General features: G+C 40.3%; 2 protein-coding genes, 1 long non-coding RNA gene and 1 other non-coding gene across 4 annotated transcripts; 1 reads left to right on the forward strand and 3 right to left on the reverse strand.

The window, feature by feature from the left end:
• Positions 1-25,120: 25,120 nt before the first annotated feature.
• On the reverse strand, positions 25,121-101,960 carry Gk (glycerol kinase). Its single transcript, XM_038315672.1, is given in 21 exon segments — positions 25,121-26,955; positions 33,304-33,384; positions 36,095-36,142; positions 36,145-36,237; positions 36,346-36,466; positions 37,014-37,098; positions 38,046-38,142; positions 39,842-39,920; positions 48,911-48,991; positions 49,613-49,655; positions 55,870-55,937; positions 56,690-56,725; positions 59,555-59,621; positions 61,280-61,389; positions 63,897-64,034; positions 66,273-66,349; positions 69,655-69,738; positions 75,530-75,607; positions 83,795-83,901; positions 84,784-84,857; positions 101,737-101,960. Coding segments are annotated over 21 exon segments (1,656 nt in total). The 5' UTR covers positions 101,815-101,960; the 3' UTR covers positions 25,121-26,944.
• A 291-nt stretch (positions 101,961-102,251) lies between these two features.
• LOC119805044 lies at positions 102,252-117,969 on the forward strand. The gene is made up of 3 exons (XR_005283864.1): positions 102,252-102,387; positions 112,820-112,971; positions 117,751-117,969. It is a non-coding gene; the product is annotated as an uncharacterized LOC119805044 (long non-coding RNA).
• On the reverse strand, positions 107,834-108,488 carry LOC119805043 (60S ribosomal protein L15-like). The gene has a single exon (XM_038316842.1). It carries the CDS (start codon positions 108,476-108,478, stop codon positions 107,864-107,866), a length of 615 nt encoding a protein of 204 aa, XP_038172770.1. The 5' UTR covers positions 108,479-108,488; the 3' UTR covers positions 107,834-107,863.
• A 12,688-nt stretch (positions 117,970-130,657) lies between the features above and the next one.
• On the reverse strand, positions 130,658-130,850 carry LOC119805671. Its single transcript, XR_005283973.1, has one exon. It is a non-coding gene; the product is annotated as a U2 spliceosomal RNA (small nuclear RNA).
• Positions 130,851-144,179: the final 13,329 nt, after the last annotated feature.

Genomic DNA, 144,179 nt, shown 5'->3' on the forward strand with positions numbered 1-144,179 from the left:
CAAGGGGCACAACGGCCAAACTCAGTGACTGATAAGATAGAACCACCACTGCAGTAATCGTCAGTGAGAAAGATGTGGACACATACTTGTTGTGTCAGCTTCATAGGGAACAGAGGTCCAGGTGTTTGAATCCACCCCATGCAATGTTGCAATACACTTTACAACCAAAAAAAAAAAATACAATACTTACACTGACTGTTCTTGTAAAGGACCCAGGTTCAATTGCAAGCACCCACATGATGGCTCACAATATAAAATATTTTCAAACTTAAAATTCTACAGTTGAGGGGGGACTGGCAATGGAACCAGAACTTATCCTGGGTGTGTGAACTGAATTTTTCAAACCCATTCCCTATGGTGGGATACCTTGCTCAGCCTTGATACAGCAAGGAAGGGCTCAGTCATGACTTAACTTGACATGCCAGACTTTCTTGACTCCCCAAGAGAGGCCTTACCCCCTCTGAGGAGTGTGTAGCATGAGGGCCCGCTTGTGGGGGTTTCTGTTCTGCCCAGTTCCCACAGTCAGTAAGCCCCCAAAGAAAATCACACAGAAGTCTCCATAAGATTATAAACTGATTGGCCCATTAGCTCAGGCTTTTTATTATCTCTTATCAGTTATATTAACCCATTATTCTTATCTATGTTAGCCACATGGCTCAGTACCTTTCTCAGCAGGGTAGGTCACATCTTGCTTCTTTGGTGATCTGGGCAGGACTGGTGAGAAATGGGCTTCCTCCTTCCCAGCATTCTCCTGTTCTCATCACCCCACCTCTACTTCCTGTCTGGTTGACCTGCCTATACTTCCTGCCTTCACTCTCTTTAAAGAGCATTTATTGTGCCAAAAGAGCAAAGGTTTTACTTGAATGGCTCTGGTCTCATTAATCCCAGCCAATTCTTCAGTTCCAGATAATCAGAACTATAAATCCTTCATACAAAAGATCAGGTAGGATTTTTTTTCTCCTTCTGAAACTTCAGAAGCCAGGCCTCCATCACCAGCACTGCTTTCAACATTCTTTTTTTTTACATTTTATAAACTTTATTGTATTGTACACTTTATCCCTTCCACTGTTTTCCCTCCCTCCACTCCTCCTAGCTACTCCCCTTACATTCTCTCTCCCCCGATATTCCTCTGTTTCCCTTAAAAGAAGAGTGGGCCTCCTATAAAAGTATAGATCTATTTGCATTCTCCTACATGCAGATGTCCAGTTTGACCAGAATTATTTGTTAAAGATGGTTTCTTTTTTCCAGTATGTATTTCTGGATTCTTTATTAAAAAAAATCAGGTGTCCATAGGGGTGTGAATTTGTCTGGGTCTTCAATTTGATTTCATTGACCAATGTGTCTTTCTATATGCCAATACCATGTGGTTTTTATTACTATGGCTCTGTAATACAGCTTGAAATCAGGAATGGTGAGATCTCCAGTATTTCTTTTACTGTTTGGGTGTGATACATATATTCCATTTAAGACTGAGCACTCCAAAGTCCCTTATTCGAATGTACCTTGAGCAGTTGTGTTTAGCCACCATCTCATTGAGTGGCATTTTAATCCAATCAGGAAGTGGTTGTTATTCTCATGGTGCATGTGCCACTATTGTACCAATTAGCATGCCTTTCTAGGCCAGTCATTGTTGTAGCTCACAGGATCACAACTGGGCACGAGTAAAGATTACTTTTCTCCTTTGATATTGTATATAGACCCTCTCCCAGATTATATAAAAGTTTTTACAGCATATACAAGCTATCCATTAGGGTGGAAGTATCCAGGTCAGTACCAGCTTTATAACTTCATGATCTATAACTTCATATCTACTCAAATATGCAGTGAGTTCATCAGTAAGTTTTACCATCAGGTTCTGGAGGGTATCCAATAGCATTGGGAACAGCCTATAATGTTTGGAGGTCTATGGGAACTCACTGGCCTACAACTCTAAAATTCATTTCTGTTTTTACGGTTTTTGTTAGCCTGTGGTGTCTAGTAGTGTTATTGTTGCTCCATTATAGGATATATATATACATATATATATATGTATATATATATCCTATAATATATATATATAAAAGCTTCTACAGTAGTATATTTCCATATGACTTTTTTGAAAGATCCTTAGTATTATTTATCACTCTGTATTTCTTCCTCTACCATCCCATCCTTCACCCCAACTTAATCCTTCCTGTTCCATTATTCCCCTTTAAGACTGTATAGTGTCATACTCACCTTTAGTCTTTGGCTTTGCAAAGTATCCCAGCTAGACTGGAACTCGCTATGTATCTCCAGCTGCCTTCATATCCTTTCTTGAATATTCTGCCACAGTCTCCCAAGTGCTGGGTTGAAATGTGCACACCACCACACTTGGCTTTGTGTAGTAACCTTTAAACTTGTCTGTTGCCGGAACAGGTAGACATGCAATAAGTTCAGTTAAACTGTAATATTAAGGCTATAATACACTATGCCCTTTAAAAATGAGTGCATCAAAACAATATTTCCTTCTCTGGAGTATATTTTATAATCATCAGCAGACAAAGGATCACTTTTGCTCTTGTCTTTAAAAAATTCTTTAAAACTCTAGACATTTGTCAAGCATCCAGCACTTTCAAAGACTACTTAGGCTATTTTGCCAGTTAGGTGTAAAGCAATGGCCATGAAATGCGGCTCTGAAATCCCTCTAGAGTATTAGCAGTAAAAAATGAATTACATTTAGAAGAAGTAAATCTTCTTCGGTTGATAGGATAGGAATTTTCTAATTTAGGGTTACCTACTTAAGTCTAATTATATAGGCTTCATGGATTAATAATAAATAATAATGGCAGAGTGACTGAAGTAGAAAGTAAAAGCTTTGAAATAAATAGAGCTGCAAGTATTCATAATGACCACTTCATTGAAATGAGAATGTAGGTGACCACATTTCTAGAAAAAACATCTGTGATAGACTAGCATGAGGAGCCAAACTTGGATCCTCTACAAGCAAGGCAAGCTCTTTTGCCACTAAGCCATCTTGGTAGTTCCTGAACCACCAGGTCAGTACATTGAATTTAAACTCTTAGGCAGTTTGTTTCAAAGTAACATTGTGGCGGTTTGAATAGTTAAAGCCACCATAGACTCCTGTGTTTGAATTCTTGGCCCATAGGGAGTGACACTATTAGGAGATACTCTTGTTGGAGTAGGTGTGGCCTTGTTGTGTCACTGTGGGGGCAGGTGTTGAGATTACATATTCTCAAACTAAGTCCAATGTGGGACACAGTTCCCTCCCTGTTGCCTGCAGATCAGGATGTAGAACTCTCAGTTCCTCCTCTGACACCACGCCTGCCTGCATGCTGCTGTGCTTCTCACCATGATGATAATGGACTATACCAATTAAATGTTTTCCTCAATAAGAGTTGCTGTTGTTATGGTGTTTCTTCACAGTAATAGAAACCCTAACTAAGACATGCATCTATATCAATCCATCTTTTGGTGGGAATCTAGGTTGGTTTCCTATCTTGGCTGTTTTAAATTACAACAGTATACAAGGATGTAAAATTATCACTGTTAAATAATTATTTAGAGTCCTTTAAATGTATAATCAGGAGTGGTATAGCTGAATCTTATGATTCCATTCATGAAAGTGGGGAGCGCAGTTGAGGAATCTCCATAATGAAATATTAATTTCTGCAGAGGCTACAGCGGTTTACATTCTCATCAGCAGTGTAGAAGGGTTCCTGTTTCCTCGCAAGCAGGAAAGAAAAACAGTCACTGGCCCTTACCTCTACCTCAGTCTGAAATGGCGATCCTGTCTCCAGGAATCCTCAGGACGAGACTGACTGAGAGCTGTCTTCTCCCATCTTATATGCCTTTCTATATTATTGGTAGGCCTGCACCACTACCAATAATAATCTATGGCAAACTAGCATGGCCACTGGGAATAAAGGTGTGTGTCAGTACTGCCTAGTCTGCAAGGCCGATCAGTGTGGTTGTTTTACTCTCTGACCTTCAGGCAGGCATTATTTATTAAAAATACAAGTGAAATATTCCTACATCCAGTACCACATAATCTGGGCATGGGAGGACATGCCTAGGCACATGTGGAAGCACACAAATTATACCTTCAGTACCACACCTGGCTACATAGTGAGATCTAGGTCATCCTGACATGTGGGAGATGCCGCCTCAAAACTACAAAAGTAAGCCAGGCTTGGTGGCCAGTGTCTGTAATTTCAGCACTTGGAAAAGAGATCCAAGTAGATTATGGGTTCAAGGTCACCTTTGAGTACATAACAAGTTTTAATCCAGTCTGAGAGAACTGAAACTATGTCTCAAAAAGAGAAGAAATACCCCAACACACACACACACACACACACACACACACACACACACACACACACAGAGAGAGAGAGAGAGAGAGAGAGAACATTTCAGAATAAGTAGTAGAAGAAATGTAAGAGCCAAATGATGTTAGGTAAGAATGCTTTAAAATGTCTTCTGGGCATGACACAGCCATTATGATCATGAACTCACTACAGCTGTGGAGACTTGTGCACGATCAAGCAAACAAGATGAGCCAGCATTCCAGAAGGTAGCATTAATTGAATAGAATGTACTATAAACAAAAAGGAAAGGCGAGAACATGAATTTAGGTGGTAGACATATTGGAGGGTATCTGTGGTGGAGTGGGAGAGGGTCTTAGATGTATGATCAAGATATATTTATATGTATATATGAAATTATCAATATAAGTAAACAACAGTCAAAAGGGGAAAGAAATAAAGTAAGACATCGAGAATGAAATTCTATCTTCTCTTTTGCAAGGACATTCGATATTTTTCAGGCTTTGTTAACTTCTTTTACTTCCAGAAAGTGTGTAAAATTAATGCAGTCTCTCTTTACACTTCACATGGCTAGTTTGTGTGGTGTTCCAGTCTAAATCATTAGTGCTAAAGGTCTGGTCTCCAGTGTAACACTAATGGCCATTGGTGGACATTAGTGGGAAGTCTTCCAGTTAGCGAGTATGCCCTCAAAAGCCCAAAGACTAAAAGCAATTAGACCAAGTAATTATGGACTGAAACTTCCAGATTTGAGCCAAATAGTCGTTTTCTCTTTATGAAGTCACCTATGCATTTGTTATAGTGATAGGAAGCTGATATGTGCATAGTAGTGTGCTAATGGCAATCTTGCAACAGAGGCTGCATTTCCTAACCCCTCTTCAAATGAGGTATATGGTGGCTGTTAGTTTTTTTTCTATCTTTACACAGTTCTGTCTCTATGTCCTCTCTGTACCTCTTGTCTGGCCTTTGTAGGCATTGCTCACTTTGACATAGGCCTTCAAACCAAAAGAATGCAAAAGGGAGGAGGAAAAAGACAATAACATTCTCCTGTGGGAAAATTATTTATTTGTATATGTGAGAAAAAGGGGGAGAGGGAGGGAGAAGGGGAGAGACGGAGAGACAGATTGTTCGGGCGGGCATGTGTACAACACAATGTATGTAGAAGGCAGAGAACAACGTTGTGCGTGTGCTTCTTTCTTTCTTTCTTTCTTTCTTTCTTTCTTTCTTTCTTTCTTTCTTTCTTTTTTTCTTTCCACTTTTTCATGGATTCTGGGAATTGAACTCAGCCTCTCAGGTTTCCTTAGCAAGCACCATTACCTGCTGGGTCACCTCCCCAGTCTCCCGATTTTCTTTTTCTTTTTTGTAATACCTTGTTGTTGATAGTTCTTACTTACTTAAGGGCAATACTACTGGGTAAAGTGGTGCTCAACTCTAACCCCAAAATGTGCAAGTAGATGTAGAGGATCAGGATTTTAAGGTCATCCTTGGCTACACAGCCAATTGGAGCACAGCCTGGGCTTCATGTGATCCTGTTTCAAAGAAGCAAACAGCAAAAAAGATAACACTAATAAATATTTATTGAAATATTTTGGATAATGATCTGGTTTCATTGGTGCTTTTGATCTTAGCCATTCTGAGAGGTGTAAGATGGTATCTCAGAGTCATTTTGATTTGCATTTCCCTGATGGCTAAGGAAGCCGAACATTTCCTTAAGTACCTTTTTGGCCATTTGAGATTCTTCTGTTGAGAATTCTCAGTTTAGTTCTGTACCCCATTTTTAATTGGGTTATTTAGAATTTTGATGTCTAATTTCTTGAGTCCTTTATATATTTTGGAGATTAGACCTTTGTCTGATGTGGGCTTGGTGAAGATCTTCTCCCATTCAGTAGGCAGCCTTTTTGTCTTACTGACTGAGTTGATGTGGGATTCCCCTCTGTATGCTGTGAATATCATTGGTTAATGAAGAAACTGCTTTGGGCCTATAGCAGAGCTATAGGGGAACAGAGCTAGGTGGGGAAAACTAAACAAAATGCTGGGAGAAAGGAGATGGAGTCAGGGAGAAGCCATGTAGCCCTGGTGGACACTGACACTGGAACTTTACCCAGTAAACCACAGCCTCATGACAATACACAGATTACTAGAAATGGGTTAAATTAAGAGTTCGCCATTAAGAAGCTAGAGCTAATAGGCCAAGCAATGATTTAATTAATACAGTTTTATCTGTGATTATTTTGGTTCTGGACAGCAGGAACCAACAAGCAGCTCTCTCCTCCCACACTGTGTCCTTTGCTTTACAGAAGCTTCTGCTTTTTAAAATCCTGTTCTCTTTGGATGGATACATTGCTCAGCCTAGATGTAGTAGGGAGGACCTTGCTTCCACAAAGCAATGTGCCTTACCCTCTCTGAGGATTGGATAGAGGTGGGGTGGGAGGGTGTGTGGAGGATGGGAGGGAGTAGGAATTGGGGTTGGTATTTTTTAAAAATCTAATAAATAAAAAAATATATAAACCCGAAAAAAAGATCTGGTCTCCAACATAACACTGCTGACAGGGCTTCTCTTCAACACTCTTGTGCTGAGAAACTTGTGTGTATTTCTTTGTTTGATTCCCACAAACATAGGAGGTAAAGTTTTTTTTTAAATTTTTCTATATGAGGGGGAAATGATGAAAAGACACAATGAATTTTCTCTCAGGTCCAGGCAAGGCAGATCAACATTGTCATTGCTATGTCTTTCCACAACCCATTGTTTTGTTTTGATGTTAAAAATGTGTTTTTTTTTCTTCAGAATTCTTGTGAGATGCAATTTGTTTTCAAATTTACGTTTTTTCCTACCCTGTGGCAATTCTTCGTTTTTGTTATCAATAATAATCTTTATTATAAATAGATTAGCCCATCCCCCCAATTAAAAGATGCAGATGCTCAGCTGCCTCAATTTGTATTACATTCTCTGCCTGCCAAAAGCTCAGGGAACATCACAGAAACGAAGGGAGAAAGGACTTAAGGGCCAGAAGACAAAGAGGCACGTTGTGAAATGCGGTCCTCTGGGTATGATATGGCCACTCTTCTCATGAATTCACAGTAACTGTGATACATTCTTAAAATAGAATCTTTCATTCAATGACTACAGAATGCACATTCTTCTCGTTGGCAAATGGAATACCTTCCAGGACAGCCTATCTTAACGTGATGAGCTGAGATGAACAGGGATATCACTTCTGTGGTAGTCTTACCAAAAGCATGCCTTGTATACTTTGGAAGCCAGCAACCTTCTACATCTAATAAAAGTCTTGCTGTATCCTCACAAGGAAGGCAAAAGGAAAAACCTAGGGTCTTAGTTCTTTGTGAAGCTTTATTAATAAGTCAGTCTTGGCATGTACAATAGATATGAAAAGTCTACTTTCCCATAATCCACTAAGAAAGCACTATTAACAGTTTGCTGTCAGTTTTCATGTGAACATCAACAACATTCTCTCCTTACACCACAGTGGCCATATTAGAAGAAAACCGGTACTGTGTAATTTGTAGTAGGTTGACCATTATGTGCAGGAACTGTGTCCAGAACTGCACCCATGGTTTGGATCATTTCCATTAAATTTCACTCATTTTGCCTCGACCTTTAAGGAGAATGGGAAGGTAGAAAAGTGACTCTAGGGTCAACTTCTAGGGGAGAAAACGACTAACCAGCTTTCCTTCAGACAAAATCTACTAGCGATTGAATCTCAAACATGAGATAGATAGAAAATCGTTATTTAAGTAGTAGGAATTGCATCATCTATGAAATGCCATCTTATTTGATTTTTAATTTTTTTGTTTGTTATTATTGTGTGTATTGTGGGGAGCCAAACTGCTATGCATACACATGGAAGCCGGAGGACAGTTTGCAGTGCTGATTCTCTCCTTCCTCCTTAATGTTGGTTCCAGGGATTGGACTCAAGTCGTGAGTCTCACCAGTCCTAAAGTGGCATTTGAAAATGCCATTCTTTCAGGGCATGGTGATCCACACCTGGAATCCCAGTAAGCAGGAGGCTGAGGGTTCTAGGCCAGCCTGGGCCACATAGGAAGTTTAAAGCCAGGATAGACTACTGAGCAAGACTCTATCTCAATAAATAAAACTAAATTAAAACTAAAAGTAAGTAAAATCACACACAAAATTCACTAGAACAGTACCCCCCCCCTTTACAGCTAAAGATAAATTATTTTTGTTTTCTTTTAAACTTAAATATCATTCTTTTTTTGAGACAGGGTTTCTCTTTGTAGCTTTGAGCCTCTCTTGGTACTTGCTCTGTAGACCAGGCTGGCCTCGAACTCATAGAGATCTGCCTCCCTCTGCTTCCTGAGAGCTGGGGCTAAAGGCGTGTGCCTCTACTGTCCAGCATGTTTTCTTACTTAAAATAGAATTATATATCCTCTTGTCATTTCTTCCTCCAACCCCTCCCATGGCTCCTCTCTTCAACTCCTCCTAATAGCCCTCTTTACCCTATCTCTAATTGACGGTCCCTTTTTCCTTGATTATTATGGGTGTGTGTATACATAGATAAGAACAACCTGCTGAGTCCGTTTACTATTGCTTGGTTGTATATAATTTCAGGGCTTCTTAGACAGTTTCTCAATATTCATTCCAACCTGACCTGGATGTGGTCTTACTGCATCAGCTTTCTTTTTCCTGGGTTTATTTATTTAATTTTATGCATTTGGGTGTTTGGTCTGCATGTAGGTATTGCACCACATGCATGTTGGCGCCTGAGGAGGTCAGAAGCGGGTGACGGATCCCCTAGAACTGGAGTTGCAGATGGGTGTGAGTCACCGTGTGGGTGGGTGTAAGGAATCCAGCTTGGATACTCTACAAGAACCACCTCTTCAGACTCTAGTCAGCTTTCTTCCTGCTGCTGTTTCTTCAGATTCTTTTTCCTGGCATCCAGCTCGTTAGCTACTACTATCATTAACTTTGGACAGTTCTGGTAGCCACCAAAGGCCTAGGATGAAGACTCATTGTGAATTGCAATGGCACCTGGAAGTACTCCCATTGCAGCTGGCATTCACCAGGTTCGAGGCCTTGCTGGGCCTTGAACACTGAGGTCGAGTCTCTGGAATCCAATAGGGGTAGGTATATGATAGCAAATTCTCAGAGACTCTTCTCTTTGTGTCTTTCCCGATAGCCCTTATCAGAGCCAAATCAGCCTACTCTGCAGTCAGCTGAGATTGGGAGTATATCCTTATGGAAATTGCCTATAGCATTCTAATATATAGATTCCCAAGAGTAAGATAAGACCTATTTATCCCTGAGGCCTCTAATAATTCTTATTATAGACTATAAACCAAATCGAAAACTGTCTGAGACTTTGCTATCTTCTCAGGTTCTCTCTCTCTCTCTCTCTCTCTCTCTCTCTCTCTCTCTCTCTCTCTCTCTCTCTCTCTCTGTCTGTCTCTTATTTGCAGTGATAGATATTGAAGTCAGAGGCTTACATATGCTATGGAAGTGCTCTAGCAATGAGGTACACCCTTAGGACACTTCAGTATATTTTAAAATATTTTCCTGAGAAGTTTGACTGGGTAATTTGCCTACTATGGAAGATTACTACAGCCACGTGCTACATGATTATGTATATCATAGTCTACTTTCCTTTACTTCAGTAAAAAATTTGTCTTATCTGCTTTGACCACACAAAGTTGTAGAAATCTTGGTTGGACTTACCAATTCAAGACCCCAAGAGGCCTTACAATTTTTAACTTCCTCCCTTGGAACCCAGATGACCATGAGAAGGTGTCTGAGGTATCGTGCCTGGCACGTAACCCAGCAATCAGGGCATGCTGGCTTACAGCTCCAGTTCCTTGGCAGGTGTCTGAGAGCAACTGGGGTCAATTACCCTTTAGCCGGCTGGCCAACTGACTGTAGGCCCAGGAGTAATTCAAATGAGTCCACCTGAAATGTTTCTATTGCAACCTGGCCAGATCGATGATATACAAAATTGTGATCAATAGAATGGTTGCTGTTTCAAGACACTAAGTTCTTTTAATGATTTTCTTAGCATATATTAATTATATGTGATATGGGTTTGATTATGACATTCCATAAATGTACAGAATCTACTCTAATATTCATTCTGTTAGTCTTTCTTGTCCTCTTCCTTCTTCTATAAATCGCCTTCCTCTTTCCAACTACTCCCTCCTACTTCTGCATGTTATTTGTGTGCATGTAACTGAAGGAGTTCCATCAGGTTCTTTGTAACAGCTTGGGTGGGGGCTTCTTTTTTTTTTCTTTTTTTCCAGAGGATTATTTGTTACCACCTTATAAATACCATTGAAAATTTCCACTTCCTCCCCTCCTCCCACTTCCCTCCCGCTCACCCCTTCCCTCCTCCCCCTCCCCCTCCGGTCCTAAGAGAGGGCAGGGTACCCTGCCCTGTGGGAAGTCCAAGGCCCTCCCCCCTCCATCCAGGCCTAGGAAGGTGCGCATCCAAACAGACTAGGATCCCAAAAAGCCAGTACATGCAGTAGAGACAAATTCCAGTGTCATTGTCATTGGCTTCTCAGTCAGCCCCCATTGTCAGCCACGTTCAGAGAGTCCGGTTTGATCACATGCTCCATCAGTCCCAGTCCAGCTGGATTTGGTGAGCTCCCATTAGCTCAGGCACACTGTCTCAGGTGGACCAACCCCTCGTGAGCCTGACTTCCTTGCTCATATTCTCCCTCCTTTTGCTCTTCAACTGGACCTTGGGAGCTCAGTCCAGTGCTCCGATGTGGGTGTCTATCTCTGTCTCCATCCGCCGCCAGATGAAGGTTCAATGGTGATATTCAAGATAGTCATCAGTCTGACTACGGGACAAGGTCAGTTCAGGCACCCTCTTCTCCACTGCCCAGGGTCCTAGCTGAGGACATCCCTGTGGACACCTGGGAACCGGGTGGGGGCTTCTTACAGGTGCATCTTACCAGTGCTACACCTCTGAAGAAAATCTCATTCCCCCATTAAGCATTTTTTCCATGCCTAAATCACCAGGGAGGGCTGGAGCCTCATGGGTCCCTCCCTTTCCCTATGACAGGATGTTCATAGGCCCAATCTTGCACCAATCCTGTATGGGAACTCACAGCTGTTATGGGTTGAGGAGCTCACCAGTCAGATCACGCCCAAATTCAGCATCCCTCACTATGGGCAGTATGTTCTTCAGCTGTGAGCAATCTTCTGTCTCAAGGTAATAGGTAACGGATCCATGAAGTTGATTATTTATCAAAGTCGTCAGCTAAGGCAGGCATGGCATTTGCTATCCATCTGCCACCACAGCATTCAAGAAGCTAGCTGGAGCTGCAAGGAGGCTCATGCACTGGAGACTAGCCCTAGCGATGGCATCGAGAACCTGTCTCAAATACCTTCACTGAATTTAATTATTCACATATGTTTTTGACGACCTGGCCTGGAATTCACTGTGTAGCCTAGAAAGGCCTCAAAATTGTGTCAGCCTTCCCGCCTTCAGCCTTCCATGTACTGAGATTACAATCATGCATCATCACGCCAGGCTCTGAGTTGAAAATTTACTATCAAAACAACACTAACTTAATTTCTCTCATTCATTATTCTGAGAAGACACTTAAGTGAAACACGGTAATGCTCTAGGCATAGTTTTCTCTAGTAACAAGTTCTTTGTTGACAGAATTCGATTTTTTCCTTCCGATTTCAGAAAGATGTTTGAGCTTATATAGTTAAAATGGCCAAGTTCATTTGGATCCACCACAGTCAGCTGATTACAAAAGCTTGGTAAGAAAAAACTGTATCTTCCTCTCTCCAATCCTTACCTTAGGGGGACTAAAATTATCTCCGCTAAAGCAATATTTAGAAATAAAGCTCATTATTCCTTAACCTAGAAACCTGAGAACAAAAAAAGAAATAGGATCACCCTAAGGCCATTCACTTTATTGCAAGCTAACATCTTTATTCATATGGTTTGGATAAAAAAATCTTTTTGATGACTTTCTACAAGAAAGCTCCCAAAACAGACTGGCATTAAAACAGTGTCTTTGACAATATTGTCATAGTTGGGTATTTTTAGCATCTCTATATATACAACATTCTTACTGACTTTGCACAACGAGCAGAAATGTGTCTTAATTTCTCTTAAGCAATAATGAACTCAGGTTAATCAAATACAAAATAGCTTATCATTATTTTTAAAAATATGCTAAAACCAAAAAGATTATAACCTCTTTTAATTATTCTTTTCTTTTAGATGCTGAGAATGGAACCCAGGTTCACATATAGGACCATATAGGACACATATAGACGCCAGTGTTCTATCATGGAGTTAGTTTCTTATTTTAAATACAAGTAACTCAATTTAAAATTGTTTATGCTCCCACTGCCACATAAAGCTAAGGAGTTACGGTGTTAAAATTATTGTTTCCATAATTATTTCATAATCTAAGGAATTTAATTGTTTGTAGATTATTGACATTGGGTTGAATATATTGTGGCTTTTAAAAGAAGTATACTTTTGTCTCATATAGCTGCATTTTTCATACAAATTATATATAAATTAGATTACTTACTGTTTTCTAAATTAGTTCAAAATAGTTCATGCTACAGTGCTTGTGCTCCAAGGATATAATAAAAATGCTGATGACTTGTGGTAAGAAGATATTAATTTGCCTTATAATTTTGTACAAAAAGTGAACGGCACAAACCAAACAATGAGGTTGAAAAATATTTTGTACTGGGACTACAATGGGGACACCATTTGGCCTTGAAATTAGTTTGTCTTATATTATTCCAAGCGTCAATTGACTAAGACTATTTATAATTGCATAAATTTAAGGAAGTATATAATCTGCATTTATAAGAGATATTGCAACTGCTAAGTGTTAAATTATAAGGTATGAAGAGAAATATTGTCTGGGGTGTGGTGGTACATGCTTGTAATCTCAGGACTTGGAAGACTGAGGCACTAGTATCACAAGTTCAAGGCTAGCCTGTGTGGAGAATCATGTTGCAGGTCAGCCCTCTATGGTAAAAATCTGTCTCAGGCAATAACAAAAGCACAAACACACAGAAAGTATGACTGATTTTGACTTTATAAAGGGTTAAAAAGCCCAAGGAAACTCAGTGACTCATGAAAATGCCAGTGGCCGTAAGCTATCAACTAAACCTTTTGTTTTTAAGATCCTAGCATTGTAGCATGTCTGTCTCCCAGGGACACTCATGTGCTTCTCTTTAAATGGGATTACCAAAGGCAGTTTTCCTCAGTACACACTGCTGGTAGTCCTCAGAAAAACCTGACCTCGGGTAGCAGTGCCACCTAGAGGCTAAATTCATTTCTTTCAAGAAGTCAGTTTTTCTAAAAGTAACCAAGGACATTAGATTCTATTTTAAATGCCCTTTAGCCAACCGATAAAATAGGTTAAGTGATACGTGATGCACTTGGAGAAAAAAGATGAATTCTATTGGTGCATTCTTCAGTTTATTGCAATGGCATTTTTATATACATAGAAAAATAGCTCAGTATTTGTCTATTTCATTATAATTTAGTTTTGGCTTTATTGTGTTGAAATTAAAGCTTGATGTGAGCTTGACATGTAGCATATTAGGTAGAGTGCTCGTCTAACATAAATGTAGCTCAATTGAAAAAAGCCTCACTGAATGTGCTGTAATCCCAGCATTTATAAGAGGGTGGGGAAGTGTTGGCAGGGGCCGCTTGTTTGTTCCTGCCTGCTCAGCCCCGAAATAATCATACAGAAACCATATTATTTGCAATATTGTTTGGCCAATAACTTAAGCATATTTCTGGCTAACTCATATCCTAAACTAACCCAACTCCATTAATCTGTGTATTGCCACGTGGCTGTGGCTTACCGGGTAAACTCTGTCCCCAGCATCTGTCTCTGGCGGGGTCACATGGCATCTCACTGACTCTGCCTTCTTTCTCCCAGCATTTAGTTTAGTTTTCCCCACCTAGCTCTACTCTGTCCTATCACAGACCAAGGCAGCTTCTTTACTCATCAACCAATAAAAGCAACACACACACACAGAAGGACGTCCCACACCAGGGAAGGAAGATTGCTGTGAGTTTCGGGCCATCTTGAACAGAGTAAGCATTAATTTCAAAGACCTGCCTACTATGATCTGATAAAAGAAGCACAGCTTCACACTGTGACGTCACTAGTTCTTTAAGTGAAGGACAGAAATCCCTGACTTAAGCTACTCAGTTCCTTGGCTCAAGCCTAGAATGCGGAGGTGGGAATCGGAGGTGGGTATGGAGGGCTCTTTTGCCCCCCTATTTTTGAAGGTAGTCTGTCTTGGCAGGGACGGCCACATAGTAAGCAATGAGTACATGGCAACTAGTCAAATATTGTTAATAGAGTTGATTAGGTGACAGTCACTGAAATCAGCAGGCTCTAGCACATGCAATGCTGTGTGTGTAATAGGTTTGAGTTTCTGAGAAGGAAGGAAGCCTCTGTGCACTTTAAAGAACATGGCGTGTACAAATTGGGTACCTGTCACAGACTTACTCCTGGTGTTCACTGTTTTGTTCTGCAGCAGAATAGCTTAGATTTCTGTTTATCATTGTATAAATAAATGATAGAAAACATTAAGAATCTCCCTTATAGTCACATGAGCATACGCAACAAAAATACGTACTCTGCTTGGGGAGGGTGTCCTTACCAGGTAGACATATAGATGTACACTTTACATATAGAATTAAAGGGTAACACTCAGGCTTGGTGGCACATATCTGTAGTCGCAAGCAGTTGGGAGGTGAAGGCAGGAGGATTTGGAGTTTGAGGTTACTCTCAGCTATACTGCAAGTTTAAGTCATGCCTGGGCTGTGTGAAACCTATATGAACTCTGTTTCACCTCCTGCCGCAACCTTCTATTCAATTCATGGAATGGATGTATAAACAATGAAAGTCGTGAAAAGACCCCACCGACAACTTAATTTGCCATCATTTATGTCTCTTCCATTAAAATTTATTAGACAAAGCAACTAGAAGCAACATCTCAATGAGTGTGAGCAAAGATGGCTAAAATATTAAACCACAGTGGAAAATAAACCAGCATAGGTGTAACTGGGTAACTGGTCTATTTCAGAGTCCAATTTCCCCTTTCACAGCAGGTGCCAATCATGTTTCTCTCACCCTGCCCTTTTACTTTACCCACATCTCTGTCATCCTTTAAAGGCGTGTTCGAAGGCTAGGTTTGGTGGCACAGTATCCCAGCACGCTGCAGCAGGATCAGGAGTTCTAGGTCATCCCTGGCTCAAGGCTGGGCTGGCCTACACAAGACACTGGCTTAACAAATAAGTGAGGGGGCATTTTGAAAATAGCATTTAAAAATACATTTTAATTAAAATTGAATTAAAGCACTTTCCCTTTCCCCTCCAGCCCCTCCCGTGCCCCCATTCCAATCGACAGCCTCTTTTTCTTTGATTATTGTTATGATATATAAATATATGTATGTACAAATATATAAATACAACATGCTGAGTCTACATTTTTGTCTCTGTGTATATGGAAACCCTAATGTTTTAATAAAGTTTATAAACCTTCAAGCTGTGCAAAATAAGTCCTTAATGTTTGGGGGTGGGGTGGGGATCAAAATGATAGCCAGAGTGATTATTTTCCAAGTATGGGTGACTTGCAACCCTTCCGAGCCTCTTTCATGTTCCATTTTTCCCTAGGGGTAGTATGACTTTCATTCTCAAGCACATAGATTGATTTAAAAGAAACTAGAGAGAAACTCTTGTTTTACCAAGAGCTTCCTCTGTCAGTTGAGAAATTAGATGTACAAGGTGAGTTGGCAAATATTCATCTCCATTTCAATGAGATTTACTTGGTACTTGTTTATAATTAATCAAAGCAGTAACTCATAAACAAGACAACTGCTGTGTCCTGTAGAACTTACAGAGGAAATTTTGTGGAAAATTAAATGCTCCAAGTTTCTATTGAAATTGGGAAAGATGATGAACAGATGAAATTAATTCTTTAGGAAAATTAAGAAACAGTTAAAAGCTTCCACTTGGGGAACACGGAACTGCTAATTTTGATAATATATTACCAATATTTTCATAGGACTGTCTTCTCATTTATCAAGTTGTCCTCTCCTGACCTGGGTACATGAGCGTACTAGAGGAGCGAGTGTGAGTTAGCTGCGTGCGTTAATATCAGTCGATCCTACTGAACTGACCCTGGGAATGTGAAGGAAAGGCAGCTTGTTTCATCACATTTTATACAGTATCATTAGCAACTAAAGTATTTTTCCTCTATAGTCCAGGCAGGTCTTAAGCTGAAGATCTTCCTTCCTATGTCAGCCTCTTCAGTATTTGGGATTATAGGCTATGCTACAAGAAGTCTAACAAAATCATCTTCCTTATTTTCATCAATAAAGACATTAGTGAAAATGAAATAAAAATTTCCACATCATTCAGATCTTGTTTAGGCAGCTATATTGTTGAGATGTCATCCACATAGCTTCCCTGTCATTTCTAGGAAACACAATTTCATAACAGACTTCTAAGTCCTCTGTCTCTAATAATCTTTCAGTCCCCTCCTCCTTCGTGTTCCCTGAGTCTCAAGTTTGAAGGTTGTGTTGTAGATTTATCTAGTGCAGCTGGTCACTCCACAGTCACAAAACATGAATAAGGACAAAACCAATAGACATGCTATCATGGCGGGGGGGGGGGGATCTCATGGGACCCAGCCCTAGACAAAGAGCTATATGCAACTAATAAATGTGTAAAGAGGGAGAATTAGTGTTCCCCAGGTATGCGACCCTTGACTAGCCAATACCAAGTGGTCAGGCCTGAAACTATACATACAAGCAACACTAAATGGATGCAGTAAGTTGCATTTATGTATCTATGTACATGTATGTCTGTGTATCAGAATAATAAAGAAATGAGGCTGTGAATTTGAGAGGGAGTAAGGAGATCATGGGAGGGCTTGGAGAAGAAAGGGAATCAGGAAATAGTGTCATTATATTTTAATTTTAAAATTTGAAGAAAGAAACACACACAGAGAGACAGAGACACAGAGAGAGACAGAGAGAGAGAGAGAGAGAGAGAGAGAGAGAGAGAGAGAGAGAGAGAGAGAGAGCGAGAGAGAGAGCAAGTTGAACAAGTAGTCATGGGAAGCAAACCAGTAATCAGTGTTCCCCCAGGATTTCTGTTTCAGCTGCAGCTGGAATTCCTGCTCTGTCTTCCTTCAAAGATGGACTGTGATCAGGATATGTAAGCCAAATACCTTCCCTCCCCTTAAAACAGTCCCTTAGCACATCAAAAAGAGATAACATGTATTAGCACTCAGTTTTCAAGGAGTGAATAATAAATTTTATTGCTGGGATCCCAAACTCACAGGCCATCAGAGAGTAGGCATTTATGTTTCTTTTATATACATGCAAATTTAAGATGATTCTGTTTCAAATGAGCCCAGAGGTGAATCTGGGTCACTAATTCATGACCTCTGAAAATTTACATTACATTTTACTAATTTAATACACAAACTATAAAATACACACTTTGAAGTATGTCAGTGGTTTTTAGTATCGTCATAAAGCTGGGCAATCATCACATGTAATTTCAGGATTCTTTCATCATCTCAGAGCAAAAACGCTGCACCGATCAAGAGTCACTTCCCATTTTCCCTCCTGCGGTTCTGGCCATCAATCAACTTTGTTCTAGTTCCTTCCATTAACACACAAATTTCCTTTTTCTTTACAGATAAAAGGTATACTATTATGTATATGTGCCACATTTTCATTATCCATTCATCACTTGAAGGACATTGAGGCTGTTTCCATTTCCTAGCTATTGTAAATAGACAGTGATGAACACGGCTGCCCAATATCTCTGGAATAGGATGTCGAGAGTCTTTTGGGCATTATGTCATGGAGTGGTCTACCTGGGTCATATGGTAGATTTAGTTTTAGGTTTTTGAGTATGCTCCACGTTGATTTCCAGAATGGTTGCGCCCGTTTTTTAAACCCACCAACAGTGACTGAGGGCTCCCTTTTTTCCAAACCCCTTGTCAACATTTGTTGTCCTCTCTTTTGTGATCTTACACATTCTGACTGGGATAAATTTCATACTGAGTGAGGTAACCAGCCCCAGCAAGGAAAACATTACAGGCCCTCTCTCATTGTGGACCATTACTCCAAATCTTTACATTTGAGTGGAGAACCCACAGTAACTACAGAAGCCAGGAAAACAGAAAGGGACCATGGGGAGGGAGGGAGGTGGTCAGGGAAGGAGCTCTATCTAGAGAAGGGGACAGTAGGACACAGGTACTATGAGGGGGAGAAAAGGGAAAGAGTATGGGGACTGGGAAAGTATAATACAGTCAGAAATGGAGAAAGGAGTGATAAATAACACTAGGGACATTTGAAAAAGCTATAATAAAACACTACAAGCACAGTTAAATATATATTATATATATAATACATAAAATGTATATATGCATGTGTGTATGTATGCACGCATGCGTGCATGTCTGTGTTAAATGGAATTACGTCACAACAGGGTGATGATGCTCCCCCCAGTAGTCACAGGCAATCCAAAGATGACCCCAGTGCTGGGCATGGGAAACCTCTCTTCCAGTTGTTGGTCAGGGGTTTCCAAGAGACTCCCAAAGTAATATGGGCTATTGCCATCATCTTTGGTTGCCTCCCATCGCCTTGCTTGAAAGTAAGACCCATCTGTTGAAGGCATAACACACTTTGGACACAGGACCTGGAGGAATCTAGTTGGAACTGACCTGGAAACCTCCTTCCTGAGGAATACTTCTCATGGTAGCAAGAAGACACTACACAAGCACCAGCTGCAAAGTCTGGGAATCACAATACTAGCCTGGCCAGATATCCCAAAGGTACAATCATGCCATTGTTCATTTGGAGGTTAACCAACATCTAATTGAAACTAAGGCCTTATCAATTGGAAGGAATTCATGCCTGATACTCTAAACCTAACCATCTACCCATGGTTGGAAAGGGCATAGACCTTAGAAGAGAAACAACTATGACCATTTTCCTAATGCAATTTAGTTTCTAACTGCATTCTGAATACCTATCCTTTTACTCAGAGATAAATGTAGCTCTCAGCCCCCATCAGAGGAACTTCATTTTGCAGCAGATAGTGATATCAACTACAGAAATCCACAACTGCTAAAACAAAGAATAAGAGTCCTTGGGGTGCCCAGCCCCAGTTGACACATCTACCTAACAACCCCTACACCAAAAACTCAGGGAATATCTCAGAACAGAAGGCAGGACAGTTGTAAGAGACAGCAGACATGGAAACTTACTGCTAGATCGTGTCTTTTATATATGACAGGGAAACTTTTCCATGAAATCTCAACAATATGGTTGCCTAAGCAAAATCTGCATAATGACAGCACTAATCAATATAACAATGTGGATAGGTGAAATTGCATAAGGTTCTACTTCTAGGTAAAGAGCTGTAGCCAACCAATGGCAGCCAAGAGATGAAGAATCAGTTTTCTTCACAAATGAACGCCCTGATAAGTTAACCAAACCCAAGCTGTCAGTCCGAAAAGCATACACACACATGACCAGCCAACACTAAATGGTTTTAGGAGGATATATATATATATATATATATATATATATGTGTGTGTGTGTGTGTGTGTGTGTGTGTGTGTGTGTGTGTGTGTGTGTGTCCCAGGTCATGAATTTGAGCATGAGTGGATCTGGGGTGCATGGGAGAAGTTGAAGAGGGAGAGAGAAATGATATAAATACAGCACTCAGAAATTTCAATTAAAAACTACATTCTGTCTCTACACATTTGCCAATTCTGGAGTTGTCACACTACACATGGTAGTTATGTTTGTCTTCTTTCACTTTGCATAATATTTAAGGCTTAAATGTTTGAACATTTTTGATGACTATTCCCGTGTACAGTCATTTAACTTTTGCATATCCACTCGTCGATGATTAGATCATTTGTGTTATTTTCTAACTACTATGACTAATGTTTCTAAAGAAATTCATGTGCAGTGACCCCTGAATTGAAGTTCAGAATTTTTATTTTTCTAATTAATACATTAACAGGTATTGATAGTATGCATGCTAAGATTTAAAATGGTTCGTGTGTGTGTGTGTATGTGATTTTCCACTTGTTTCCCTGGTGTCATATTATCATTTTATTCTGTATCCCAAAAGATCAACACAAATAAGAACTTGTGTTTTAACATGGAGTTTCAATCTAGGTTACATTGGTCCATGGGCATGTCTATGAAGGTTTGTCTTCTTAATTCATGCATGAGGACCCAGACCACTGCAGACATTTCATAGGCTGGGCCCTTCACTGTATGAGTAGAGAAAGCAAGCTGAGCAATAAGCAGTTAAGCAAAAATGTATTTTATTCTTTCTTTGCTCTTGACTATGGATGTGACGTCATTAACTGCGTGAGTTTCTGCCTTGACTTCCCCCAAATGATATAACTTGTAATTGCAAACTGAAAAAGAAAATATCTTTTCTTCTCCAAAGAAAAAAGGAATTTGCATTTTCTGCAGTTTCAATTGATTTGCTATTTTGTGTTGCTTGATGAAAACAGGGCTTCATGTATTCTAGACATTCATGTAGTCTTTGTCTCTTTTTAATAGAAAAGTGGGATGCCCATGTCCCAAAAGTTTGCGGTGGTGGCTTTAATGAGAATGACCCCATAGGCTCATATGTTTGGAACTCAGCTGGTGGAACAGTTTGAGAAAAATTAGGAGGTATATCAATGGGGGTGGACTTTGAAATTTCAAAACCTTTGGCATTCCTAGTGAGTTTCCTCTCTGTCTCCAGCCTGAGGGATTTTCTGGTCCTAAAAAGCATCAACCAATCAAAAGCCTGTGAAAATGTGATACCAGGAGAGGGACAGGTTCCATCCCAAGCAAGCAGATGAACTTGTCAGCACTGTCACTGTGGTTGTCATTAGAGTCACGAAGAAGAATGCAGGAGTAAAAGAGGGAAGGAATGCTGCTGAGGCCACACGTGTGGCAGGGCTGTCCCCTGACTTGAGGCCAAGAGAGGCCATTGTGCGAACCTGTGAAAGTGAAGCCTGGATTGCCCTGGAGAAGCCAAGGTGCTGGAGATACCTGAGCTGCGGGATACCTCCCAGGAGCGCTGCAGACAGTGAAACCAGTCCAAGAGAAAGAAGGGTGCTGCAGTCAGCAAAACTAGAAGAGCAGGGCCGTCTAAGCCTTTTGCTATCAGATACGGAGCTGTAGGATTTGTAGTCAACCCTGTTGGGTTTCAAGCTTACTTTGGTCCTGCATTTCCTCACTATGCCCCCATTTCTACTTTTTGAAATAGTAATGTACATATATATTGGAAGTATGCAATTTGCTTTTTTGGTTATGGAAGGGGTTACAATTAAGAGATTACCTCAAATCTCAGAAGAGACTTTGGACCTTGAAACTGTATTGAGACTGTAGGGGACTATGCAAACTTTTGAAATTGCACTAAATGTTCTGTACATTGTGGTATGGCTACAAATCTATGGGAGCCAGGGGCAGAATGTGGTGGTTTAAAGTAAAAAATGTCCCCATAAGCACCTATGTTTCAGTTGTTGGTCCCCAGTTGGTGAGACTGTTTGGGAAGAACTAGAAGTGTAGCTTTGTTGGAGAAGGTATGTCAGTGGAGGTGGGTTTTGAGGTTTTAAAGCCCATTCTATTTTTAACACACACTCTCTTTGTCTCCTACTTTTGTATAAGGATGTAAACTCTCAGCAATTGCGCTAATGCCATGCCTGCCTGCCTGCTCCCTGCAATGATGATCATGCACTCAACCTCTGAAACTGTAATCCCCAATAAACTAAGACTATCACTGTGTTCCCTTAAAAGGAGTTACAATAGCAGTTTGATGATGAATGCATCATTTTCCATTAAGCAAGAAGGAAACAGTATTCTAAATATCTTTAGCTCTAATACTATGACGCAGTAAATGCTTTTTTATTAAACTTCAGACTGTGCTGATCTTCATTTATGAAGTTGACAATATTGATTTCTCACTACCAAATGAAAGGCTAAATTATTTAGCTTTTGCTACATTTGAATTGGTGACTATTCTGACTTTTATGTCCTATAAAATTTAAGATGTGTATTCATTGGTATTTTCTTTGTTCTATAGTAAGAGGCCAAAATTGTAGTGACCTTGCTCACTAATACCAGAAAACTAGCTTACAATGCAGGAGGACTTTGTGTCTTCCCCCCTAAAACAGGCATTAAGCTTCTGCTGTCAGACACTTTTTATAGCTTTAGACTATCAAGAGACAGTTTTTATTTATGACTATACAAAAGATAATTCTGTTCTTCTGAATGGAGATGGAGGAAGAGTGGATGGGGTAGAAGGGATGTGGGGGAGGGAACAAGAGGAGAGGAGGGAGGGAAAACTGCGGTTAGTATGCAAAACAAATACAAAAAGATAATTCTGTCTAAATCTTTTAAAATTATTTTTTAAAAAACTATTTTTTCTCATTTTACATACCAATCCCAGTTCCCACTCTCTTCCCTGTTCCTGCTCCTTCCACCTTCCCCCATGCCCCATCCACTCCTCAGAGAGGGTAAGGTTTCCTATAGGAAGTCAATAAAGTCTAGGGCATTGCTTTGAGGCAGGACCAAGGCCCTTCCACTATATCTAGGCTGAGCAAGGTATCCCTCCAGAAAAAATGGGGTCCAAAAAACCAGTACAAGCAGCAGGGATAAATCCTAGCCTCACAGTCTACCCCAGCCATACAACTATCACCCACATTCTGAGGGCCTAGTTTGCTCCTATTCTGGTTCCCTGGCTGTCAGGCTGGAATTGGTGAGCTCCCATTAGCTCAAGTAGGCTGTTTCAGTGGGCGTCCCCATCACAGTTTTGACCCCTTCGCTCACATTCTCACTCCTCCCTCTTCAACTGGACTTTGGGAGCTCAGTACAGTGTTCTGCTGTAGATCTCTGCCGCTGTCTCCATCAGTTGCTGGATGAAGGGTCTATGCTGACATTTAAGATATTCATCAGTCTGACTACAGGGCAAGGCCGGTTCAAGCTAGATGAGGATATGGGGAAGAATCAGAAGGGCAATATGGACAATGTACATGCTAATCCAAAGAAAAAAAGAAACAAAACAAGGGTGATGGTTTAGTGCTATATGAGAAGTATTTAAAACTAGCTTAGATTGTTTTAAGTTAATCATGTTTAATTAATAAATGTGATTTTATACACAACATATTATGAGTTTACAGGAATGGGTATGCTTAGAATTTGATATGTTGTAGTGATTTGACTTTGTTTGCTGGCAGGTGAATACACAAACATATTTTTTTAATAATGTACAAAAATATTTTATTTTTAACGACGTGTTTGTGTGTGATGGTACACGGAAGTGCAGATGCCTGTGGATGCCCTTAGAGTGCATAGGATCTCCTAGAGCTGGAGTTGCAGGCAAGTGTGGGCCAGTCGCTGTGGATGCTGGGACGTGAGCGTGGACCCTCTGCAAAAGCAGCACACGCTTTTAACTACTGAGCCATCTCTAGCTCCCAGGCAAGCATAATTTTAATTTTTAGAAAGGTATGACCAGATATTTAGTTAACATTTGTATTTACTAAGATAAATCTATAATTATAGCCTGTCTTCCTTAGTTTAATGAACATAAGCCACCTATATACATTAATATGTACCTAGGTAAAGTGCTAAGTGTTTCTGAGTTAAGATACTAAAATACTCTCTTCAATGAGATCCTTACATGTTCATAAGCTTCCTGTTTCACCTTATCCTTTCTTATTTAAAAGAAAAGTGGCACACTCATCCAACAGGAGTCAGAAACTAGCTTTTCTACTCATTCTAAATGTTTCCGTTGTTTCTAGACAGTGTCCTCATTTTATTTCAAAGCTACACATTTTCTTGTGACTGTATTATTATTTACTCAACCACCCTCTCTTCCAGGAGTGTTTTGGTGATTTAAATATTTTGCATTACAAAATTTACTTGCGGATGAATAATGTAACAGTTAAAAACTACTAAGATTTATTCTATTTAATAATCTGGATTAGAGATTGATGTGGTGGTGCACTCAAAAGGTTGAAGCAGGAGGATTGATCTGTGTGTGTTCAGGTGACTATTGTGTGTTATAAGACATCTCAAACACACATTCACACACACACACACACACACTCACACACACAGAGAGAAAGAGAGAGAGAGGGAGGGAGGGAGACAGAGACAGAGAAAGACAGAAAAAAAATAAAAGCTTCTTAGTTTTAATACTCTAAATGAAAAATTTAAAAAGACTTGATGTTCTGGGCTGATGGCATATGCCTTTTATCTCAGGAGTAGGAAGAGAGAGGCAGGCAGATCGCTGTAATTCAAGGCCAGCTTGGTATATATAGCAATTGACAGGGCATTCAAGGCTATATAGCAAGACCCTGTCTCAAAAAAAAAGTTTAAAAGATACCAGTGCAGAAGCATTAATGCATTGCTTATTTCATGCATCAATTATAGAACAAAATATTGAGATGTTGGCATTAGTAAGAAAGAACAATGGTGTGTCAGACCCCACTGCCTAACCCAGGCAGACAGAAGCTGAGGCAGAAAATAAAGTCTCTAGATATGTAGGTTTCAGTCAGGTGAGAGTCTACCAATAATGACCATTGGCCTTGAAAATGTGTTTTCTGGAAATGCTGAGGTAGAAACTGTTTAGTCTGTCCTAACAGAATGATGATGGTGTTCATCATTCCAGAAACAACTTCTGCTTTTACTTAGCTCCTCAGTGTGCATGAACAAGTGCTAAAAGGTGCCTTTCGTGTCTGCTGAAACATCTCTGTTAAATGAACTTTCATCTGTAAATAAAAAATGCAAATAAGAAATAAGGGGTGAATTTATTTTAAGTAAATTTACCATTAATTATCAATGGGTACAATTTCAAACACTTATAAATCTTGCATTTTGTAAAAAATCAATGTTATCTTAAAATTATTGAACAGAGATTTGCACAATTATTTACAATCAGCTCAACCTGCCTTTATAGAAGTAAGCCAGGTCTAAAAGTATCACTGCCGTAATAATTTCACAGTACCTTTCGAGATTTATGCCACTTAGGTGGCAGCCATATCAGCAAAACAGAGAAGATTCAATAATTAGGAACAGCATAATCAGAACAGTAAATATAATCTACCATCAACTTCAAATAAACCTTTTTCTATTAATATATCAATATTTTCCATTCCAAACTGATAAAATAAAATAATTAGGCAGCATTATTTTCTTAGTATATTATTGCTTTACTACAAAACACATATGTTTTTAAAACCTGATGTTAGGAAGTTAAATTAGCGAGTTATAAGAAATAATTCAAAATATTTGCAAGGTTCCTGATTTGACTGCGAGGCATTTGCAATGACAATTTTTGTCAGTTATGGCATTAAAGAGACATGGTTCTCTATCATACCAGAAAACAAGAACATCTTGTTAACAGGTAATAACATTTGAAAGAGATTATTGACTTTATTCACACATTCTTTCTAGTTAGTTTTGTAAATTTATGATAATTCCCCATAGGGTCTGAAATATGGAAAACACCAATTCGAAGGCAAAATTTTCTTTGGACTAGCACTCATGTTTGAGAACAGTATTCACTGTTACACGCCACAGCTGCTTTTCCTTCCAGCTGAGATAACTAAGTGGTACAGTATAAGAAATATAGTTGAAATCACAATATAGTACATTTTATTTTATTGAAATTGAATATATACTTAATTTCAAATGTATTTTATAAGAAAAATTTTCTCCTGGTAAATAATATTCATAACCATCGCCCCAAAATGTATACAGCTTGTCCCTCTCCCAGATTTATATACATAGTAGTCCACTTAAGAGCAGCCCTGTTATAACTTACTGCATATACTGTGCTCTTAATTTAGAAATGGGCTATCCTCAGTATATAAAATATATAGGCATGTATGTTATACGTACAGAATAAAAAATATAAAAAGGAGAGATGAAAAAAAAATAACCAGAAAAAGAAAGTGTTCTATTCTGTAAGATTCAGACAGAAATCCATGATAATTAGTGAGACAGTGTAAAACACCCCAAAATTTTTAATTTTGGCAACACTGTTCAGAAAATGTTCAAGTTATCAGAACAGCAAATTATTATTTAATAATTCCTTAGATGTTTCCATTGAAATATTCAGTGATGTTGTGGTCTTCTAATATGTAGAAAAGAAGACATTTGATCTGTTAAAAACAAACAAGCAAAAAGCCACTCATTGTGAAGAAGTTAATAGCAGCCCCTTCCTCAGACATCTGCCGTGAAGAGGATCAAATCCCGGTCCACTAGCATCTGAATATACTGGATGACAGATTCCAATGGACAGGATATGAACTCGTCCTAGACCTTAGAGGGAATATCACAGGATTACAATGGAGGGCTCAGCCCCAAAGGTAACTGGCCCAACCTTAACTGTCTGTCAACGTTAAACAACAACACTAAATGTTTCTGGAGCATCCTTTCCGCTGCATTTTCTTTATTTCAAGCCATAGGTCTACTTGGAGGATCATGCAGCAAGTGGTTTATGAAAAAAATCAGAGGCTATGAATAACGTCATTACATTATGAGACAGAAATGTCAGATTTTCTCATTATATAAAAAGCTTGCATCTTGGGAATCCATGAGGTGGTATTATTTATGGGATACCTAAAGGGGGACAAAAACCATAATAGTCAATAAGGCATACATGCATTTCAGGAGTTAATAAATGCTATTCAATTATGTGAGCTACTAATTCCATACTTTCTATATAACAAATCCGTTATTTCTATATGATGCTTAATAGGTTATGGAGCAACAAAAGTAACTGGGCCAGCTCCTTAGCAAATATTACCACTATTGGTAACTAATCTCAGTAGATGTCACCAAAAAGAAGGCCGATGGATGGTGACTATGTACATTTCAGAAGTCAACTACTTTTGATATTTAATGTATAATTTAGCTTAAAGACACACAAAAGTTTTAGTTTTCATGCTATCATAGTATCAAAAGAGAAATAAAACACAACAAAATCGATGAAGGGTTTCAGCTATGATTCTTTTCCTTATCTTTTCTAGGTCATCATCATATAGCAAAAATACTCAGGATAATAGAACATTTTCTAAAACAGTACTTATCTTTGCGAAGTTAAATTAAAGTTCTCAGGGGAATGTTTTGACTATTCTGGCAAACATCCCTCAGAAGCAAAAAGAGAAGAAATATCTGCTACTTCTGTTACATGTTTTTGTAGACAGAGCCTTTAGCATATTAGCATCAATACCAAAAATAAGGTATCGTTAGTACAGAAGTAGGTGATTTGAAAAAATTTATCCTGAGTATGCTTGAATATGAGGAATACAGAAAAGCTTATACAATCTAACTTTAAATTCTCATGCAAATAACTCAGTTTCTCATTACTTAAAATATAATCCAATGTTTGATTCATGCTTCTATATGGCATTAAACTAATGGTGCCAACTTAAAGATATGCTGGTCAGCTTTCCATAGGCACGTGTTCCTTCACATGAATGAAGCTTAAATTTTATATCTTAAACCAAGGTCAGGCATCAACATATCGAATACAAGAATTAATCTAGCTTTTCCTCTAAACATAAAAATTGAAACATAGAAGCATGTTTCAAAATAAGTAATTTCCATTTAAAATATAAACCTGAAGAAAAATTAAAGAAGCAGCTTCCAAATGTCAATTATGTTTAAATTAATACTGGTGGTACTATACATTTCGTAACATTCCTGAACCATTACTTTTATATGAATACCCAGTAGAAACTGAATGTGCAAATAATATTTCTATTTTATTTCAACCCTAATTTATTTAACTAATAATTTAAAAGACTTCACCAAATGTATTCTTTTAACTAAAGTAAAAGTAACTGAATATCTCTCCCAGTTTTAGAGTTTTACAGAACTCAGCTAACAAGCTTTGCCCAAAATTCTTGGGCGAATGGATCGACTAAGACAAACTGCAAAGATTTTCAGAAGTCTTGAAAAGTTAAGCACATTTTCAAACCAAGATGGTTCATGCCAACATTACAATTTAACTCTCATCAGTCATTCTGAAATTCCTTTCAGTTAAAAATTAACATTTGTACTTTTGCTTTTGCTTATTGCTATAGCTGACAGCAGCATGTAGACCTTCAAAGAAACCATCTGATAAAAGTGTTTCAGCAAAGTCACAGGCCTTAATTCTAACTGTCCGCAAAGACGAATTGATATAACTAATTATGCCTCTAATTGATGTCTGGGTTTTTTTTTTTAACATAGGAAGAAAGAAATACACTAAAAGCTTTCTGCTGAGTTACAAACAAACACATTAAAGCTAACTAATAAAAGTTGTCTAATTGAAAGAGTAACTAACCTGAGATGTACCTTGCTCCGATTAACATTACCATGCTACTCACTATAAAAAAGCCCAAAGGCAGACTACAGAAGATACTAGGGTCACCTGTGGTCATCCAAGTAGAAGGGGATTCCAGTCAAGCAAACCAAAAGAGAGACACATAATTACAATATTTATGTTAAGAATCACATGAGAGCAAAACAAGTTATAAAAATAGCATATTCATAAAAGCTGGCAAAGAGTTACTACTTAAAATCAAAAATATAATCAATATCGAGGCTTATGAAAGTTAATGAACAATACAGATAGCATGCCACAAGTAGCCAAGAACATAACACATATAGCCAACATCAGCTTTCCACTGACACAGCCAAAGAGAGCTTTTTGGGAGGCTGTTGGTTTGTGCTTTCTAGATTCTTCTCCCAATTACAGTAACTGAGCAGTACAATTCACCTGAGTGTATTAGAAAGGTTTCATTAGTCTACTTTAGATGAGTTCAAAACTCTTTTTATAAATGAGTTGGACTGAACCTGTCCTTTGACAATCCCATATATACATATGTGCAGTACATTTTGATCAGTATACCCTCTTACCCTCTCTAATCCCCATCCTGCCCTTAGTAGCATTCCCGCACTTCTGTAAGTACCTTTCCCACACCCAGGTCTTCTATGTTTTAAACACTGATTTGGTCTCGTGTCAAAATAGATTTTGGTGTATAATGCAGTAAATCTGGAGCACCACTGAAGCAAAATGGTCTAATGCAACTAAAACAGGATTGTTTTTGTGACCCAAGTTTTCCTTCAATTTAAAAATTTTGTGCCCAGGAGTTGGCAAAATGGTTCAGTGGGGAGGGAGAAAGTGCTTTCTGTGTAAACCTGGCAACCACGCCTGGATTCCCAGTAACCCTCTAAAGGTGGAAGGAAAAAAAAAATCAACTCCACAAAGGGGTCCTCTGACCTATATACATACACGTGTGTGCACACACACACACTCTTCTACACACAATGAATCTAAACTATTTAGCACATTTTGGGTTGTTAAAGACTAAACCTAGGGCTTTCAAGCTCCGCTTCCAGACCCCAGAATATAAAGAAATGCCCCAGAGTTATGGAAGTACAGCTATAATACAGGGCATCTTTCCAATATGCCTGGTAGGCATTCCCCTGAGCACAGTTTATGCGATGGAGTCTTAAGGTTGTTGCTTCTATTTTGGAAGAGGGCTTTCTTCCTCTCATCACGTATTTCTTTTCCCTTAGAAACTGCATTTTCAGTAGAGGTCAATAAGCCATTTTACTTATTCTGTCACTGTTTGTTAGGTTTTCAAATGCCAAGCAAATATTTTTATTTCCCTATTTGTAAAGACCATATTTTAGTTTGATGTGAGAAAAGAAAATGTCTGGTTCCCTTAAAGAAAGCCATCAGCTGTAACTTAGAATAACCGATTTTTCTGCTGTGCCTACAGAGAGTTCTGGTATGAAAAGGTCTCAGGACTGTGGCTAGGGATATAGGATACTTGCCCAGCATGCACAAAGCTCAAAATGTTCAGTTTCCAACACCACAAAAATGAGGTGGTAGAGTTGGAGGCATACTTTCCAGAAGTTCACGGTCATCCATGAACTACATGAAGTACACAGTGAATCTGAGGCTATCTTGTACTACTTGAGACATTGTTTCAAAAAGAAGAACAAAAGAAAATATAACAACAAAAAGATCTGTGGAGCTCCTCTCAGTTTAGGTGGTACCCATTTGATGAAGATATTTCTTCTCCAGTGGGATGACCACACATATATGTTACATAAGTATTCGTATTTATATATAACAAATTCATATTTTATGTACTTATACCTGTACAATATATTCAAACTAATTTGAACTATTTTCAAAGTGTTTCATGTGTTATAAGTCCAAAGCAAAGTCATTATCACAGACTTGCTCTAAAACTACCAAAATCCTGAGCTGGGCATGGTGGCTCACACCTATAATCCCACCCATTTGGAAGCTGAGGCAGGAGGATCATAAGTCTGAGTCCACTCTGGGCTACATAGGAAGTAGGTGTGGTGGCACATGTCTTTAATCCCAGCACTCGGAGACAGAGGCAGGCAGATCTCTGTGAGTTTGAAGTTACCCTGGTCTATGTTTCATTATTATTATCTAAAATTTTAAAAATAAAGCCTGGCAGTGGTGTCACACACCTTTAATCCCAGCACATGAAAAGCAGAGGCAGAGACAGGCAGATCTATGTGAGTTAAAGGCTAGCCTGGTCTACAGAGCAAGCTACAGGACAGGCTTCAAGCCTGTCTTGAAAATGTAAAAAAAATTTAAAAATTATGTCCTAATGTTATCTATAATATTAGTATGTTGATATGATTATGTTATTAATAATATTAGTTATACAATAATCATATTTAATATATTTTAATTGTTTATAATTCATTCAAGCATGTTTATAAACAAAAAATTTGGTTGCTTCAGCAATGATAAACTCTTGTGAATTATTGATATAATATTTTTCCCGTAAGTTAAATTAAAGGCAGTTTTATTAGGTTAGGGTTCTATCTGTACTGCTATTATCATCATTTATTACCATATATTATCTGTACTACTATTATCATCAGAATACAAGCTGCTATTATATAATTTATATTGTTTAAAGGAATACATTTAGCAAAACCTTAAATATTATTCTGAGATAATTGTACAGCTTAGAGATACTCCTAGACACCGTACATTTCAATGTTTTCATAAAGCTACTAAAATATTTTTAATCATTGGTATAACTGCAACAAAAATAAAATTAAGAGCTGGGTCTGGTGGTGCAGACCTTAATCTTGGAGTATGGGTCAGGACAATCAGTAATTTGAAGGACTGAGTTCAAGGGCATCCTGAATGAAACCCTGAAATGAAGTCCTCTTTCAAGATATAAAGTAAAAATATGGCTAGACAGAATGGAATCCATTACTCTGTAAGTTATTTTTTTAAAGAATGACTATGAAATACATAAAAAGAAAAAAAGGAGAGCTGAGATACGGCACTTGCCAAGGTGTGTGCCCTGGGTTCAATCTTTAGTATTGAAAAATAATTGGAACTCGACAAATGAAATATCCTTACTCTTGATGCTGGCAGCACAAAATAAAGAGATTTAAAAATTTAAGGCTGGGCATAATGGCATATATCTGTAATCCCAGCAGACATGGAAGCAACAAGATCCCAAGTTCAAGCTTCTACACAGTAAGTTCAGAGCCAGCTTGGACTATATGAGAGACTACATACAAAGAAGGAAAGAAAAATTAAACTGAAAATTTTTCTTTAAAAATTCAATTTTTGTTTTCTTTTTTCATTTTTTTCAAGTGATGAAAATTCATTGACAATAAGGAACATAAATGGAAAATGATCAATTGCTCTTGTGGAAATATTGAAGTTAATATTATGTCTTTAACAAGTTGTAAAGAAAAATGTGTCTACAAGCTGTAGAGAAGGAAGGAGGAAGGCAGGATGCTTGTATCATTAACAAAAATTCAACTAGTCAAGAAAATCACACACCCAACTTTGTATAGCATTGATTAGGGGACTAAACAAAGTAATCAGAGTCCACATTTGTTCTAGTTGACATAGCAACCAGAAGGGTGCTAAAGAGTAGTGTTTCTGACAGAGAAATGTAATTGTCAAGGTTCTCAAAATTGTAGTCTTAGCAAAAATGAGTTAATCCATCATCTTAGAAAGACAAGATGAGCCTCAGCCTGTGGTATGCATGAGACTTAACAAACAAATATTTAACAAGAATAAAACGGAAAAAAAGAGGCTCAAAACCAAAAGCATATTAAATTTGATTAAGAGGAGAAGGGAACAATTTTAATAAGGAACATCCCGGGCTAAAACATACAGATCACAGTGAATTAGAAGTGTCTCCTAAAAGCCACAAGCGTTAAAACTGGTTCTATACTCACTGTAAGCTGGGAAGCCAAATAATACTTCATTTATAAACTCTTCTCTAATAAAGTATGCCATTCATTTTACTCCATATCTTGAATAGATAAGGACTGTAATCCTGAGGCAAAGGCAGCCTAGAGCTATTTAAGCCGTTGAACTAAACCTGAATACTTTCTTGCCTAAGTGATTTGAAAAATAAAATGTTCTTTATTTTGTGCTAATAGCATCTCAATTACAAAACTTCCAACTTGCTATATTTAGTTTACTTCTTCTTCTCTGAGTTCATAGAAATTCACACTTGAAAATGGTTTACTCAACCTGAATACTTTGGTTAAGTGTCTAGAACTGAATACACTTCTCGATTGCTTCAGGTGATAATGAAAGCCTCCCAAAAAGGTACATGTGATCAGGGAGAGGGAAAATAAAAGAGTCTAGTTGATTTTTTTCATTAAGGAAGGAACCAGAAGTAATCATTTTACTTTTGGAAAATTCAGTTATTCGTTGACATGCCAGGCATAAATCAACAGGCTCCAGTGAGGTGTGCATAGTAACCTGTAGTTCCCATCTTTGTTTCAAGTGTGAGAAACATTAGGTATAGAATAACCCTTCTCTTCAGAGTGGCCTGGCTTAGTACAAGCATCCAGATACTTAAATCAATTAACGCACTAAGAAAAAAATATCAATAATAAAATAAAGACTGTCAATAACAGCCAATAAAGACATTTTACCACTTTCTGGAGACTGAGTTGTAACCCAACCAATTGACTTCATCACAGCTTTCTTCCAGGTGGAGTAACGGATTTCACTTTCTAGAATTAAAAGGGGAAACATGCATGAGAAGTAGTTTGTGGAGGTGGTCCAAGTTGAACACTTAAGACTGGTTACTCAGCAGTCCTAATAGCTCATGTTCAACCACAGTGAGTCCTTACTGGATGGCAGACTTGGTAATTCACACCTGGTGGTGACGGGCAGTGAGCGCATGAGATGCTTAGAGGCCGGAGGAAGGATATGTGATGGCAGTTTAGCAGGAGGCTAAGGGAGATTGGGAGGCAGGCTATCTGCTATGAAGACAAACTAGTCACAAGAAAGTTGGGGTGATCTGAAAAGGAAAATCCTATTGATTTGGGTTTTCTTCTTTTCGGGGGTGGGGGCTGACATGGAGAGAGAGGTGAAGTACGACATGGACAAATCAGAACTGATTTTGGTCCAGTTGAAGGAATTAGCAAATACTGATTGCTCACAAGATTCAAATCATAACTACCCCATCCCTAGCATTTTAAGGTAGAATTTTTAAGGTGAAAATATAAAACTCCACAGAAATGAACAATGACGCTGCCCTCCTGCATAGAACTAGTTAGTAGAGTATATTTCCCTTCTCGCTTTGTTTAGTTTTTTCCCCCTTTTCCCCTGAGACCATGTTGTCCTTGCTGGCCTACGATCTGCCTGCCTCTGTCTCCTGAGCGCTGGGATTATCGGTGAGTGTTACCCCATCTGGCTTTCCCTTCTCACGTAAAAGAACAAACACCCTAAAAATCTAAAAGCTGTTATTGGCAGCTTGTCAGGCTAGTTTTTTTGTTTGTTTGTTCTGTAATTGAAGTAGCAGTATTATTCTCCTAAATAATATAGATAGGACCCATTTCCCTCATCCATTTCTGCTCAGGGAAACCCAATATGCTTAGCAGCCAACAAATCAAAGAGTAAAAATTTCCCCACATGAAGGTTATTTTCAATGTATTCCATTAAAAGATTTATTTTATATTTGTATTCTACATGCCAATATCCAATTAAACCAGCACTATTTTTGAAGATGTTTTCTTTTTTTCCATTGTATATTTATGACCTCTTTGTCAATAGGTGTGTGGATTTATGTCTGGGTCTTTGATTCCACTCCATTAATTAACCTGTCTGTTTTTATGCTAATACCATGCAGATTTTATTACTATAGCTCTGTAGTAGAGCTTGAAATCAGGGATGGTGGATACCTCCAGAAGTCCTTTTATTGTACAGGACTGTTTTAACTATCCTTTTTTGTTTTTCCATATGAAGTTGAGTATTGTTCTTTCAAGGTCTGTAAAGAATTGTATTGGAATTTGGTGGGGATTGCTTTTAGTCTGTATAGATTGCTTCGGATAAGATGGTCATTTTTACTGTGTTAATTCTACCAACCCATGAGCATGAAAGATCTTTCCAACTTCTGAAATCTTCTCCAATTTCTTTCTTCAAAGACTTGAAGTTCTTGTCATACAGATCTATCATTTGCTTGGTTGGAGTTACCTCAAGATATTTTCTATTACTTGTGGCTATTGTGATGGATGTTGTTTCCCTGATTTCGTTCTCAGCCCATTTTGTATAAAGGATTTTTTGAGTTAAGGTGTTTGTCAGCTGTAGGAGTTCCCTGTAGAATTTTGGGGGTTGCCTTTGTATACTATTATATCATCCCCTAATAGTAATACTTTGCCTTCTTCCTTTCCAATTTGTATCTACTTGATCAACTTTGGTTGTCTTATGGCACTAGATAAAACTACAAGTACTACATTTATAGATATGTAGAAAGTGAACAGTCTTGTCTTATTCCTGATTGTAGTGGAATTACTTCTCTCCATTTAATTTGATGTTGGTTGTGGGCTTGCTGTAAATTGCCTTTATTATATTTAGGTATGTCCCTTGTATCCCTGACCTCTCCAAGACTTTTATCATGAAGGGATGTTGGATTTTGTCGAAGGCTTTTTCAGCATCTAATGAAATGATCATTTTTTTCTTTTAGATTGCTTATATGTTGAACCATCCATGCATCTCTGGGATGAAGCCTACATGATCATGCTTGATGATCTTTTGGATGTGTTCTTGGATTTGGTGTGTGAGTATTTTATTGAGTGTTTTTTCATCACTGTTCATTAGGGAAACTAGTCTGTAAATCTCTTTCTTTGTTGAACCTGTGTGGGGCTTGGGTATCAGGATGACTGTGGCCTTATAAAATAAATTTGGCACTGTTCCTTCTGTTTCTATGTTGTGGAATAATTTGAGGAGTATTAATATTAGCTCTTCTTGGGAAATCCTGGAGAAGAGGGAATCCTACAATCCGTCCTTGGATTGTAGGAATCAGAGAGGTCAAGACACCAGAGGAACATAGCCCACAAGATCAACTAACCAGGGCTCACAGTAGCTCATAGAGAGTCTACCAGCAATCAGGAACCCTGCATTGGTCCGACCTACATTTTCTGCATATATGTTACAGCATGCAGCTTGATGTTCTTGTGGGACTCTTAATAGTGGGATGGGGACTGTCTCTGACTCCTTTGCCTGCTCTTGGGACCCTCTTCCTCCTACTGGGTTGCCTTATCCAACCTTAATATGAAGGGATGTGCCTAGTTTTATTATGACTTGACATGCCATGCTGGTTGATGTCTTTGGAAGACCTGCCCTTTCTGAAGGGAAGGAGGAGTAATGGATCTAGGAGAGAGAGGAAATGGGTAGGGGAACTAGATTATTTTTTTATAAAGTTTTATTCTGTAACTATACCTTCAGCATTGATCTGAGGTTCAAACCGCTCCATTGTTACAGCTGACAATCCTCAGGTTCGAGACTCCAAACACCAACACCCTCTGCAGCTCCAGCTGCCATGGCAGCTCCTAAAGCAGTCGTTTCGGGCATGGATGGTTTCACTGAGAGGAGAAAGCTATGTCAAGAATTTTGTAGTTATATATGCCTGAAGGATCAGTTCTTCCCAACATTATTACTTCTGGGGTTTAAAGGAGTGAAGGATTACTAACCTACTGGAATATACAGAATGTCTGCTTGTAGCTGCATAAGAATTTTATTGCTGGTCATTCCTCCATCTACCTGCAAATGACTGAGTGGAATTCCACAGTCGCGGTTCATGGCATCCAAAATCTTAAATAAACCAATGCAATTAGCATGATGAGACTACTTCACAGTAACATGTCTAACAATGGCAACCCTTCACACACAAACCTGGAGTATTTCTCAAAGCCAGCAAGAATGAAACTGAGACACTGTATTCTGTTCTTCCGAACCCTCCTCTATCTGGTTGCAACCAACCTTTTCTAGCTTCATGCTTCCTTACCCACCCTCCTATTCAGTGAGCTAAGCATTCGCTTTGGCGTCTTCATTTCCTGTGCTAATGTCTACATTTGTGTTCTTTCCTTTGCCTAATATGTACTGCTTACTCTACTACCTAGTCTTCTCTCCAACATAAGATGCCCAGTGGGTAGTGATAAGGGTATTTATAAGATAATGAGACTTGGCAGAGGAGAGAGGGCACACTTGTATTTAGAGTACTGTTTATGTAGGCTTCAGTTTTCATTTGGGAACACTTTAAGTACTTAATAAATTTAAGGCATAAATATATAATGGATATTTAATTTAAGGGTGATAAAAAGGATCAAGCATAGGAAAAAAATAGGCTTATATTCATTACCTCTCGGGTTTGGAAACAAACGGCTTCTAATGCAGCAAAAGCAATATGACATTTATTGGTGAACTGAGTGAGTCCACAGATGATCCTAAAATACACACAAAAGATTTTCAGACTAGAATGATATAAATAAATCAATGATTCTTTTTTCTTCCCCAGCCTCTGCCTCCTACAGTCCTTTTGCCCCCTCTCTTTCCATGGCCACTCCCTCTTTGGGGAGGGGGTGTGGCTGTCCCAATTATAACTGAGCACTTTACTGGCGCTTCTTTTCTGTATTAACTAACCACCTCTTCCCTGATGAGGACTGAGAGATGCACTAATCTATGGGTATTACAGAGACAACAACTTAAAGGAGTGCTCTGTCACTTGACTGATCTTATGCCCCAACAATGTAAAGAGTGAACTCAACAGACAGAAATGTAGGCAGGGAAGAAAATTGAATATATTCACTGAGTAGTTCAGAATGTCCTTATAGTCTGTAACCCTATATCCACAGGTGGCAATAGCTGTGATCTAATAGGACAGATAATATTAACATAAAATCAAATCACATTCATTTAGATGATAGGGCGCTCGTTTACAATGTACAGGTAAAAGTAAAAAAATAATTAGTTACTAATTTAGTAAACAACCAAGACCTTTCAACACATACTGTCAGCCCTATTCTTCTTTCAGTATTGCCATTAATTTTTATTAGCATATATTAGTTAAACCTAATGAGAATCATTATGATATTTTCATACATCTACATAGTGCTTTTTTGAACATATTCAACCTATTATTCTCTCACTCCTAATAATCCCCTTTCTCCACTTTCATGTCTTTTATTATCATTTACTTTTCAATTAATACATAATAATTGTGTACATTAATGAAATGTTGTTAAGAGGTTTGGAGACATGTATATAATGTGCAATGAGGCAAGCCTAGCACTCCATGCATTTATCTTATCTTTGTAATAGGAACATTCAATAGCCTCTTTTATAGCCATTTTAAAATATGTAGCAAATTACTTGTAACTATAGACATACTTACCCTCTTGCACTGGGCTCCCAATAAGGTGCGTATAACCCTGAAAATGCTGGAACAAAGTAGCACCCATAAGAAGTACCTACTTCTTTAGCAAGTTTTTCTAGTATTAAAAAGGAGAAAGAAAGGCAAAAAGAAAATTAAATCAGTATCTTGAAAGCAAGATAAACACATATACTTTCAATAAACACATATACTTTCAAATTTAGATCAGGATCTTTCATTTCTAGTTCATTAGTAGTAAAGTGTTGATGGGGGATTTCCCTCTGTATGCTGTGACTACCATTGGTTAATAAACTGGCTTGGCCTGATAGGGTAGAACAGAGCTAGGTTGGGAAAACTAAACTGAATGCTGGGAGAAGGAAGGTGAAGTTAGGAGAAGGGGAAGCCATGCATCCCCACCCGAAATAGATGCTTGAACTTTACCCAGTAAACCACAGCCTCGTGGCAATATACGATTACTAGAAATGGGTTAAATTAAGATTTAAGAGTTAGTCAAAAAGAATCTAGAGCTAATTGGCCAAGCAGTAATTTAATTAATATAGTTTTTGTGTGATTATTTTGGGAGTCTGGGCGGCTGGGAAACAACAACAAAGTGTCACTAATTACAAAAAATTATAACAAAGTGTCACTAATTACAAAAAATTACAACAAAGTGTCACTAATTACAAAAATTATAACAAAGTGTCACTAATTACAAAAACTTCCAACAAAGTGTCACTAATTACAAAAGAATGCTAAATGAGAACAATAAGAACATTTCCCCTTCATTGACTGCCCCCACCAAAAAATGAGCTCAAGAAACTGGATTCATTTCCTTTAGGTATTTTCTTTCATTTCCATGTGTATGTTTGTTGTATGTGTGTACACAGGGAGGGTGGGTATGCATGTAGATGCCAGAGGTCAACCTCAGTGCTTGGAACTTGGGAGATGGCCATCTTGTTCATTAAGACAATGCTTCTCACTGGCCTAGAACATGCCACAAATGCTAGAATGTTGAGACAGCCAGTCCTAAGAATCCACCCGTCTGCAGCTACTGGCCTTGGGATTAGATATAGATGCCAGCAAGCTTGTGTTTTTATTCCAACATAGATTCTGGCGACCAAACTCAGACCCCTGTTCTTGCACTGCAAACACTTTACCCACTGTCCCCAGCCCCATCTCCATGATTTTGAAGTTCTTTGACTAGGAGATGAGGTGCTTTTGCCTCTGGTGCCTAATAAGAAATGCATTTCTGGTTGTCTTACCTTCAGGAGGCAAAGTAAAACAGGTAGATGACTAGCTGTGTTCAAACTAATTACCCACAGACTGAATACAGCCATACTAATACTTAATTTATAATTACCAGTGTTGCACCGTTCACTCTAACCCAGAAGTCAGTGCTCCTTCTCATCAGATAAAGGTAATTAAACTGCTCTACCTGCAGAGCCAGGCAGCACTCTTTGGTGTTCAAAGTCATGCATGAGTCATTTTTATGTCCCATCTCACCACTTTATTAATGCCCGCCACAAATTACGCCAATTCATTGTGCAATCAATCTTCATAAAAAAGTCTTTTTGGGATAGATCAAATTTATATAAGGGGTCTTACATAATTCATAGATCAGGGTAGTGGCAAAGTAAGTATTTACAGATTACAGGGACAAAATATTAACATTTTCATTCATTCTTTACACTTTTTCCTTTGAAACTTAGTCTTGCTATGTGGCCGTGGCTGCTCTGTAACTTGCTATGTAGACCAGGGTGGCCCGGAACTCATAGAGATCCTATTTTACATTTTAACTTGTTACAAAACATACTCACCAATTTCCTCTGAGGACTTAATAATTCCAAGGTTGTCTCTTAGCCAGCGGATTACAGCACCAGCTATAGCTACAGAACCCTAAGAGAAAAGGAATCCAAGATAGAATATATGTTGCCACTAGAAAGATCATTCTGTCCTTTCTAGTATGTATGATAGTTTTTAAGTGGAGAACCTTCAAACAATTCTATTTTGGGGTCCCTACAAATATGAAAAACTATGATTTCTCATACAAACCGTTTTACCTAGACCATGAAGAAGTGCACTCTTCCAGTGCACCCTTGAGCCCATCATAATAGGTGGCCATTCATATTTTGAGCAGTTTGATCTTTGTATAACACGATAAGCTACTTATGCATAGTATCACCTATTAAAAAACCCTTACATCATCCACAAAACTACTGCAATGAGACACACTAAAAATGTAAGTATAATTTATGTATCTAATAGCACAGGAAAAAAATCTAGTGAAGATACAAGTGATTATTCTTTGAAATCAATCACGTGCCACATGGATAAGGCATTGGCTTAGATCTCTAGTATTGCTCCTACACCCAGTCAATCTCCAGGGGATTGGGAGGGAAAAATAAGGGTAAAAATGTAATTTTAGTCAGATATGAGTTGAGATTTTAGGACTTAATTGCTGTGTGATCTCAAATAAATTATCTAGGCTTACTGAGCTCCATTTTTTAACCTACAGAATGATGGTAACTACTACAATACTATTTTAAACAAACTACCATGCCTCTTCCTATGAGAATACATGTCAATGTCCTTACTAAACATAAATACTAGCTTCATTAATCTTTGTCAGTAGCATATACTATGATTACATGTTATGAAATGGCCAAGATCAGTAAATTCATTGAGAAAAGAAGTAGATTAATAGCTGCTTAGGTCTGAAAGGGGCAGGGATGGATGGTATGGAGTATAGCTATAATGGGGCTTTTCTTTAGGATTATGAAGCATTCTGGAGTTGTGCTGTTGTTTGCAGAAATGTATGACTCTATGAGAAACAACAGATTTGTATACATGACAAAGGTAAATTTGGGGCTAGAATTGTAGCTTGTTGGCAGAGTAATTTGCCTAGCATACACAAGGCCCTAGTTTCCATTCCCAGAACCACAAAATAAAGAAAGAGAAAGGTATTACCAAAAAGGAGAGATGTTTTGGTGCTTGGACTAGATCTCAATAAAGCAATTATAAAAATGTATTAGACCAAGGGTTTAGCCCTGTGGCAGAGAGCTTGTCTAGCATGTTTAAGGTCCTAGGTTCAACCCCAAATCCTACAAAAACAGACGAACAAACATATCCGAAAGGCAGAAAATACATCAAAAAATATTTAAGGATTCAAATTTATTGCTCTGAAGTCCCAACCATAAAATGACTGCTGTTGAGTCATTCCACACCAAATATCAGATGACATTAAGGTAAGAAACTGTTACCAGGGCAACTAAATGAATTTCATGTCGTCCTACTGACCATCGTGTTGCAATCTATAATTTCAGCATTTGGGGAATGGAGTGAGGATGATCAGTAGTTCAAGGCCACCCAGGGCCAGTTAGTGACTTAGAGGTCAGCTTGAACATGAAGTCCTCCCTTAAATTAAGGAAAAACGTTGGAGAAATGGTCCGAAGGTTGAGTACTGGCTGTTATTTCAGAGAACCCAGGTTTGCTTCCCAAAAACCAGATGACAGCTTACAACCATCTGAACTTAAGTCTCAGGTGTCCCAATGCCCTCTTCTGGCCTCCTTGGACACTGTAAAAAAGTATACGGGCAAAATACCCATATATGTGTGTGTGTGTGTGTGTGTGTGTGTGTGTTAAATATTATGTTAAATATAGAAATATATAAAAATATAAACATAAAAGTATATTTATCATATATATGTGAATATATATGCTAAATAAATAAACGAAATAAAACCAACCAAGCAAATGTTCCTTCTTGATGTCAGTTGCCAAAATGCAAATAAGTCAGAGAATATACTGATTTACTCCACCAGGTTCTATGAGAAGTCACTATATATCACCACAAAGAATAACACAGTTTTTCCTTATACAATAACTTTATATGCAAAATTATTAAATGGTAAAGTAAATAAAAATAAAATCAAAATTAAAGTATATTTAACTCAACACATTAATGTAAAATTTAAACTTGGCATCAATATTCAAATCACTGAGTTCTTTTTTTGTACTGAGTTTAAAATCTAAACTACAATTTATAAAATTATTACTATTATTACTATTATTACTATTAACATGTGTGTTCACACCCCCCTGCTACAGTATGGGTGTGGAGGAACCACTTTCTGGAGTCACAAGATGGCTCATAAGGTAAAGGATCTTGCCATCGAGCCTGTTACGCAGAGTTCCACCCCTGTGACTCACATGGCAGGTGGTGAGAATTGACCTCCCACATGCCATGCCATGCCATGCATCTCCTAAATTAATAAACAAATGTAATAAAAAGGAAAAAAGAATGCAGCCAGGTATGGTGGCACACAGAGTCTAACCTGGGGTACCTAAGATCCTGTTGAGAAACAAAAACAAGAAACAGCAAAAGCAGCTAAAGAAGTAATGCGGATTAAGCAGAAGGGAAACCAAGGTTTTGATCACAAGGTGACAACTACAGAGCATTACTTCAGTTAAAGCAAATGCTTTCAAAAGTCCAAAGCCACAGGGCCCACAAGGTGACTCAGTAGATGAAGGCACCGACTACCAAGCCTGAGCCAACTCCCAGAATCTACACACTAGAGAGAAGGTTGTCCTGTGACTCCCACGCCTGCACTGTGCCATGTGTGCTCACAGCCACTCGATAAAGCTTTGCTTTCCAGGAGTCAAGGAATGTTTCATTCTAATTGAAGAAATACAGTGAGTAATGACAATAAAAGTAGCTAAAATGTGTATCTGAAACAAGAATGGAATGTTTGTATCTTGATATAATATACAGTATGGTTTAGACTTGAAAGAAATGAATAAAAATGAGATAAACCTCTTAAAATTGAAATGAAAAGCATGTAAGGGTATTGGAGAGATGGTTAGCGGCTAAGAGCATTCACTGCACTTCCAGACCCATGTTCTGTTTCCAGCACTCACATCAGCTGGCTCACAACCACCTGCAACTCTGGCCCCAAGTAATCTGAGCCCTCTTCTGGCTTCTTTGAGCACCTGTAGACACTTACACAGACAAAACACACATGAACATGTGTTTAATGAATTCATTAAAATAGATCTAAAAAAGACACGTGGTCTTCTGAATTCAGAGGCAGGAGGCAAAATAGAGTATAATGTTTTGACGTTCCACAGGAAAAGAGTGCAGAAGAAACCAACAGTGTCTTCTCAAGCTACCACAAATTGCATCCTAAATACAAAGAGGTGGCTTTGCAATGCCTCACCTACAAACAGGCCCTAGGGCTGTCTCAATGCACTGGAAGAGGTGCATGTAAGCATATAAACATCACCAGCTTCACCTGACGGAAGACTCAATAGAAAATTGAGGAGGTATTAAAAGAAGTCAAAGATAACAGAACAAGGTGAATTATTATTTATATTAGGCTGGCATTGCTGGCTAGCAAGCCCTACAAAACCACTTGTCTTTGCCAAGAACAAACCACAATGCCCAATTGTTTTTCACATGGGTTCTGAGTCCTCAAGCTCCAAAACTCCAGTCCTCAAGCTTCTAAAGAAAGCACCTTTACAATTGAGCTACCCTCCTCCCTCCAAGAATGTACATTACAAAAGTCCATAAAATCTTTATTAATGGCATATGTTCATCTTCTTAAATGATGTAGTTTTTGTAATTCCTAATGTTTATGCTCTTTTGTGATTCCCTGGTAAGATGGAACCCCTAACTCGCTTCTAGTCAAAAGGTGAAGGATTATGCAAAGATGCATGTGGTTATGTGACATAAGACCACTGCTCTCCTCTTGCTGGGACTCCCCTTTCCCTTTATTCTTTGAGGAAGCTGATGGCGAAGTTGAGAAGGCACAGAACTACAAGTGGCCTCTAGAAGCTGAGAGTGGTCTCTAGCTGACATCTAGGAAGAAGGTGAAGCCCTTTGTAGAAGCAGGAACTAGACTCTGCCAAATCCTTTATCAGGCTGACAGCAGATGAAATGCCAGATAAGCCCAAACCCTCAGTCCACACCTTACTACAGCCTTTTGAGATACTGGATAGAATACCCAGAACTGAACGGAAATAATTGTGTGTTATTTTAAGTCACTCAACCTTGTGGTAATATGGCGATATATCAAATAATTGGCTACTACAGAGGCTTCCACCTAAAATGGACAATCTTGCACAAGAAAGATAAAAATCTCTGAAACAATAAATATTAACATGATAATCACAACGTAGAGGTAGACAAAGAAGCTAGTAGACAAATATAAAGAAGCCTCTAACCTTATGTGTAAAAGGGAAAATACGGGCTTAACAATAGGATTTATATTATATCCTTTTATAGGATAGAAGGGTGGAGAAAATAGTCTGGCCTCTGAAAGTCTATGATGAGGTTTGGCAAGTACTCAGACAAGCTGTCCTCTGACCTTACACCCATGCTATATCATGTCCACCACAGCCATGTGTGTGTGTGCGCGCGCGTGCGCGCACACACACACACACACACACACAAATAGTTTTTAAAAAGCCTATGTCTTAATAAAGTAATTCAGAACATGGAAGTATCAAAGCTGTAAGTTGGGACAAGGTCATGGCCATATTACAGGCCCCCAAAAGGAGGTTTGTTTTCAGAAACAATACTTAGAAAAAGAAGCGGAACGAGGAAAGGAAAGGCTGGCTTCAGGAAGACAGGAAGATAGTGTCCTACTGACAGATGACAGAGGGAAGACAGAGCCACATAACTGCCCTACTTTGTTCTACTTTCTTCCACCATGGAGAAACGTTTTCCAAACAGAAAGGGCAGGACAAATCGAAATAGCTTGATACAGGACTCTAGTTTCAGGATAGTATAGAGATCATGTTCTCCAGTTCCTTTTCACATGAGATGAAGTGAGAAGTCGGAGAATTAGAGATAGTAAGCCTAGAATCACCTTCCAGCAGTCTGGGAGAAAACAGAAAACACTTGCTCTTGGCAGTGAAGATGATGGAGATGCTTACATAAACGTAGTCAGCTCACATTTTGGAAATGCTGTTTGTTTTAAGCACAGAGGATAATAGGCAAAAACTAAAGACAGGAAATCAGCAGACCTTGACTTAAATACAAAGGGTACCCCTCATGCAGATGAGACTGGAAAGTGTGCCGCATGGTAAGGACTGCGGTTGTAAGCATGATGGGTAATCTCATTTCTTTCCTGATGGAAGATTGATACTGGCAATAAAGAATTTTGTTTATAAAGAAATCCGTAATAAAAGTTTACACACAAAACTTAATATCTGGAATAGAATTCCTTCCAGTCTGACAAAGACCTTAAAATAAGTGCTAACAATATTTGCAAAAGCAAATTGGGGCATGACTTCCATTAAAAATAACAACAGCAAACCCAGACATGGTGGCACACATTTATAATCCACGGATTTGGGAGGCTCAAGTAGGAAGCTGGAAAGTTTGAGCCCAGCTGGGACTACAGAGTAAGGCCCTTTCTCAAAACAAACAAGAAATTGTGAATCAAGTGAGAAAAGAAAGAAAATCAGCTAGATTTGAAAAACAAACCAAAAAAATCCTTTAACTAAAAGTATGAAATGAAAGGGATACGTTCCAAGCCTCACTGAAATGAGTCTATTAGTGAGTCTCTCCGCTGCTGCTGGGGTAGAACTCACAAACTTACAGTGACAAACTGCTGGCAATGTGTAAGCAAAGAGATAATATATACAATTCATTGCCTAGAGTCTACTCTTAGAAAAAGGTGTCAACATCTATATGAAAACTGCAGCACTAAGAAAGAGTGAAAAATCAGCTGTCTCCATTGACATGGGTAAATTCCCTGAGAATAACGCTGAGTGAGAGAAGCCAGACCAAGGAATCGAGGGCTCAGACTTAAAATGCACATGTTCATGTTTCTTTGTCTTTCTCCACCTCCTCTAACGTCTCAGCACGTCATCATCACCATGTAAAACTAAACTCTAGTGCTGGAGGTGGCAGATTTGTCTCAGAACTCTAAATAAGCATAGGAAACAATGATACTAAAACTTAGGGCACTTTATCTCAGGGGACAGGGAGGCCAGTGTGACTATGCGTGGCAGGAAGGGGCTCTTGGAGGTTGCTGGTGTTCTGCTACTAGACTTGAGAAGAGATTACACCATATTCCCTTTGTAATAATTTGAGAAGATGTAAAGTGTGGTTTAATTCATTTTTATTATATTTTTAAAGCAATTTTAAGCTTAAATATATTTTCTCATATTCTTCTCCTCTCCCAATCCATTTTTTTGAGAACTGTTTTTATTTTTCTTATATGGGTGTTTGACCTGCATGCAGTGCCCTTGGAGGCCAGAAGAGGGCATCAGATTTCCTGGGACTGGAGTGCTGGAATAATGGGGTCCTCTGAAAAAGCTCATCTTAACTGATGAGCCATCTCTCCAGCCTTAATTCATACTTCTTCAGGTGTCTTAACATTTCACAATGCAAAACCACATGGATTTTATGTATTAAGGTTTATTTCAAAGACAGAATTTAGAAATGGAGGGTAGATACTGAGTTACTCACCAGGGATGCAGCACAGAGAAACAAAGAGATTAAATATATATAAACCAGGGTAGTTAAGAGACATGCAGGATGGGCTGAAAGGTTAAAAGATTCATCCACTAGCAACTCCAGAAAAAGGAAGTAATGGAGTAATATCTGAAGGGATAATTGCTGAGAATTTTCCAGATCTGATGATAAATTGGAATCCAAGTACCTAACAGGATAAATAAAAATAAATCCAAACCCAGGAACATACAGCAAAGCTCCAGAGCACTGAAGAGAAAGAGACGATGCTAAAAGCTCAAAGGAGATGAAAGAAACAATCTGTACAGGAACTACACTTAAGCGGACAAGGCAGCAGAGCTCTCCTTAGTACCTGTGGCCAGCTGTGATGGTTCAGACTATAACTCCAGCACTCAGGTGGCAGAAGGAGGAGGATTTGGAAGTTGTGACCTGTCTGTGCTGCATAGGAAGACCATGTCTCAAACAATCACATGCACCATAAGGGATATGAGAAAACTAGAAATTTATACTTATCCCAAATGAGGACAAAATAAATAAAAGCCTAAAAAAGAATGGACTTACTATCCTACACTCTGATTACGAAAGGATCAAGAACAAAATCAAAATTTGAATGGGGACATAAAAGGGATGGAACCAAAGAAATGATGCTGGGGCTGGGTGTGGTAGCATATATACATAATGCCAACATTTGACAGGCTGATGCAAGCATACTAGGGGCCAGCTTGGGTTACAGAAAAAGAGTAAGCCTCAAAACAATGATACTGGATATGGAAATGAATATAATGGGTCAATAAATATGATTTGCTCTCAACTGTAAAGAAAACTACTAATTACTGCACGTTGAAGAAAATGAAAACTTTCAACAACAGAATTCAACATGATGAGCAAAGTTTCTAGGGATACAGTATTTGAAATCCTCATCATGGTTGAGAAATACTTAAAATATCAAAAATTTATATATATATATATATATATATATGTTTTTTTCGAAAACCTTAGTTAAATATTTTTAAATGTAAAAGAAAAAAATCACTAACTGAAAAAAATTTAATCAGTATTACTCTAAAATCTGCAGGAGAATGAAGAAAGACTCCAACATCTGGATGTGGCAGCTCTTATCTGGAAGCCTTGCATTTGGCAGTAGGACTTTCCAGGCCATACAGTGACATCCTATCTCAAGGATCAAAAGCAAAAGCAGGGACAGGGGAGGAGTAAAGGGGTGAGGACAGACAGCTATAGTTTCAGTTTCTAAAGAGTGCAGAAAGTAACAATTCAATAGTTTTGATTTCTAAGCCTCCCAACAATCTGTCAAATTAAAGCATGATTATTATATGTGTCAAAAGGCTGACAAAAGAATTAGTATAAATTTACTAAATTTTATCAATCTAACATCATTCCTCTTTTTTCAGTTTGTTTTGTTTTCTTAAAATGTTTTAAAATATCTGTTAATGGACAAAAATGTAAAGGTAAAAGGGGAGATTCTACCTACTAATATTTAAAAAGTTTTAATGGGCATGTGTATATGCACATTATGGCAAATGAAAAGTAACTTAGACAATAGCAGAATAGACCTGCACAGTTAACTATCTTGAAAATAAGAAGGAAATGAAGATCTAGATTAGATTAACTGCAAAGTTTTGTACAAATGCACAGTGGAGCAGGCTTGGCTTGAGAGAGAGGATATTTTAGCATATGTTCTGAGAAACAGTGGTATAAAGACTAAATAAACTCTCAGGCCAGAAGAGCAGGTGAATGCTTATGGCGAGGGACACAAGCCACTCTGATGAGTACATGCTATATCACACAAAGAATATCCTTTTGATCTCTATGATGAGTGGTGATTTGGAATGCATCTAACACAGGGTGCTCAAAACTACCAAGTATGGAAGTGATACCAGGGCAGCGAGGCAGTTTAAACCGGGTGAGTAAGAGTCAGCCAATTGAGTCAGCCAATCCCTGCACTAAACTTCAAGGATAGAAAATTTGACACTGTACAACAGGAAAATAATATCCCCAAGGTGACAAAATCAATTTCTACCAACAACAGAGGAGATGGTTTAATCTTGTCTCATGGAAGTCTTGACCCCCTAGTTTAGTTCAAGGTTCTTTCTACCTAATCAGAGGCCAAAAAGTGGAACTTTTGAGTATTGTATATTAAAATGTATAAGAAAAGATGTTAGAAAACATAGCAATTTTTCCAGGTGTGGTGGCTCATGTAATTGCATAAGGAGAAGGACTTCCATGAGTTCAAGGTCAATTTAAAAGGACAACAGAGTTCTTGGCCAGCCAGGGATACCTGACAAGATCCGGCCTCAACATAATACCTCTCCCCGCAGAATGCATGGTAATTTTCCTTAACTAGGAATGTGTGCCATATCACCTGTACTGATTGAAAAGAACTTACTTCCAATGCATAATACACAGGCTTGTCTCTGCCGAGTTTATAAGCCACAGTGGTCAAAAGGCCATGTTCAGAAAAAACACACTGTAGGAAAGAGAAACAAAGATTTTAGTGTGGAAAAAATGTAAAGGCTAGTATAAACCTTTTTTCCTCTGAGACACGGTTTTACTGTGTAGTCCTGGCTAGCCTAGAACTCACTAGACCCGGCTTGCCTTGAACTCACAGAGATCTACCTGCCTCTGCTTGCCAAGTGCTAGGATTATAAAGGCATATATCACCATGCCCAGCTTCAGTGTGAAAAAATTTAAAGTTATAACAGAATGCTTATTCATAATAGTTTCATCAATAAAATAATAATTACTAAAACTAAGTCTTAGTCAATGGTAATAAGAATACACTCAGACTGCTAAAAATTACTTATTTTAAATTAGATTTTCACTAAGAATCCGACATGATGCTAAATCTAGAATTTCCATTAACACAATCAAAAGAATACTAAAATATTAAAAAAGCACAGGACTCTTATTAGACTCCCTCCCAATTTCATGATTTTCATCATTTCTATTGAACCAAGTTAAACCATGATAATGTTCAAGTAAAAGATGAAGACCCAAAAAGTACACTAATAATGAATTAGATTCAAGCATTATGTATATGAATGTAAAGACGACTTTTTATCAAGGTGAACTTAGAAGAAAAACCAACCTTATGTCCTGTGTTACACAGTAAGAAGCACCCTGTTCCATACCTATAGGTGGAGGAAGAATGAACAGCATGACAATTCTATCAAAAGCAAACAGTAAAATATTAGTACTACCGCTCTTCAAAATGGACATTTAACCTAGTACAATAAAGTCATTTTATGAAGCTTTTTAAAAAGTATTGAAATCCAACAAATATAGTGATATTTTATTTGTGCTTTAATAAATAAAGCTTGCCAGAAGATCAGAGTGCAGTGCTAAGCCATTAGAGGCCAGGAAGTGGTGGCACATTCCTTTAATTCCAGGACTCAAGGCCACCCTGGATTATACAAGATTGAATAGAAGAGAAACAGAGCTCACACAAAGGTGATCCTAGCACTTGGGATTCTACGCTTTTAATGCCAGCACTAGGGAAGTAGGGGCAGGAGTGATATGGCTGGGTGGAGAGAGGAATATAAGGCGGGAGGAGACAAGAGTTCAGTCTAGTCTGAGGTCAGTGGAGAAAGTTGCAGTCTGAGGTTTGGTGGGGAGCATTGCAGTCTGTAGTCACTCTGAGGGCAGGATCACCCCTTTATCTGAATCTTGGTAGAGGTAAGAGCTCTCTAGTAGCTTGGCTGCTGTGCTTTTCTGATCTTCAGCTTGAACCGCAGTATCTGTCTCTGGGTTTTTATTAGTCGTGCAACACACATCACACACTAAATATTCTTTTTAAGAGTATTTTTTACAAACTGGTCTAGAAGGAAATCTATTGAGATTAATGAATGGGGAAAATGCAGGTACAGGATTTAGCATTTAGTCAGTCATCGGCCAAGAGTGTGTCTGTAAAATATGACTACAATACAACAAATTCTACATTCAGTCGCAGTTAAATTACTACCAGTCCTCATTGGGTGAAACAGCAGGAGTAGCAGCCATTCACTAAAGAGTCAGCCAGCTTAGCACCATCACTGATAACAGCTATGATCTCCGAAAACCACTACGCTCTGGCAGGTGAAAGGATAAGCATAACAGCAGGTATGGCTTGAAAACTAGGACAAAAGTGACCAACACGGAAAAGCCATTTAAGGCTTTCTGCTCTCATTCTCTCTGCAGGATAATATATCCTAACAGCGGCAGAATAATCACAACCAGAACTCGGCACTGCTGATATGGAAGACTGAACCGACTTTGTGGCGGTTTATCGCTGTAAGTTTTGGATAAGCTTTGGACTCTGTCACAAATCAGACACTTGGACAGAAGACAGTTTTGACTTGGGTATGCAAGATCAGTTGCTAACCCCATCTGATACAAGGAAGGGTCACAGAGAAATGGCTTTCTGATTTGTTGTTGTTGTTGTTTTTGCTTTGTTTTTTGAGATAGGGTATCTCTGTGTAGCCCTGGTTGTCCTGGCCTGAAACTCGCTCCATAGACCAGGCTGGCCTCGAACTCAGACAACAGTCTGCCTCTGTCTCCTGAGTGCTGGGATTAAAGGTATGCACCACCACCACATGGCTGAGAAACAGTTTTAAAGTGAGCAGACATAACAAGGCTGCTATAACCACTGTTGACTCTGCCGAAACTTCCAGCTCCTGCCCCACAGGATCCTATTTTATGTGCTACCATTGTTATAACTGTGTTGGTGCCTAGCCTCCAAGCTGATAGAAGAATGATGGCAGAATCTATTACTATTACTATGATGGCTTCATTTTTCTTGGGCAATAAACACCAACCATGTGCATTTTCCTGAAAAATATTTTCTTCATACACCATAAGAGTAATAGTTACTTCAAAATATTCTATCTCTTTCTACCCAAGTGGATTTTTTTTTGCTTGCTCAGTGAACAGGTGACACGTCCAAGAGGTATAGGACTACTGAATATTTAAGTTTGCACAGACACTTGTCAAATACACTAAGTGTGAGCAATATATTTACCACCCGAAGCACATGGCTTTCTCTACTTCTTTGCTGCCCATCTATAAAATGGAAACTGGTTATGTTTTTTCATGTTGAGATTTTATTAAAAGTAGAAAGAAAGCTCAAGAAAAATAAAAGGATACTCAGGAATATGGCGGAGGGTGTCTCAAGGAAGAGTTGCAGTTTACTAAAAGACATTTCAAACAAATTTCATGCTTTTCTATTAGACTGTGTAGCCCTGACTATCTTGAAACTCTCTATGTAGACTAGGCTGGCCTCGGGACTCACAGAGATCTGCCTGCCTCAGCCTCTAGAGTGCTGAGATTAAAGGCATATAACAACCTGATAATTTTATGCTTTTAAAAAGCAAATGGTCCCAGGACTTGGGAGGCAGAGGCAGGTGGATATTTGTGAGTCCGAGGCCAGCCTGGTCCACAAGAGCTAATGCCAGGACAGTCTCCAAAACTACAGAGAAACCCTGTCTCAAAAAACGAAAAAAAAGAGAGAAAGAAAGAAAGAAAAGAAAAGAAAAAAATAGAAAAGAAAAGAGAAAGAAAGAAAGAAAAGAAAGCAAACAGGGGGTCTGGAGAGATAGCCCAGCAGTGAAGAACACTTGTTGCTTTTGCAGAGGACCTTGGTTCGATTCCCAGCACCCACATGGTAGTTCACAACAATATGTAACGCCAATTGCCAATTCCAAGTTAGCTGATGCTCTTTTGATTCTATGTGTGCTAAGCACACATGTTGCACACAGACATACATGTAGGCAAAGCATTTACATAAAACAACTTATACTGGGGCTGGAGAGATAGCTTAGCAGTTAAGAGCTATCTTAACCGCTTCTTCCAGAAGTCCTGAGTTCAATTCCCAGCAACCACATGGTGGCTCACAACCATCTGTAATGAGAACTGGTGCTGTCTTCTGGCCTGCAAGCAAACATGTAGACAGAATACTGTATACATAATAAATAAATAAATCTTAAAAAATACTTATAGTTAACTCACTTCCCATTTCCCTGTGGTGCAATACATAACTTATCAGTGCTACAAACATGTTCCAAACACAACATCTTTTACTGGACCTGTTCCTTACTTTGGCTAATCCTAACCCTCTGTTCCTGGGTCTTCTCCCTTGACTCTCCGCAGTGTCTTATGTATCCCTGCAGTCTCTCCTTCTGTTCCCATCCTCTGAGTCTGTAGTAGTAGGATATAATGGTTTATACCACGGGTACATGGCCTCTAGCTTTCCCTTGCTTTGACCCAAGACTGTCATCACATTAACTGAGAACTCCAGCTACACCTAAATACCAGCTCATAAATGTTCAGAAGTTATCCATTTGCTATCGAGGAGAAAAAAAAGAACAAAAATCAAAACAAAAAAGGAAAAAATCTTGGCCCTAAATAGCTTTATGGCATGGTTGTTATGGTATGAATGAAATATCACCCACTGACTCATGATTTGAACATTTGGTCCCCAGCTAGTGATGCAATTTTGGAAAGTTATGGATATTTTGGGAGGCGAGGCCTAGCTAGAGGATATTTGTCACTGGATGTATGCCTTTGAAGGTTATACTAAGTCCTCAATGTCCTCTGCTTCTTCCTTCTGTCTGCCATGATGGGAATTTGTCCAATACATGGCCCTGCCACTACTCTGTTCTTCTAAATAGCACCCACCCACAGCCGTGTTTTGTTTTGTATGCTGAGTAGCTCAGGCTGATACAGAGCTCACCATTTAGCCCAGACTATCTCCCAATTACCTGGAATACAACTCAGCCGTTGCGCTCATCTTGTCTTATTTCCTACCATTTTCCTACCCTAAGCATCGCTACATTCCTATACTAAATCTTCCTCTTTGTATCCTGTGCTCTCCAGGGGTGCTCATTCCCAAAAGCATCTCCCTAGCAGCATAATGGTTTTCTTTGCTAGTACTGGGATCAAGTCCGGGGGTCAGTGAATGCTAGGCAAGTTCTCTGCCGCTGAGCTAGATGCTGAGCCCACTTCCATCATCATTTATGATGGTTCTGGCCTCACTTTGAAAGCCAACGACATGACTCTAAAGTTTCTTAAGTCATGAAAGCTCTAGTTTATATACCAATAACTGGATATCTGTGTTGTTTCCCCTCAGGGTAAGAAATGTGAGATCAAGATTGTATGATTTGCTGTTTGCCTTCTCCAACCTGCAGTCACTACATTATTACTTATGTGTAATTAATTTATGGACTTGCCTGACAATGGGAAAGAGAGAAAGGCTATTTTACTGTGTCCCTACTATGTACTATCTATTGTGCTAGGTCATGGACAGATGGAGATAGCATCTGATTTACTAGCATTAGTGTTCCTGGCAAAGGAGGAAAGGGGAAAAAACAGACTAGTTTTCTATGACTCCTGATTCGGTTGTTGGAACACTGATTCAAAGAAAATGTTTCCACACTTAAGTTGACTCAAGAGTTCCTTCATAACCTGAGGTCATCACAGCCTACAAGGAATTCTCATATATCCTCTTCCCGACAAACTTTCATTCAAATGACTTTACTCATTCGCATTACGGAGGCTGACCCTGCTGAACAGCATTTTTTTTAGGGCTGCTAGATATTTCATTATTTACAGAGAAAGAAGTTAATCACCTCAGTCAAAAATAAAGAAGTCATCATGGTAGTACGTGCCTGCAATCCCTTCATTATTATCCCAGAACTAGTAAGATAAGGACAGGGGCATCCTAGCAAGTCCAAGGATAGACTGAAAAACAACTCAATCAACCAATAAAATATCTGATGAGAAGGTGTAATGATACATGTCTATAATCTTAACACATGGGAGACCGAGGCAGAAGGATAATACGTTTCATGGCAGACTGAGATGCATAGCAAGTTCCAGATGAATTGGGCTACACAACAAGACCCTGTCTCCAAAAAAAAAAACAATAAAAACAAAACCAAACAAGAACAACCAAAAACCTTCAAAAACAAAAGAAAAGAAACAACAAATACAAAACCAATTAACAAAAACCCTTGATGACAGACTTAGGAAATTCTCATGAGAATGAGTAGAGATCCAGTCTTCTATGTTTCTGGAAATATTTGCTCCACAGAACAGACAGTCCAGCATAGTAATTTAAAGCCACAACTAAGGAATACAATGAATTAAGGTACAACTATTGTGCCTCTGAATTACTAGATTCAGGACATTACACAAATTAGTTATCCTCTCTAAATCTTAGTTACCTAGCATAAAATAGGAATAAAAGGATTCTATATAATAAGATTTATGTTAGTTGAGTAACATCTCAGGTATATGAACAATTATATGTAACACAAGAGCCATTGTGTGAAAATGTGTTATAATTGTCACTGTTACTTCAGCTCTTGGGACATATTGTTTCTGCCATTCAATATATGTCATGGGATAGGGACTTTTTTAATAAAACAAATTAAGAGAAAATAATATGAAGAAAATATTATTGAGTCTTCATTTCTTTCATCCTTTCTGTTCATCATCAGTGGAAACACTTCAGATGAGGGAGAAAGCAAGACAATGGCATTAAATAGCCTAAAAAATATACTTTGAGATTGGTTATAGGTAGAGAAAACTGAGCAGTATAATACACTGAAAATTATAATTTGTATTAGGGCTTTTTCTCATTTCTTTTTTTTTTTTTTAATTTTTCGAGACAGGGTTTCTCTGTGGCTTTGGAGCCTGTCCTGGAACTAGCTCTTGTAGACCAGGCTGGTCTCGAACTCACAGAGATCCGCCTGCCTCTGTCTCCCAAGTGCTAGGATTAAAGGCGTGCGCCACCACTGCCCGGCCCTTCTCATTTCTTCACAATGCTACCAATCTAACTTTTAAAAGGAATAGATATGGCCTCAGGGTAAACAATAAAACAAAATCCTGAAATGTGGGGAGCTGAGACAGAGAGATTTCCGTGAATTTCTGAGCAGTTGTAAGCTACCTAGTGTGAGGTTCAGGAGGTGAGAGTCAGGCCCATCTCAAAACTACCAAAACCAAATGAAAAATGAAAGACAAAATCAGAACTGGGGGTGTAGTTAACTTGGCAGAATGCTAGCCTAACGTGCACGAGGTCCTGGGCTTAAATCCCCCAAACTACATGAAACTGGGCGTCATGATAGATGTCTGTAAATCTAGTACTTAAGAATTTAAGACAGGACGATCAAGAGTTTTAGGCCAGCATGGGCTAAGAAGACTCAAGGTAGAGAGAGATAGGGAAAAACAAATTATAAAAATACTATGTATGTCCATACGACGTCACTGAAGTATTGCAGTTTGGCTGAATTTGAAAAACATGTCCGCACTTCCTCCTTTAAAGCACCAGGGGAGAGGAGGAAAGAAAACAAGCTGCTTTTCTAGACTCACGTGTTTTTGGCCTGTCCATCCTGGAAGCACATTTGTCCTACCAGAGCAGCAGACTGGTCCCCCAAACACTGAAATGATAATGACAATAAAAAATACTGAACCATAGGTTTATTTTTGTGGATTTTAATCCACCAAGGAGTGAAATATCTATGCCTTACATTTCCTCTCATTGGCATTCCCCCCATTTATTAATCAAGATAAAAGGCATAAGAAGGGGAGAATTAAACTTCATTTTCCTCCCCTCCCTCCCTCCCTTCCTCCCTCCCTCTCTCCCTCCCTCCCTTCCTCCCTTCCTTTCTCTCTCTCCCTCCCTCCTCCCTCCCTCTCCCCTCCCCTCTCTCTCTCTTCCTCCCTCCCTCCCTCCCTTCCTTTCATGAAACATAATCTCATGTAATGCCCACTGGCCTCTAACTCACTTTGTGGCTACACTTAAAGTTAACTCACCATGTACCTGAGGCTAGACTTAAAGTCAACATGTGGCTGAGGGTAGACTTAAGTTAACTCACCATGTGCCTAAGGCTATACTGAAAGTTAACTCACTATGTACCTGAGGCTAGACTTAAATTTAGCTCCCCAAAGTGTTGGGTGTGCACTGCATCTCCACACCAGACTTCAAATTTCCTCAGAAGATTTTTCAGTGACCTACCCTGTGTGGCAGAAGAACAAGAAGTGGCCGGTGTTGCTCCTCTTATTTGCCCTCCCCAGTTCAAGGAAAGGCGGAAGGATTAAGACAGAGAGGGGAAGCACAACAACATAGGATAGAGGTGGAGTTGGGATGGGGGGCATGACAGGATTATATTTGGTACTGACTGATACTTACCCCAGATATCGGCACACCTTCCAAGGCCCCAGCTTTCTGATAAAAATTTTAAAAACGGTTAGGAACAGTCACAAAAGTTTGTCTCTACTAACATAACCGCTATAGGAACAAACAAGGAGAGCAACATGCCGAAGGATGTGAGCGGACAAAACAAGAGCAAGTGTTTAACTACATGAGCAGGACAGGGACGGAGTCTAGAAGTAGTCATAGAAATGACCAGAAGAGACGCGGCCTTGGAACATGAACACTGGACTAGCAGTCAGAAGACATGGGCTCTACTCCTGGTTAGTCAGTGTTAGGCATCAAGCAGGCTGCTGAATCGCTCTACACAACTTATTTATTTACAAAATGCCTCCTGGGCGATGTGATCGCAGATCAAAATTAGTGCTTTGCTATCTATCATTGCTGCCATTATGAAACAACCAACATATTTGTAAATATCTAGCAAACTAGCATGGAACTAGTTTCTGGAAGCCTGTGTTGTATCAACTCTTCTTTCTACTCAAACTGCTTTGAAGAACCAAGATATGTATTCAAAGAAAGTTCAACAAAGAAAAGTAGCAGTTAATTTATGAATGATGTTTCTTATTTCAATTGGTATGGCCTGCAAGAAGCAACGTGAGATTTTAGTGGCTGCCAAAACTTTATAAAATAGTTTTTGAAGAAACATCACAAGGCTGAGGATATACTCGGTGCTACAGCTATTACCTAGCCTATGCTGGGCCCCAGGTCTGGTTCCCACGGCCACAGCAGGGAAACATTATGACAGCAATTTCAACTGATATTAATGAAGTAGAGAAATTAAGGAATGTAATCCCGAAAAAGAGGAGCATAGCAGAAAGAACACTAATGAAAACCTTCAGACTGTCTCCTTTGCCTACCATTTGTTAGCAAATGGCCCTGGGACCTGAATGCCCTACCTGTTAACATGAAGAAGCTAACATTAGTACCCTCCTCATATATAGAGATGTATGGAAGTCCTTATTAAAACAGAAAGCACCCTCTAGATTCTTAGTATTTCTTTTTTTCTTTCATGCTTTCCGGTTAATAAAACACTGGCTAGTTTTCAAGGGTGGACTTCTAGTGCTAGGGATCAAACCCAGCACCTACTGAAAAGTAAGTAAGTCCTTTACTGCTGAGCTACATTCCCTACCTAAGACCTGATGCTTTATGTATTGTATATATTCTTTCAAAATGAACCTGGATACTACTAAGGATTAGATTACATTCGAACTTGATAATTTATTGTAAGAAGTCTGTTTATCCCTTCAAAATGATCACACTTTAAAGCGATCTAAGGAGTGTTCAGGCATGTAAAGCGCTCTGTTTTCTTTATGGGGAGAAGCTTCTGGAGGATTCCAGGAGGGTCCTCTGAGGAAGCATGCAGAAAAAGTGACAGTGCATTTCCAACTAACTGGTCTGAAACATTGGGCAAGACATCAGAGAAGATGGATATTTAGGATATTAAAAAACACTTCTAATTTCCCTACTATGCTCAAGACAAAGTACGTCACAATTGTACTTTGCAGTAAGTAGCATCCAAATCTCCGGAAAACTCCCCCAGAATTTTAGAAACATTTATTTTAATCTTAGGGAAAACAAATAAACAAGATTCTGCTTCCTTGAAAAATATAAAAGATGACTATAGCTTATAATATTTTAGAAGGTTATGCAAATTCTAGATATGTTTGTTTAGTGAATGGACTTGTGCTTGTCTGAAAATCAATGGAAATGCACTGTATCTTTTCAAAATGATCGGGTGGCATAACCGGTGGGTAGCCTACTCACCAGACTATGAGAGATTTTCTATAGTCAGCAAGGGGGAGAGAGGGGGACAGAAGCATAATATTTTAAGTGCAAGAGAAAACTAGGCCAATTAAATGTTTTATTTCTACCATCCTCCGAAGCTCTTTCAAAAATAGCCTCTTCTGCTCTTCCCCAAGCGAATGTGAGATCAATAGGGAACTCTGAAAGCACTATAGCTGAGAAGTGGCTGCGTCTGCCTTAAGCAACTCCACGCTGCCCTAAAAAGCCCTACTTGGTGTGCAGAGCACTTGAAATTCTTACTCAAGCATTATCTAGAGCACCTGGCATCCAATTCTATTTTTATTAACTCTCTGAAGGGAGTTCCTACTATTTTTCATGAAACGGCTAGTTTTGAAGCCTCCTTAAGTTTTATCATGAACTTCAATTCTGTGCGCTTAAATACCAGTTCAAACCCTCCAAAAGGTTTCTATTCCTGATACTAGGCTACAGATTTTCAGTGATGCTAAGCACACTTACTTTTCTCCCTCTGGGAGAAATAAAATGCCCCGTTAAGGAAACTGCCTTAATTAGCAAAGCAATTTAGAAACAGACTCTTTACTTTCAGTTTCTTTGTTAGATTGTTCCAAACTGACAAAGAATGAACTATATAACAATGGTTCAGCCACTGAAAGGGATTAACTAGGGAAGAGAATGCCATTATGATGGGGATAGCACCTGCTCTAAATCAAAGGCAGACGGCACAGCTACTACAGTTACATGGAAGTATGAACTGGCCTAAACATTCCCATACCACTGCTGAGAATTAGGTTACTGATTGACAATACTTAAAATATTAATATTCAAAAGACAAAAACCGTATTACTGAAAGAAAAGCCGACTCAAGTTTATAAATATAAAAACAACTGGTAGTAAGAACTTGAAGTTTTTAGTTATAAAGCCATTTAAAAACATTAAATTCTTATTTTACATACTATGGACATTAACAGAGAAAGTCCCAAATCCCAAACCATAAAACATAATAGAGTTGACTGTTGAATTCTAAACGGCAAAGGTTTTTCTTTTTTAATAAAAATCCCCTGCCCCTACTATTGAGTTTACCATTAGGCCATAGATCTCAGAAGAACTCCGGACATTGGGAAGAATTTCCATTGGAATTTCAAAAAATCTGAAAAATAATAGTTTTGGGTATACCACACTGTTTGGAATAAACATGTAGAGACATTTTTAAACATAAATAATTAGAAAATAGGTACATGTGAGCATAGACTTCAATAGTGGTAAACATATTAGTCAAGAGAACATAGCTGTATGTTTGGGTATTTAACAGTCTAACCTTGAAAACCAAATCATTACAAATTTTAAAGCATACTCAGAAACCAGAGAAGTTTTCTAAAAGAGGCTAATCCATAAAGGATATCTAATATGACCTGTTGATTCTATCTATGCACCATAGCTATGTTTGGTGCGATGACTCAGTAGGTCAAGACACTTACTACCAAACCTAAGGACCAGAGCTTGATTCGTGGAATGCAAAGGGCAGGAGAGAACTGACTCATACAGGTGCCCTCTGGCCTACATACACACTCCACAGCCCTTATGTCCTTGAAAGGGAGTGTGTTCACAGACACTTAAAGTAAAGCACAGAGAAGGATGCTTGCACGCGCCCCTTCCCCCACCTGCAGCAGGTGGGGGAGTTGCCACTGACCCATACTAAATGCAGCACTCGGTAAAGTGGGCCTCACATCTCAACTGGGCAGGGCAGCACAGTAAAGCTGACCTTGTAGACAGGAGAGCATGTAAACCACCCACCTTGGGAGCTGGGGAGATCTGGCCCAGCCCCCCCCCCCACACACACACACTGCCTCTAGCTGCCTGTGGTAGTTGGGAGAGTTAGCCCTGAGGTCATAAGACCTAGAAATAGCTGTCCCTGCCCCTTACAAGCAGCAGCACTGGGGAGAGTGGCCCTTGCCCCTCCCTGGGCAAACCTAAAGTGGGGGGTAGGGGTTGCAGTAGGGGGGACGGGAGTGGCAATGTTCGAGAGCTCACCCTGGTGGTAAGGACCTGCAGAGCTGGTAAGGCTGAGCTGGTAAGGCTGATCAACCCTGCAGCTACCCAGGTCCAGAGCCAGGATTATGAGGTGGCCCACCCAACATCCACCCCCTTCTATGATGGAAGGGGCATGTCCTGCAGATCCAAAGTTACAGGATCTCCATGACATAGGGCAAGAACAGGATATCCAAGAGGAGTCCCAGTGAGGCTGTTGTAGTAGAAACCAAACCAGAGGCCTCAAACCAGACCAAGGACTCTGCAATGAACACTTGCAAGTAAAGCTATCCTGACAAAAGGGTATACTCTGTGATTCTCTGTGTCACACTACAGCTTCCATGACGAGATTTTTCTTTTTTTATATTTTTTCTCAAATTTTATTTTATTTTAGTAGGGGGGCTTTGCAAGGGCAGAGGGTGGATATGAAGGGATGAAGAGATGAATGAGATCGCAATGCATGATGCGAAAGACACAAAGAATAAATAAAAAGGTTTTTAAAAACCCACTCACAATAGAAGCTGCCTGTGATAGTGGTTCATACTTATAATGCCAGAACCAGTGAAGCTGATGCAGAGGAATCACTATGAATTCAAGATTAGCCTAGTCCAAAAAATGCCCCCCAAAACAACAAACTAAAAACCCACATACAAACACAGACTAGCGTACTGTAGTTGAAATATAACAATAACTGTTAGTATAGGAAGATTTAGAAACTCAGTAAATAATGTATACGAAAGTGTATAGGGAGACCTGCATTGAGGCCAAAACATAACTTACTCGCAGAGCTCTTTATCCCATTCCAAAGAATGAATGTTAAAAAGCATCGTCCTGCTTGCATTTGTTACATCTGTACAGTGGACACCCCCATTGATTCCTCCTGTCAAACTCTAGACAGAACGAAAGGGACATGTTAACTCTGAACTAATCTGCAGTTGTATTTATGTATTCTTAAGGGCAATTATTACCAGCAGAGCACATAAAAAATGGAAGAACCAAACATTTCAATTATTGAGGTTTCAGCAGCATTCGACAAAAATACAATCTGAGCTACACATGTAATTTTGAAATGTCTGGTAGCTGGACCTGCTAGATGGCTTATCAGGAAAAGGCACATGCTGCCGAGCTTGATGGACCTTAGTTGATTCCTGGAACCCACACGGTAGAAGGAGAGAACTGACTCCCACAAGTTGTCCTCTGACCTCTACACATGTCATGGCAGGCTCTCACCACCCCCACATACACACAAATGTAATTTTAAAACATTGAAAACACACAAAGAAATAGAACTATAAGTTGTACCTGTAATTCCTATATTCATATTATTTAGTTAATATATTTAAAATAACATTTGAACATATAATCAATAAAATATTATTAATACATTTTACTTTCTATTTTGTCTTAAATCTGTAGAATTCAGTGTGTACTTTATATTTAGATTAGAACATACTCTGGATTGATAGCAATCAAGTATTCACAGCCTCTTGTGGCTACTTTCATGTAATTCTAGTTAATTTCCGATGTAAAAAAAAACAGTTTTGTTTTTAATCTTCTATCTTTGGAAAATTCAGAGTCTTATAAAATTTGACGAGGTGGAATGTTACCTCCAAAAGTTTACAGAAAACCTTTTACATGCATGTTTTCTCTTTCAATCACACATCTTTTTGTGCACATCCTGAAAGCAGAGTTTTGAGTCCTCTATAACACCTTCAGAAGCAATGCTGAGGTCCTTCATATGGAAACAATAAGAGGTAAGAAAAGAACAAAGGGAGAAAAACAGCACCCCACTGGGCATAGTCCCAAAATGTTCCCTCCTGTCTGCTGCAGCTCATAGTTCCCATATCCTCCGTCATTCAGCTTCGAGGCAATTACTAGAGCTACTCATTCAACTGTGACCGACATGTAAGAAAACAGTTGGCCTCTACAGAACATAAAGTATGCATTCCCTGGCCAAGTACAAGACAGGGTGGAGAAGGCAACCCTTCCAGGAAGTATTCTGAAAGACCTGCTATAAGGAGTCCATAAATGAGAATAAGACAATACTGGCTTGAAGCTCCCCCAGATGGTGAAAAAGTTCCTCATATAGTTATTAAAGTATTTTTGGAGTAATGTGTTTGGAATTATATGAGTATAGTTGAAGCAAGATCAGCACAAAAGTGTACGATCGTACAGTTGGCTTCCTGTTAGAGATGTTAACTACAGTATTGACTGCTTTGGGACACATTAACAAAAATGGTTACAGTAAATGTAACAGGGATAAGAAGGGAGAGAGAATAGGAACCACAAAAGGACATATACTTTAAAGATATTTATTGTGGGGCTAGAAAGACGGCTCAGCAAAGACCATTTGCTGGGGACCCAGGTTCAAGCACCAGCACCCACACTTGAGTTCACAACTGTATCTGACACTCTCTTCTGGTCTCAGAAGACACTGCATACGCATGGTATAGCTATAGAAAAACAGGCAAAATACCCATAAACACAAAATAATGAAATACTTTTTAAAAAATCAAAAGATCTACATTGCAAGCCGGGTGTTATAGCATACACATTTAATTCCAGCACTTGGGAAGCAGAGGCAGGTGGATGTCTATGGTCTACACAGCAAGTTCTAGGTCACCCAAGGCTACATAGTGAAATCCTGTTAGAGAGAAAGAGAGACAGACAGACAGTCAGACAGACAGACAGAGAGAGAGAGACAGAGACAGAGATAGTTTGGAATTCACTGGATATAGTGACACGTGTCTGCATCTCGGGATTCAGGAGACAGATGTCAGAGGATTGGACAAGTTCAAGTCTAATAGGGTCTATGCAGTAAACTTCAGGCTGGTCAGGTCTATATCCTGAGATGCTATCTCAAAAGGCCAAAACAGAAAAATAAATGTGTCATATAAATATCTAAACTGTTCATGTCTACTGACCTGTGTTCATCTCTGGACAAAACATTTTAACATAAACTTCTGCTATGATTTTCTTTCATATCCTGGCATGATTTCACAAGGGAAAGCTATAAAACATTGACCATGGAGGAGAAAAGTAGCTGAGGCATTTTTACTGTGTAAAATAGTTATTTCTTCTAAGAAATGGCTGGTGTGATAGAATGAAACGATGGGCATGAGAGAAAAGCTACCTAAATTACTTTCCCAAGTGATAAGAGCTATGAAATATGGTTTGGGTAATTATCTTCTGCTGTCACTCAAATAAAACAAGAAAAGAAAGAAGGGAAGTCGACAAAATTGCCTCTCAAATGGAGAGAGATATTCTGCTGCTTCGAGTAGTTTTCCCTCAATAATGATGCTAAATTAGATTCCAAATGTTGGTCAAAAATAGTAGGTAGGACAGTTAAAAAAATCCCCCAAAACATTCTCTGTGCATACATTACATCGAAACATACCCAAATGAGCCATGAATCAATGGTCCCAAAAAGAGCTCTATTTTCTTCAACAGCCTTTTGAACCTTTCTCACGTTGTCGAGGAGCCAGCGAAGTTTCACTGCACTGAAGTACGTGCTAAGCGGAAGGCCTGTCTTGGACTAAAACAGTTACGAAGTTCGGTCAGGAAATTGTACTCACCACAGTTTAAAACAAAACCTCTAAAGAAAAGAACTCAGCAAAATACGAACTGACTAGTGGCTCTAAAAGCAACCCCATAGGCTTTCAAACGAAAGTACTTTTCCTTTCCCATGGTGCAGAAAAGCATGTTCATGACCAACGAGCACAGCGGCTATGTTTGCAGTTCAAAGAGTATCCACGTAAGCAAAGTAAAGAGACAACTACATGACACATCATCTTCCTATTAGATAGTGACAGTGCAAGGTCGTTTCACAGTAAACCGCCCACCTGCAGATCCTAAACCAAAATTCTGCACGTTATTGTTCTTTTCATGGTAGACTGTGAATTTAGCAGTAATAAATTAATAACAATAGCAAGAAAATTACTTTCAAACACATAAATGAATAACATACTATATCTATCTATACTTATAAATATATGTGCAGACAGACAAACATATTCAAATATCAGAGTAATACAAACTTAGTGGAAAACAAATGAAGCAAAGCTCAATGACATGCCAGATTAAGGCAATACAGAACTGCTGGCTAACAATACAGAAAGCAGCTGGCTAACGTCAGCAAATACAATGAGTGGAAGAAAAGGAATGGGAAAGGCTAAAGGGTAAAAATGAACTCGTGTGCTTATTGATCTTTCTTGAGAATAGGTGAGGTCCAATTCTTGTTAGCATATTAAATATTAAATTTCTTTATAAAGTTCAGGTAAAGGGATTAAAGATGTAATTGAAGTAATATAAAAATGATGCAATTAGTTTTCTCTCCTAATCCTATTCCTCATTCTTATCTGATGAACATACTTCATTAGAAAACTCAAATCACAGTTGATGTGCGGTACTGGTACGTGTCTATAATCTCACCATTTGAGAGATAGATGCAAAAAGATTGCTGAGCTGTAGAGATGGCTTAACAGTTAAAGGCACTGGCTGCCCCTTCCAAAGGATCCTGGTTTGTTTCCCAGTACCCATATGGTGGCTAATAGCTGTCTGAAACTCCTGTCTCAAGGAATGTGATACCCTCTTCTTGTCTCTGTGGGCACCAGACATGCGTACAGTGCACAGCTAATACATGCAGGCAAAACACCCAGATACATAAAATAAGATAAAATAAAATAGAAGGTAATGTATAAAAGTGGATTGCTGCAAGTTTAAGGCCGGCTTGGTATATACAGTGAGCTTCAAGTCAGCCAGGACTACATAGTAAGACCCGGTCTCAAAAAATGTTTTCAAATGTTTTTACTGAAAAAAAATTGTTCATACAGTATATTCTGATCACAGTTCCCTTCCCATAACTGCTCCTAGATTCTCCCTACTGACTCAACTCCATGCGCATTCTCTCTCTCTGTCTCTCTCTGTCTCTCTCTCTTTCTGTCTCTCTCTCTCATAAACAAACAAGCAAACAAAGAAACACACACACACACAAACATGTAACTGGAAAACAATAATATTCTCAAATATTTTAACTCTACCAGCAAATTAAAAATCTTAAGGTTTCTAGCTTTCTTTTGGGTTGTTGAGGGCAAAGAGTATCAGTGCTCAGAAATAATGGAAAACATAACATATGGAAATATTATTTGACTTGCAAGGTCATCCCACAGAAGAGGCACAAGATGTTCTCAAGAAGATCTTGCAAGCCTAATAGACATAGTGTTAAAATGGTCAGACAGGAATGTGAACATTGCCTGCAGCAACAATGCGGGGAGCGCTACACAATCCCTGAAGCCCAGTGTAGAGGCTGGAAGGCAGGGTTATGCAGTGTGACAAAGCAAACAAAATGAGGAATAAATGAGCAAGACAAAACTGAATACTATTTACGTTTCCTTTCTCGCTGAATCCAGGTTACTAAAATCTCAAAAGCAATCAGAACTTTCTTCAGTGGCCAACAGGGAACTATGCCAATGGATTCTGAAAGTATGGGTGAATTAAAGAAAGCACCCCTTGGGGAATATAATTTAAGCTACCGGAGCAATATGATCTCTAGCAGTCTATCCTCTTGGGGTATTGTTACTTCATTTCCCCACAGAACAAGAAAGACAGGTGAAGGCTTGATTTGACCACAGTTATCTGAAAGAAATAGTCTAACAAGTTGTATAAAATAACCACTGTACCACAGGTTGTCAGACTGAGAGAGTCTGCCTCATGAAATCGGTGAACTTTTTTAAAATACACATCCTTACAGTGTGCTTCTGAAGAGATTTCTTACCTTGACAAAGTTATTATTTCCTGGAATTCTTTTACTAAGGTTCTCAACGGTAGACTGGGTTCTTAGGTCGAGCCACACTATGGATCAAAATATAACAATACATATAAAGAACTTCATAAGCATGAGAACTTAGTGAAATCACTGTCACAGATAAGAGACTGATTAGTTTCCACAAGCAATTAAAATGCTAGAGATTTTAAAGGACAGAAATTAGAAAATTAGAAATGAATAGACATACTGTTAGAAGAAAATATATTTACAGAGGAGAATTGAAAGCTTTTATGCAAAATTACAGACCAAATTATAGGACCAATACAAACCTTGGGCTTTTATTTTGCATTATTTTTACAGGAAAAAAAAACTATGAGAAAGTATTTGGAGTAAGGATTTTCTAAACACACAAGTGGAGAGAAGACCTAAAAGCCCAGCAGGCTAGTTGGCAGTGCAAAATGCACAGCTCAGGATGAAATAGATGTCTTAGAAACCTTGGGAGAAGAGACTGTAACAAAGACTAATTAAGTAGAGAACCTGATGGGATGCTTCTTTATAATAAAATCTTTTGAAGGATGCAAGATCTGAAATCGTTAAAGGATTTTCTTTAATTACAATCCATTTCTTTGCTGGATTACATGGGGAAAACTCTACTTTAATGGACCACCATTTTCTTTATAAATTTCTGTTATCTGCTTTCTGACCTCCAAGTGGAAAATATCTCATTTTGCTTTGGGGCAGAAGCTTGGGGAGCAGAATGCACTAAAAAGTGTAAAATAGATTGCATAAGTGATCAAACAACAGCTCTGCAATTTTTTTTAAGAGAAAGGTCTATTGTATTTAACTTTTATAGTTTTTAATCTACTCATGGTATGAATATTTTTAGGATGCTAACTATGCTCAGATGCTTCCTGAAAAGAACTGAGGCCCACAGTTTATTTAAAGGACTCTAGGGGAAATAATGCAAGCTTGCACACTACATTTTTGAATGCTGACAGGTACCTAGTTTGATTTGTTTAGCTGTGTTTTTCTGATCTCTTCATTTAAAATCAGTTCTTTCCTATAATAAATTTCTATAAATTCTAGTTATCTAAATAGCTCTGAGCTTTATTTTGATAGTACTAATTCCCATGAGATTTAAGCTGGAGACCAGGATACAATACTGGTTTTTCTAGGTATAAAAAGCAGCAAGCAAATGATCCACATGACAACCAAGAAAATAGGAGGAAAGCAAAGCCCATAAAAATAGAAGACCTATAGGTAAGATCTGCATTTGGTGCCCAGCACCCACTCCTCTTGACCCCAGAAGCGTCATCTCAAATTCCCTTTGGGGATTTAGATTTCCATAATCCTTAGCCATGTGGTTTAAATAAGAAAGCTACCTATCCCAAGTTCCAGGGTAAGGTATGAACCCTAAGTTCTCACACAAGGGATCCCTTGACCAAATTACTGAACTGAGATTTATGTTCAGCCTTCAATTGTCATTTCTCTGAGCTGTGTTTGGCACTGAGTGATTTGGGCCTGCTATTTTCATGATGAGAGATCTGAGTCTATGACGTCAGGAGCCGCCTCCGAAAAGATAGCCTTCAGGGGGACACCAGTGACCCTCTGTATTCAGAACCAAACAACACCTAAACTAAGCTACCACTGGGTTAGCAAAAAATGGCTTAATTGGAGCTGAGTTTTCTATTACAATGTCAGGGCACAAACCATTAGCAATATCATCCATCAGACATGGCGAGTCAGCTACATTTTACATAGTAACAGTACTGTGTGATGTTGAGAAAAGTAGACTTTCCTCACAGACAAGCAGCCTTAGCAGATGTTATCGGATTAACAGGGGTAACTGGGGAAAGTGGAAGGATTCAGAAGAGAGGTTTTAAATCTGCGATTAACAAGCGCATCTCAATGCTCAGTTTTTGAACTACAATCAGCTATGAATATAAAAAAGAATTCAGTGAGTTTCGATTACCTCTTCAAAAAATGACATGGCAGATCAGGACAGCAAATACTAGAGTTCATCATACTTGATAGGATAAAGATCGATTTGGGAAACATTTGTTTTATCTATATGGGCTTGATGAATCATAATATAAAATACATTTTCTTAGAGAGGGGCCTAAACAGATTTGACTCTTGGCTTTCTGGCCTCCTGTTTGATAATATAAACCTCCTACATCTGGTGTGCTCCCTCTTTCTCTTTGTCTCTTCTCCTCCCCACCACCCTGGCTGTCACAGAAGGGGTAGAGATGGAACAGGGAACTTTGCAAAGGCCAGACAAGTGCTCTCTGCTGACTCTACACCAGCACTCCTTGTTGACTTGCATCTCACTAGACACACTTACTGGGGAGCTGAGGGATAGGTCCCCTACTCCACGATTCTGGGACAGTAGAGCTGTGAAGAGAACCTACAAATTTGTCTTTAAGTAAGTACCTTCCTTTCCAAAAAACCACTACCACAACTCCACAACAGTGGTTCTTTCTTAGGAAGTGTAATAGAACCACCTCAAAAACTTCAAAATTATCTAAGCATAACTACCTGGGGCCATGCCTATGCCTAAGTACTTTTCTGAGTATTCCAAATTATCCAACACAATACTAATAAATGAGTACCTCTTTTGCAGGGCATGTTCTTTAGAGTATTAATGTGTTCCAAATAATTAATTCAAAACCAAATCAAACACTGACAATACCGTAGCACTAGGAATCTCAGTAAGCCAATGACTTTATTGCTCTTTAACGAAGACTAATTAACCAGGCTTGTAGTTATGCTTGACAACAGTGGTATCCACAGAGTTAAATCCTCACTTCAAAGAATCGAAACACTGAATATACAATCATGAAACCAAAGTTCTAGGTTTGGCTTTGCTATCAACAAGCTTTGTGACTTATACAATTTTTCAAACCCGTCTTGTCCCACATTCCCTACATATTAAATAAAGATGCTAGAGTGGTTGGCATCTAAAGTCCTTGTCCTTCCACTGTTCCAGCATTGCAGAACGCTGCCGTGATATTTACTTTTGTTTCTTACAACCAAAGAGTATATGGCAATTAGAGTATATGGAATGAATTAGTACAAATGGCAAAGAAAAAGATGTCAGTGGTTGTTGATATACTACCAAAGCAATTCACAAATGTTCAAAATTAATGGAATTAAGAACAAAACAATTAGAAAACTCATTATAGAAGCTAAGATGGCAGAATTAGATTTGCAGAATAAGAGATCAAAAGCCAAAGAGAAGACCCCCAAGCTGGAGGACTAAGCCCCTTGTGTAGGTAATTTCTGAGATCAAAAGAAGTGACAGATCCAGATCTGGCAGCAGCAGTCAATTTCCCCCCAACACGTCTGAGTTGGAAGGTCGGGAAGGGAGCAGTAGCCAGAGCACCAATACCTGAGGAAGAACCAGCAGCTGGAACTGGAGAGCCAGAGGGGACAACGGCAACTGGAACTGAAGAGCCAGGAGAAACTGGAGCAGCTGGAGCATTAGGAGAAATAATGGCAATTCATGCTAGAGACAGCCAGGTTCAAGGTCTATGCACACTTGTTTGGAACTTGGGCAAGTTCATCAGCATGAATGTGTTTTCTACACGTGTGAATGTAGAAAAAGAAATGGAAGAGACCCGAAGTAGAAGGGAACGAAGGAAATCCGGTCAAAATGTCTGGTTCATTAGCACTTCCATGTGGATAAAGACCATGGAAGTATGTGTTTCTCGTTCAGAAAGATTCTTCCCTACTTGGCAACACACATGCATCTTAGTTCAAAAAAAAAAAAAAAAAACCACTGAACTCAAATCATGCATGATATATTACAAGAGCACATTTTCAGGGAATGTTCAAAGAACATGCTCCAGTCCCTGCTGTGGACTTCTACTGTAGGTCATGAAAGAGCTATCTTGGGAAGGCACAACCCCAAGAAAGTACTTTTCTCATTGGGTTGCTGGAAGTAAAATCCTTTCCACAGACAGGAACAGAACTCTCTACTGGGAATAGGGAACTGCTAATTCTTAAAGTTATAAAAATATATTAGTTGGGAAATAAACTCTAAGGAGTGCAGAATACTACACAAACTCCTTCTAAAAGGTATTATGGCCTTATTTAGACTAAGTAAATAGAAATTTCAATGCTCCAGACCACCCAATGAATAGTATATAGAATAATTGGATGGTTGAATAAAGTCACATCTAATATATTTAGTTTGCCCTGATAAAAAAGTTTTATGAGTGAAGAAAAATGTTAGTTGCCTCAATCTCTATGAGCCATTTTTGAGTAATATACACAGTACGAAGATATCACTATCTTTAAAAGGATATCGAATAATAAATCAGAATCTGCTCAATTTTGGCTAAACCATCACAACAAGAAGCAATAAACACATTTAAGAAAATGAAAATGGAAAAATCCCCAGGAATCACCTATATCTGGTTGGCTAAGCACAAAGCAAATCCATCTCCTGTGAGATGGTTTGTCCTGGTCTGTTGGTAGTGTGCTAAGATGAAGGGGAGGCTCCGTGTTACCCAGCACACCATAAGCAATGACCATCAGAGGTTTACGAAATGTTATTGGCTTCTTCCCCTTCAGTGATGTAAGAATTGTAAATGCCAGTAGTTAAACCATTAATCAAGCTGGTTAAAAGGTCATATACAAAAGAGAAGAGACTATGCCCCTCATTCGATGATATTTCCAATAACAGATGGGGCCAAAAAAAACAGTGAGTAGAAAAGGCAGAAAAATTAAAACCTATTCACCTCCTTCCCTGTGTGTGTGTGTGTGTGTGTGTGTGTGTGTGTGCGTGCAGAAATGCATATGCATGCAGAATCTGAAATCAACTTTAGCTGTTAGTACATAAAAGCCAAAATGCCAAGACAGACTTGAGTGCCTGAGAAGTAGTGCTGCAAAATGACAGTCCTCCTTAGATACTGCAATAGAGTATACCTTATTAAGGCTAATATATATCAGAATTTATATATATATGGACATCTAGCAGTAGGTCATATATACCTATGGGACTCACCGAATTTTCACCTCTGTTTACAATTGGAAAAGACACCAGTAAGCACACGGCTTTATTGCAAGGAAGTATAGCCTTTATCAGTATTTGATTTGTTGGATAAACCTATGCCATGGCCACCACTGAATCCTACCACTCTTATATCTTATTTTCTCCATTACTATACTAGCGGTAAATATATTCACTATTTACCATGCATATAGGAAAAAAGAAGGCCGCACAAAAGGGACTTTCTCTTCATTTTTATTATATTTCACATTCAGTGCGCGTGTGTGGGCCCGGCATGTGTGTGGAAGTCATGTGACACTTGCAAAGTTGATTCTCTCCTTCCACATTCACCCCAGGCCTCAAACGCAAGTCATCAGGCACCCAATGAGCCACCTCGGGAAACTTTAAAAAGGAAAAATACAAACTTTCCTTCTCATTCACCCATCCATAATATTGTTCGTCAGTTATCCAATCCAGTTGAGTAAAAACAGGAAAATGAGAAGAATTGGCTAGAGAGACAGAGCTCTACAAGAGGAAGAGGAAAAGGAAGAAAAAAGACTGCTGGGAGCTGATTTTGTTGTTTTGTTTTGTTTACAGTCATGTATCCTAGGCTGCCCTCGAATATACATCACTATATATGGAATATGGAGACTGAATATATATGAACTCCTGATCTCCCTGGCTCCATGCCCCACGCAAGGGCTTGGATCAATGTACCACCATGACTGTTTTGAACTGAATATATCAGAAAACAATCACAGTGAACTCCTAAGCCCCAAACTTGAAGGGATTAAGATGGGAAGCCTTGGAAATGACTAGGTCAACCAGAGTCTCAGAAAGGGGATTAGTGCACTTGTCAAAAGGCTGCAAAGAGTTTGCTTTCCTGCGCTCTGCTCTCCATTGTATGAAAACACAGGACAGGCAAGGGGGCCCTCACAAGACCAAATCAACTGGCACCTTGTCTCAAGGTCTCAAACTTTTAATGTCCACACTAGCAGAAACACAAATCTGCTGAATAAGTCACCAAGTCTATGGTATTTTGGTTCTAGCAGCCTGAATGAACATAGAGAAATGAAAAGCACAAACATCACATTATGATATAACAAGCCCAAAGAAGCTTGACCACAAATCCATGGGGCAATCTGATTCTGTTCCCACTAATCCATCTGCTCTTCCTTTGAATAAAGCTGCTAAATATTTAACACCATGATGAGACTCTCAGCTGAAACCTACGTGGATGGATAATCCTTCGATGTTTCCCCAGATGAAATGAAGTTGGAGGAAGAAACTAGCCTTGTAACAATTAAGCAGTTTCTTTCTCTGATTCATTTCTATCCTTTAGTTCTCTTTCTCCATGTCTTCTAGCTCCCAAATGCCGGCTCTTTCTGAAAGTTCTAAAACAATCTTTTTTTACATACCAATCCCAGTTCCCTCTCCTTCCCGTCCTCCCGCTACCCCCAACTTTCCTCCACCCACTCCCCATCCACTCCTCAGAGAGGGCGAGGCCTCCCATGGGGAGTCAACAAAGTCTGTTACCTCACTTGAGGCAGGACCAAGGCCCTCTCCCCTGTATCTAGGCTGAACAAGGTATCTCTCCATAGGGGATGGGCTCCAAAAAAGCCAGTTCATGCACTAGGGATAAACACTGGTTCCATTGCCAGTAGCCTCACAAACTGTCCACGCCACAAAACCGTCACCCATATTCAGAGGGCCTAGTTCAGTCAGTATGGAGTCTGAGTTCCCACTTGCTCGGGTCAGCTGTTTCAGTGGGTTTCCTCATCATGGTCTTGAGCTCTTTGTTCATATTACCGCTCCTCCCTCTCTATGACTGTACTTCAGAGCTCAGCCCAGTGCTTACCTATGAATCTCTGTATCTGCTTCCATCAGTTACTGGGTGTAGGTTCTATGATAACAATTAAGGTAGTCATCAATCTGACTACAGCAGAAGGGCTGTTAAAGCAACCTCTCCACTATTGCTTAGATTCTTAGCTGGGGTCATCTTGAGGATTCCTGGGAATTTCCCTGTGCTAAGTTTCTCACTAACCCTATAATGGCTCCCTCAATCAAGATATCTTTTTGCTTGCTCTCCCTCTCTGTCCTTCCCCCAGTTCAACCTTTCTGATCCCTCATGGTTTTTCTTCCCTTTCCTCCCCGCCAATGCCTTCCCAATTCACCAGGAGATCTTGTCTATTTCCCCATCCCAGGGGATCCATGCATGTCTCTTTAGGGTTCTCCTTGTTTCCTTAATCCAGACGCAGAAGACAAACAGTGGTATGTACTCATTCATAAGTGGATATTAGACATATTAGACAAATTCCTACGCTTAACTTGTGACACAAAGGTAAATGACAAGCCTCCTTGGTTTGTTGAGATATATTAGGGGCCATCACAGAACATGGAACATACAAAGACATCTAGGACCACGCTTTTGAATTTCAGTGTATATTCATTCCTATAATGAAATCATCTACAATTAGTTGAGATGATCATATCTGTGCTGAAAAATTTCAAATCTGCATTGAAAGCAATTTACAGCCAAGTGTGCTGGTGCATGCCAGTAAACCAAACATTTGGGAGGTAGAAGAAGGAAGGTCAGGATTTCAAAGTTATCCTTAGCTACAGAGTAGGTTCAAGACCAGCATGGAATACATAAAACATTGGCTTAGAAACAAGCAAGGTCCATCAAGAGAGCTCAGGGGGGAAAAAGCGCTTGGTCCCAGTCCTGACAACTTGTGTTTGAGCCTTGATGTCTACATAGTGAAAGTAGAAAACTGGCCCCAGCCAGTTCTCCTCTTTCCTCCACATGCCTGCCATAGAATGCAGGCTTGCCTTCTCCTGAGAATAACTAAATAAATGGAATAAATACATGGAAGAAAAGCTTTCAAGCAAATCTTTCAAAACAATAAATAATAACTTTCAAAACAATCTAATTTCTAATTGTCTAGAAAATAGCTTTATTCAGAAATTTAATATCTCACATAAAGCAAAAAGCTATTTTCCTCCTTTAATATTACCTAATTAACTCCTATTCTCACAAACTCAAATTTCTTTTTAAAATTTTTCTATCATCTCTTCTGTGAAACAGGGTTGGGGTTCCGTTATAGACGTAATACACATTTTAAACACAATGCTAAGAGGCATTAAGAAAAAGAGAAACAACCTAGAGAGCGAGCTTCTCAAAGAACAAAGAATGGTCACCTCTGTCATGCTTGTGAACTCTCCAGAGCACAGGCTCACGGTTGCACCTAGCCTGAGATGGCTTGCCAGTTTTTCTTCTCTTCATTTGTACTGCACTCTCTCAGGAACCAACTAGAAGTTTCAATTAATAGCTTTCACCGCACAGAAAAATCCTGTCCTTTACCATATACGTGTTTAGGTTTATGTTTTTTATTTGCTTCCCCTTCCTGTTTCATGTTCCTTTCCTTCTTTTTGAAAATCACTCAGTTTCCCTTCTTTATAACATTATTAGCTTTTCTTTTCTCATTTTGTTTGTTTCTTTTCATGTTTGTTTTGTTTTTGAAACAGAGTCTTCCTTTACAGCCCTAGGTGACCTAGAATGTACCATGTAAGCCAGGTTGGCTCTGAACTTGGGACGATCTTCCTGCCTCAGTGCTGGCATTTAAGGCATGTGCCATCACAGCCAGCATGATTTGCTACTTGTGACAGAAATCTTTTAATGGTCACAGATTTAGAGCACAACTTTCCTTGTAGGAAGGAGCAGTATCGTTTAGTGCTTGGCACCTGTCACGTGCTAAGGATAATACTAGCATCTTCTCAGACATGTACATCTAAGATGTGACACCCAAAGGTAAGATGCTGGAGGCATTAGAGGTTTGTATACCCTGAGAAAACAAATCTATAACAGAAGCAGCTAAAATTCTGATAAATTATCTTAATAAGAGTTCAAATTTTTAGGTAGAAAGTACAAATATAAAGATAGTTGATAGATAATTTTGAACACTTGCAATTTTGAATTTTCAAGATAGGAGGGAGAAAGATCTCTTCTAATGGCAGAAACATGGGGGGGTCATCAAACACTTCTGGAATTACCCACCCTCTTATATGATACAGTCAGCAGAAGGAGAGAGCAAGGGAGAGAGCTAATTCAACACGTGAATAACTATGATCTGAAAAGTTTACGAGAACTCTGCCGCCCACCTCCTCAGATTACAGGAAACATGAACATATGGTTTTCCAGTCAGATGACTGTGTGTTAACACCTTTGCGAATGGAACAAGGCCCTGTGCTGCACCTCAGCATGATGGCTTACCCACGGCATTGTAGAGAGGCTCTCCAGTTAGCTTGTCCCAGACCACCGTGGTTTCCCTCTGGTTGCTGACACCAATGGCTTTAACAAGAAAGTGAAACGGAAGGAAGGAGAAAATTAAACATGTTAAATATTACTTCAGGATAACAGGAACAACGAACACTTCTTAAAAACTTGCGATTTTTTTTTTTTTGAGACAGGGCCTGGAAGTCCCTGTGTAGACAGACTGACCTGGAATTAACAGAAACCAACCGGCCTACACACTGCCACTTCTGCCTCCAGCCTGCCATGATTAAAGACACATGACACCATGCTCAGCCTTCCATCTGGAATATTTGTAGCGTTATCTGGTTTATTTTCCTTAAATGCCCCTGGGAAACGTGAGCATGAAATGTACAGTTTTTAAATCTACAGAATCCTCCTACTTCACTTGAAGCACACGATGACATGGATCCATATCATTACTAAGAAAAGGTTCCAAATTGTCTCAATGGAAGTAATAACTTCACACATTCACAATGACTAATTTATGATTAGGTGCAACAATGAACTAATTCATGTGTTGACTAATGGTTACGAGAAAATTCCCTTCCTATGTGTGTACATATGTGCATGCATCATTTTAGGAAAACAGCCACAGTCAGACATGGCAGTAGGAATGCGTGCCCGCAACCCCAGTGTTTGGGAGGATGAGTGAGAAAGGAGACCAGAAGCCACAGTCAGTCTGGGCTACATAAGGAATTCGAGGGCTAGATGAGGCACTGTCTCAAGTCAGGCCAGTGAGATGGCTCAGCAGGTAAAGGTACTTGCCACACAAGTCTGATGGCTTAAGTTTCTGATCCTTGGAATCAAGATAAATGGAAGGCGAACTACAAAGACTCCATAAAGTTGTCCTGTGGCCTGCACACACACGTCATGGTATATACACACCCCACCCCCACCACACACTGTCTTTACAAATTTAAGCCAGGCAGTGGTAGCATATGCCTTTAGTCCCAGCACTTGGGGAAGAGAGACAGGTAGATCTCTGTGAGTTTGAGGCCAGCTTGGTCTACAAAGTGTGTGTCAGGACAGACTCGAAAGCTACAAAGAGCCCCTGTCTCGAAAACCCCCAGAAATATAATAATAAGAGGAAGCAATATTAAGGAAATATTCAGTAGCACTTAGGCTCACCAAAGCCAAACAGCTGCTGTTTAAATTCCAACCGTAAGAGTCCCCTTATTTTGTCTCCTTGGAGTTTTATTTCTTGTAAATTCAAAGCCCCTACCTAATAATAGTCCCCACATATTAAAGCAAATGTCTGGTAGAACTAAGTATTGAATAAAGGTCCCTCAGAGCTGCTGCCATCATCAGCACTGAGTACAGAGTACAGTGACTGTCGCAGACAATGAGACTGAACTGAGCAGGCTAAGAGAAATCCTTGGCATCTCAGAGGGCACAAAAAAAGCAGGAGCCCAGCAATGGGTGGCTACAGGGGAATATTGCGAAAGTGATATTTGCTTTAAAATGAAAACTTCACAAGGTGGCACCACAGGGAATTCCCAACTAAGAGTCCATTTCCTCATTGTTGATTTCCCTGTAAGTCAGCTGGCTGCTCTTTTTAGTTACAACCCCCTCTAGTCACATGTCCGTCAGGCAACCTTTCATTAGTGGTTCCTTCTGACTCATACTGAGAATCTAATCTAGAGCTATTTCCATCTGACGTCTGGTCCAGGATTTCTCTCTAGCCACTCCCTCTTTCTCCTCTGTCTTAATTTCATTCTTCCGTGCCAAGTGAAACTGCTTTCCTTGCAGACACCCAAAGTCCATGGAAATCACTCTTCAGGATTCTCTTCGGGCCACAGTTATCTTTATTACTGCACACAGGTCTAATGCAAAGCCAGTGAGCTTTTTCTGTGTTCCCAACCCATTGTTGTTTTATGCTAAAATCATTTTTAAGTTACATTATATATATATATATATATATACATATAAATATATAAATTACATTTATTTATTAAGGAGGGGGCTTGAATATGGAGGCCAGAGAACAACTTGCAGAACTCAGTTCTTACCTCCCACCATGTAGGGCCTGGAACTTGAACTCGGGTTGTAAGGCTTGACAGCAGGAGCCTTTAACCACTGAGTTATCTTAACCTGCCCAAATCATTACTTTTTAATATTTTCTTTTGCAGAGTACCACATTCAGGCTTATAGTACACACCATTCAGACACATATGAATGCTATACACATACACAAAATATACATTTCTTGGCTTCGTGGGAATGTACTTACATATATAATCATTCATATAAATAAAATCTAACATGCTGGTCTTATGTCAATCGGGTTTAGATTTTACCTAATATTTTTAAGGGGTTTTGACTGTTAGTAACATGATTAAACTATTTAAAATCTAACAGCCAATGCCTAACATGGTGGCTCGTGACTAAATTCCAACAGATATGAAAGACTGGGATAGGAGATTGGCTATGGGTTTGAAGCCAGTCTCAGTACATAGCAAGCTCCAGACCAGTCTGAACTACATAGCCAGATCTTATCTCCTATGTCAAAGACAGACAGACAAACATAAAGCCACACATACATATAGATGAACAAAAAGTTATAACCACAATTAAGAAGATATACTTAAAAAAGTCTTTGTTCTTAAATACTTGAAGTCTTAGTAATTAGTGTCTAGACCATATTGTGGATGATGTGAATCCTTTCAAAAATAAAAACAGGGTAGGGATATAGCTCATGGATTATCATGGGTAGAGCCCTGTATAGAATCAGTAAATAATGCTTTATTTAATAATTGTAACACATTTTGGAATAAGAACTGATAATGCACAGAGGAAACTAATAAGGCCTTTACAAAAACAGCTTTCTTGCTACTATAAGTACCATGTGGGAAGATGTATTAAGCTTTTCACACTGAGTATTGTGGCATCTGTCTATAATCGCAGCACTTAGGAAGTTGAGGCAGGAGGATGGACTTTGTGAATTCAAAGCCAGCTACATAGCTAGTCATTTTCTCAAAAAAAAAAAAAATCAATCCCTTTCTGCTTCTCAGGCCACCAAAACCTGTGTAGTTTTACATGCAGCATGTATATTAGAAAATTAGAAACGAGATATGGAAACTAATGGGATGTTATTTTGTAGAAACAGGTGCCCGAGTCCATCGTAAGGTTCCTAAGTGATGTGTTCATGTGACAGAGATTTGTGTGTTAGGGTGAAGGAGGAGATGTAGAGGTTTTCTTTTATCCTATCACCAAAATAACTGCTGAGAATGTAACTCCTGAAGATCTACGGCCTCATCTTTGAAACAGGTTTTGCCCACCACTTAGAGAGAACATCTGGCATTGTAATTTTGGCTATGTAGTGACTCCTAAAGTCCCATTAAAGGCAAACATAACTGCCTAACACAGGCAGAGCAGCTACAGGCCCGCTTTAGGTTTAAATGTGCTAGAGAGTATTTTTAATTTAGGAGGCATTCTTCACAGTAGCTTAAGTAAAAAAAAAATATGGTGAGGGTGTCTGAGAAATGTGTCTCAATTCAGTAGACCACTCTGACCTTGAACTCACAAGCACTCCTCTTGCCTAAGCCTCCCAAGTGCTGAGACTATAGACATGAATGATCACACGCAACTTTGAAGTACGTACTTTTTGATAGATGAAGACAACTAAAATGAATGAGTCAGTAATTCATGAAAGATATATAACCAGATATGATGAACTCTGTTAATGATTATCAGATAAGACTAAATGATATTGCTGTCCACTGGCAAAGCTTATGTACTTGTTGCATAGAAAATACAAATTAAATGTTTTATGAGATTATTATCAATGTGGCCCAGGGAGAAAACTGGTCCAAGCATTATAAAAGCAGTACTTTAATGCCTTCTGCTAGTAAACAGCTACATGTCCTACGGTCCTCGTTCCCCACTGCAGTTAAGGGAAGTTGCTTTAGGTGACTGCTGACCCTTTACAACTTTTATAGTTTTGTTACCTATAGCTCTACATAAGAAAGCAAATCTTGCCTTTCTGATGACAATTCGGGAAATTATCAGCAGTGTGACCGGCCTGGTACGGCAGGCATTATGGGATGTCCTCATCTTTAGCTACAGGCTGTTGATTGCCGGGAAAGAATCACTTTGACTTGGTATGACTTTTATATTGGACAAATCAGTATATCAACAAGATAGTTGCTTTAACCTCAACACTTGGGAGGCAGAGGCAGGTGGATGTTTATGAGTCTGAGGCCAGTCTGATCTACATAGAGAGGTCCAAGAAAGTCAGAGCTAAATATTGAGAAGAGGGAGGAAGAGAAAGAAGGGGGGGGGAGGAAGAGACAGATACATGTTTAAGTCTTATGGACCAGTTATTCAAGTGCAAGACAAATACTTGGTGAGGAACTGTGTGTCATCATCACATACCCTATAAAACCCAGCAAGGGTTGTATACCAGTGGGCTCAGAAGGCCACCATATTGCATTCCACCTTATCTGTCAAGAAGGTAGAACAATGTTAATGCCAGGGTCAGTTATCCTGGACTCTTGGACTCTATATTAAATATCTCTTTAAGCTGTGAAGTTTATTTTTGCCTCTGAGGTAATGACTCTTTTAACAACTGAGCACTACTGAGAACTGATAATTATTCACATTGTTTCAGAATGTTAGAATATCTCCAAAGAAAGAATAGCAATCATTTTGATATACAGCTCACATAAATTTGGTGACTGCACTCCTATTTAGATGTAAGAACAGCGGGGCATGGTGGTGCATGCCTTTAATTCCAGCACTTGGCAGGCAGAGATAGGAAGAGGCAGAATTCTTCTCTTCTAGCATCGTATTGGCCTGTGGGTTGCCATGATGACAATGGACTAAACCTTTGAACCTGTAAGCCAGTCCCAAGTAAATGTTTTCCTTTATAGGAGTTGTGCTCATGGTGTCTCTTTACAGCAATAAAAACCCTGTTTTTATTTCATGAGGACAAATACAGAAGCTGGTACAAGGGGTGGAATATTGCAGTGATATGTCTGACTGTGCTTTCGTTTAGGGAAAAGTTTATTTGGGACTTTGGATTAAGAAAGCAGTTCAATGCTTTAAGTGGTGTTAAATGGGCCATACTAGTAGGAACATAGAAGACAGTGGTGCTTGCTAAGGATGATTTGCTCAGCTCAAGAGGTTTCAGAGAAGACTGTTAGGATGTGACCTAGAAACTATTTTGTGATATTTTGGCAAGGATGCTTTCTGCCCTTGTGCAAAAAATCGGTCTGAGGTTAAATTGAAGAGTTATGGATTAACAGCTTTGGCAGAGGACATTTCCAAACAACCTACCATTGACTGTGTTGGGTGACTATTAATGGGCTGGCCACACTTACACAGATCTATAATGAAAATGAGCAAGCTGAACAAGGAAACTGTATACAAAATATACAGTTTAAAAAGAAAGGGAGTGCCAGGAAGTGTAATAGAACTAAGTCCAGTGCCCAAGAAGATAGGTTTAAAGAAAAGGCCCATCCTAAATGGAATAAAGGGATTGGTGACCTCAGGGCAAGACCCCACCCAGCTAAATTTCCAATGTATGAAAGGTAATTAAAGAAAAGCTGAGGACCAGGTGTGATGGTACATGCCTTTAATCCCTGCACTCTAAAACCAGAGGCAGGCAGATCTCTGAGTTCAAATCCAGCCTGATCTATAGCTCAAGTTTCAGAACAGTCAAACTGAGGCAATGAATGAAACCACCAAACTCAGAAAGCTGGTGAAAATGTATTGGAATGAACAGGCCATGTTCCAACCCCACAAAGCAGCAGAATTGGGCAGCTTTGGTCACATGGTTTTGGCTTTAGAGTCAAGGATACAAAAAGGGATTATGAAATCTCCCTCTGTGACTAAGGAAAGTTGATGAGGCCAGGCACGTGGCAGGGCTGTCCCTGCATGGAGGTCCAGAGAAGCCTTTGTATGAAGCTGTGAAGGTGAAGCCTCGATTGCCTGGGAGACAATAAAGATGCTGGAGATGTCAACGCCATGGGACACCTGCCAAGGTGAGTTGGTAACAGGGAGTGTAACCAACACAGAAGAAAAAAGTATGTTGCAGTCAACAAAGTTGAAAGGATTTGGAGATCTGAAGAACGCTCTGACATCAAACATGGAGATGCAGAATTTGGAGTTTGTCCAGCTCGTTTCAAGTCTTGCTTTGATCCAATATTTACTCACTATGCTCTCTTTCCTCCTTTTTGGAAGAGGGGGGTTCAAATTAAGAGACTGTCATGATTCTCAGAAGAGAGTTTGAACTTTGGAATTTTAAGCAGTGTTGATACTGTACGAGACTATGGAAGGGGACTTTTGAAGCTGGACTAATGCAATATTTCATTATGATATGGCCACAAGCCTATGGGGGCCAAGGAGTGTAATGTGGTGGTTTGAATGAAAATGGCTCCCACAGGCTTATAGGAAGCGGCACAAGTAGGTGCGACCTTGTTAGAGGAAGTGTGTCACTGGAGGGGAGCTTTAAGGTTTCATATGTTCAAGCCAGGCCCCTGTATCTCTCTTCCTGCTGCCTGCTGATCAAGATGTAGAACTCTCAGTTCCTTCTCCAGCACCATGTCTGCCTGCATGCAGCCAAGCTTCCTGCCATAATGATAACAAACAAAACCTCTGAACCCATAAGCCAGTCCCAATTTAATGTTTTCCTTTATAAGACTTGCTGCTGTCATCTCTTCATAGCAATAGACTGACCATGTCTAAAAATCAAAGCAAACAGAAAATCAATAATAATAACAACAAAAGCAATCAAAAAAATCTACTTAGGACAAAAATCTTAGGAGTATGGTAAGTCTTGAAGCCAAGAGGATATGAATCAAAACACCAAAAATGGACTATGGTTCCTTCTATTAGTAGTCAAACTATCTAAGTAAATAATAATAATTAAAAATTAAATGTGTGTGTGTGTGTGTACACACAGTGGGAAAAGTGGTGCATGCCTGTAATCCAAGTACTTAGAAAGGAGGAGCAGGAGGATCACAGCAAACTCCAAGCCAGACAGGTCTATTTATTTAGTGTTTGTTTCAATAAAAGTCAAACAAACAAATCTCAACAACACAATATAAGCTATAAAAGGCAAGAAGCAGCAATGACCACATTGAATTCACACTATACAATATTCCAGCAACCTTGGGTAGCTAAGTAACTTTTTCTCCCTGTATAAATAATAAACAGCCAAGCAAGCATAGGAGGTATTCTACCAGAAACTAGGAATTCATAGAGAGATCTACAACAAACTCATACTTTCAGGCAGTGATTTCATAGAAATTCTATAAGTAAAGTGTTTGGATTTCAAAAACTATTCCCCTAATCTATTCTTCCCCCTCATGTTTCTCTTCTCAATGAAAGGCATTCCCACCTACCCAAGAGCAATGCATGACCCGATAGAACAAAACCAAAGAAAACAAATACTACCAGAAACTGAAGCATCATCTTTGACCCATTTCTTCCCCTTGCCCAACTACTCACTACACTACTCTCTCTCCTACCCTGGTAGGCAACCAGTCAGAAGTATTGGTTCTTCCTCCTTGCTTCTCGGCCACTGCTGTCAGACAAGCCACCATCCTCTTCTACAGAAGCCTCACAGTGGGCTCCCCACCACAGTCCACTTTCTACACACCAGGCATGGAACTGTCTCTAACTGCCGCCTCTCACACTAAAACTAACACTCAAGCTCCAAAGCACGGTCGACAAGATGCCACTGATTTCTCCAATATCGGCGCCATTAAGTCCCTTACCTCTCCACTCTATCCACTCAACTGGTTTTTACTGTTTTTGTAACATGTTGGTCTTCTTGGTGGCCCTAGCCTACCTCCATTTAGTCTCACCTTGGGATCTTTACGTGCAGTCTTTTTTTCTTCAAATATGTTTCTCCTGTCACATAGCTGACCCCTCATGCCCCTTGAAATGTCAGTAAAATAATCACCTCCTCAGAGAAGGCAAGCCTCCCACAGCCACCCAATCTAAAGTAAGCCCTTGTAGGCACACCCTATCATGTTTTAATTCCCCACGTGGAACTTGTTAGTATCTGAAATGAACTTGTCTTCATTTGTTTTTCTTTGTCTTCATGAGAATAAAATATCTGTGTGAACAGAGACTGAATCTTGTTTATTGTTGCGCCCACAAGTTCTCACAAAAAGGCTTACAGTGCATAAACATTCAATTGTGAGCTAAAAGAAATAAATTAATGAATGGGATCAGCAGAGCTGACCAGAAGATGAGAATACTCAACTGAAATACCTTTGATGTTGGAAATGTCAATATTGAGCTGTCCAAGTTTTTCACACGTTTTCTCTATACACTCATAAACAGACTGCAGGATTTCCTTCGGGTCTTGTTCTACCCATCTTTGGAACAAAAGGATAAATGTGTTAGTCTCCAAGAAGTCACTACAAACCTAACATGTTTTCACAAATAAGTTAACCTATTAGATGTGCCTAGCACATAACAGAAAAAAATTGGAGGGCTGGAGAGATGGCTCAGAGGTTAAGAGCACTGACTGTTCTTCCAGAAGTCCTGAGTTCAATTCCCAGCAACTACATAGTGGATCACAACCATCTGTAATGAGATCTGGCGCCCTCTTCTGGCCTGCAGGCATACATGCAGGCAGAATACTGTATACATAATAGATAAATTAAAAAATTGGAAAGCAAAGCATATCTATATTCTACATTCTAAAGGAATAAAAAACTGTTGCACTTACATTTTCCTATTTTTCTTATTCTTCATATACTAATAATCCATCCTTCTAAGGATGGTCACTAGCCAGGTGCAGCTCACTCTTCAAATCCCAGCACTTGACAGGCTAAGGCAGAATGATTGTTTTAAGTTCTAGGCCAGGCTGGTCTATAAAGCAAGACTAGCCTGGTTCCAAAAGCCAGGAAACAAAAAATCTCATAAAAAGTAATCATTTTATCACTATTAGTAATAGGGACACAAAAATAAATGACTTCAGAGTCAATGCAAAATTTCTGACAGTTAACACGCTTTTGTTGTATTACATAAATTTCTTACACTTTGATTTCCATTGCTGAATTCCTAAGCCACCCATTGTTCAGACATTTTTGCTGAACTACCACGTCATAGCTTCATCTCTTGACCAATCCCAATCTCTTAGGTCCTCTCAAGACAGTGTCTGACTAATTTTACTATGCCAATCCACAGAGTACATGCGATGAGAGAAACCAATCAATGTGACATGCCATTACATAGTAAATGAAGAAACATACCCTTCTCTTGGGAATTCCTGTTTGATTTCTACTTGATGATGACTAAGAAGTTCAGCTGTTTTTGAATTGAAAACCTGAAAAACACATCAATATAATTATGTAGGTTGTTATAAAATCTATTTAAAGTTAATGAGCCAATGAAGTTCTTAGGAACATACAGAAAACAATGAATCAGATGGAAAGGCTACCAATGTTGTTTGGCTTATTCTTCAGACAGAATCATAACTCATTACAATGTGGGTGGCTATAGAGATGGACTCAGTGGTTACGAGTACTTGCTATTCTCCCAGAGGTCTCACTTCGGTTCCCAGCAGCCATTTCAGATGGCTCTTAACTTCCTGTATTTCCAACTTTGTGGGTGTGTGTAGGTGCACTAGTGGGCTACTTTGAAGGTATGTGTTTGTTAAGTGAATACATGGAGGGAACATGTGCACACACATACAAAGATAAAAATCTATCTCAAAAATTGCAGTGCCACATCAGAAATAACTTCTCATAACCAGCAATGGTGGGGACTCACATCTGAGATCTCACCTAGTACTCAAGAGGCTAAGGTAGAAGAATCCAGAGTTTGAAGTTAGCCTGAGCAGCTACAATGAGACATATTGTCTATGAAAACTATAAACAAAAGGAAACGAGGGCTGGAGCGATGGTTCAGTATTTAAGAGCACTGGCTGCTCTTTCCAGAGGACCCTGGGTTCCATTCTCAGTACCCACATGGAAGCTCACAACCTTCTGCAACTCCAGTTCCAGGAGATTTGACACCTTCTGGGCTCCATGGACATCAGACATGCATGTGTGCACAGACATACATGCAGGCAAAATGCCCATACACATAAAATAAAAATAAATGCATCTTTTTAAAAAGAGAAATGAAAGAACTTCTCCTGAGATGGTATTGCAAACATGGTCAGGGGCTTATGGCTGGGATGGATGTAGGCTCAGCAGGAAACCTGCTACTACTCTTTTGCTAATTGGGCATGTTAAGCTGCCTTCTATATATGCATGATTTTACCCATAGATTAGTGCTGTTCTCGGTCTTCTTCCAAGAAGCTTTTCATAGCTGTGGGTGGCAGCTAATGCAGAGATTCATTAGCGGTCAGAGTGTCAAGAATAAAAGTGATGGTGGAGGAGACGACATCTCTATCATCCCTCCAAGGCTCGTGGACCATCAGAGAAAAGGGGATAAGGACAATGCAAGAGCCAGAGGATAGGAGGTATGGCACAGAAGGATGTCTTTTGGACATGACATGGTTGTTACCCTTATAGATTCATGATAGTTGTACTTACTGCACAAAACCTACACAAGATTCGATCTAGCAGCGTTTCATCACAGATGGAGAGGGGCTCATGAGGCACCACCCTCCCTGACAGACTGCAATAGCACCCATGCCCAGCAAGCACCTTTAGTTAAAGTCGGTAGGTCACAGATACAATAAAAGGAATAAGTAAGAACAGAACTTCTTTGGCAGAAGGGTTCCAGCAGAAAATGGAGAAAGAGAAGAGAGGGCAATGGGCGTGAAAGAAATTCACTATACATATGATTGGATGTATCAAAGAATAAATTTCAAAACATATTTAAAAGAATTTCTCCTGAGAAAATAAACATAATATTTTTTAATGAGGTAATTTCTGCTAGTTGTGGTGGTATACACCTGTAACCTCAGCATTTTAGGGACTGAGGCAGGAGGATCGCCACGACTTTTGGGACCAGCCTGAACTACATAACAAAGCTGGGTCCAAAAAATAATGATATAATAATAACAGTAGCGGTGTATGACTTTAACCCTAGCACTCCGGAGGCAGAGGCCAATCATTGAGTTTGAGGCCAGCCTGGTCTACAAAGTGAGCTCCAGGACAGCCAGGACTACACAGAGAAACCCTGTCTCAGAAAACAAACAACAACAAAAAAACACAGCTCTTTATCCCTAAATAAACCAAAAATGGTTCTGTACAAAATAGAAATTAATATAATTAATAACATAGATGTCCTTGGTGAATAGAAAAACCAAGAACAATAAGAAGTGATATAATGCTGATGGTCACAGCAGGTTCCACTCCTCATTCGTCTTCCATGAGAAGAAAGTGCTCATGCAGGGTTGGTCCTTGTGAACTCCTTCGCAGGGAGACTCGGTGGTGCCTTTATCAGGCTCTTTAACAGGAAAATGGTGCCCTATCGGCAGGAAGAGAAACTGTTAATGGGAGGCCTCATCCACCAGGCATCTGTGTCATACATGAATTGCAAACCCTTAATATAAAACATTAAAACCAGGGCTGAGAGCTAATAAAGAAACCACACAACTGGCCACAATTTCAGTGAAGTAAATCAGCACTTTAAAAAAATGTTTTTAAATATTTTTTCTTAGAGATTGTTTCTTTCTTCCAGTTAGTACCTGTACTTGAGTACCAATTTTCTGACGGTTTGAGAGTAAGAACTCATAATTTACTAAAATTAACTCTCCAAAATCACTGTACTATAGCACATGGTTCACTTCTAATGAGTTCAGAGAGTAGTGCCATGCCTCAGTTTCCTGGGAGAGGAAAACATCTGTTAATTGCAGACTAAGAAAAGCAAAATAGAACCAAGGCGGTGATAGCACATGCCTTTAATATCCCAGCACTCTGGAGGCAGCAACAGGCAGATCTCTGAGGTTCGAGGCCAGCCTGCCTCTTATAGGGTGAATTCCAGGAAGGCCCCAAAGCTACAGAGAAAGCCTGTCTCAAAAACAAACAAAGCAAAAAAAATACTCTCTGGCGAGCTGCTTCTTCCATTGATGTGACGCACAACAGCCTTTCTGGAGAAGTGATAAAATTAAAGCAAGACGGCAAAATTATAAAGTTCCCTGAGGAGATAAATATCTTACAAAAAATCAAAGGTTAACCCAACATCATAAAAACAAGCTGACAGAATTTCATTTCATATCTTATGATCTACAACTCAGTACTAAAGTATGTGCCTAGGATGTAGGCTCAATTGCCTGTGTTTTATTTATTGACATATCCCCAGGACACTTATAGTACCCTTGCACACTGGTGACGGTCTGAAAGACAGGCTCTATATTCTAAGTACTTACTTGGAGAAAAATTATCAGATAAGAAATAGCAGAGGCAGGTATGGTGGCTCGCATATGTACTAATAAACTGGAAATCAATGGCAGGGAAAAACGGCTACTACAAGTTTGGAGGGTAGCTTGTCTATAGAGATCTAGATAATGAGTTAACCAGTCAGCCAGGGGAACATAAGAAAGAATAAACATCTCAAACAAACTAAAAAGGCAGAAACAAAGGAAATGATGGATAAAATGAGAAGGTATGGTGCTAGGGAGACGTAACTCTGTGTAGAATACTTGTCAAAGCATGATATAAACCTTGGGTTTGATATCCAGATCTGTCTAAATCTAAATATTAGTGGTATATACATAGAACTTACAATTCCAGCACTTAGGAGGTAGGAGCAGAAAAACCAAGAGTTCAAGGGCAGACTTCGCTACATGAGACCCTGTCTGAATAAATCAATAGCCAGGCATGGTGATACATACCTTTAATCCCAGCACTTGGGAGGCACAGGCAGGTAGACCTCTTTTGAGTTTGGGATCAGCCTGGTCTACATAGCGGGTACCAGGCCAGCTAGAGCTACCTACTAAGATCCTGTTTCAAAGTAAATAACAAACAAACAGAAATGGTGGGATAGGAGCTAGGTATGGTAATGTATACCTGTAATCCCAGGACTTGGAAGGCTAAAACAGGAAGACTAGCACAAGTTTGAAAGCGAGCCTCAGCTACAAGGTAAGGTCCACGCCAGTCTAGGTTAAAGTGTGAGAGCCTTCCTACATATTGAAGGAGACTGGGAAAAGAGCTCAATAAAATCATCTTTCTAAGACGTAGTAGGAAAAATGGCTGGGGAGATGGCTAGGTGTGTAGCAGTATTTGGTGTGCAAATATGAGAACCTGAATTAGAAAACCAGTAGTCATATTAAAAGCCAAACATGACTTCATGTGCCTATAACATCAGCATCGGTTGTGAAGACTGGCATATCTCTGGAGCTCTCACTGGTTGGTCAGCCCAGTCAAAATGACAAGTTTCCATCTCAGTGACTTTGCCTGAAAGGAACAAAGTGGAAAGCAATAGAGCAAGGCACATGTGCTCTTCCTGCCTCTGCATGTGTGAGCATGGGCACAGGCTCGCCTGCACTTACATGCACACAATGCACACATCACACACATGCAAAAAGAAGTGACGAAGATACCCCTTTTGAAGCCCAGCAAGGTCATGACCCCAGCACTCACAGGGCTGAAGTCGGGAGATTGGCAAAAATTGAGGACAAAAGCCTCAAACACATAGCGAGAAACCAGACCACCAAAGGAAGGGAGATAAATATAAGGAAAAAAATAAAATGACCAATAGCCACATAAGGCTAGGAGATCAACATTCATTATTGTTCACATAGGTCGACGCTCACGTGAATAGTCTTAAGAAATTCTATCGTGGAAGGTAACTAACTGCACACATAAATGACCCATCGTCAGGAGGGCTGTTTGATTGTTACTGGGTTTTTCCCCACACTGACTTCAGAAGCCATCGTCAAACCTGTAATTCCACCTTTCATACGGGTGCTTGAAAGGATGAGGCAAGAAAATGAATGAGTTTGAGGTCAGCCTGGGCTCCAGGAGACCCTATCTCTAAAAAAACAAACGCAACCAAAGCACAACGAGGTTATGGGAGTAAGAAGAAACGCTGGCAATCGGGGCCAGCGTTTTCAAACCACTATTGCTTTCTCTCGGAGCTTTCAGGGAGGTCGGAAGGAACGGCACAAGCCTCCAGTTGAGCCTGCAGATTAGATTCTACCCGCAGATCCCATCTGAACTTCAGCTTCCATCCTCAATTTCTTCAAAAAATGAAGTTATGACAGAGTTTTAAGATGAATGCCAGAAGTCATTACCAACCGGAACCCACGGCTCCAATACACTGCACTCATATTTACCAGGTGAGAGCCACACTGGGCAATACTGATAAAGAGTTAAGGATCAGATTTTTCAGTACCCTCTTCAGTGTATGCTGGCTAGTCTTACTGTCAACTTTGACACAGCCAGAGTAAGCAGGGGGTAGGGAGCCTCAATTGAGAAAATGCCTCCATAACATCTGCTGTTGGGGAGCCTGTAGGGCATTTTCTAGATTAGTGATTGATGGGGAAGGGTCACAGCCCATTGTGGCTGGGGCCATCCCTGGGCTGGTGGTCCTGGATTCTATAAGAAAGCAGGCTGAGCAAGCCATGAAGAGCAAACCAGTAAGCAGCACCCTCCCTAGCCTCTGCATCTCTGCTCTGTCTCCGGGTTCCTGCCTGCTTGAGCTCCTGTCCTGACTTCCTCTGATGACGAACTGTGACGTGGAAGCACAAGCTCAATAACCCCTTTCCTCCCCAAGTTGCTTTGATTAGGTATTTAATCACAGCAATAGTAACCCTACGGCACTAGTCCTTTCCTACTCTGATGTCATACTAACAATTATTATTTTTTACCTTCTATTCCATCATAGTGATAAGGAGAAATCTTCTTACCATAGGATTGCTAGGACTATGAAGAGAAAAAGACATCTCATCCAGACATGTGGGAGTGGTAAGAGATCCCAGAAGAGTTAAACCTCTAATCTGGCTGAGCACAAATGTAGCCACGTCGGGCAGGAAGTGCATGTGAGTGGGGTGTTCCAGGTGGGCGTGAGGACATAATGTTCTCTATCGCTATGGTGGAAGTAGAGGGGGGCAAAGCTTAATCCCAAAAAAACACTATATCGTCCCTATAGTAATAATAAGTATGACACGTGGAGGGTTCCATCGGGAAAGCAGCAGCAGTTGGTACTGAGAGACTTGAAATCTAAGTACTGAGGCTGCAATGGGGAAAGGAGGTAGCACGTGGCAGGCTGACATATGTAGACAGCATTCAACAAGACAAAGAGGGTAAGTGCAGCAGTTTGCAGGATAGGAAAACTGGAGCCAGATTGCAGGTTTCAGTTTAAACAATGCTCATTGAAGATGTTGCTCTGGCTCAGGGTAAGGATGCCCCAGCAGCCAGTTGTTCCTATTTCAGGTCATCCGTTTAAAGAAATATATATTATTCCAGAATTTCCTGTGTGCCAGAGAAGCAGACAGGAACTTCAGGTTTGGCATAATTCAGAGGCTTTAAAAAAGCATAGGCCTGGAGGAACACAAGGCTTGGAGACGTTACGCTCCAGCCCTGCCCACGTCAGCTGTTTGGTTTTCATTTTTTTCTGAGCCTCACAAATTTTCCAATCTGAGAATAGGTGGTCATGGTGGCACATGACTGTAATTCCAGCACACTGAGTCTGAGAATTTTAAGCCAACCTAAGGTGTTGCTAAACACTAAGGATACTTTGTTAAAAAAAAGTCTGAATAAAATAACCTAAAGCTAGGCATGAGGATCATGTCGTAAATCTATAACCCAGTTCTTGGGAGGCTAAAGCATGATTCTATTGAATTTGACCAGCCTGCATTATATACTGAGAACAGTGAGGACCTTGTCTCCATAAACAAACAACAAAAATAAATGAATGAATACATAAATACCAAAAATGAAATGAATGGTCAGATATCGGTTGGTTGCTTGTATCTAAATCTCAGAACTTGAGAAGTAGAGTCAAAAGGATCAGGAATTCAAGGTCATTTTTGACTACATATAGTATTTAAGGCCATCCTGGGGGCTAAATGAGACCCTGTCCCAACTAACCACAAACAAATCATTTATCTCTAGGCATCGTGTCTCAATTCTGGATTTTGCTCTGAGAGGCTATAGGGTATAATTCAGGGGTAAATCATTTATTTGCCTGGTTCCTGATTTTATATTTCCATTATTGAAGTAAGGATGTGGGGCTGAAGAGATTGCTCAGTGGTTAAGAGCACAGGCTGCTCTTTGAGAAGAAAAGAAGCTGGTTTCCAGCACCTACATAGTAGCTCACAATCCTCTTCAACTCCAGTTCCAGGGGATCTGATGCTATCTTCTGGCCTCCTCAGACACCAAGCGTGCATACATACACGCAGGCCATACACCCATATACATAATTTTTGTTTGTTTGTCTTCCTCTTTTTTTGTTTTTGGTTTTTTTCAAGACAGGGTTTGTCTGTGTAGCTTTGGAGCCTGTCCTGGAACTAGCTCTTGTCGACCAGGCTGGCCTCGAACTCACAGAGATCCACCTGCCTCTCCCTCCCAAGTGCTGGGATTAAAGGCGTGCACGACCACCACCTATAGATATTTTTTTTAAAGTAAAAAAGAAAGAGAGCACAGAAAATAACTAAAGTTAATGCATAGGCTGGAAATGGAGATGGGGTGGCAGAATGTTTGCTAACAATGCATAACGCCCCATATTCAATGCCCCACATGCAATAAACCAGGAACGGTAGTACATACCTGTAAACTCTAGATTCAGGCAACAAAGCCAGGAGACTCAGAACTTTGAGGTTATCTGCAGCTATAGAGTAAGTCTAAGGCTAGCCTGAACTCATGAACATAAAAATAAAAGTCAATTTAGAAAAGACTTCAGCATAGTGTAGATATAGTATATATCCAATGGCCATTTCCAGTGCTATATTTGTTAGTCCTGCTTCTACCTTTTTATTCTGCCTACTACATTACCTAGAAATGCTAAAAGCAGAATTAGATGGGTCAAGATCTGAGCTGAGCAGTGTGGCACACACTTGTAATCCTACACTTGTGTGGTGGTGGCAGGAGGTTCTTGAGTTCAAAGCCAGTCTGGCTACAAAGCAAATTCAAAGGGCTGGGCTATGTAACACTCAGTCTCTCTAAAACCACAGATCTTCTAATTCTACCTCTACAACTAAATCACCTCTCAATTTCAGAGATGTTAACTACAGAATCACAAACTGTGATTTTAAAAAGTTTTACAATAATCTGCTGAAACATATTGGTGTATACGTTCCCTGACTTTGCAAAGACTCAAAGAGATTACATGCTCGCTTTCCTAAGTGCCCTGTAGCTTTGCCTCTGTCATCTATGACTAATTTAGCCATGCCATCTTAAGTATGCACATTCATTTTCCTGCCCACACACCCCTTCCACCAGCCTACTCCTTTATGGTACTCTAAAATTTACTATGTGATAAGAAATTATTCATGAATGTAGGCCGGGTGTGGTGGCATATATAACTACAATCCCACTATTCGGGTTTGGAGGCACCTTGGGTATACCTGCACAAATAAAGACTGATAATGGTCCAACGTATGTCTCTAAGGAAACGAAACAGGAAATCCGAAGATATGTTCTACCGGGTAATGGCAAAGTCCATCAGTTGCTTTCTTCTGTGTCCTGTTTCTGCTGGATACTATGGGCCTGTAAGCTGAAGACTGGAAGCCCATGTTATAGAACTCTGAGTGACTGTTCAGGCAGCGAGATGTCTCTGTCAATTCTAGAGGTTTGGAAGTTGCTAACAATGCACTTCCTGTTTACTTAAGTAATATATCCTTCTAGAGTGTTTCACGGAGTTGAAGAATAGATAGAATTATAGTTTTCCTTCCTTAGTCATGATAAAAGATAAAGTAGATATAAATATTATAACTGTAATTCTTGCTTAATACCTGTTTTGTTATATGTAATTTTATTATGTTAAAGTTAAAATCTTCCTTTTCATTTAAACAGAAAAGGGGGAATGGTGTGGGGAGTCCTTCTGTCTATGTGTTGCTTTTATTAGTTAATGAATAAAGCTATTTCAACCAGTAGCTTAGGAAAATAGGGCAAGGCAGGAGTTCCAAGCAGATAGAGGAGAGAGTAGGCGGAGCCAAGCAGAAGCCATGTAGCCCCACCAGACACAGACACCAGACAGAACTTTGCTAGTAAGCCACAGCTGCGTAGCGATACACAGATTAATAGAAATGGGTTAATTTAAGATATAAGAGTGAGCCAGAAATATGCTTAAGTTATTGGCCAAACAATATTGCAAATGATAAAGTTTCTGTGTGATTCTGTCATGGTCTGGGCAGCCAGAAATGAACAAGCGGCCTCTGCCAACAGAGCAGGTGGATTAGCAGCTCAAGATCATCCTCAACTACATGGTTAGTTTGAGGCCAGCCTGTGTCAAAATAAAATACTGAATGGAATGAGAAAACCATTTTACATATTTACACAAACTTGGATGACCCAAAATAAAAATACTAGCCACAAATATATTATATTGCAAAACTGACAAGGAAAGGTTTAATCGCTTAAGGCCACAGAAATAGCACATAAATTATGATACCCCCCCTCTCTCTCCCTGTCCTTAGTTCTTTTTTAGACAAAGTCTGGTTGCATAGCCAAGCTGGCCTCCAACTTGCAATCCTTTTGCTGTGGTATAACAAGATTACAGACATATACCATCACATCATTTGCTACAAAAGAAATTATAGGAGGCTGGAGAGATGGCTCACAGGTTAAGAGCACTGGCGGCTCTTCCAGAGGTTCTGAGTTCAGTTCCCAGAAACCACATGGTGGCTCACAACCATCTGTAATGAGATCTAGTGCCCTCTTCTGGCATGAAGGTGTACATGCAGGAGGAACATTGTATATACAATAAATAAATCTTAAAAAAATGCTGGGCAGTAGTAGTACGTGCCTTTAATCCCAGCACTTGGGAGGCAGTGGAAGATGTATCTCTGTGAGTTTGAGACCAGCCTGATCTATAAGAGCTAGTTCCAGCACAGGCTACAACGCCACAGGGAAAGCATGTCACAAAAAAAAAAAAAAAGAAAAAAGAGAAAAAGAAATTGTAGGGGCCAGTGAGAACTGTCATAAGGTACAGGCAGACATTTGCTGCTAAGCCAGGGAACCTGAGTTCAATTCCTGGGACTTACATACTGGAAGGAAAGAACCAACCCTGGCAAGTTGTCCTCTGACCTTCATACACATAGACACACCCTCACCAAATAAAATGTAATTTTAAAACATTTTGAATGAAATTGGGGCCTAGAGAGATGTCTCAGTAACTAAGAGCACTTGGTCTCCAACCATGAAAACCAGAGTTCTAATTCCAGTATTCACATGGGGGAGGGAACTCCAGCTCCACGTGATCTGTCATCCCCGTCTGGCCTCTATAGGCACCAGCACACATGTGTTTATACACGCACACAGACACACATATACAGATACATGCATATAAAAGTAAAATAAAGTCTTAAAAAGAAAAACAGGAACTGGAGAAATGGCTCAGTGGTGAAGAGCACCTGCTCTTCTAGAGAGACAGAGTTCAAGTCCCAGCACCAACAATGCACCAACTTTCCCTAACTCCAGTTCCAGGGGATCTGATGCCCTCTTCTGACCTCTGTGGGCAGCAGGCACACATGTGGTACGCAGACATACAGTACAGGCAAAAACACCCATACGTGTACAATGAAAACAAAGTATTTTTAAGTGAAGCTGTGGCGGACACGATGGCTCAGGTGTAAAGGTCCATGCTGCCGGGCCTGACACCTGGGTTCAATCTTCAGGACCCCACATGATGAAACGAGGGGATGAACTTTCACTTCAGGTGCACACATTCCCTCTCTCTCTCTCTCCTCATCTCTCCTCTCTCTCTCTCCTCTCTCTCTCTCTCTCTCTCCTCTCCTCTCTCTCGTGGTGTAGTGTGTGTGTGTGTGTGTGTGTGTGTGTGTGTGATAAAAGTGTAATGCAATTGTACGCTGGCTGTGGTGGTAGACATCTGCAATCCCAGCACTTGGGAAGTGGAGACAGGTGGATCAGGCATCATCCTTGGCAACAAGCAAGTCTGAGGCCAGCCTGGGATGCAGACTATCATCTGAAACAACAACAACAAATGTGTAAAGCAAAGCATACAGCTCTGCGGTATAGGTCCTATGTGGCATTTACAAGCCCAGTGCTTGGTCCCCAGTGCCACAAAAAGTTTATTTCAGCACATATGCAGACATCTAACATATAGCTAGTGGCCAAATTTTAAATTTCCCAAGTTTCTCATTCCATCAACACATCACAGTCCCTGGATGTACGCTGATTCATGCACTTGTTCATGTACAGTAAATAACTATTGTGTGCCTTTAGGGAAGAAAACAAGGGATGGCTCGGGCCTTCAAGTACAAAAATCGAAAGCTCTTAAAAGCTGGGCATGGAGGTTCATTCCGGTAATCTCAGCACTTAGGAAGGAGAAGCAGGAAGAAAGCCGTATGCCTTTGGCCAGCCTAGGCTACACAGTGAGTTCCAGGCCAGCATGGGCTCCAGTGGTAAGACTGTCTCAAGAAAACAAAAACAGATGTGTTGAATAAGAAGGAAAAAGAAAAAAAGGAAAAAAAGAGATGAGGGAGAGAGGGAGGGAGGCAAAATCTATCCGTAAGCTTTCTGAGATCTCTAAATCTCTAAGTATAAAGAGACAACTGGGGCCCGGCAAGGTTTCCTGTCAGAGTAAGCAAAGAACTACAATTCCTGTCATTCTTCATATTCACTAACTGTTGGAACAAAATGATTACACAACCATTATCCACGATGACACACCTGAGCCCTGCCCAGGGCCCACTGAACCTGACTCACCAAGTGATCATAACCCGCAGTACTTATGCAAAGCAGTATTTATTCATGCATTGTGAAAGCAATTTGTAAGAATATATTTTTCTTGATGACCATTCACATATGGCTATACTCTTATAAACTGGAAGTTAACTGGCTGGGTCCTTCCTGAATTTCTCTTCTCTTCTCTATTCTCCAGGCAGTAGTTAGTATAAGCTGCCTCGGAGTGAAAGAGACTTGGACTTGAATTCTTGTTCTACCAGTTATTATGTGACCTTGGGCCCCGATCCTCAAATCCTCAGCTGCGATCTCCTCACCCAGGGAAAGGCGGCTTCCCTGAGTCCTATCTAAATCCCATCAAATGACGTGAGCCTAGGAAAGTCTTCAATGCTGTCTTGACATACTGCAAGTCCCAACATTCTCCGAACCTTTTTTGTAAACATTTGACTTAATGGGAAAAATTAAGTTACCACGTTGAGAAGGAAGTTGACTGCCCAGACTGAAACTTTTTTCTCACAAAGAAATTGCCCCTCCTTAAAACCTGTTACACTAAATCTCTTTCCAAGAAGTTCCTACTCTGCAGCCTGTGTGCCAACACAAGTTCACTTTCCTAGCAGACAAGCTGGGAATTTTCCTCTAGTACAAAACAGCTGCGAAGGATCCCCAAACTTAATCCTTTGACAATCTGATGAAGAAATAAACATGGGGGTGGAAGGCATGGCTCGGTGGGTAAAGGTGTGTGCTACCAAACCCGATGACTCTTGAGTTCAATTCTCCAGACCCATAAGGAGGAAACAAAGAAGTGGTTCTCAAACCAGGTTATAGTGGCGCACGCCTTTAATTCCAGAACTATGGAGAATCTCTGAAGCCAAGGCCAGTCTGGTCTACAGGGAGAGTTCCAGGACAGCCGGGCCTGTATAGAAAAACCTATCTAAAAAAAAAAAACTAATATGGGGGCTGGAGAGATGGTTAAGAGCACTGGTTGTTCTTCCAGAGGACCTGAGTTCAATTCCCAGTACCCACTTGGTAGCTCACAACTATCTTTAATTCCAGTTCCTGGGGAACTAACACCCATGGCAAAATACCAATGTGCATAAAATAAAAATAAATTTTTCAAAAACAAACAGCAAAGTAACTCACATAAGTTGTCCTCTGACTTCCACCTGAGAGATGGCTCAGTGGTTCAGAACACGTGTTGCTCTTCTAGAGGACCCTGATTCGAGTCCTAGCACCCAGACAGTGTAACTTTGGTTTCAAGGGACTCATAACCTCTTGTGGCGTCCTTGGACACTGCATGCACACAATTTGTACACATATACATGCGTGCAAACAAAACACCTATACTTGAAAAATAATGTAAATAAAATGGAAGTTCTACAACTAAAATCAAAGAAATTAATCCAATCTGAATTGAGTTTTTTGTTTTGTTTTGTTTGCTTGGTGTGGCAGCCCATCTGTAATCCAAACATCCGGAGGCAAAACAGGATTATTGCAAGTTTGGCTATACTGCAGTCTAGGCTATGGAGTGAGACATGGTCTTTGTCTCAAACTGGAGAGCGAGACAGAGAAAGTTTACACATTATTGACAAAGAAAAGAAAACCAGAATTAAAAGTCAGCTGATGTATTAAAGAAAAATAAAAATCTACATAACAGCCGGGAAGGCTATTGTATACCTGTAGGTAGGACAGCAAAACACATGTTTATTTTCTACACTGATGACTGAAAAATTTTAAGGAATACAAGAATGAACAGGGCTTGTAAGGCGGCTTCTTTCGATATAGTAGGTATAGAGTTACAAACACAGGCAAAAAAAAAGAGCCATTGAGAGTAGTACAGAAAGAACCATCCAGTGTTGGGGTGAGGGACTCAGTGGTTTAGTGCTTGTTTGGTATGTATGAGGCCCTGCATTTGATCCTCGGCAACACGAAAATAAATAAATAAACCTGTTAGTGGAAGAAAGAGAGCTGTGGTTCAGGGTCTGAGGAAAACGAAAGAGATGGATGGCTATTGAACTGCTATTTACAGGCCGAACAGAACCATAAGGAACAGACGTGGGCACAGAGGAAGGGGGATTCACATTGGATGAAAGAGCAGAAATAAAGATTTTGCTAATAGAAAAAGAAAAAAAAGAGAGCTAAGGAGGTTATTGGCCTCCAATAACAAATATGCAAATTAAATCAAGACCAATCAGATTGTGTAACTATCTTTACCTTCCTGTGCTTCCTATAACAGTTCCTACACACTGTACCCTTATCTAAGAAGGTAAACCATTCATTATCTTTGCATCATCATTAGACATGGAAGAGTAATATAGGAACAAGTCCTAGGAATCACCTCGTGACCAAAGCACTTATTCAGCAAGTCAACTATCTGCATTTCCCAGGAAATTTTTACAACCAAAGGAAACACTATCTTGCTAAAGCATTCCCAAGGTTTCCAAGTAACCCACTTGGCTTTGAAGCATTATTTCATAGTTGTTTCTTATGGAACCGATAATGTTACAGATTAACATTTTTTAGTCATTTATTATTTATTTACTTTTGTTTCCTAAGATATGGTCTCACTATGTAGCTCAGGCTGACTTAGAACCAGGTAGCCCAAGGAATGCTCAACAATCCTACTGGCATTTACAAGTGTGCACCGCCAGGACAGGAGAGATGGCTTGGGGGTTCTTCCAGAAGACCCAACTTCCAGTTTCAAGCTCCTGTATCATGTAGCTCACAAATGCCTAGGACTCCAGCTCCAAGGGTGTTTCTGGCAGGGTTTCTGTGGTTGGTGTTAACATTATATGATTATAGCATTATGAACTTGATAAACTCTTTCTCTATCAATGTAAAAAGATGCCTTTAAGTAACAAGACATGAAGGACCAGAAACAATCTGCAGTACATAAAGAAAAAGACTGTTTGAACTACATAGGTAGCAATATGAAGACCTTACATGAAGGCGAACTCATTCAGGTAGGCTCCTAAGAAGAAAACCTCTATAGTTATAAAATACTTTACTCACATTCATATAGGGCAAAGGCTATGCAAACTTGGGAACAATGTTCATACTTGGTTTGGCTTCCCCCAATACTTAGTAGTTAGTAGTTATTACCACTTAAGAACTGGAAAGGTAAGAAGAAAGCAGGAATGTCTCGCCAAAGGTTCTAAAGCATCAGCTTTTATTAAAATAAATGGGAGACCTGGCATCAGTGAGCTTGTTCCTGGTTAGCAGATATAACTGTCACCTTGGCCTAGTACACTATTGCCAGTGTGTTGCCCCCCCACCCACCCCGCTTCAACCTGCCTGGCAGCCATTAGTGTGACAAATCTTTTAAAATTATTTTTATTCCATCCATTTCTTTGTGTGGTGTGTGTGCATGCCCCAGCATATACGTGGAGGTGAGAGGACAACTTGTGAGAGCTGTTTCCTAGTCCATGTAGGTCCCACGGATCAAGATCAGATCATTAGGATTGGCAGCAAGCACCTTTATCTGCTGAGCCATCTCTCCGGCCCTAAGTGTGACTATGCTCAAATGTGGCTTTAAAATTCAACCCACATGGCCGATTGTGGTGGCTTGTGCTCATAATCGTAGTACTTATGAGGCTGAGGAAGAATAACTGAGTTTCAGACTACCCTATGCTATGTGGTTCATGAACAGCCTGAGCTACACAGCATGATATTATCTCAAAATAATCAGTGCACAGAGAGATGGCTTAGCAACTGAGATAGTTGCTCTTCCAAAGGACCTTCATTTGATTGCCAACACTCACGTGGCGATTGACAACTGTCTATAACTCAGGAGATCTGACACTTTATCCTGGCCTCCTCAGGCACTAGGCACATACATGGCTCATAGACATACATGTGGACAGAATACCCACACACATAAAATAAATACATTTTTAAAAAATCAACCTAGTTATTCAGTCTACATGTTTTAATGGTCTTAATAAGCTTAGAAAATGACAATGATTTTGTAGGTTAAGACTTTCTGATTTGTGATTCTGGATTATATAAACATTTATATGAATATAAGTCAAAATGAAACCTACTTTATGCAATCAAAAGATTAAAAAATGCAGATGTGGAACAGTGGTTGGGTACTCAAATCAGGGTTAAGTCACTAAGCAAGATTTAAATTGAAAGTGGACTGAAAGTTTCTCAGTTTAGAAAAAAAGACCTCTCATAATCACAACACAATGCAGTGTCAACTGAACAAAACACACAACATACATATTATACACACACACACATTTTATATATACAGGAGGAGCTGACGGTATAGCTTATGGTAAAGTATCTGTCTACCATGCTACAGGCAAGGACATCAACCCCTAAAGGGCACAAAGTAAATAAATAATTGAGGAAAAAGTATGTTTGATAAAGAAATAAAGGGGATAATAAATCACTAAATATTTACATCAACTTTTCAGGTTAGTCAAATGTCCACTGAAGCATGGGCTTTTACGAACACTCTATTTACTTAAATTACTTTGAAATGCTCTCACTGAACTGAGTGCTAGATCACTTCAAGAGCAAGTTTCCTAGCTGTGAGAGAGCAGTGGCCTATGCCTGGAATCCCAGCACAAGCCAGGCTGAGGCAGGAGAATCATGGGGTGCACAGGCAGACCCCATCCCAAAAACAAAAGAGAAAAGAAAAGAAGCGAAAAGAAAAGAAAGAAAAGAAAGCTAACCTTCCTAACTGCAAAACTAATCAGCAATGATACTTAAACAGCGCCTCTTTATGGTAAAATTCTAGTCACGCTTACTGAATGAACAGAATTACCCTGTCGCATCGCACAGTCAAGCAGAGTGGACAATATTTGTTGGTAATGGGCAAAGTATCCGAATTGAAATTTTAAGCTCTAGAAACAAGAAAGATTACAGCAAAATAACTGCAATCTGTCTGTTTCCTAATTTGTTCTGCCACCCCCTCAGTAGTCTTTCCTCTGTGGGAGAGGATGAAAATGCATCATCACGCTAATACTTTATTCGTTCTATCTCTCCAAAGGACGCTCTGTTGGGTTCCCACAGCCGTGACACAGCTTTCCCTCCATCCAAGGACGTCCTGCACCTAGCAGGCCAAATGCTCCTGGGGAAGACCGCTGCAGTGTCAGTGTGAACACCTGTCCCCTACAGTACCCCGGTGGCTCTGTGCGGATGCTCTAAGAGTACTCTCTTTGGGGAAAGAATCTCCCCATTGGTATGTGACCTGGCTCCACCATCAAAACTGAGACTGCTCAACTCTGCTGCGGGGGTCTTGGGAGGATAAGATCCCCCTCAGGCCAGGACTGGGCAATCCCAGCATGGTAGGTCCCCTCTTTGGCCTCCTTTCCTCGTCCCAGCAGCCGAGGGCCCAGGAGAGCAAGAGGCTCGGACTGAGAAAGCAACACCCCGCCTTTCCTCCTCCAACTAGCGTCCCAGTTCAGGGGTTGAGATGACACCCCGGCTCACCAAGAAACGTGTTGAGCTGGTACCCTGGTCCACTGCTCCCACCAATGGCCCCAAAACTGCTTTCTTCGCGGCTGCCATGGAAGTCAGTCAGCTTCAGGTCGGAGAGTTTAACACGACCGGTCTCCGGGGTGACTGTGGAGGGCTGCGGAGGGCGGAGTAGGGAGAGCAGAGGGTGAAGCGGCGCGCTTCTGTTGGAGGCTCGCGCGGCTCCTAGGCAGCCCCTTTACCCGCGCCGGGCAGCGTCGCCCCGCCCCTCCGGCTCAGGCCCCGCCCCGGCCCGCATTCCCTGAGGCTGGGCGGGGGGCGGGGGGAGGGACGCGGCAAAGGGGGCGCTGTCTTCCCGGACGGCCAATGAGGAACAGAAGGAGACCCGGCGGCAAGCCAGTCTAGGACAGTGAGACGTCAAAGGGGCGGGATCTGCTTTACGGCGGGGGTGGAGGAGGGGGGGGGAGGGGGGGGGCTCCGCGCTGTGGGTCACATGGTTGGGGGCGGGAGAAGCGTCTGCTTTGAGCCCGGCTAAGGCTGAGCGAGGGCGGAGGCGGGCGTTGCCTATTGGCCGGGAGCACCCCCAGAACACTCCCCGCAGACCGGGCCCTGAGGCTAGTGCCGGCAGAAGTCACTCCAAGTGCAGAACCGCCTGTTCCAACTCCGGTAGGCTGTACAGATCGCGATCTGAGTCGCTTAGTGACGACCCCGTCCTTTCTTTCCCGCGCTTCCCACGCCCCGCGCGCTCAGCCCCTGTTAATGATAATAAACACCTCTACCAGGATCGATTCAGGGTGCCACCAGCTGCAGGAGCCTCGCGAATCCTTCACCTCTGTAAGCTAGGGACAAGAAACGCGGAAGTTATTTCGGCTTAAATTAAGGAAAACATTTCAAATCGTTGTCTTCAAGTGCTTCAATTTGACCCACCAAGAAAAAAAGCACCGGGCACTTTCAGCCCTGAATCACCCTTGCTTTTTTTTCTTTGGCTCCACTGGAGTATGCCCTCCCCTACACGCCATTTCCGCTCTCTTTATTAACCTCCAAGGACTAGCTAGGTTGGGAGCGAACTGGGATTTGCACTTGACCTTGAATTTACCTTGCCTAGGTCCTTTGGAAGCAGGTGTTCTAGAGGCGTTCAAACTTTGGTCTGGACCCACAGTGAGAAATAGTTTTCAAAACAACCTGGATCTGGTGTCTGCGTACTGCTCATTATACTTGCATTTTTATGTATAATAATTATATGCTATATAGTCATGTATATTTTAAAATATTTTCTAAAAGCACCTCTATGCTATGCATTCTATGTATTTCACACTATGGCATATTTTTTTTAACAACCCGATTGAAAATAAAATCACTAAAGTGAGCTTTGCGATTTGGGGGAAGCCTGTGGAGGCGATTTAGTGGAAGCACTTGGGAGGTACAGGGAGGAGGATCAGAAGGGAGTTCGAGGCCTTGATTAGCAAAATCAAGGCCAGGCTAGGTTACAGGATACCTTACAAAAAGGTGGATCACAGGAATTATTTTGTAAGCTATCGTGCTATCTTTTCCAAAACTGATACTTTTACCAATCTCTTTCCGTCCCTTTCCCAAATGTCATACTATTTTGTAACATTCCATCTATTTTCATTAATTTTCTTAGCTCTATTCCACCTCACTCATCCATATGTGTTTATATACGTTTACATATCTGTTTATATAACTTTACTACATTTGCTATTAAAGCACAATTTCCTCTACTCCATTCAGACATTAGAGCCTGCTTTTCCAGATGAGGACTACTTATAGGGGAGCTACACTTGCCAAGAATAGATAACTTTGCAGATAAGTCACTAGTTTTTAATATCCTGGAGTAGAATAGGAAACAGGCAAAATAGGCAAATGTTAAGGAACTAGACCAACCTCTGTCAAAACTGTGATAGGCATTAATTAAATAAATTATATGGGTAAGGATTTCCTTAGTTGTAGAAGTCAGTAAAAAAGCCACTGGCCTTATTATGTTGAACCATTTAAAAAAAATCCTGACCACGTCTGAACTTTAGCACAGTTGTGGCTCAGATTCCAACAGGACAGCAAATTATTTGTTTAGCAGCACAGTAGGGATCAGAATCCGGTCATTTCAGACTAACTGGAGCAAGAGGTACATGAAGAAGCTTGCACTTCTTTTTACTGTGGTTCTTACAACTGTGTATATCCCACAATGTCATTACTTTCACCAAAACAAAAGTGAAAAGTCAAAATGTGGTTTGACTTTTCAAAAACCACTCATATCTCATATGTCCTCTGAGAGACCAGAAAAGGGTCCTAAATGGGAGACTCTAGCTCAGCCTCTCTTAATACCATTCCCTAAATATTTATTCTAAAGTTTCACCTATGTATTTTCTCCCTTTCTTTTATCTGGGCAGGCTGGCATGCCTGGAATGCCAGCACACGGTAGATAGAGACAGATGATCACGAATCCAAAGTCATCCTTAGCTCCATACGGAATTAACAGCAGACTGGGCTGTATATGACCTTGTCTAAAAAGGAACAGACAAAAAAAGAAGAATTATTCTGTTTTCTTCCCCTCTCTTCATCTCTTCAAGCTACAGCTGCAGTCCAAAAATTCTGGATAACTATAAAACTGAATAATCGGTATTGTGATCCCATTTTTATGTTGTCAAATGAGACGGTATAAAAATGTTGGAAGTAATACCATGGCAACTGAATCCCAGAGAGCACAAATAATATACATGTTCGATACTAGCCAGCCCCTATGGCATGTCTAAGACTGGAATTTCATTCTGACATCAAACGTAGTACCCTTCACAACAGCCTAAATGATTGGAAGCTGAAGAGAATTAGAAAGGAAAATGGGTGGGAGAGATTGTGTATGCTGGTCCTCCTTGATCATTCTCCCCACCACTACCTCAGATCTAAGGCAAAGCAGTGGCTCTGCCATTCAGCATGTAATCTTCGTGACCTCGAGTCACTCAGGGTTTTCTTTTGCTCTCTTGTAAAATAGGGAAAATGTCACTGATAGTGACGTGAATGAGTGACCGCGACTTAACTGATGTAATAATGCCTTGGAAAGCACCGGCCAAGCAGTACAGCTAGGCAGGAAAAGCAAAAGTCACGTAATTGTGGTGTCAAGTCTGCTTCTACTGTAGAAATCAGGTGTGAAGGCAAGGACAGAAGTCCTTCACACAAATAGTTTAAGAAATCCGAGTCATCTAAAGCTCACACTGAGATAATTTTTCTTTTCCTTTCCTTTGTCCCTCTCTCCCTTTCCTTGTCTTTCACGGCAGTCCCAGGTAATGTAGCCCGGCCTCTACATTTCTACATTGCTGAGGAGAATGAGATAGATCCTTTTCCTTCTGCTTCCCCAGTGTCGGGATTACAGGTGTGTGCCATCAGGCCCTGACTCAGGATTTCTGACTGGTGGAGCAGGAAACAAATGTTAACCCCTGATGGAGACTAACCCTTGTTTCACTTACTGCTTCTCAGGGTTTTCCCATTCTTTGTTAATTTATGCAGATCTGGAATAAACAGAAAACCTATTTTTCCCTTGGAGAATATTCTAGTAACACTCCGTGATCTTCTCATTTTGCCTAAGAACTAGCACTTATTAGTTAGATGTGATGGCTTACACCTAGAAACCCACCTCCCAGGAGGCTGAAGCAGGAAAATTGCCAAGAATTAGGAGCCAGCCTGGCTACAATGTGAGATCCTGTCCTTTTAAAAAGTTGTACTTAATTTTCAACCTAATCTATTTGGAAAGCTATCCTTTTCTTAATCTCTCCTCTGTTTTAATGATATGCATGGATCAATATAGATAATCAAAGTATAATATGGAGAGTTAGTGTTTGAAATGTTTATAATAAAAAGCACAGGCCTATCATTTTATGGAATAGGGTTGACGAGCAAATCTGTGAAGCACTTGTGTAATCTGGCACCAAATGTAGACTCTGATGGAAATTTAAACATACTTGAGATTTAGCCTCTTCTCTTTGCAGTATAGAGACTCTATTCATATGCATGTTAGTAATCTAAGGGTGAGCTTGGTCCTGTGGTGCAGGCCTGCCGTGCCAGATACTTGGGAGGCTAAAGGAAGAACAGTCATAGGGCTAATAACTGCTTAGGCTAACGAGTGAGTTCAAGACAGGCCTGGTCAATTCAGTGAGACGCGGTTTCACAATAAAAAGTAAAAAGAGTGATAGGAATATAGCTCAGTGTGCGGGGAGAGTTGGTTGAATACCCAGTACGAAAGAATCTCACTACTAAAAACTGTGTATCATTTTACAGTGTTGACAGGGTAAGACTAACAATATCCTGCTTGTGTTTTGGGAGCTCATCAAAAACCTCAGCCTTTCTGGGAAGAGGGAACTGTATTTGAGAAAATGTCTCCATAATATTGACTTGTCGACAAGTCTGATGGGCATTTTCTTAATTAATGTGGGAGGGTACATTTCACTGTGGATGAGAGCACCCTGTAAACAGAGACTGCTCGTTCATTTCCCGGCTGCCCAGACCCGAATAATCACACAGAAACTATATTAATTACAACACTTCTTGGCCTCAGCTCAGGCTTTTTTTTATTAACTCTTACATCTTAAATTAACCCATTTCTAATAATCTGTGTATCAACATAAGGCTGTGGCTTACTGGTAAGGGTACAGTGTCTGTTTCCTTTGGCAGCTACATGGCATCTCCTTGACTCTACCTACTCTCTATCTCTATCTCTTCCAGCCTATCTATATTCTGCCCTGGCATGGGCCAAAGAAGCTTCTTTATTAACCAATGGTAATAAAACATATTCATAGCATACAGACGGGAATCTCACATCACCACCCATGGGCTAATGGTCCTTGTGCTATAAGAAAGCAGGCTAACCAAGCCATGGAGAGCTAGCCAGTGAGCAACACTCTCCCATGGCCTCTGCCTCCAGGTTCCTGCACTGACTTCCTTTAGTGATGGACTGTGATGTGAAAGTGTAAGCCACATGAACCCTTTCCTCCCCACGTTGCTTTTGAGTCGTGGTGTTTTATCACTACAATAGGAAGGTAAAGCTAATAGCTCCCTCACACTTAGTGATTAATAACGGAAAAACTCTTTAATACTACTATGTAGCTGGTTCTGACTAATGCAGAAAAGGGAACCAGCCTCAAACAAAATTTTACCAGCTTATATAGGCCGTAGGCTTATACATTCTGCACATGCTGTCATCCCAAAATCTTCAGGTCCCAGCCAATTGCATTAATCCAAAATTCTTCAGTTTAGCTTCTGGCAAAATTTTAGGACAAGGAAAGAAAGCGGCCACATTCTTTGCAAAAATATCATAAGAACAGTCTAGTATCAGGGCCTCTTGCTAATATTCGTCCCCTCAGAAACTTCTTGAGCTGGGCCCCACAGTTCAAATTGCCCTCAGCATTGTTTTTCCTGCTCCTGCTAGGATAGCCCATTAAGGCCAGCACTGAAAGCATACAACTGCTTTTCTAGTCCAAAGTTCCTAAGTCTTATATATCCTGCTAATAAGCAGCATGCTGTCATAGCAGTGCCCCACTCCCAGTACCAGCTTCTGTTTCAGTCACTGTTCTATTGCTGTGATGAGACACCATAACCAAGGCAGCTCTCATAAAAGAAAGCTTTCAAATGGGGGCTTGCTTACAATTTCAGAGGCTTAGTCCGTTATCATCATGGTGGGGAGCATGGTGGCAGGACGACATGTTCATGCTGGCAAGGTAGCTGAGAACTATATAATCTGATCCACAGGCCGAAAGAGACAGACAGACAGACAGACAGACAGACAGACACACACACACACACACACACACAGAGAGAGAGAGGGAGAGGGAGGGAGAGAGAGAGGAGAGAGAGGGAGAGAGAGAGAGAGAGAGAGAGAGAGAGAGCGAGAGAGAGAGAGAGAGAAACTGGGCCTAGCATGGCTTTTGAAAACTTGAAGCCCAACTTTTAGTGACATAATTCCTCCAACAAGGCCACATCTACTCCAGAAAGGCCATCTAATCCTCCTGATCCTTTCAAACAGTTCTGTTCCCTGGCGACTAAGCATTCAAATATATGAGGGTCACACTTATTCTTTTTTTTTTTTTTTTGACGGTCCTAAATTGTTTATTGGGTATGAATTGTACAAACATTACTTGTATTAGCGGTAACGGTGGAGCTGCAGAGTGTTGCGCCTTCTCCAGGCTGCACAGCGAGAGCCACCAATAGTGTGGTGGAACTTGTGGCCCTTTCCAAGGCCACGGCTCTTGCGGCCTGCAGATGTCAGCCCACGCATCTCTCTGTGCTTGTGGACCGGTTTGGTGATCCATTGGGTGTCAGGGTTTCTTCTGATAGCTTTATGAAATGGATCGATGAGGATAACCTCAAAAAATTTGTATGTGGAATCTTCGCCAACCCAGTAAGAATTCAGGACTCTCAGAGCCCCACAGTGGCGTCCAGCTCTCTCCTCAGCAACAGACTGAAGGCTTCGGGCAAACTTTAGTTGGTTCACACCATGATGGACAGGCTTGCCATAGGTCGCACCCTTGGGCACCGGGCGTTTGCGGCCACCACTGCGGACATGAATCCTGTATATGACGTAACCTTGCTTGGCCTTGTAGCCCAGCCTCCGCGCTTTGTCGGGCCGGGTAGGGCGGGGAGCCCGGTGCAGCGGGGACAGCTGGCGGTACTGCCAGCAGCGGACCCTCAGCAGAAAGAGCATCACGTCCGACTGCTTCTTCCGCCACAGCTCTTGGATGTACTTGTACGCGCCCATCTTGGCTCACCTGATGGCCGCTGCCAGAGGAAAGGAAGGTCACACTTATTCTAACCACCACACATAGTATTTTCTGAAACAGTGAAAGCTAGACTCCAGAAAAGATGCCTCAAGTCAAATATATCTGGAATCATCTGAGTCCAGTATCCTAAGTGTATGCCGTCTTCAACAATAGAGGCTCACACTCAACTCCTGAGAGGCAACTAACAGCTATATCTCCTGTTATTGTATTCCTCCCCCCCCCATGTAATCCTTATTGCCAGTGATTTTGCCCTGATAATTGTTATATCCTTTGGGCCTGACTTTGTATCAGTGATGAATGAATGAATGAATGAATGAATATATAAATGAATGAATGTAGTTCTCACGTACACACACAGGCACACCGACACATAGGTACGCATATGCAAATGCACTGGATAAAGCTAGGTAAGTGGCTCCCAGTGACTCATGCTTTCTAGCAATAATGTCCTTTTGTTGACCCGTCCCATGTCGACCTTGAGTTTGGACAGTATGACTTGTCCAAGTGATGGAATATTAGCAGGACACACATTGAGATTTGAAAAACTCATATATAGAAGTCATTCCAACCCTCTAGGAACCCATCCGCTGTCCTCTGAGAAAGATCATCTACATGGCAAATGAGAGGCCATGTAGAGACTCAAGGCACCCCAGGTTACCAGTTATAATGTTTAGAGATGTCAGTAAAATAATCTTGGATATTACAGCCCCAATAAGTTTCTGGCTGTTGAAGCGGCTGGATGTATTGTCTAGTTAAATGGATGACCTTAGTCAGTTCTGCATAGAACTTAAAATCCATTCAACTGTGCCTAATTAGTCCAAACGATCATGAGAATGTAGTGATGAGCTGCGGGCAGGCCTGCTTTTCGTCCCGCCTGGCTCCCAGCCGCCTGGCTAGCTTATGCTCTGAAATAACAACACACAAACTGTATTCATTTAAACACTGCCTGGCCCATTAGTTTCTGCCTCTTACTCACATCTTGACTAACTCATATCTAATAATCTGTGTAACACCACGAGTGGTGTCTTACGGGGAAAGATTCAGCACGTCTGACCTGGTGGCTGGCTTCATGGCGACTATCTCAGAGAGGAGAGGCAGGGAAATTGTCTGAGCCATCTACCTCACTTCCTTCTTCCTGTTCTGTCTACTCCACCCACCTAAGGGCTGGCCTATTAAATGGGCCAAGGCAGTTTCTTTATTAACGAATGAAATCAACACAAACAGAAGAGTCTCCCACATCATGAGAAGCAATAAATGGTGGTTGTTTTGAGTCACTTAGTATTTTTAGAGATTTACTTTATGCATGTGTGCATGTATCTGTGGGTGTACATGCACTAATATGTGCAAAGTGTGTGTATCTTTGTATGTGATGGTCAGAAGAGGATGTTGGAGCCCTTGGGGCTGTAGTTAGAGAGATTTCTGAAGCATTCAACCTGTCATATGGGTGCTGAGATCTGAAATCCTGTCCTCGTGATTGCACAGCACTTGGTGTGAACTGCTGAGCAATTTAAGCATCACACCCGTGTAGCTTCAGAGTCACTCAGTCCTTATGCAAGCACAGCTAAATAGACCATTTAGAATCTTTCAGAGTCATCTCTAATCAGTTTAAGTATTTGTTTAATTAAATCACAGAACACTTGAAATAGCACTAATATGAGCATGCAGAAATTTCCCCCTTTTCTCTCCTAGCATGCTGGCACACAACTTTAATCCTAGCACTGAAAAGGGAGAGGTGAATGGATCTCTATGACAAGCTAGCTTAGTCTACGTAGTGAGGCCTAGGCCAGCCAATGCAATGTAGTAAGGTCTTGTTGCAGAGAGAGAGAGAGAGAGAGAGAGAGAGAGAGAGAGAGAGAGAGAGAGAGAGAGATTTTCTCATCTGTCAAACATGCTTGAACTGTTAGTAACTGGTACTTACTTGTTGAGTCATTTACAGTTTGGCAGCTTGTTTTTAGGGGAGGGATTCATGGGCTGGACTGTTCTCTGGAGACATACATGTACATAATAGTTGATAAGAGATGAAGAAACATTGTCTTCAATGGTTTAGTCACTAGTAAGAAGCACGTGGTCCTCTAAACAAACTCTTCTCCATGCTCCTGTAAATAACCCTAATGAAACTCCTCATTGGGACACACACATGCATATATATATATATATATATATATATATATATATATATACCCAAAAGCATGGAAGTAGTGGGGCTAATTGGGAAGGGGGGGTTAGTAGTAGTAAGAAGGAGACAAGAAAGATACTGGGGGTTAAATGTATTCAAAATACATTTTGTACATATATGAAAATGTCATAATAAAACCTATTATTATGTGTAACATTGTCCAGCACTATCCACTAAGAAAAAAACCTCCACCATTTTCATATCAGTTGTATGTGCTTGCAAGAATCTGTCAGGAGCAGGGCTGTAGACTGTAGATATTCTCCCAGAGAAGCAGGGGACTTTGGTGGGCCTTTGGAACTTCATCTGATATTCCAGCAGATTCTGCCAGCCATTTGGATGCAATTTTGTCTCAATTGCACATGGCCTTAGGGTATAGGGGAGGTACTAGAGTTTATTGGCTGGGAGAAGGCTGACAGAAAGTACACCCATCTGTGCAACCGTAGGGAAGCCAATGTGCATTGATGGGAGCAGACCTTCCTTTGCAACTGCTTTAGGGCCACCTAAGTTCCTGTTCATAACTTCTCACCCATGTTCTGTAAGTACGCCTAGTAAATTCAGTGGTTCCCCAGGACAAACTTGGCAGAATAACCCGTTGGTAGCTATTTAAGTCTCTCTGAAGAAGGACTCCTCACAACACTGCTGGAACAGTCAGCAGGATACGGCAAAACCAGGGATGAATGTGAGAGAGCATTGCTTCTGCCATGGGGAATGAGACAGACAGTTGAAGCCAAGGGTGAAGCATCCCCAGAGGGAATTTGACACGGTCGTCCATCCACATATGGCACGCAGTGGGTACCCTTTGTGAGTAGCACAGTGCCATGGGCAAGCTAGAGTATAGTGAGATAGATACTTAAGGCAGAGATCCCTGAAGATGGAGTATCTTTGGGGGCAATCTCAGAGTGATAGTTTCTGAGTGGCAAAGACTTACATGCTTGTTCAATGAGCGGGTATGCCATGTAAGCCTTAACATTATTTTTGAGAGTTGAATGTTTACAGCGGCTGTTACAGTCTTGAAAGAAGCCCTTCAAGAACAAGAGAACCGAAAGAGGCTGCAGAGGTTGTCAGGCCATACTATGGGGAATAAGAATACTTCTGAGGCCGAGTTGGTTGCTCAGAAGGAGCTTGTGGATGAAAGGGAGGAAAGTCAATGAGAAAGTCGTTCATCTGGTGTCCTTTGCTTTAGCTTCCAATGCAGTGGCTAAATTGGATAAAATAGAGGAGGAGCTGGAGGTATTGGCTTTCCATTTCTCATGGCTGGGGGCAAGGTAGCAGGATCAACAATCAGATTCATATTAAAGAGCCTTTCTTGGGACCCCCTGTAAGACCTGGGACACATGGAAGGCCTGAAGAGAAAGAGGAAAAGAACAAAATAGAAGTATCAGAGGACACCACTCCGGTCTAACCTTTGATATAGAGAAAAGAATAATCCATGATCCTGCATGCTGATGGGGATCTTAACAGTGGCCTGTGTGAGCAGCTATGGTAAGCAGAGATTATTCAGCAGTGAAATTGCTGGAATTGTGGACAAGCCTTAGACAATCAATGAAGGAGCCTTTTTGTAGTTGGAATTTTCTTTGAGCTGCCAACCAGCTCCCAAATAATGACACAGAGAATTATTATTAATTATGAATGCTCGGCCTTATCTTAGGCTTGTCCCAGTAGTTTTTAAAAACTTTATTTAGCCTGTTTCGAGTCATCTACATTTTACCTTAGGGATTTTTACCCTCTTTCATTCTGTATGTCCCACTTTCCTGCTTCCTCTGTGCCTGTCTGGCTCTTTTCTGGCATCTCCCTGGTGTCTCTTTTTCTTTCTTCTTTCCCAAGCCTCCTACTTACCTTCCCTCTCTATTGGCCATTCATATTTTTATTAGACCTACCAGGTTTAATAAAAAGGGAAATAAGTTCCCTAGTAGAGTAGCTCACACTAGCTATTAGAGGTACTTTGTCACCGCCAATAGAGGTCCCCATGAGTATCAGAGGCTGGAAGACCAAAGAAGCTGGACATACTGTAGGACCTGGGTATTATATACTGGCAGTATATTATGTATGATGCCCAGTTCATAGGCTATATTAGTTTATTTTCAGTTGTGTGATACAACACCATGGCCAAGGTAACTTAGAAAGGATTTACTTGGGTTTACAGACCCAGAGAGATGTGCCTGTCATACTGGAGCAAGGGAAAGGCATGGCAGTTGGAGCAGCAGCTGGGAACTGACATCTTGAATTGCAGTATGTATGCTGTAGAGGGTCAAGTGCAAGAAGTGGCCCAAGGTCTTTGGAAGAGCCCAGAACATGGTGAGTGACCCCAGATGGTCAACACTGAGCTTTTTGCACTGTTGGGCTTCGGTTTTGCTTTGTTCAGATTGTGACTGTGCCCTGGTTCTTCCTTCCTGGAGAAAGTGTGTGACTAATTTTGATTTTACAGGAAACCACAGTTAGGAGGAGATTTGGGAGTTTTAGAGAGACTTTGAATATATTTTTTATTTTAATTTATTTTGCATGTATGGGTGTTTTGCCTGTATGTATGTCTGTGCAGCACATGTTCAGAAGAAGGCATTAGATTCCCTGCAACTAGCATTACAAGTAGCTATGTGAGCCACCATGTGGGTGCCGGGAATCAAATCTGGGACTTCTGGAAGAGCAGCCACTGCTCTTAACTACTGAACAATATCTCCAGCCCCAATAATTTAGCTATTAAGGAGACAGACGTTTAAAGCTAGAATTTTTAAAGACTATGGGGCCATTAAAATTTGGAATATGTGTGTATGTGTGTGTACACATATATGCATTTGTATCCTGGTTTGTTGATTTCAAACTCAAAGGTCAAGTGATCTCCCAAACTCAGCTTTCTGAATAGCTGGGACCAATAGTTCACGCTACTATGTCTTGCTTGAATTTTCTTTATTACGGGAGAGGAAAGCATTGTGTTAATTAGTTCAACTGTACTTACTATAGATGAAATAATTAAGGATATGAATCAAGGTGTATTGCGGAATGTTATTCAAATGTGACATCAATCACTAGGTTATGAGATGCATATAAATGTCTTTTGTATTTATCATTATTCTTGAAAATAAAAATTTAATGCATAAGTTATATAAAGCATATAATCAATCAATAGTAATTCTTCCTTAAGATAAAAACAGAAGCGTTTTATATATAAATATAATTGAGCCATCTCTGAAAAATACTGTGACATTATTTCAGAGACACTTTCTGTTTCTTTTCTTTCTTCTGTCTCATGCCCCCTTCCTCTTTCCCTCCTTCTCCCTTCCTATCTTTCTTTCTTTCCTTTATAGGGTTCTTATGTAGCCAGTGCTGACCTGGTATTCCTGATCCTCCCAACTACTAGGATTCTGAGCATGTCCCACCATGCCTGGCTTCAGCTTTTATTTTGAGGGGGAAGTGGGGGTTGGTGTTTTTAGATAAGGTCTCCAGGCCTATCTATAAGCTGGCCTGAAACTCAATATCTAGTACAGGCTGACTTGTACTCCCACCTCTACCTCCCTAGTGCTGGGATTACTTGAGTTTACCACCACATCTAGTTTATGAGGTGCCAAGATAGAGCCCATACCTTCCTGAAAAGCAGGCGAGCACTTGGCCAACTAAGCTGCATCCCCCGTCTCTGTTTTTTGTTTGTTTTTGAGATAAGGTTTTTACTCCACTACCCAGGCTGTCCATAAACTAACAGCAGCCCATATCTCGGCCTTCTGAATACCAAAATACTCTTACCACATGATCCAACAGTCACACTCCCTGGTATTTACCTAAGCGAATGGAAAAGGCCTTAGCATTTAGAAGCTCACACATGATCTTTACTGTAGCTTCTTCATTCATCATTTTCAAAGCATAGACTCAACCAAGATGTCTTTCAGTAGGCGAATAAACTATGATACAGCCAAATAATGGATTGTTATAAAATGTTAAAAATCAATCTATTTTTGAGCTATAAATCATGGAGGAACCATAGATGTATATTACTAAGTAAAAGAAGTCACTGTGTAAAGCCTACATGTTGCATGCGTCTATGTAATGTTCTTAAAAAAAGGTAAAAGTATAGAAAGACAGATTTGTTTATAGGGAAATGAGGTAAGGAGAGGATGGAGTAGGCTAAACAAAACTAAGGATGTATGGAAAGCCCGATTTTGGAAACCCTCTGCCTCGTAAACTAGTAAAAATAGTTATTTTTTTATAAAAGCATTTAAATGGAGGTAGCCTGCAAGTGTGGACATGGGTTATTACATAAAAACCTCAGTGGCAACAAAGGATACATCTCCATAAATTATTGGTCAGGGAGATTCAAGAGGTTCCCCCAACAATACAGGTTGTTTGGCATTGTTTTTGGTTGCCCACCATAGCTCCATAGTTAGACTCTGTTGCAGAAGACACAACACACTTTGGATAACAGTTCCTCCCTGCTAGCAAGCTTCCCTAGTGTCTTAAGTTCTATTCAGGCTTCCAGGGGGAGAAAAATAGTCAATAGTCATAGGCAAAAAAAAATGACCTGCATGCTACAATGTGAATTTCCCAGGCAAAATATGTCTACTGGTACAATACCAGCTTGGCTGTTATGGAAGTAGCCTATTGCTTTCTGATTGGATAGAAGGCCTCCTTAACAGGAGGAATTGATGCCTGGTGCTGTATACATGGTCAAAGTCCCATGATGGGGGAGATACTAGGCTCTAGGGAGGAACCTGCTATTGTTATTTTTACTAAGTGAACATGTTAAACTCCATTCTAAAGATTTATGGTTATACTCATAGATTAGTGTCTCTCTCAGCCTTGGTCAGAAAAGCTTTTCACAGTGGGTGACCATTAACGTAGACACTTAAAGCTAGTCAAATTTCTGAGAAGAAGTGACTGTTGAATATAGATGTCCCTACATAGGACATCTATATCAAACCCTTCCCCCAAGGCTCAGGAAGCATCACTGAAGGAGGAATGGAAAAAATCAAAAGAGCCAGAGGATAGGGAAGACTGTTGGAAATGCTATTTTTCTGAAGATGACATGGCCATTGTACTTAGGAACTCGCAGCAGCTCTGGTCCCCTATGCAAGACCTGCACAAAGTCAAGCCAGTCGGTATTCTGGCATGAATGGAAAAGGGACTAATGAAACTCCATCCATAGGCAAGAATCTACCTGCAAGTGATGGCTACCAGAGGAACAGAAGTCATTTTTACCTCAGGGGTGTGGGTCTTTTAGATTACCTATGGTGACCAGCCCCACGCCCATATACACAAAAGCAGCCCCAATTGGGCTCAGTGGGGTAGTTTTTTAAATGGCATGAATGTGGGAAGGGAAAGAAGGAATTGGGTCTGGAGGTAATAGGAAGAAGAATTGGGTATGAAATTGCCAAAGATTATTTTAATCATAAAAATATTTGCTATTTCCAGGTGTTCAAGGAAGGAGCTAGAATGAGTGAGATTTTTAGGGTATTGAAACCACTCTGCTTAACGGTGACTACAGTTCATTATTATATTTGCCCGACCTCGTAGAATATATAAATATATAGTACCAAGAGTGGTCCTAATGCACCTGGCATTGTGGCATATACTTGTAATCCCACCCCTTAAAAGGGACAGGCAGAAAGATCAGAAGTTCAAGATCATCCTGAAATACACACACACACACACACACACACACACACACACACACACACACACACAATTTTGCTACATGAAACCCTGCCTCAAAACAAACAAATCAAAAACAAAACCAAAACAAAGAGTGACCCTAATGCAACTCTGGACTTTGAATGACGGTGTAACAGTATGTAGCTTTACCAGTTGTAATAAGTGTTCTACTCCGAAGTAGAAATCAAGTAAAGGAGGAAGCATGCGTATCACAAGGTTGGAGGAGGATGTGTACAGAATATTAGTGTTTTCTTCTCAATTTGACTGTGAGCCTTAAAAGGCTCCATATAATGTCTGTATACTAAAGCATTCTTTTAAAAACCACAGCATAGTATTGATTGATTTGCATGTCTAATTCTCCTTTGTCTCCCTGCTCATTACAAGGTATTCATGATCTTGTTTGGGAAGTCAGCACACTTTCCCTCCTCTTTCCACTCCTATTTCCAGCTGCTGTCTCCCTCACTGTTGGCCACGGTGATTGCCAGCTTTATTCCATACGTATAATTCCTGTGATATTATTAGATTTCTTTTTAGCTATAGTTAAATATGCTTATTAATTTAACAACTTTTAAAAGTTGAAGCAATTTCAGATATTTTGTAAGATGTTAGCATAGAATGAAATCACTCATTTATGCAAATACATTATTCCCTTTTTAAGAGAAACTCCAGGGTTAACCCCTGGGCTAGGGATCTAGGTCAGTAGATTGGTAGAGTGTTGGTTTAGTATGCCTCAGGCCCTGGGTTTGATACTTAGAACCACATAAAACAGGTATAAGCACGTGTGTAATATCAACTCTTGGGTGGTGAATGCTGTAGGATCAAAAGTTCAAGATCATCACTCCATGAAGAGTTCAAGACTACCCTGGGCTCAATTAGACTCTATCTCTAAATAAATAGGGCTGGAAAGATGACTTAGTGTATAAATGTCATTGCCACCAAGTCTGATGATTTGTGCTCAATCTCTGGGACCCACAAAGAAAGAAGAGTACCAATTGGTGAAAGTTGTCCTCTAACATTAACAGACACACCATGGCACGGGCACCACTCCCACACGCATACATTCATATGAATGCAAAAAAAAACCCCAAATCAGTATAATAAAAATAACTCCCCCCCCCCCCAGTCCCTGCTATTCAGGACAAATTCAAGTACATTTTTCAGTTTACATTTCTAAATGTACCTAACTTTTCCCTGCCCTTCATGGCCTTTCCCCCAATTACTGATTAATGACACTACAACCCACAAAGGGAAATTTTTTTTCTTAGGCAGTTTGTATTTGGCTGCTGGGAAATGAAGGTGATGTCACAATCATTGGTTTGAAGTTAAGCAACATCCTAAGAGGAACCTGGTTAAAGGGGAAATCGCTTCTATGTGTAAATGAGTATTAGCGCAACGTGGAAACTCAAGTTTGTGTCTCATCTCCTGACTCCTTTTTTCTAGATCGAGTAATGTGGCAACTTCCTGTTGAAGACTTGCCTTGGCAGTGTCCGTGTGTAGACATGTCTGGTGTCTGTATTGTCTGCATAGTCAATAGGTTATCGAGTGCATATTTCTGAAATCCCTGGAAATCTCTAGTCTATCAATCTCACCCTGTTAATTGATACTCAGGCTCATATGTCTGTGTAGGAATAAATAAAGGTCTGACTACTTTGAACTTAAGCTTCACAGCTCTGTGATAATATGCAAGTCCATCTCAGAACAGGGCTTGTTGCCTTGTGTTTCATGCCTTGGCGAAACATTCTGTGAAGAATAGTTTTTCCTTCTGCAGTGATGCTTGTTGTTTATAAGTCTTTTCTCCTATCAAATACAAGGACATTTGTAAGATAGGCATGGTGATTCTTACCTGCAATTCTGCCCTGTAGGATACTGAAGCAGAAAGATTGCCATGGGTCCAAACCCAGTTCATTCTTCATTGTGAATACCAAAACAGCCAGTGGTCCGATGTCTAACACAAAAGAACAAAATTATAAGATCTTTGGGGCTGGAGAGATTGCTCAGTGGTCAAGAACACTTGTTGCTCTTTCAGAGGATGGGAGTTTGGTACCCATACTGAGTGACTCACAACTTCCTTGAACTCCACCTCCAAGGGATCTGATGCCTTCTTCCATATGTACCCACATGCATATGTCCACACACATACACATAAAGATTTCATTACTAAAGAACTCGTTGATGTTCGTTATACTCAGGGAATTATTTTCATTCTCTTCACATTTCCTGGTCATTTCTACTATAGTTGTGCTTTCCTAAAGAAAGAAAGGCAGTGCCTGGTGGTGCATGTCTGTGATTCCAGCACCTGAGAATTAGGAGTTTAATGTTGGCCTTGAATACATAGAAAGATGGAAGCCAGTCTGAGCTACATAAAACTCTCTGTCAAGAAACCTAAAACAAAAATCTTAGAAACCAGGTCGAGAGTGTACTCGGTTAGTTGTCTCCATGCTCCGTAGCCTCTGTACTACATAAAACTGTAATTTTGGCACTCAGGGAAGTGGACGCAAGAGCCTCCATGGAGTAAGCAAACATTTTACCTTAAACTACACCCTCATCCAGGTAGTTTATAGCTATATATTTATCTTTGATATTTTGAAAGGGGGTTTCATTCTGTAGCCCAGGCTGGCCTCACAATCACAGAAATCCCCCTACCCGGAGTTCTGGGATTACAGGCAATCACCAATATATCTGATTCTGGATTAACTGCTTAGACCAGTGTTTCTATGGCTTTAGAATCACATTGGACTAGAATTACATAGTCCTTAGAATCTATGGACTCAAATATTATATCCTCCAAAGATGTTTAACATCATAGAAAACCGAAGGTAGCTGGGTGTGAGTGACTCATATCTGTGCTCCCAGAACTTGGGAGGCTGAGGAAGAAGGATCACCTTGAGTTCAAAGCCACCCTGGAGTACATAGGGAGTAAGGCCCTGTCTCAAAAAGGAAATAAAGGCCAGGTGGTGGCAGCGGCGCACACCTTTAATCCCAGTACTCGGGGCAGAGGCAGACAGATCTCTGTGAGTTCGAGTCCAGCCTGGTCTACAAGAGCTAGTTCTAGGATAGGCTCCAAAGCTACAGAGAAACCCTTTCTCAAAAAAACAAAAAAAAAAAAAAGAAACTAAAAAGGCTGGGCTTGGTAGTGTGCAACTGATATCCCAACAATTGGAAGGCAGATAGAGAAGGATCTGGACTTCTCGGTAACCCTCAACTACACATTAAATTTGAGGCTAGTCTAGGCTACAGTGAGACCTTGTCTCAAAAGAAAAAAAAATTCAGAAGGAAGGAAGAGAAGGGGAAAATGGGGAAAGAGGGAGCAAATGAAGGCCTTAGGCCTGATATTTAGTTCAGCTGTAGAGTGATTGCTTTGCGTGTGTGAGCCCCTCAGTTCAATCCCCAGCATCAAAGTCAAAACGAATGACAAAGAAACTGGTGGCTTTTCTTTTCTTTAATTTATGTATTTTTATTTTATGCACATTTGTATCTTCCCATGGGTGTTAGGTCCTCTGGAACTGGAATTAAAGACAGTTTCGAGCTGCCATGTGGGTGCGGGAATTGAACTCAGGTCCTCGGGAAGAACAACCAGTGCTCTTAACCACTGAAGCATCTCTCCAGCCCCTACTGATGGTTTTCTTAAATCGACTCTGCTCCACTGGTCTTTGACCTTGGTTCAAGAGCAATTCCATCTTTACCAGTATTTCCTTTCCTCCTGTTGACTGTAGCTTTTATATTCTAGAAGTAATGGCTTCCGTTGTGTTTAACCTCTATAATCCTAAACTTTTGCCTAAGTCCCATTCACTCCATGCTTATCCTGGTGACCTAGTTTAGCAAATGAGACAACAGTACATAAGACTTGAACAGGGATTTTCAATCAGTTTCTTTCTGGGAATGTGGTACAGTTGTATAACACTTACTTAGCATATGTGGGGCTCTGCATTTGATTCCCAATACTTTGGGAAGGGGACAAGAAAGGGTAATGGGAGCAGAATATGATGAACATGCTGTATGTACATGACTAAAAATGCCGTAATGAAACCCACTATATGTAGTTAATATATGTTTAAAATATTTGTGAAAAAGCTTCTTAAAAGGAGTTGAAGCTTCTTTGCTGCTCATTGCAGACTCAGAGCTCCATGTAAAGAAGCCCAGGCTAGCCTGTTAGAGAATCAAAAGCGTCAGGGAGCAGAGACAATTCATTGTCCTAGTGTTCTCCAAAATAACCAGCTAGTTGACGACCACAGATGTGAGCCAATCCTAGAACATCCTGCCTCAGCACAGCCAGTGAAGACCAGAGAGTTTTCTTGAGCATCCCAAGTGCCCCGGATATCACAGACAATTCCCGAAATTCTCTAAACTCCTCAACTTCAAGATGGTTGGTCACGTGGAAAAACAATTACACACCCCAGGTACACAATGAGTTCACTTCTTCATCACTTGTGGGAATACTGATTTACACATCTGGTTATCCATCATTTGTGTTCTTTCATAATGGAAAATACCTTAGTACTTAAACTGCAAGGAACAGAATCAACTAAAGAGCTAAAACTAAAGGTCTATGTTTCTACATGTGTGGGGGTATACATAAATGCATAGAATGAGTTGGAAATAAGGTAAACATTTGTGTCATGCTGGGAATCAAGACCAGGACCTTTTTCATATTAAGCAAATAATTTGTCATTGACTCTTGTTTTTAGTTGTATTTGTGAGTGTGTGCATGATGTGTATGTGTGTGTCTGTGTATGAGTGTGATATGTATGTCATAGCACATGAGTGGAGGTCAGAGGAGAACTTTATAGATTTGCTTCTCTGCTACCTTTACATAGGTTCTGGGGATCAAACTCAGGTTGTCAGGCTTGCATAGCAGGTACTTTTACCTGCTAGGCAGTCTTGCCATCCCATATTGCTTTATTCTAATTGTTGTGCTAGGAATAAAATTTAAGGCCTAGGAGAGAAGTTTCTGTATGCACTTAAGAGTGAAATGTCTCCATGCTATGGAGAATGTCACATCTAACATGAACTCTGATCCAATCAGGTACAGAGAATTTGAATACAAAATAATGTATAAGAAAAGATCTAAAACTGGGCGGTGGTGGTACACACCTTTAATCCCAGCACTCAGGAGGCAGAGGCAGGCAGATCTCTGTGAATTCGAGGCCAGTCTGGTCTACAGAGTGAGTTTCAGGATAGGCTCCAAAGCTACAGAGAAACCCTGTCTCAAAAAACAGAAGAAAAAGGAGGAGGAGGAGGAGGAGGAGGAGGAGGAGGAGGAGGAGGAGGAGGAGGAGAAGAAGAAGAAGAAGAAGAAGAAGAAGAAGAAGAAGAAGAAGAAGAAGAAGAAGAAGAAGAAGAAGAAGAAGAAGAAGAAGAAGAAGAAGAAGAAGAAGAAGAAGAAGAGAGAAAGAAAAAAGATCTAAAGTATTGCTGTTTTAAAATTTTTATTATTATTTTATGGATGAAACATGGGAATGTAAGAATGTCTTCATTTGTGCTTACATTTGCCCCATTAATGTTTCTCATATGGACAGGCCTTGAATTAGCAATTCTCCTACGTCGTTCTCCAGGGTATCTAGATTACAGGCACACACTACCTCACCCTGCTGAGGTGAGGGAAGGTTTTGATTTCAAAACATGCCATGTTTTTTGACACAAGACCTGAAGCTTAAATAAGTTTCATATTTGCTAGTGCTGGGACTAGATTCATCTGAGTCCACCTGCCCACCCCCGCCTCCCCTCCCTCCTGAAACTCTTTGATCATCTATTCTATTTTCCTTTTCTCTGAAGATGGGTTTTCTCAAGCATTCATCAGGTAGCAAGTTGCACAGGGCTTCAAAGGAGTCCTCAGTCTCAAAGTCCCCAAGGCATCATCCTTTTGTGATAACAATCTATCCATAAATAGAGTCCTCATAAAGAAGTCTTTGCCTACTGCCTACCATCACATGGTCATCTTGATCTGGCCAACTGCAGTGGCATGGAACAGATGGCGTGGGAAAGAAGTTAGTGTATCTACTTATTGCCTGGCGTTGTGTTGATCTAGGCTGGGTTCAGCTAAATGTTCCTATTTCTGGCCCAAGAAGCTACAGTGACCTTTTAAATCGCCCCAGGGTGATGTCTTGGGTTGAATGGCTCTGTTCTGTGTGTACTCATCATCCCTGGGTCAGTAAGAAGGTTTTCTCTTGTACATATTGTCCTGGTGATGGCAAAGGGGCAAGTAGAACTGGCTTGGTGGCACACACTTGTAACCCTAAAACTTAAGACCCCGAAGCAGAAAGATCGCTAGTTGAAAGCCATCCTGAGATACTGTATTAGTCAGTTTTCTGTTGCTCTGATAAAATAGCATGAGCAAGGCAGCTAAAGGAAGGACTTAATCTGACTCAAACCTCCAGAAAGATAGCAACGCATCATGGTGGGGATGCGGAGCAGCAAGAGACAGACATGAGGGCAGGAGTGGAAAGCTGAGAGCTGACATCTTGAATCACAAGCCCAAAGCAGACCAAGTGAGCTGGAAGCCATCAAAAGGCTTTTAATCGCAAAGCCTCCCCGCAGTGAAGTACTTCCTCCAGCAAGGCTGTATCTCCTAAACCTTCCTGAACAGTGACATCAATATGGAATCATATGCTCAAGTATCTGAATTTTGGGGAGGGGGACATTCTTATTCAAACCACTACATTCCAGTCCCTGGCCCCATAGGCCTAATGGCCGTATTATAATGCAAAATTCATTTAGTCCAACTTCAAAAGTCTCCATAATCTTTCCCAGTCTCAGCACTATTTAAAAGTTTAAAGTTATCTTCTAAGAATCAAGGCAATGTCTTATTTGTAACAGCACTGTAGAATTAAAATTCAGGTTACATACTTCCAACATATAATAGCACAGAATGTATATTACCCTTCCAAAATGAAGAAATGGGATCATAGTGTGGAAATACTGAGCCTACGGAAGACTGCAACCCTGAAGGGAAACATCAAACCTCATCATTTCATGTCTTATTTCTAGAACGTTAGTTCCAAAGGGCTTAGTTGGATCTGCCTCTCTAACTTTGCTGCTTGCAACATACATCTTCCTCACGGGCTGCTTCCACTCCTTGTATGCAGCTTTCCTTGACAGGCACCCTGTGACTCTGGCATCTCCAATGTCTTGGGGGTCTCCACTACAACCAAGACTTCACTTCAACAGCTTCATGCAATGGGATCTCACAGACTCCTTCTCTTGAAGGGCCTTCATGCAATGGGATCTCACAGACTCCTTCCCTGGAAGGGCCTTCATGCATGAGGTCCCCTGCCACACACGGTCTTGTCTCAGTGGCTCTCTCTGTCACAGTCACATCCCTCAGGCTTCTACAGCTAGTGCCATTAGATCACATTGTCAAGGTTTGCTGCTAGTTTGGAGTGTCCCTCCCACACTTTGAATCACATTAGCAACAAATATTTTATTCAGTTACTTTTAGAAGCAGGAAACACAGAATTTTTTCCCCCACAGTTTAGAAAATTAGCTAGGCGGGGGTCTTGCCCTGAGTGTACCCTTCCTTTTATTCCAATGTTGAGCATGGACCTTTGCCTTAAATTGTGTTAATCCCTTTATCTCTTACAGCACAAGCCTTTGCTGCAACATTAAGCCCCTTAGTGCTCTTTATTTCTTTTCAAACTGTACATTTTGTATTTCTTAAAGCATCATTTGCTCTTTTTCATTATAAACCTACATAAGAGTTATTACTAATAACCATGACATAAATTCAATATTATGCTGCCTTGAAATTGCCTCTATCAAAACAAAACAAACAAACAAACAAACAAAAAAAAACGAGTCCATTAACTTTTAGTTTACCATCAGTCAAGTTCTTAGTGCAAGGGCAGAATGCAAACAGATTCTTTGCCAAAATATCACATCCTGGCCTCGAGCCCAGTTCCTAGTATTGCTGCCCTCTGAATCCTCTTCACCTGGACCTCCACAGTCCACATTTTCCTCAACACTACTGTCCTCCAGGCTCATACTGGAAAGGCCCTCTAAGCTCTGCTCACAGCGTTTAACCACTTTCTCGGCACAAACTTCCAAAGCTTTCCAAATTCCTCCACAAACTTGTCAGATTCTTGACAGCCACAGCCCACTCTCTGGTACCAGCTTCTGTACTGGTTCCTTTTTGGTGTAGTGATAAAATACAATGACCAAGGCAACTTATGAGTAAGAGAGTTTAGTTTGGATCACAATCCAAAGGGACGAGTCTTTAATGGGAGGGAGGCATAGTAGCAAGGCATTGTTGCAGGAGCAGAAAGCTGAGCTTACATCTTTAATGCAAGCACAAAGCAGACAGAGTGAACTGGAAGTGGCAACGGGCTTTTTAATCTCAAAGTGTGTCTCCAGTGATATACTTTCTCTAGTAAGGAGGTTGCAAATCCTAAACCCTGCCAAATAGTGCCACCCAATGTGGACCAAGCATTCAAATATCGGATATTTGATGTCTTCTTCTATGGGAGACATTACCATTCCAAGTACTGCAGCTGCATAGCAGGATTCTCTTTAAAGGAAATTTAAATAAATATTTATGTATGAAAAATAAATGCAAAGGGACAAATAAAAATGTGCCATCCCAACCTCGAATCCAAGCCTCCACTCCAACATTTCCATTCACATTTTATTCTTCAAAGCAAGTTATAAGACCAATCACAAGGTCAAGGGGCAGGACTGTAAACGCTCTGTAATATGAGCTTGGCAAATGGCTGCACGCACGTGGACCTGAACAATTGAAACTGACAGTGCCACCTAGAGCACCATTCCTCTTCGATGACTCGTGCATCTGCATCGTACAGATGACAATCTTGGTGACTAGTGCTAGAAAGAAGTAGAAGACAGATCCGGGTGATAGAACTGACTTGTTTGTAAGAGTGGCTTTTAAGGTTGCTAACAGTCATTTAAACTATCGACATTTAAGTGAATGAAGGGAGCCAGAAATGGTGACTCCTATCTGTAATCTCAATCTGTGTATCAGGAGACTAATGCAGGAGGAGTGTCATGCATTCCAGGAAAGCCTGAGCTGCAGAATGAAATCCTGTCTTAAAGAATCAAATTTTACAAGGCTGAAGACTCCAGCCAAATTCCTAGCACCTGTGTGGTGGTTCACAACTATCGCAGGGCACCTAATGTCTTCTGACATATATGTGGCACACGGACATATATGCAGACAAAACACCAATACACATAAAATGTTTTTTGAAAATCAAGTTGAAAATAGCCCCATGCCTATGTTGTTTTGCAGAACCTTTTCCCCTTTGGTGGTCTTTTGCTTGCTTACTTCTTTTTAGAGATAGGGTCTTACCTAGCCCAGGGAGGCCTCAAACTTACTGTGTTGCTAAGGATGACTTTGAACTCCTGATCCTTTTTCCTCTCTTGCAAAGTGTGGAAGTTCTAGGATTACAGATGTTCACTACCTATATAACCTCTTTTTTTTTTTTATTTTTGAGACAGGTGTGATGTGTCCTAGACTGGCTTCAAACTTGCTTGTAGCCATGATGACTTTAAATTTCTAATCCTCCTGCCTGCCCCTCCCTGACACTGAGATTGTAGTTCGGCACCACCACCCATAGTTGATGTCGTGCTAGACTTCGTGCACATTATTGAAAAATTCTCTGCCAACTGAACTTGACTCCCTGTCCCATACCTTTTTAAAAAATGCTATATCCCTAGCCTCTTTAATTTCAATTCTGTTTTAGAATAGTGTCTTCCTTAGCTGCCTCTGCTGGCCTTGAACTTGCTCTGTAGGCAAGATGGACTTCAGGTGTGCAATTCTCCTGCCTCAGCCTTCTATGTTGCTGGGCTTACAAGTCTTCATTACCACACTTGGCTTATATGATTCATCTTGGTTGTTTAAGGAAGAGAATCAGGGTCGGGAAGTCATAAGCCTCTGTAAGTATGAAGTAACGATAGGAGGAAGGGGCAGAAGCTGTAAACCCCAGAGGTTCACTCTACCCGTCCTGGGACAGGCTCCTGATGCAAGTTAGTTGCTATCAGAGAAGGGGAAATGACTCCCTTCTGGTACTAGAAGTAGGGGAGGAGATAACTCCGAGCACTTAGGGGAAGAAGTTGACATAAGCCCAACAGGAATGTGAACTCCACAAACTTTCTCATCTCAGAATTCAAAGCTCCTACTTATCTTTCTATCCTCACAGCTCCCCCCCCTCCCGTACTCTAACGGCTGCCAATTAGAATGCTCTTCATCCTCCAAAGATACCCTGCTCTTCCCTGCTATTTGCGGTTGACTTTGATGGTCCCTTCATCTAAGATGCTGTCTTTCCCATTTCTGCCTATCAAATTGTTTTTATTTTCCAAGCCTATCACCAGTTCCTGCTCCACCCCCTTTTTGAGATGGTTTGTTTCTTTATTTGTTTGTGACAGAGTCTCACGTAAATAGCTGGCGTGCCCTGTGTGGCTGAAGATGACCTTGAATTCCCGTCTGTCATTGGGAGCCCCCCCCACCCCGTTCTTGGATTTCAGGTACGTACCACCACATTCTGCTGTACATGGCTTTGATGAATTCTGGAGGCTTCCCTGGTGTTTACTATGTAGCTGAGGTTGTACTTAATCTTGTAATCGTCTTTTCTCTGTCCCCTGACTTTTGAGATGACAGGTGTTAGTACAGAAGGAAATTTGCAGTGATTTTCCTGCCTATGCCTCCTAAATGCTGCGGATGGCAGGAATGTACCAACCACACCCAGCTATTATCACTGCCCTCCTCCTCTTCCTCTTCTTCCTCCTCATTATTCCTTATTACCAGTGCTTGTTTTAGCCATCTTTTCTCCACTTTCCCTTTTATTAGTTATGTCGTGTGAATCCTATGCATTATCAGGACCAAATAAAATGAAAATTCGTTCGCACTGCTTCTGCTCTTGAAAGACTCCAGTGGCTTTAAAGGGATTTGTATTGGGTGAATATGTGTTCCAACATTTAGTCAAAACTAAACAGAAGTAAGCATAGGTGCTACAGAGAACTCTACGAAGAGACTATTAACTATTTTTTAAAGATAGTCTCCTGTAGCCCAAGCTAGCCAGAAACTCATTACATAGCCAAGAGTGACCTTTCAAGCCCAGGCCACCAAGCTTGGCACCTCTGAACAGTCTTTCAAAGACAGTCCTGAGGGCAAAGGGCACAGTCATTTCAGCAGAGCCAGCAACTCATGCAGAGAGGGTGGGTCTTTAAAAACAGTACCAAAGACCCAGTACATTAAATATTCATGTTTAGAGCTCGATACATTCATAATCTAAATGTATAAATTACACAAGTGCTTTTCTGTTTATTGTGTCTTCTGCCAACTATTCACGATCCATTATTAACCACAGTTTATAAATGAGATAACCAAGCGTTAGGGTTTAAATGACTATTCTAGAGAAAACCAAATTAACAGTAGCAGAACAAAGGTGCCAAATGGGTTTTCTGATGCCAAAGAAGTGCTCTTTCCTCTACATTCTGCCTCTCAACTCTGATTTTCTCTGATAGTAGAAAACTAAGCCAAAGGTTAAGAAGAGGTTCCAAGAGAAAAGTTAGGGGGAAATGGTAAGACCTTCAAAATTTTTGCTTTAATTTACGTTTTATTTATTTTTTTAAAAAAAAACTATACAAAATTCCATGTTCCGTAGGTAGATTAGTGTCTTCATTCCTTTCCGTGACCTCTTATCTGTTTTCAGTGGTTGGCTCTGCCAATCACATAGGTAATAAAAACGGAGGCGGGAAACAGGATGACTTCTCACCTATTTAAGTAGCTAACATGGAGGTTGTGGTGAGAGCCAACAAAGATGTCAAAACATGGAAAGTAAGTGTAACTACCGTAGGGGAGTTGTGCAAATTGCCTGACTGAAACCCTTTTGCTGTTTTCTGTCTTGTTTTGTACAGTCTCGCTCTCTAACCCGAGTGACCACAAATGCAGGATCCACCTGTCTGAATTTTGATGGCTGGTATTAAAAATGTGCACCACCAAAGCGGCATATTTGAATAAAATTCTATTTTCTATACCAGTGTCACTCCAGCGGGGTGCCTTTAAAACACCAACCACCAAACAATAGATCATAACACTGAACAGCTTGTGCCTTGTCTACAAAGTGAGACCCTCGGAAACAATGTAGGCGGAGGTACAACAAAGGGCAATGGGGATAAATATGACCAAAATACATTGTACATCTTAAAGTTATTATTACTATTGTTATTGTTATTATTATTATTAATGAGACATGGTCTCAATACATAATCCTGACCTTCCTGGGAAATACAATTTAGACCAGGCGTGCCTCTGACTGTTGTGCTGGTGTTAAAGTCATGTGCCACCATGCCAGGCAATACGTTTTTTAAAGAAGTGTAACAAATAATAAGACTGCAAAAGTTTGGTTCTCCTTAGAGAACGGCACTGCCACCTTTAGTAAAAAGTGGAAATTGCAATGATCAAGGAACAATACTCTGTTTTTTGATGTATACTATTCTGATTAATCATGAATGATAGAATGTGTTGAAGAAACACTGGAGATAGCCCTTCATTTCTTCTTTACATTATGAGTAAGTTAAAAGTCAGGCGTGGTGGCTCACACCTATAATCTCTGCTCTTGGAAGGCTGAGGCGGGAATATTGCCGTGAGTTTACACACACACACACACACACACACACACACACACACACACACACTAAGAAAAAACTCCAACGTTTAAAATGTTTAAGAGCAGTTTGGGGCTGGGAATTTAGCAGAGTAGCAGAGTGCTAGCTTAGCATGTGAGAGACCTGGTGTTCAGGTGTGAGATAGGGATGGAGAGAGAGAGAGAAAGAGAGGGAGAGAGAGAGAGAGAGAGAAGTATGGATGGAATGCAGATAGAGGTAGAGATGGGGGGTTGTGCAGCCTGTAACTCCAGCACTCAGAAGACAGAGGCTAGGGGGTTGGAGGAGCACTGAGAATTAGGGCCTAGTCTGCACTACATGGCAAGACTTATTCTGAAAGAGGAGGAGAGACAGATGATGACTATTCTAATAACATATGTGGCTATTTTATATACATATGTCCTTTGAAACCTTGCAAAGTTCACATGCCTATCTTCATTTTAGGTTCAAACAATTTAAAATTGGCTATTACCACATTAGTATATGGTTAATAAATGGCCAAGCTGTCGATTTTCTGCTTTTTATGATACCATGTGACCTTCTTGAATTTTTTAGCATCAGCACCATTTATTCATTTTTTAAATTTTTATTGCTTTATAAATAATACCATTCAAAATTTCCACTTCCTCCCCTCCTCCCATTTCCTTCTTGAATTTTTAATAGTCTTCAGGAAATTATAGTAAGAAGATGCCATGTGGCTTTCCTAAATTTTTAATAATCTTAAGAAAATTATAATAAGGAATAACAATATCAAAGTGAAAACTGAAATTCTAATGGTTCCATACATGATGCCTTGGTTTTTCTGTGGTGCATATCTAACTGAAAAGACACAGATTAGAACATGCCTAACTAGTAGTTTGTCTCTAAAGTTTTATTTTATGTGTTTATTTTATTGATCTTAAAAAATGGTTTATTTATTTTGCCAAGTATGGTTCACAGGCCTTTAATGTGGACTAGCACTCAGGAGGCAAAAGCAGATGGTCTACACAGGGAGGCCCTGTCTCAGAAAAATAAGACATGTAAATAAGGTTTTATTTCTATTCTCTACGTCTTTCCCACATGTATGTATGTGTGCCATGTATATACCCTGTGCCAAAGAGTCGGAAGTGTCAGATCATGTGACACTGGTGTCACTGAAGTGTGTGACGTACCATATGGGCCTTTACCAGAGCTGCAAGTGCTCTCAGCCCACCATCCAGCTCCTTGCTGCTCATTTTATTTATTGTTAATGTATTTATGTGTTCGGCATGTTTGGCCATGACGCCGTGGTACAGTACACATGTGGAGGTCAGAAGAGTCGTTCTCTCTTTCCCCCTTTATGTGTATTCTGGGTATTGAACTCAGGTTGTCAGGTTGACATAGCAAGCATCTTAACTTGCTGAATATCTCACTGGCACAGCAGTTTGGCTCCAAATGGCTAAGCATTGTTTATGTGCAGAAAAGAATACATCTGCAAACTAAAGCCCAGGTCCCTAAAGCAGATTGTTCTTCAGTAACCATGAATTGCCAAAAGAGTCCAAATGAGATGCCTCAGCAGGTAAAGGTACTTAATGCAAAGCCTGAAGACCTGAGAGTGAACCCCAGAATCTACATAGTAGAAGATGATGAACTCTTTCAAGTTGCTGTGACTTCTACACACTCCCTGTGGCACAAACACAGACACACAACAATAAATAAATGCAAAACCAAAAGAATTACAGAACATATCTCCCTTATATTTTGCCGTCTAAACCCTCATCCCTGAACCAGTCCTAGAGGTTATGCAAATGTCAGATCACTGTATGTAGTGATTGAAACAAATTTTATATCATCTCCAAGCTCCAAAAATCCATTTAATTTATTGTCCTTGGATAGAGGACATACAAGATATTAAACTTTAAAGAACAGATATTATATACTTTATATTAGGCAAAAGGCAGAGAAGTGATTAATATGTTTTTTTAAACAATCTTTTCTCATTTTACATACCAACGCCAGTTCCCACACCCTCACCTCCTCCCACTCCCCCCTGCCTTGCTCCCACCTCATCCCCCATCCATTCCTCAGAGAGGGTTAGGCCTCCCCTGGGGAGGCAACAATGTCTGTCACATCAGTTGAGGCAGGATCAAGGTCCTCTCTCCCTGTATCTAGGCTGAGCAAGAAATCCCTCCAAAGAGAATGGGCTCCAAAGTGCCAGTTCAAGCACTAGGGATAAATCTTGGTCCCATTGCTAGTGGCCACACAGTCTGCCCAAGCACCAACTGTCACCCACATTCAGAGGCCTAGTTTGGGCTTATGCAGGTTCCCCAGCTGTCAGTCCAGAGTCAGTGAGCTCCCACTAGCTCAGGTCCGCTGTTTCTATGGGTATCACCATCATGATCTTGACCCCTTTACTCATATTACTGCACCTCCCTCTCTTTGACTGCACTTTGGGAGATCAGCCCAGTGCCTAGCTGTGGATCTCTGAATCTGCTCCCATCAGTTGCTAGAGGAAAGTTCTATGATGACAATTAGGGTAGTCATCAATCTGATTACAAGGGAAGATCAGTTACACACCCTTTCCACTATTGCTTAGATTCTTAGCTGGAGTCATCCTTGTGGAATCCTGGGAATTTCCCTACTGCCAGGTTTCTCACTAACCCCATGATGGCCCCCTCAATTCTCCTACCCCTCCTATTTTCTCCTCCTGCTTTGCTTCTGCCCTCTATTCCCCCAAGCCAATTTACTCAGGAGATAATAGCCTATTTCCTCTTCCCAGGGGGATCCATGTATGTCTTTCTGAGGGTTCTCTACTTGTTACCTAGCTTCTCTGGGATCATGGACAATAGCCTGATTATCCTTTGCTTTATGTCTAATATTTGCTTATTAGGGAGTGCATACATGTTTGTCTTTATGGATCTGGTTTACCTCACTTAGAATTTTTTTTCTATTTCTATCCATTTGCCTGCAAATTTCAAGATGTCATTGTCTTTTACTGCTGAGTAGTACTCCGTTGTGTAAATGTACATTTTCCTTATCCTTTCTTCAGCTGAGGGGCATCTAGGTTGTTTCCAGGTTCTGGCTATTAAAAATAATGCTGCTATGAACATAGTTGAACAAATGTCCTTGTGGTATAAATGTGCATCCTTTCTTTGGGTATATGCCCATGAGTGGTATTGCTGGGTCCTGAGGTAGATGATACCCATTTTTTTTTTTTGAGAAACCACCATACTGATTTCCAAAGTGGCTGTACAAGTTTATACTCCCACCAGCAATGGAGGAGTGTAGCCCTTACTTCACACCCTCTCCAGCATAAGCTGTCATCGGCATTTTTGATCTTAGCCATTCTAACATGTGTAAGATAGTATCTCAGAACTGTTTTGATTTGCATTTCCTTGATGGCTAAGGAAGTTGAGCAATTCCTTCTCTTTTTTTTCTTTTTTTTTAATTGATACTTATTGAGCTCTACATTTTTCTCTGCTCCCCTCCCTACCTCTCCCCTCCCCTCTTCAATCCTCCCCCAAGGTCCCCATGCTCCCAATTTACTCAGGAGATCTTGTCTTTTTATACTTTTTACGTCCCATGTAGATTAGATCTATGTAAGTTTCTCTTAGTGTCCGCATTGTTGTCTAAGTTCTCTGGGATTGTGGTTTGTAGGCTGGCTTTCTTTGCTTTATGTTTAAAAACCACCTATGAGTGAGTACGTGTGATAATTGTCCTTCTGTGTCTGGGTAACCTCACTCAAAATAATTTTTTCTAGTTCCATCAATTTTTCTGCAAAATTCAAGCTATTATTATTTTCGAGCAATTCCTTCTTAAGTTTCTTTCAGCCATTTGGATTGTTCTGTTGAGAATTCTGTTTAGTTCTCTACCCCATTTTTAAATTGAATTATTTTGTATTTTGAGATCTAGTTTCTTGAGTTCTTTGTGTATTTTGGAGATCAGTCCTCTGTCTGATGTGGGGTTGGTGAAGATCTTTTCCCATTCTGTAGGATGCTATTTTGTCTTTTTGACTGTGTTCTTTGCCTATAGAAGCTTCTCAGTTTCAAGAGGTCCCATTTATTAATTGTTTCTCTCAGTGTCCGTGCTACTGGTGTTATATTTAGGAAGTGGTCTCCTATGCCCATGTGTTCTAGGCTACTTCCCACTATCTATTCTATCAGGTTCAGTCTAGCTGGATTTATGTTAAGGTCTTTGATCCATTTGGGCGTGAGTTTTATGCATGGTAGATAATGGATCTATTTGCATTTGATTACATGTCGCTATCCAGTTATGCCAGCACCATTTGTTGAAGATGCTTTCTTTTTTCCATTATATAATTTTAGCTTCTTTGTCAAAATTCAGGTGTTTATAGGTGTGTGGGTTGATATCACAGACTTCAGTATGATTCCCTTGGTCCACCTTTGTTTGTATGCCTATACCAAGCTGTTTCATTACTATATTCTGTAGCAGAGTTTGAAGTCATGGATGGTGATACCTCCAGGAGTTCCTTTATTGTACAGGATTGTTTTGGATTGTTTGGTTATCCTGGGTTTGTTTTTTTTTTTTTTGTCCATATGAAGTTGAATGTCATTCTTTCGAGGTCTGTGAAGAATTGTCTTGGGATTTTTATGGGGATTGCATTGAATCTGTAGATTGCTTGTGGTAAGATTGCCATTCTTTTTTTTTTTTTTTTTTTTTTTTTTTGTCTTTCGGGACAGGGTTTCTCAGTAGATATATAGCCAATACTGGAACTCACTCTGTAGACCAGATTGGCCTCAAACCCACAGAATTTACCCGACTTTGTCTCTTGAGTGCTAGGATTAAAGGTGTGCACCACCACCGCGTAGCAAGACTGCCATTTTTATTATGTTGCTCCTACCAAGAGCACCTTTCCACTTTCTGATATCTTCTTTAATCTCTTTCTTCAAAGGCTTAAAAGTTCTTGTCATACAGGTCTTTCACTTGTTTGGTTAGAATTACACCAACATATTTTATATTATTTGTGGCTATTGTGAAGGGTGATGTTTCTCTGATTTCTTTCTCAGTTCTTTTATCATTTGTATATAGGAGGGCTACTGATTTTTTTAGTTGATCTTGTATCCCGCCACATTATTGAAGGTGTTTACCAGCTGTAGGCGTTGCCTGGTAGAATTTTTGAGGTCACTTATATATACTATCATATCTGCAAATAGTGAAAATTTGACTTCTTCCTTTCCAATTTGCATCCCCTTAATATTCTTTTGTTGCCTTATTGTTCTAGCTAGAACATTGAATACTGTATAGAATAGATAAGATAAAAGATCCTGCTTTTAGTGGATTTGCTTTGAGTTTCTCTCCACTTAATTTGATGTTGGCTGTCAGTTTGCTGTATACTGCTTTTATTATGTTTGGCAGTATTCCTTCTGTTTTTATTGTGTGGAACAATTTGAGGAGTATTGGTATTAGCTCTTCTTTGAAGTTATGATTGAATTCTGTACAGAAAGAATCCTTTCCTGGGCTGTTTTTTGTTTGTTTGGGAGGCTTTTGATGACAGCTTATATTTCCTTAGGGGTTATATGTCTATTTTAATTGTTTATCTGTTTTTTTTTATTTAATTTTGGTATGTGGTAGCTCTCTTAGAAATTGTTGATTTCTTTTAGCTTTTCCAATTTTGTGGAGTATAACTTTTCAAAGTATGACCTAATGATTCTCTGGATTTCCTCAGTGTCTGATGTTATTCCTCTTTTCATTTCTGATTTTGTTAATGTGGATGTTCTCTCTCTAACTTTTGATTAGTTTGGATAAGGGTTCGTCTATCTTGTTGATTTTCTCAAAGTACCATCTCTTTGTTTCATTGAGTCTTTGTATTGTTTTCGTTGTTTCTATTTCATCAATTTCAGCCCTCAATTTGATTATTTCCTGTCATCTACTCCTCCTTGTGAGTCCGCTTCTTTTTGTTCTAGAACTTTCAGGTGTGATGTTCACTGATGTGACCTTTCTCAAGTTTCTTTATATAGGCACTTAGTGCTATGAACTTTCCTCTTAGCACTACTTTCATGGTGTTCCATAGGTTTGGGTATGTTGTGCGTTCATTTTCTTTGAGTTCTAGGAAGTCTTTAATTTCTTTCTTTATCTCTTCCTTGATCCAAGGATTATTCATTTGAGCATTATTCACCTTCCTTGAGTTTGTTGGCTTTCTGCAATGAGTGTTGTTGTTGAATTCTAACTTTAAGCCATGGTGATCCATCTCCTTTGATTGACTTTAGTTTGAAGTTTATTTTGCTAAATATTAGGATAATTACACCCACTTGTTTCTTAGGTCCATTTGATTGAAAAATCTTTTCCCAACCCTTTACTCTGAGGTCATGTCTGTCTTTGAGGTTGTGGTGTGTTTCTTGTATGCAGCAGAAGGATGGATCCTGTTTTCGTATCCATTCTGCTAGCCTGTGTCTTTTTATAGGTGAATTGAATCCATTGGTATTAAGAGATATTAATGACCAATTATTGTTAATTCCTGTTTTGTTTTTTTCTTCAGTGGTGGCGTTTTGTGTTTCCCTTCTTTCTGGTTTTCTGGTGTGAGATTATGTGTTGCCTGTATTTTCATGGGTGTGGCTAATTTCCTTGAGTTGGAGTTTTCCTTCTAGTACTTTCTGTAAGACTGCATTTGTGGATAGGCCTTCTTTAAAATCTGGTTTTGTCATGGAATATCGTTTTCTCTGTCTATGTGATTGAAAGCTTTGCTGGATATAGTATTCTGGGCTGACACTCGTGTTTTTTTTTTTTTTTTTTTTTTTTTTTTTTTTTTGTCTGAAGCACATCTATCCAGAACCTTCTGACTTTCAGAGTTTTCATTGAGAAGTCAGGTGTAATTCTGATAGGTCTGCATTTATATGCTACTTGGCCATTTTCCTTTGTAGATCATAATATTCTTTCTTCATTCTGTGTGTTTAATGTTTTGGATATTATATGGTGAGGGGACTTTTTTTGGTCATCTATTTGATATTCTTTAAGCTTCTTATACCTTCATTGGCATGTCCTTCTTTAGGTTGGGAAAGTTTTCTTATATAATTTTGTTGAATGTATTTTCTGTGCCTTTTTTTTGAGACGGGTTTCTCTGTGTGCCTAGGCTGTCCTGGAACTCACTCTGTATACCAGGCTGGCCTCAAACTCACAGAGATTTGCCTGCCTCTGCCTCCCAAGTGCTGGTATTAATTAATAGTTTATTTTAAAGGTACATTTTAGACAGGATCTCCTGAAACCCAGACTGACCTTGATTGAACTCATTATATAGCAAAAACAACCTTAAACTTTCTCTCTCTCTCTCTCTCTCTCTCTCTCTCTCTCTCTCTCTCTCTCTCTCTCTCTCTCTCATCAGGTTCTTACTAAGTACCCCAGAATGACCCAGAAGTCAATTTTGTGGCTTTGTCTTCCAAGTGTGGAGTGTGGGTTTACATGTGTTAATCACCAAGCTGAGACTGGAACTTTATACTCATTTCTAGTACTAATTGACTGAGTGATCTTGGGCCAACTTCTTAACATCTATATTTTTATTTTTAATATATTTTAACCCCCCCTCTCTCTCTCTCTCTCTCTCTCTCTCTCTCTGTGTGTGTGTGTGTGTGTATGTGTGGTGTATGGGTGTACAGGTGTTCAAGGAGGCTAGAAGAGGACATTGGATTCCCTGGAGTTGGAATTGCAGGTATTTGTGATCTGCCTAACTGGGATGTTGGGGAAAAACCTCAGTTCCCCTATAAAAGCAGTGAGAACTCTTAACCACTGGTCCATCTTTCCAGCCCCCATTATACACTGCATTTCTGAAGATACCTGCTTGGAACCTGATGCATCTCACAGGGCTGGTGGAAATCTCTAATGACATAATGAGTGGGAAATGTTTTAATAACAAAATTCTCGGTTATTACATAAAACAAATTCTGGGCTTGGTCCATTCTCCAGAAGTGTAGAATATAATAAAAAACATTATTCCTGGGTGTGGTGGTACACACCTGTAATCCCAACACTCAGGAAAGTGGGGCAGGAGGACTGCTACAAGTTCGAGGCTAGCCAGTACTACATAGTGAGAATCTGTTACAAATAAAATAAAGGCATTATTTAGGAACCAATATAATGAGCGACAATGTAATTTATAAAGAGCTGTTCAGCAACTGTATAGTGCAAATGATAACTCTAAACACAAGAAAATGTATAGCATTTTGAGAAACAATATGATATAGAGATATCATATAAGTAGATGTGTATATTCAAAACATCTCCACTGAAATTATCACCCACATATTTTATCGCTTAGATGCCAGGCCTGGGGATACTGAAATTATCAATACTGAGCTTAACAGATCTTGAGCATCTATAGTAAGCATCTTACAAAAAATGCTACAAAGCTATATTTTTAGAAAACAAAAAGGAATACTTAGCTGGGCACGGTTGTGTACTTGGGGACGGAGTAGAAGGTATGTGGAGAATTTGTAGCCTGCCTATACTAGAGTAAAACACCCTGTATTATAAAATTTTAAAAAGAAGAAGAAAAAACTAAGCTGGCCTCAAATTTGTGAACTTATTGCTTCTTCCTTGGAGTACTGTGATTACAACTCCAGAATTACCCTAAGGGCGGAGCTGTGGACAGTTGATGGCTTCTGGGGAGGCAAGAGAGTCAGCTCTCTTTGAACTGCCTGTGGCTTCTGGTAGATTAACCACACATCCAGTGGACGGCCTCACATCCATGCGGATATGGACAGCACAAACGGGAGCTGAGTTACTAAAAGAAAAAGGAATGAAGATGGGAGGGGATGGAGAGGTGTAAGCCGGTCTGGGAGGAGTCAGGTGTGAATACGATCAAAGTACACTGGATGAAAATCTTAAAGAATTAAGCAAAAGACTTAAAAATAAATATTTTGGGCTAGGGATAAAGCTCAGATGGTTGACTGCTCAAGCAGCGTGGACAAAACTCTGTCTGGTGCCAAGCACTACATAAACCGGGCGCGGTGCCTTCACCTCTGATCCCAGGACTTAGAAGGTGGAGTAAGGAGGCTTAGAAGTTTAAGGTTGACCTTGATTTCCCAGAGAGGCACTAAAGTACACACCCATCCTGGTTCGTGTGAGATCCTCCCTCAGGAAAATAAAACAAAAAAAATCATAGTTCATTTGATACAGTGTCCATATAGCCCAGGCTGACCTTTAAAAAACTATATAGCTAAGAATAAACTTTTACTTCTGATCCTTCTGCCTTCACTTCTCAAGTGATGGGATGTAGGTGTGCACCCAAGTTGTTACTGGGGTTACAGAGGCTCAGTGTCACTCCTGGTTTATGTGGTGCAGGGGAATCTCAGGACTTCATGCATTCTAGGTAAGCACTCTACCAACTGAGTTGCTTTCTCTCCCTCCCTCCCCCTCTCTACCTCCCTCATTTTTACCCTCCCTCCCTTCTTCCCCCCCTTTTCCTTTTTTCATTTTCTCACATGTATGTGTTGAGTATGGCCTGGAATTTACTATGTAACCCAGCCTGCCCTTAAACTTATGAATGATCCTACTGCCTTAGCCTCTCCAGTGCTGGGATTATAAATGTACACCACCACATGTGCCTTACTTGTTTGGAGGGAGGGTCTTATGCACTCCTCAAATTCATTACCTTGCCTAGACTGGCCTTGAACCCTTGACTCTCCAAACCCTTGACTCTCCCAAACACTGGGGTTATAGGCATGTCTATGCCTTCATAGACTATTTTGTGTGTGTGTGTGTGTGTCTGACTCTGCCCTCGGACTTACTATGTGGCCTAAATTGCCCTCAAAGATATGACAATCCTTTTGCTTCAGTCTCCTGAGTGTTGGCAGTCTTATATTTTAACTTTCATGTGAGTTATATTCGTTCGAATTAACCTGAAAAGATGTCCATGAGCTCTCAAGTGAAAAATGGGTTGCAAATTGGAATTTTTCACTAAAAAGACCAGGGGAAGTATGACTAGTATAATCATTACCCCAACAAATATAATAGGTAAGGAAGAACAAGAAATTACTTTTTTTTCTTGTATGTATTATAAAACAACCAATTGGGGACTGGAGAGATGGTTCAGAGGTTAAGAGCACTGGCTGTTCTTCCAGAGGTCCTGAGTTCAATTCTCAGCAATAACATGGTGGCTCATAACCATCTATGATGAGATATAGTACCCTCTTCTGGCCTGCAGGTGTATATGCAGGCAGATACTATATACATAATAAATAAATCTTTACATCAAATTAAAACAACCAATTCATAAAAATTCAGTTAAGTAAAAATATAAATATCACCAATTGGTCATATGGGACTTGTTTAGTTTCCTGTGACTCCTGCGAAAAACAACAACATAAACTTTTTGTTTAATACAAATTTTAAAAAACTACACATTCATAATCTTATGGTTCTGTGGTTAGTAGTTCCAAATGACTCACTGGGCTATAACCAAGGTTAGCAAGACTGCATTCTTTTGTGGAGATTCTAGGGGAGAGCTGTTTTCTTGTCTTCTACAGTTGCAGTGGTTGCTTGCGTTCCTTGAGTCAACAACCGTCAGTCTGGTCTTTCTCACCTCTTGTTATTCTGACACCCCTGTTCACTTTTTGGGACACTTGTAATTGCACTGAGCCTGGCATACAAGCTAGAATAATTTTCCCGTTGTAGGTCATGTGATCAGATGATTACTAATCTTTGTGAAATTTGAAACCTTCATTTTCTGTTGTCATGTGAGGATATGTATTCATGGTTTCTGGGGATTAGAATATGGACATATTTGGAAGAGCATTACTCTGCCTGCCAAAGGAGTCTAACGATAATAGTTTCCTTGTTCCATGACTGGAAAGTCTCCATGGCAACCCTGAGAGTATGGGATGCTAGTGATTTATCTAGAGGTCCAATGTGGTGTCACAATCTCACCCTGACAGTGCTTCAATCTAGTATAGTCTGAAGAAAAGCCTGCTATAATCATTTTGTACCTATGTTGAGCCTCTTTCATCTCTCTCTCTCTCTCTCTCTCTCTCTCTCTCTCTCTCTCTCTCTCTCTCTCTCTCTGTGTGTGTGTGTATGTTTGTTTGTTTGTTGTGTGTACATGTGAAGTTCAGAGGTCAGTTTGCAGACGTCAGTTCTCCCTACCGTGTTGATCACAGAGACGAAACACAGTAGATCAGGCTTGCTGTTCTGTGTATTTACCCACTGAGCAAACTCATCCACTCCTTTTGGTTTTAGAGACAGAGTCGCATTCTGTAACCCAGGCTGGCCTAGGACTCACAACAATCCTCCTGTCTCAGCCTCCTGAGTGCTTAGAGTGACGGGCATGAGCTTTGATACCCAGCTGCATGTGCTGTTTGATCATTATATAATACACATGTGTATCAAAATATATTAGACCCTACAAATATGTGCAATTACAATATATAAATAAAAACATTAGTAGTTGCCATTTCCCATGATGCAGGTCTGTAATACCACCTAATTGGGAAACTGACAAGGAGTATATTCAAAGGTCAAGACCAACTTGGTCTTCACAGTGAGTTTTAGCCATCTGGGACCCGTAATGAGAATGTAGAACAACAAGAAAGAAAATGAGGATTTCTTTTTCATGTGTTCAAGACTCTGGTCTTGGACAGCTTGCACCTCTATCCTTATGGCAGGTCTGATCTTGCACTGGCTGTGCGGGGGAGGAGTCTGAACTGCAGAAGCAAGAATCAAGGTGAGACAAGCAGTCAGAAATGTCTTCTGCTGTTTGATGGAGTATTGGTTGAAGGAATGCAGCCGAAATAAAAACCAAATGAGGCTTTATGCTTCTAGGAAAAACAACAACTCATGACAAAGTACTGCAAGCAACAGATCAAGAGCTAAAAACAGGGTGGAGATATTCAGTTTCTGTGAAAGTTGGGGACCAAGTTTTTCTCTTAGAATATCAAGGCGCCAACGTAGTTCTAGATGACAAGGATTATTTTATATTTAGCCATACTTCCTATTTCAAAAAGAGGAGACTGGGTGCTAGCTCAGATGGTAGCGTTTGTCTAGCATTCCTGAAACCTCGAATTCAGTCCTCAGCACTGCACAAATGAGATGTATGGTAGTACATTCTTGTAATAATTCTAATACTCAGCAGGCAGAGGCAGGAGGTTCAGGCTCTATGTATAGGCAATAGCTAAATGCTAGGGTGCCTCTATCTGTAAGAACTAGTTACTGGTTTTCTGCAGATAAGAACAAACTTATATTCACTCTGGGTCCTGTGTGCATTCTATTTTTTATTAATTATACTGGTTCAGGCAGTAAAAAAACTATTCTACATCCCCCAGAGTCCTCAACTAGCCTTGGCCCTGATTTTAAGATGTTTTAGCAGTGGTCAGGGGTCACTCACCTGAAAAAGATGGCTAAAACAGGCTATTAGCATTATGTTTCTCTCTGTGGTTTACCCATCTTCAATAGGGAGCCAAAAAATGGGTAATGGGTAATGTAAGAGCTATTTATTTTATTGACAAACAGTCTTCTACTGCTTTGGTGATTTCCATCTATAGCCCGGTACTTGGAAAGCTGAGACAGAGGATTGCTGCAAGGTTGAGAGCAAGTGTGTGGGTTGAATAGTGACCACTAGGCCAACCTGGGCTACAAAGTGAGACCATGTCTCAACGAACTAACTCATCAATTAAAATGAGCACCTTCTTTAAAGGTTAGGGTTAGGGTTAAGGGTTAAGATTAGGGATTAGGGTTAAGGGTTAGGGTTACAGTTAGGGTTAAGGGTTAGGGGCTAGGGTTAAGATTAGGAGTTAGGATTAGGGTTGGGAATCACAGTTTGAGAATGCAGTATGTCATGGTGAGTAGGCATGGCAGTAGGAATTTGAAAGAGCTAGTCAGGTTGTAGCCACAGTCTGAAAGTAGTGATGAATGCTCATGTTATACTTGGTCATTCCCTTTCACTTAGTCTTTGACATCAGCCCATGAAGCAGGACCATTCACATTTAGGATGGGTGTTGGTGTTTTTGCTCTGTGGCCACAGACACAGGATCTTGAAGCCCAGGCTGTCCTGAAATTCACAGGAGTTCTCCTGCTCTAGCCTCCTGAGTACTCCAATTACTGATTGGAGCCACCTGTTCTTACTCCATTCTAAACTCTTAGAGAGACCCTTGTCTCATTTTAATTAACTTGCTTTAAAGTAATATATTTGAAGTAAAAAGTCAGATGACAGACATAGGAAGTTCAGGTCCTAAGTCCCAATCAGATCTTATTTTTTCAATTTCAATTTAATTTTATTTTATGCTTATGAGTGTTTTCATTGCATATATGTCTGTGTCCCATGTGCATGCCTAATAACACAGAATCCAGAAAAGGGTCTTGGAGCTCCTGGGACAGAAACAGTAGACAGTTTTGTTCTGCCACATGATTTCTGGAATTGTACCCAGCCCCCCTGAAAAAGCAGACAATTTTCTTAACAACTGAACCCCCAGAACTCCCTTTTTTTAAAAAAATTAAAAATTTCTGCCTCCTCCCCGCCTTCCATTTACCTCCCCTCTCCATTCCCCCTCCCTCTCCTGTCCAGAGAGCAGTAAGGGTTCCCTGCCCTGTGGGAAGTCCAAGTTACTCCCCCCTCCATCCAGGTCTAGGAAGGTGAGTATCTAAACAGGCTAGCCCCCCCACCCCAAGCCAGTATGTGGAGTAGAATCCAAATCCATTGGCATTGTCCTTGGCTTCTCAGCAGCCCTCATTGTCCGTCATGTTCAGGGAGTCGGATTTTATCCCATGCTTTTTCAGTCCCAGTCCGATTAGATCAGCCCAACCATCTCAGTGGGTGGGAGCACCCCTCGCAGTCCTGACTTCCTTGCTCATGTTCTCCCTCCTTCTGCTCCTCATTTGGACCTTGGGTACTCAGTCCGGTGCACCAATGTGGGGCTCTGTCTCTATTTCCATCCATCGCCAGATGAAGGTTCTATGATGATATGTAAGATATTAATCAGTATAACTATAGGATCTGGCCTTTTCCGGCTCCCTCTCCTCAGCTGCCCAAGGAACTAGCTGGGGGCATCTCCCTGGATACCTGGGAACCCCTCTAGAGTCAAGTCTCTTGCCAACCCTAAAATGGCTCCCTTATTAAGATATATACTTCCCTGCTCCCAAATCCACCCTTCCTATATCCCAACCATCCCATTCACCCAAGCTCTGCCCATCCTCCCCTTCCTACTTTTCTCTCCCCATCTCCCCTTACCCCCATCCCACCCCACCCCCAAGTTCCCAATTTTTGCCCGGCAATCTTGACTACTTCCAATATCCAGGAGGATAACTATCTGTTTTGCTTTGGGTTCACCTTCTTATTTATCTTCTCTAGGATCACGAATTTAGACTCGATGCCCTTTATTTATGGCTAGAAATCAATTATGAGTGAGTACATTCCATGTTCATCTTTTTGGGTCTGGGCTCCCTCACTCAGAATAGTGTTTTCTATTTCCATCCATTTGCATACAAAATTCAAGATGTCATTGTTTTTTATCGCCGAGTAGTACTCTAATATGTATATATTCTACAGTTTCTTCATCCATTCTTCCACTGAAGGGCATCTAGGTTGTTTCCAGGTTCTGGCTATTACAAATAATGCTGCTATGAACATAGCTGAACAAATGCAGAACTCCCTTTTTAAAAGGACAGTATCACTCTGTGACACAGGGTCTCACTGTTTGACCCATGCTGGTCTGGAAATGGTGACCTTGCTATCTCAGTCTTCCTTGTTCTGGAACAGCCCAAGCCACAACCCTGTCTTTGGATTAGACAGATTTTTGAAAAAGATCAGGAGTAGGTGCTCTGGAGAGAAAGACCCAGCCTAGATCAGGTATGGTTTACTCATCATCTCATTATAACCACTTCTCCTCTCTCTCTCTCTCTCTCTCTCTCTCTCTCTCTCTCTCTCTCTCTCTCTCTCTCTCTCTCTCTCTCACACACACACACACACACACACACACACACACATTATTCCCATGGGACTGGAGAGATGGCTTAGCAGTTAAGAGCCCTGGCTGATCTTCCAGTGGATCTGGTTTTCTGTCCCCAGCACCTACATCGCACCTCACAACTGTCTGTAACTCCAGTTCCCGATGACCTGACACCCATGGCAGATCACCAATGCATATAAAGAAAAAAAAATCTTCACACTCCTGTCCCACACAGAGACATTGTTTTGGCAGTGTCAGGGACAGAAAGAACCAGGCTTGTGAACCTACTGGACAAGTGCTCTACTACTGAGTTACAGTCCCAGCTGCCAAGATGGAGCTTTGAGACAGAAATGTCTCCTTTGTCCCTGACTAACCATGAATAAAACTATTTTGTAACTGATTTCTGTTTCCCAG

This window comes from Arvicola amphibius, chromosome X (genome assembly GCF_903992535.2).
Source record: "Arvicola amphibius chromosome X, mArvAmp1.2, whole genome shotgun sequence".
In the NCBI taxonomy this organism is placed as follows: Eukaryota; Metazoa; Chordata; class Mammalia; order Rodentia; family Cricetidae; genus Arvicola; species Arvicola amphibius.

Coding starts and splice junctions, on each gene's coding strand:
- LOC119805043 (XM_038316842.1), bottom strand. CDS start 108,478: ATGGGCGCGTACAAGTACATCCAAGAGCTGTGGCGGAAGAAGCAGTCG.